This window comes from Dasypus novemcinctus, chromosome 5, assembly GCF_030445035.2.
Source record: "Dasypus novemcinctus isolate mDasNov1 chromosome 5, mDasNov1.1.hap2, whole genome shotgun sequence".
In the NCBI taxonomy this organism is placed as follows: Eukaryota; Metazoa; Chordata; class Mammalia; order Cingulata; family Dasypodidae; genus Dasypus; species Dasypus novemcinctus.
In genome coordinates this window covers 104,327,873-104,472,051 of record NC_080677.1, presented here as the reverse complement: position 1 = coordinate 104,472,051, position 144,179 = coordinate 104,327,873, and the positions used below count along the sequence as shown (strand labels likewise).

General features: G+C 36.2%; 1 non-coding gene across 1 annotated transcript; it reads right to left on the bottom strand.

The window, feature by feature from the left end:
* Positions 1-112,504: 112,504 nt before the first annotated feature.
* On the bottom strand, positions 112,505-112,634 carry LOC111760492 (small nucleolar RNA SNORA76). The gene has a single exon (XR_002794159.2). It is a non-coding gene; the product is annotated as a small nucleolar RNA SNORA76 (small nucleolar RNA).
* Between the last annotated feature and the right edge of the window lie 31,545 nt (positions 112,635-144,179).

Sequence of the window (144,179 nt, the reverse complement as noted above, 5' to 3'; positions counted from 1 at the left end):
TAGCAACTTGGAATATCTGTTCTGGGGGTATCTGCCAGAAAGCAAAAACTGTAATTCACTGATGCTTAATCTTTATCAAAAGTCCAACCCCCAAAACAAAAAGATATGTCCTTGAATATGGTCAATTAATTGTAAGATTAAGTATATGGGTTGCATTCTTATGATCCCTCATTAATTGCCTTTGCTTAAATGTGTTAAAAAGAAAGTGCGATGAAAACACTGCTATGAGTTATATTTTATTTACTGGAGGGATATTGTTGACATAATGTTCAAAGTGTAACATTGTTTGATTTTATAAGGTTTTATGGGACAAGAGTCACTAAGTATCAGAAACAGAATAGTTAGAATTTTCCCAATCCATGACTTAGTCTTAATTTAGGAGAACTGTGATTTTTGTAACTGAGGAGTTTTTTCCTTTAACAGTGATTGCTAAAAAGTTCGAAAAAATGTGTAGTCCAATTTTAACATGTATGCAGGACTTATGGATGTGCTTAATCTTTGGCTTCATTTTATTTAACTTATCGTTAACATCCTTTGCTGCTCTTTCCACAGTTTATATTGTAGTGCTGTTTATATTTTTAACAAGCCTACATCTGGCATAAAAATATCTATACTCAGACTAATTCAACATAAAATTTGAGATGGTTTTCTGAAAATACACCCAATACAGTAAATTCATTTTTAAAAATTACAGCACAGGAATATTTTATCATGGAGAAAAAGAATGTGAATTAAGTCAGTGTACAGATATGAGTCAAATACAGTTTTTAAAATTGAACTGTATATTTGATTCAGTGCTTTCTTATGGTCAAATGGTTAGTTACAAAATTTACATTGTCAGTGAAGGAGATGATTTCATAAAGGAGCATACTGATTCTCAGAAATGTTTTTTATTTCTCTAAAGCTTAAGCTTTCCTGAAATTCAGCATTATAAAATTTTTAAATTCTATTTTTTTTATAACAATAGATATTTACTGCTGAATCAACTGAATAGAAAGTATTAAGTGTAAGGCTATATCATTCTCAGTTTTTATGGAAAGGAGGGCTTAGGAAAAAAATTATGAATAAAATAATTTCCACATACTAATAAAATGACATACAAAAATATATTAAGAGAATAAATTGGGAATATCTTATTATATAATATAAAGTAAATGGTAGATGGATACTTAGCTGTAATGATCAAATTGCTTCATTTTCATGGACTATGAAGCATCTCTTTTAAATTCTTTTCAAGTCTTATGAGTGCTCCTTAAGAAAGAACTTATTTATAGAGTTTTGATGACACAGAATAATCTAAAATAATGATATAGTACAAGAAGTTTTGGGAGACACTTGATGATCAATTCCTTCTTGCCTCTCATAACAGCTTGAAAATGAATGTAATGCAGACTCATACATATGATAAAGGTGAATATGATTAAATTGGTATTTGCATTTCAAATCTACAGAGAACAGTGGACTAATAAAAGTAATTTGGAGAATATTCTCAATACAAAAAATAAGTTGTTACATTCCTACTTTTTAGCAGCATCAAAATAAATTCCATATAGCAAATAAAATATTTAAAATATAGTATAATATGTTTCTGACATTGGGACACAAATTAATTTTATTTATTTATTTCGTTAGTTAATTTTAAAAATTTCCCCTTCCCCCTTGTGTCTTGCTTGCTGTCTGCTCTCTGTGTTGATTCACTGTGCACTCTTCTGTGTTTTTGCTTGTCTCCCTTTTTTGTTGTTGTTGTGTCACCTTGCTGAGTTGGCTCTCCATGACTCCTGTGGGCTGGCAGCACTCCTCAGCATGTGGATGAGCCTGCCTTCACAAGGAGGCCCCGGGACATGAGCCCAAGGCCTCCCATATGGTAGACAGGAGTCCAACTGATTGAGCCATAGTTGCTTCCCTTTTTAATTTATTTTTTAATTATCTTTTTTTAAAAGTTAATAGAGCACACAAAATATTACGTAAAAAAAATTCGCAGTAAGAAAAGTTTAAATAAAAATAGCAAAGCGAGAGAAAATATTTGCAACATACATAACAAAAAAAGCACTTCATCAAAGAAGTCTTCTCTAACCCCTTAACTAATGTAGCACATTCCCACCCCCAGCTCATGCTTTCCTTACTCCTTCTATTACTTTCTTTGGTTTTATCGCATTGGCCTCTGACTGATATAATATTTTATATTAATTTGTGAATTTATTGTCTATAGACCTCACTAAAGTATAATTTTTGTGATGGAAGGGAGGGGATTCCACTGGAACGTGGTTTGGGTCAGATTATTGAGCATGCTGGATAGTGGATGTAATGTTCATCCCACTTCTGTGCATGTCCCAAACTTATATGTCTGTCATTTCCCAAACTTCTCTGGTAGCAGAATTTCAGTTTAGGTTTTACCAAGACAGGCCCTTTGTGATATTTGGAAAATAAAAGAGAGGCAAGGGAAGTGGATGTGGTTCAACCGCATGGGCACCTACCTACCATATGGGAGGTCCCAGGTTTGTGTCCCGGTGCCTCTTAAAACAAAATAAGCAGATGCCGCCTCCTGCTGCAACAATCTAGATGCCACCTCAACAAGCTGTGATGAGCTAGACTCCATCCCTGCCCCAACAAGCAGATGCCACAAGCCAGCAGTCATGGCAGCCTGCAGGGAGCAGATGTGGGTCAGGCTGTTGGGCACTTGCCTCTCATGCGGGAGGTCCTGGGTTCAGTTCCCAGTGCCTACTGGAAAAGATGAGCAAACAAAAAACAGACAGATGAGAGAACCATCTGGGTGGAGGGGAAGATAAATAAAGAAAAATAAAGTAAATGAAGAGAAAGAGAAGCAAAAGACAGTACTATTCTGGTAGCAGAGGTGGAGAGGGCATGAGCTTTAGCAAACCACCAAGGTGAAATTTTGCCTGCAGCTTCAAGGAGTTCTCTTGTGAATTGTTTATTTTGGTAATATTGGCAACTGAGATCATTGATAGTAGTTTCTGCACTTCCTGGTTTAAAGATTATCACATTGCCTCTCTGACCCTCTTCCTGCCAAAAGTTATAACTTCTTCTTAGCTATTTCTCTATGTTAAGTAATTGTTTTGTTTTACTAATATCTACAGGGATTTCTAATTTCCAGCCTAGATCCTGAGTGTTATCCTGAGTCACTATCATTTTTATATGAAATTATTGTTGAGCCTCTGGCCTGCACTCACCACCTCCACTAAAGCTTGACCTGTAATAATGCTGATCTTCACAATAAAATATAAATATTTATATTCATGAGAATTGGTTCACACCATTTACTTTTAGGTTTCATTGAAAAATTCTGGATTTGAGACTTCTGTTTAATAATTTGAAAACCAGACTGCATTGCATCCTTTATCCCACATAGGCACAGGAACATGTTTTCCAGGTTGCCAATATGTCAAACCTTCCCTGTAATGTCCTAATCTGAGGATAGCTATCACCTGCCAATGTTCATACTTTACACTCTTTCTGCTGTTCTTCTCATGGCAAACAAGAGGAAAGATAAGTGATTCCTGTACACACATCTCTATCAAAATGAATAAAATAAAAATATACCTACTGCATAACATATCTAAAAAAACTTTTTTTGCAGGAAACAAAATATCTCTCTGAAAGTGAAGAATAGTTCTGCATATTTAATACTCAAGTTTAAAGCATTTATAGTTGAAATAATATTTTCCTTTTGTGTAAACCACTTTTTGAGATATAATTCACATACCATATAATTTCCCAATTAAATTGTACAAGTCATTGGTTCTTAATGGATTCACTAATAGGTATACCAAACAGCATAATTTTAGCACATATTTATCTCTTCAAAGGAAATCCTGAGTTTGGGTCACTTTTTGTAGACCAAGAGGGTGTAAGAGGCTCCATGGTTCCATTGAGAGCCATCTTCTTTAAAATCTGGAAATGAGTTAAAGGGTTATAGAAACTGGGCAAGTGCCAAAAGAAGGAAATGTAACTTTAAAAAATGTCAGGAGACACTCCTGGAAACCTTGCTAACTCCATCCTACCTCACCCCTAAGAGAGTGGGCAGGCATGCGCTTTACTGTGGACCCCTGGCCCTGTTCCAGAGGGAGCAGGGTCACCCCATGCCCATAATAGAGTGCCAGTTTGTTGGTGAAAAGCTGAACCAGGCTCATAATCCAAGAAGTTGCCATGCAAGTAGAAGCAGCTTGCATACAGCTACAACAAGAAGTTTAAGAAATAGTTAAACCAAAATGGTCTGGGGCAAATGAGTTCCTGCTCTAAGGGATACAATAGAACAGTTAGGAGCAGGGGTAGTATGCTCCTAGGGAAGAAAGGGGGCATTCAGAGTCCTATAAATGGTGAATTCCTAAGGCCAGGAGCACAAGCCCAGAGCAAGTCTCTGTCAGAAAATGATATTGTGACTAGTAATGGAAGAAACTGTAGCATTGATGTGGAGAAAGTGGCCAAGGTAGTTGCTGAGGGCAGGGAGAGGGAAGAAGAGATGTGACATGGCGGCATTTTCGGGACTTGGAGTTGTCCCAAATGATATTGCAGGGAAAGATATTGCTGGGCATTGTATATTCTGCTATAACCCACTGGATGTACTGGGGAACAGTGTAAACTACAATGTAAACTGTTATCCATATGGTACAGTGGTACTCCAAAATGTATTAAGCATGTGCAATGAATGCACCACAATGATGAGAGGAGTTGTTGATGTGGGAAGAGTGGGGTGAGGGAGGGTGGGGGGTATATGGGAACCTCTTATATTTTTTGAATGTAACCTTAAAAAAGAAAGAAAGAAAGAAAAAGAAAGAAAGAAAAAAGACAATAGAGAGTACCTAGCTCTTGGCTTGGGCTGATCTCCTTCTTGGTATGAGGGTTGAACTCTGAAGGTAAGCACCAGCCAACACAGAGCCAATTTGCAAACACTGTGAAAGGTGTTTTGAATTGCTGTGCTTGTTTTTCATTATCTCTTGACACTCAAGGAAATCTCTGTCATATCACCAGTCAGATGCAGGCTAAGGAACAGATATCTCGGGAATAAATCTCAGGGTTAAAACACTAAAATATTAAAATGTACAGTTTGACTGACTTGCTTCTCCTTTTCTTTATCTCTATTGACTATTAAGAATGTATGAAGGAAAATGCATTCAAAACTATGATCAAGTATCTGCTAGGCTTTTCAAACTTCCCCACCTAGTGGTGAGGACTGATTTTTTTGAAGGGCTAGATTTGGGAAAGACGATATTTGTTGGAATCTTGTCAGGTAGCTGAGAGGGGAGAAATGCGTGGGAGAAAACCTTTTCTTGAAACGAAGACATCTTAGATCTTGGGTAGTCTGTATACTTAGCCTGAAACTGTGAAGTTTTCTTTTCTTGCCAGTAAACCAAAGAGCAAGTCCTTGAAACTTTGCCCATGAAACACTGAACAAAAAGCTGGACTCCTTGATCTGAACCTGAAGCTAAGTGGTTGATCAGGGTAGACCATGGGGTCCCAATCAGACATGTAGGAGGATCAGCAGCTGAGATGGCTCATTGACCAAACCCCATTCTTCTGTGTGTTCCTCACAGTCACACATGAACTCTTCCCTCTGTTTGAAGTCAGGTTTGCTTCTTTTGCCTCCAGCTCACCCTTTTCTGAGATGTTTTACTTGAAACGCTGTATTGTTGATGGCAGGGGGGAGATTCTAGGATACTGGGGAAAAAGAAATTTGTTTTATTCAGAGTCTTCTTTTGTTTTTCAACCTACTGTTTGTTAGAGTCCAGTTCAATGAGGATCGGAGGTAGATCAAATTTTGAACCAAAGATGGGGAAGCAGATGTGGCTCATGCAATTGGGTTCCTGTCTACAGTATGGGAGGTCCAGGGTTCGATTTCTGGAGCTTCCTAGTGAAGGCAAATGGCCTGCGCGGCAAGCTGGCCCACATGGAGTTCTGGTCTGTGTGGCGAGCTGGCCTGAGCAGAGTGTTGGCTCATGTGGCATGCTGGCTTGAACAGCATGCTGGCCTGAGTGGAGGGCTGGTGCAGCAAGATGATGCAACAGAAAGAGACACAGAGTAGAGATAATAAGAGATGAAGCAGACTAAGGAGCTGAGGTGGCGCAAGAGATTGAGCACCTCTCTCCCACTTTGGAAGGTCCCAGGATTGCTTCCCAGTGCTGCCTAAAGAGAAGACAAACAGACACAGAAGGACTCACAGTGAATGGACACAGAGAGCAGACAGTTGGGGGGGTGGGGTAAGGGGAGGAAATAAATAAATAAATCTTTTTAAAAAAGTTCAGGTGAAGAAAGTTTGCTAGATTGTCAGTGTGGCTGGGATCTAAAATGAGACTTCGGCCTACCCACAGGGCAGGGGTCTAAAGTGAGACTTCAGTCCACTTGACCGAACTGACTTGGGCTTGCTCATAAATAGCTCAGGGGTGGGGTATTAGTGAGAACAGTGAAAAAGTGCTGACTTTTTACTCTGTTGGGAGGCAGTTTTGGGGAGGATGAAATGTACGTGTTGGAACACACATTCTTTTTCAGGGACAGAGAGTGGGAGTTTGGGCCATTTTTCATTAAGGCAGGGGAGACTGGCTGGAATTGGCTGGGGGTTGTGGGCAGGTTATGCCACCAAATGGGACTAACATTTCCAACTCCTTTTGGTGTAGTAAAGGGTATGGAGGGAGAAATTAGACTGAGGACTCATCGAGCTGATTCTTGCTGTTGTAGGGCATTGTTAGATTTAGTTTTGTTTCCTTTTCAGCAAGATTTTTAGTTCAGAGGCTGATACTATGTTTTCCACAGCAGAAGATTATCTACATGATTATGAGTGGCATTTCAGAAGGCTGTTTGGATAAACTGAGTTATTGCATGGAAGGTGTATGATATGAGGAGAATGAGGGTTATAAGTGGGGTAAGAATAGGAATTAGCCATGAAATTCAGGGCAGGCTGTGTGGCTATCATTCCCAGGAGTCTGAGGAGAAGGATTAATATTACTATGAAAGGGGTTAGGAGGAGTAAAAGAGTGGCAGTAACTTAACATTGAACAATTAAAGTCTCACACTGAAATTATATAATTTGGTGGATTTAACAGTAAATAAGCATATTAAAATCAGTGTAGGCATAAGAAGAGTTTACATAGATACACACGGAGTTTTAGCAGGAATAGGAGACTTTAGATTTAAATGTGGTTTTATAACAATGTTTATTGAGTGATTTTTATTTTTTCATGGATTTAAGATTCCCAGCTATAGGGCTGCATAGGTTTATAGCTAACATGATTTTATTTTTCCCCAGTTTGTATAGTTCAAGGCATTGGCAACAACAAAATATTATTACTTCCTCTTTTGGGCCATAGGGTGGCTGGCACTTTAACTTCAATCTTAGCATCTGCTTAGGTCTTGCTGTTAACATTTTAACTGGAGCTGTGGCTATAGCCTACAGTGCTAAATTTAAACTGAATTCTTTGTTGTGAGGATTTTTTTTATTGGCCTTTATCTGTTTTATTAAAAGGACATTCATTTCATCACTTTTTAATAAAAAGTTCAAACAATATTTTGGTTCATAGTTTAAGACATCATGAGGTGACTGGTAAATAGAGTTTCTTGGTTACTCTTGATTTGAGTTGGCATTTTATACAGGGCACTTACATTTTCTAGGCAGCAAATAGTAGCTGGCTGGTTATAAGAATTTCAATGTAATGTCTGCAGGAGTGAAAGCATACCTTGTCCCTTCTGAGAGCAGGTGGGGACCGATGTAGTCATTGGAGTGAGAAGACAGATACACGTGGGTGATGTTCATGACCTATGGTGAGTAATAGGCAGCTGGAAGTACTGCCACAGGGTTTAATAGTTACAGTGTCTGTTTTTCTGTAGAGCCACTCTGCTGCTTCTTGGGATTCAATGGTATGGCTCTGGATCTTCACAAGGGCATCTGCATCAACAGTCCTGAAAGGGGTGTTAGGGGAGTTGGCAGGGATATGACATGATGCCTGCTGCTGGCAAGCATTCCAGATGTTCCTATACAGATCTCTCCCCCAAAGGGAGAAGTTCATGACAGTCCATTGTTTCTGTCTCCTTTTCAGTATTTGCTATTTACCCCTAAATAGGAATGGCAGTCTTCCGAGTGACTGGACACTATTGGGTTAAGCTATTCACTTGCAACAGGGCTTGTATGCTGCACATAGTTGCTTCTCTAAGGGGCTATATTATACTTTGGCCCCTTCTCATAATTGTGACTAAAACCCAAGGGGTATTGTTTAGAATGTTGCCTTTGCCATAAACTCTACCCAAAGCCATTATTTGTGCTGGCTATATCCAATCTACAAGGAAAGTTAAGACCCACCACCCTTACTGCTTTAGCCTGTTTTATTGCCCTCTTTACTTTTTTTTTTTTTTAAAGCAGCCTGGGGGAGGCTGTCTTATTTCCATGCACACTTACATTGGTTTTAATATCAGAGCTAAATGTGGGATGAAGGGTCTTAAGTACCCCAACAACCCCAAAAAGGCCATTAATTGTTTTTGGTTTATGGTGTGTGAAAACATTATTTATTAACATCACTTAAGAGTTTGACAGAGCAGGAGGGACCCTGCAACTTAGTCCAACTGTTTGCCCATCACAGACTCTTAGGATAAGATACCACTGTCTCTGATGTTTCTATTAATTCTGAAAAAAGAATTACTGATTAACATAATATCATCAACATAATAAAATAGAATACAGCCATAGGTTTTTTCTACACAGTCAGATCCTTTGCCACCAGGCCAGGGCAGATGGCTGGGCTATGCACACAGCCTTGGGGAAGCACTGTAAAATACACCATTGGCCTTCTCACATGAAGGAGAATGCAGCTTGGCTTGACTTGCCTAAGGAGATACTAAAGAAAGCCCCAGTAAGTTTTAAAACAAAGTGATAATGACATAACTGGATATTAATTTCTTGCAACAAACTAGCAGTATCTGGGGCTGCTGCATACAACAGTGGCATTATTTTAAATTACCATAACTTACTGTTATGCACCAACCCTGGCAGCCATCAATGGCCACTCTCATTCTGCAGCCAAAGAACTGCTTCTTTAGCAGAAGTGGGGCAAATCAGATGAATATGAATTAAAGCATCTGCTTCTTGATTTTCAGATGAAGAAGTTGTTTCTGTGACACATACTATTTTTAAAAATAATTGAAACTATGATTAACAACATTATACTTTTATCTAATATTATGCCAAAATATTGTTACATTTTGAGGAATTTTATACAATTTTTAAGTATTCATATGAACATTTTATTCATACAACTTTGATAAACAGAGGGTTAAAGAATCCCTTTTCATTTTATAACAGTTTTCAAACATTTTTAAATACATTTTATTCAACTTTTAACATATTAAATGAAATTAACTATTTTATTATTTCACTTTTTCAAGGTGAAAGAATAAAACTGTTGCAATAATTTGAAATATAGTACAAGGAACTATTTTGATAAAATGGAATTCTTTTCTTTGTATATTGATTATTGAGGAGGAAACTCTTTTTAAAATTTTACTAAAATAGACCAATGGTTTAAGAAACTTTGTTACTTTAACAGAGAAAGAAAAAATGTTAATTTTGCATTAGTATACTATTTTATATTACAGATTTAAAAACTTTATAGAGCGACTCAAAAATTTTACTCAATTTTAACCACAAAAATTTCTTCTCCATGAACCTTTTGCACTTTCTGTATTCATTCAGGTATTGTCTCATGTTTTTCTCATTCTTAATAATCAGTCATTTTATCTTAGGACAAAATTGCTTCCTTTTTCTTAATAATGAAAACACATTTTATATATTTTTCATGCCTAGGTTACCAAAATGACTTTGGAAACTGTTTTAAAGCAAACTTCTTACAGCGTACAATTACCATGATTACATTAATTAACAGGTATTTTATTTTAGCAGTACAGGAAAAATTACTCTCTCCATTATTTTATGAAAACCTAAGATTTTTAATGGAATCAAGATTATCTTCTTTTTACTACCACTTTAATAGGCAGATTGAAGTGGCCTCTGACAGATTTTTCTGTCATGAAGTTACTTTTTGTTATTAGCATCAATTCAGTTTCTGTTTAATAATGATTTTCTGGAATTAACTATTTAAATATTTCCGTTTAAACAATGATTCTACAAACATAACTATTCATAATTATATAGATTATAGCTATTTCATCCTAAGACGAATTTTACCTTTACAGAACACATTTCCCTACTTAATGTTACCTCCTACAATACCTTTTATAACTTGCCATATGTGTTCAAGTTTTGTCTTGCACACTTCCATTCTGCTTCATGAAAACCAGCCATCTTATTTTAGCACAAAACACACTTTTTGAACAAACATCGAATTTCTGTCAGCACTTCAGTAAACTTTTTACTTTATTGGATACCATTTAAATTTCACATTCTTCATCTCACTTGGTGAAGAAAAAGAAACTATTCATTTTTGAGGCAAAAAACAATTTTTTTGAAGAGGTTTGTAGTAACTTCATTGGACAAACCTACAATTTTCATCATTTTAAAGATTTAACACATAAAATGATAATTTACTTTATTAGCATCCACACTTATTTACTAATACAAGTACTTATTTAATTCTTTGGCCATTTAAATAGCGCTCTTTTAAGAATTATCATTTATTAATTTAATATTACCATCCAGAGGTATCAAAATATACACTAATAATGAACAGACAAGTACAAAAAGAGTTTAAGACGCACCAACCAAAACCTAAAGCTCATTAACTTGATTCATAATTTTTACTTTTTTGGTTTGGCTGTTTTTAAGCTTTTTATTATTTTATATTTCTGATTTTAGTGCTTTTAGGATTTTTTTTGAATCAATATTGCTTGTAATATGCAAGCTAGTTTTGGGAAACACTTCTTTTAGTAATTATTAACTAGTTAGGAATATTTGAGCTGTATAAATGCAGTTAAGTTTTAATTTAGCAGTTTAAGTAGATAGATATTTAACATATATTTTGGATTATTATTTCTTAGGAATACACTTAGACTTAAAATTTAGGAGTAAACTAAAGGCTTATTTGTCAGAGGTGAACAATGGTATGCTTGATATTTTGCAGGGAATCCAGATGGACAGGATATTGGAGTTTGGTGGCAGCAATGATAGGAATTTCAGTGTTTTAGACAGAGTTTGCCAGAAAAGGGGGAAGCAGAGGAGAGAGTGAGTGGGTGAACAGATGATTTTTTTGTGGGCAAAAGAGGGGTTGTGAGGGGCTGTGAAACTATTTCATTGACCCCACTGTTGAAATGGAGGAGTATGTTAAGGGTTAAGGGAATTCAGGGAGGACAGAGCTAAGTAGCTTCTGTATTGATAAGAAATGAGAGATCATAGAGGGAGAAGGGGACATAAACATGCACAATGCTTTCTGCTTTGGCCACTTTTTGGAGAGGGAGGACAGGAGCTGGGGAAGGGAGATTGAGATTAGGGATCTGGGCTTGAGAGCAGGTGGTAAATGGAGGGAAGGAGGGAGTTCAGGGGGAGGTGTAGAGGAATGGGAGGAGGATGGAGTAGGTTTGGAGGGTGCTGATAGAGTATATGGTGGTGGGGGCTGTGATCAGAGGGGTTGAAGTTGGAAGCTGTGGAGAAGCAAGATTTGATAGGGGGTAGTGCAGGATTGGCAGAGGGAGGGACAGAGAGAGAAGAAAAACCAGAATGTAGGGGATCTCAGACCACTTGCCATTGCATTGGAGGGAGGAGGGTGAGTTCAAGGACTTCTTTGGAAAAGAGAGTATGACAGAAGAGAGATGCAAGCATCCTCAGATTTCTTATTCTCAAACTGACTAGGCAGGAGACTGGACCTGGACCTGGTCCCCAGAGCCAGGAGGTCAGGCCAAAGAAGATCACTGACCTAGCACTAGGATTTTCAAAGTAAAGGAGGCAGGTACAGGTAACCCAAAGAGAGACAGGATCCTCCAGAGGGTCCTGAGACTCACCCAAAGTTGACTCAATGTCCGGTGTGGGTTGGTGAAGCTGCAATGGCAAGGTCAAGGAGCACTACAGAATTGATCTGCCTCAACGAAGCCTCCCAGGTTTTGGCACCAAAATGTTAGATTCCAGTTCAATGAAGCTTGGAGGCAGGTCAAAGTTCAGGAAAAGAAAGTTTATTGGATAGCCATTAGACTTCAACCCACCTGCATAGTGGGGGTCTCTGAAGAGAGACTTCAACCCACTTGTCTGACTTGGGCTTGTTCTTCGATAGCTTAAGGGTGGGATATTAGTGAGAGCATTGAAAAAGTACTGCCTTTTTACTCTGTTGGGAGGGGGTCTTGGGGAGGATAAGGTGTATGTTTTGGAATGCACATTTTCTGTTTTTCAGGAACAGAGGGTGGAGGTTTTGGTCATTTGTCATTGGAGCAGGGAAGACTGGTTGGAGGCAGCTGGGAGTTGCAGGTGGGTTATTTCACTAAAAGGAGCTAACAGTGTTCATTTGATTTTGTTGCCCCTTCTCCCCTGAAGCCCAGTTCAACCCTGTCTCTTCTGTATTGTTCTGAGGGCCTGTTTGACCCTTGAATGTCCTCTCTTTTTCTTTTCCCCCCTTTTTTCTTATTATCTACTTACGACTAGCTATATAATTTACAGAGCCAGTTGTTAAAAATTAGGATTGCAAGAGGGTGAAAGAGAATGAAACCAAACCCAGGGCTCTTAAGCCAAGTACAGGATCATTTCCACCTTGTTTCCTATTGGAAAATGGTAGTAATTTTATGACACATGGGGAGGCTGCTGTGGCCAGAGGAAAGGGTCAACATCATGTATGCCTGTGACCTATTCATGGCTCACTTGTGCCAAAGCACCAGCAGGGAAGCTTTGCTGTACCCTAGTATTTGATCCTAAATTTTAAGACTCTATAGAGTTTCAGTAGTTGATAGCAAGTGGGAAAGAAAGGGTGAGGTTAGGAATGGAGGCTGGGCCTAGGTGAACCTTCGGAACAGGAAATGGGTAAAAATTCTTTCTATCTTTCTTCTGTTCTGATATGCCAGCCAGACTTTGGGCCTTAATATCTTCTGCCCAGGCAGACTTTTGCTACTGATGATTTTCTTTCCCAGCCATCCCTTCTGACCTGTTACTGTACCTTATTCCCTAGACTATTCAACTTTGGAAGTGAATTTAAATCTCTTTATAGATGGACACACTGAATTTGTTGACATGGGAGTGGGGTGTATGGAAAATCTGTGCTCACATGGGCTTTTCCCTAAATCTGGCACCAAATCAACTAGGAAGCAAGGCACATGGTGTTAGTCTCAATATGATTACTTGCCATAAACTTAACATCAGGATGGAAATGAAATTATTTTTCTCCAACTGCCCTCCCCTGTTTACCCCTCCCAATCTCTAATAACTAAGGACTGTTTAATGAAGATGAGGTTTGTTGATGTTTAACTTCTTCCATTAAATTAATAAGTGCTGACCTCCTAATTTTAAGAGTTTGCTATCTATTTCTGTAAAGTTGTATATTTTGTGAGCTTTTAATTTCCCAAATAGTATATGTCTAAAATTGTTGTACATCTGGTTCCTTTATATTCCATTATTCACCAAAAACTTTGTCTTTATTTAAATAAAAAAAAGGAAATTTAAAAAATACTACACTATGTAACAGAAGATTGCAAAACAAATAAAAAAGAGGAAATGATGGCTAATCCAAAGGAAAAAGATAAAATTTTAGAAACCATCAACAAAGAAGACCAAACTTTGGATATTTCAGATAAGGACTTTAAAAAATTGTTCTTCATTATGCTCAAAAAGATAGAGGGAATTACAGAGAGAACTAAAGGATATCAGGGATAAAATGAATGAACAATGTAAGAATCTCAATAAAGAGGTAGACATTTTAAAAAGGAACTAGTAGGCATGGCAAGATGGCATTGGAGTAAGTGCAACTACATTATCTCTCCCACACAAAAAAACAAACAGCTGAATGGGGAAAAATCTTACCTGAGTGACTTGTTTTGGGCACCCACAAAGAAGGAGGCTTCTGGATATTGATCTGGAGAGAGTGCAACAAAAACAGAGATTGCTCAAGGTAAAACTATGGGTTTCTGATGCTTGTGGCTTGAGCTGTGGGTAGGCTAATCTCCTCCCTTAGGACAGGTAGCCACAGCATTCCCCAAACCTTGTTGGTCACATGGTTGCATTCCCTGAACCCCACATTCCCGAACCTTTGATCCCCAAACCCTCATCATTTTGCTGTATCAACTCTCCGTGTGTGCAGCACCATTCCTGGGCAGGCTGTGTTTTTTTTTTCTTCCAGGGTGGCTCTCTTATGGGGTGCACTCCTTTCATGTGGGGCTCCCCTGTGTGGCAGACACTCCTGCATGGCACAACACTCCTTGCATGTCTCAGCACTGTGTGTAGGCCAGCTAACCACATGGACCAGGAGGCCCTGGGTTTGAACCCTGGACCTCCCATGTGGTAGGCAGATACTGTATCAACTGAGTCAAATCTACTTCCTAAACCGCTCTTCTTGAGATTTGAGGAGCATACCAGCTGGCTTGAGGAGAAACTATGAAGAGGTGAGAGGCAAATGTGTTGAGACAGCCTGATTTACCTAAATGCCCTGGGATAGGGAAAATTGGTCTGGGAGAAGGTGGAGTCAGGCAATTAACTAGTCCTGTGCAACACACCTAAAGGAGGGGGAGAGTAGGAAGTGCTTGGTAGGCTTCCAAGAACATAGTTAGGGTTCCCAGCAAAGTGTGGGTACTCTCTCTCAAAGACACTGAGAGTTATTATTTTCTGCTGTGAGTTGGTTCACCAGGGTCCCCTTTGAATCTTGGAGAGAAGCTCTCACATGGGCTTCCTGCTGCCCTGGGAGAGAGGGAAGTGAGGAAAGTAGAAAGGGAGAAGGACAGATTCCTAACCAGGTTATTCAATTTCAAAAAGTCAATTCTGCCCCAGGAAGGGGACTCTTTTTGAGGAGCAGGTCGACCAGGAAGGAAGGCTTGGTTCAGTGGAGGAGTTTCAGCCTTGAATGTGCAAGGTCTCTGGTTCAGTTCCTGGCTCCTCTTAGAGTAGTGACCCACTGGGACATTAAACAGCTAGCTGATACTTTGAGACAAGGAAATCATAGACATTATCCTTGTATTAGGTTCCCTTGGGTCTCTTATTTTTCCTAAGGAAAAAAAAAAAACTTTTGCTGCTTAATTTAACTTAGATTACTCACTGAAACCCACTTCAAAATCTTCAGTGAGAAAGTTGCAGGGTAATTGACTGATAAACAACAGCAACCAGAAAAGCTCCATAGGGGTGTAAGAGGGAAGTCTGGTTTTTCTTAATGTTGGTTGACTTCTTGCTTGAGGGATTCTCTGTTGTTTTATTTTTTTTTGTTTTTTGTCTTTCCTACCTCTATCCACCCACCTTTTTTTTTTTTTCCTAGACAGTGCTGCTGGCTTGTTCCTTGTTTGCTCTGCTTCCTTGCCCTTGATTTCCTCTTTTAGGTATGTACTGAATTTGGCTACTAATGCTATGTCTTTTCCTTCCTACATCTTTCTGTCTTCCTCTTTCTGTTGTTGCCCTTACATTCCACCTCTCTTTGTCTAGCCCCCAATTTTTCTGACCTTTTATTTCAAACCCTTCCATTCTGTTTTCTATCTTTTTATAAGACTCCTTATGTTATTGTCCTTTCTTTTCTCTTTCCCTCTCTCTTCATCACACTGGCTTTTAATTCATACTATATTCTACTCCATGTTCAGTTTCCCATCTCATTGTTTTTTATTCCTATGATTCTACAGTGCTTATATGAGCTTAGAATTCATTCTCCTAGGTCTTATATGGTTCTTCTGCTGACATTTACTATCAATACAACTTTTATACTTTTCCTTTTCTTACCTCCTATGCTTTTCCTGGCCCTAATCTTTTTCCTTCAAAGGAACTTAGAAAAGAACAAGGAAATAAAATAAAAAACAAAAAATGTCAAAGAGAAAACTTAGCACACACACACAAACAGCACCTAAATAAAACCCATGACAAGAAGGAGAAGCTAATCAAATGAACAAACCGATAAAGATAAAATGATGATGAGACAGCAACAAAAAATAGCAAACAATACAAATAATCAGGAAGACATGGCCCAATTCAAGAAACAAATTAAATACCAGGAAAAGGAGCAGAACATTGAACAACTAATCAAAGCTCTCCAAAAAAATATCATGGACCAACTTAGTGAAGTAAAGGTAGCAATTAAGGATATTAAGAAAACACTTGGAAAAAATACTGAAGAAATTATAAACATACACAAAAAAATAATGGATATGATAGTGATGAATGGCAGAATCCAAGAAATCAAAAAATACACTCTCAGCAAATAACAGCAGATTTAAAGAGGCAGAGGAAAGAATTAGTGATGTGGAAGACAGTACATCTTAAGTCAAACAGATAGTACAATTGATAGATAAAAAGTTAGAGAAAATCTAGCAGGGACTTAGGGAATTGAATGACAATGCAAAATGCACAAACATATGCATTATAGGCATCCCAGAAGGTGAAGAGAAGGGAAGGAGACAGAAGGGGTGTTGGAGAAAAAATGACTGAAAACTCCCCAAACCTATTGAGGGAGGTGAATGTACATGTCCAGGAAGTACAACACAATCTATGCAGTATAATATCCTAATAGGTCTACCCCAGGGCATATACATATCTTATTTTTTAGTGCTCAAGACAAAGAGAAAATACTGAAGGCAGCAAGAGAAGAGACAACCATCACATACAAAGGAAGCTGATTAAGTGCTGATTTCTTAACTGAAACCATGGAGGAAAGTAGGCAGTGCTATTATATAGTCAAAATACTAAAAGAAAAAAATTCCAGCCAAGAATACTCAATCCAGCAAAGATGGCATTCAAAAATGATGGAGAGTTCAAAATATTCACAGATAACCAGAAACTAAGAGTATCTCAATAAGAAAACTGCCCTTCAATAAATATTAAAGGGAGTTCTGCATGAGGAAAGAAAAAAACAGGAGACAGAGTTGGAGGAGAGTGTGAGAACAACTAAAAAGACAAAAAGAGAAAGAAAAGCAATATATGACATACACAAATCCCAAAAAAAATTATATTGGCTAACATAAGTATTCCATGAGAGTAATAACACTGAATGTTAATGAATTAAACTCAACTGTCAAGAGACACAGATTGGTAGAATGGATTAGGAAACATGATCTATCTGCATAGTGTCTACAAGAAATCCACCTTACCTAGGGATTCTAGGAGGTTCAAAGTGAATGACTAGAAAACAATGCTACAAGCAACAATAACCAAATAAGGGCAGGAGTAGCTGTACTAATATTGGACAAAATAGACTTAAAATGCAAAACTCTTGTGAGAAACAAAGATGGACATTACAAATTAATAAAAGGGGTAATCTTTCAAGAAGAAAGAACAATCATAAACATTTGTGCACCTAAACAGGGCACCTCCAAATATGTGAGGCAAACACTGGAAAAACTAAATGTAAGAATAGATGACTCTACAATTATAGTTGGGGACTTTAATACACCATTATCCACCATTAGACAAAACACCTCAACAGAGAATCAATAAAGAAACAAAGACTTTGAATAATATATTATAGGGTCTGGATATAATAGACATATACAGAACATTGCATCCAAATACAGCAGGATGTACATTCTTTTCAAGTGCCCATGGATCATTTTCCAAGATAGACTACATGCTAGGTCACAGAGAAAGTCTCAATGAATTCAGAAAGATTGAAATCATACAAAATAATTTCTCTGACCACAGTGGAATGAAGTTGGAAATCTGCAAGGCCCAGGGAACCAGATTAGGCACAAAGATATGGAAGTTAAACAACACACTTTTAGATAAATTGTGGGTCAATAAGGAAATCCCAAAAGAAATCAGAAGCTATCTTGAAACTAATGAAAATGACATCACAACATATCAAACTTATGTGATCCAGCAAAAGGTGTATTGAGAGGGAAATTCATAGCCATAAATTCTTACAATGAAAAAGAAAAAGAGCTAAAATTGAAGACTTAACTGCACACTTGGAAGAATTAGTAAAAAACAACAAACTAACCCCAAAGGAAGAAGAAAGAAAGAAAGAACAAAGATCAGAGGAGAACTAAATGAAATAGAAAATAAGAAAGCACTTGAAAAAATAAACAAAACAAACAGCTTTTTCTTTGAGAAGATCAATAAAATTGACAAACTATTAGCTAGACTAACAAAGAAAATAAGAGAGAAGATGCAAACACACAAAATAAGAAATGAGAAAGGGAATATCTCCACTAGCCCCACAGAAATAAAGACTATCATAAAAGCATACTTTGAAAAATTATATGCCAAAAATAAGGACAACTTAGAAGAAATGGATAAATTCCTAGAAACACATAAACAGCCTACATTGTTGAAAGAAGAAATTGATGATCTCGACAAACCAATCACAAGTAAAGAGATAGAATGAGTCATTAAAAAACCTGTCAACCAAGAAGAGCTCTGGGCCAGATAGATTCACATGTGAATTCTACCAAACATTCAGGAAAGAACTAACAACAATCTTGCTTAAACTCTTCCAACAAATAAAAACAGAAGGAACATTGCCTAAATCATTCTATGATGCCAACATTACCCTAATACCAAAGCCAAACATAGAAACCACAGAAAAGGAAAATTACACACCAATTACTCTAATGAAACTAGATGCTAAAATCCTCAATAAAATACTTGCTAATTGTATTCAACAACATATCAAATGAATTATACACCAAGACCAAATGGGTTTAATCCCTGGTATGCAAGGATAGTTCAACATAAGAAAATCAATCAAGGTAATACACCACATAAACAGATAGAAGGAGAAAAATCACATGATCATATACATAGATGTAGAGAAAACATTTGACAAAATACAGCACCTTTTCCTGATAAAAACACTGCAAAAGATAGGAACAGAAGTAAACTTTCTGAATATGATAAAGGGTATATATGAGAAATGCACAGCTTACATCTTTCCCTCTCAGATCTGGAACAAGACAAGGATGCCCACTATCACCCCTTCTATTTAGCATTGTGTTAGAAATACTTGCTTAAACACTGAGGCAAGAATCAGGTATAAAATGCATCCAAATTGGAAAGGACGAAGTCAAAATTTCACTATTTGCAGATGACATGATCCTATACATAGAAAGTCCTGAGAAATTTACAACAAAGCTTCTAGAACTTATAAGTGAGTTCAGTAAAGTTGCAGGTTATAAGATCAAAGTGCAAAAATTAGTAGCATTTCTGTACACCAATAATGAGCAATCTGAGGAGGAAATCAAGAAAAAAATACCATTTACATTAGGAAATTTTAAAAATCAAATACCTAGACATAAATTTAACTAAAGATATAAAAGACTTATGCACAGAAAACCACACAACACTGTTAAAGGAAGTCAAGGAAGACTTAAATAAATGGGAGAATGTTCACTGGTCATGGTTAGAAAGCCTAAATATTATTCAGATGTCTATCCTAACCAAACTGATCTACATATTTAATGCAATCCCAATTAAAATCAACACAGCATTTTTTTAATGAACTGGAAAAACTAACTAAAAATTTATTTGAAAGGGAAAGAGACACCAAATAGCCAAAGACATATTGAAAAAGAAAAAGGAAATCAGAGGAATCACACTACCTGACATTAAAACATACTGTGAAGCTATAATGGTCAAAATGGCATGGTATTGGCACACAGATAGACATACTGATGAAAGGAACAAAATTGAGAGTTCTTGTATAGATCCTCACATATACAGTCATCTGATATTTGACAAGGCCATCAAGCCCACTCAACTGGGAGAGAATGGCCTCTTCAACAATTGATGCTTGGAGAATTGGAGATCCATATGCAAAAGAATGAGAGAGGTTTACTATCTTACAACTTATAGAAAAATTGACTCAAGATGTATCAAAGACCTAAATATAAGAGCCAAGAGCATAACAACCTTGGAAGACAATGTATGGAAGCATCCACAGGACTTTTTTTTTGTCTTTATTTATTTTTTTAATATTACATTAAAAAACTATGAGGTCCCCATATACCCCCCACCCCCTCACCCCACTGCTCCCCTCATAACAACAATCTCCTCTGTCATCATGAGACATTCATTGCATTTGACGAATACATCTCTGGCACCACTGCACCTCATGGTTAATGGTCCATATCATAGCCCACACTCTCCCACAGTCCACCCAGTGGGCCATGGGAGGACATACAATGTCTGGTAACTGTCCCTACAACATCACTCAGGACACCTCCGAGTCCCAAAAATGCCTCCACATCTCATCTCTTCCTCCCATTCCCACACCCAGCAGCCACCATGGACACTTTCTCCACACCAATGCCACATTTTCTTCAATTACTAATCACAGTAGCTCATGAATAGATTATCAGTAAGTCCACTCTAATCCATACTCTATTCCTCCATCCTGTGGACCTTGAAATGGTTGTGTACACTCCATATCTATATCAAGAGGGGGCTTAGATTCCACATGGATGCTGGATGCAATCCTCCTGCTTTCAGTTGTAGGCACTCTTGGCTCCATGGTGTGGTGGTTGACCTTCTTCACCTCTGTGTTAGCTGAGTGGGGTAAGTCCAATAAACCAGAGTGTAGGAGCTGAAATCTGTTGAGTCTCAGGGCCTGGCAATCACATGGTCAGTCCAGAGATTCAGGTCCCCTGGGTATATATTTAAACCCCAGCACCAACTACAGTTCCAGTAAAAGTAACAGGAGAGGCTTGTGAACAAAGATCACATCTGAGTCCAGCTCCATCAAACAGAAATACAAACTCCAAAGTAGGGCCAACTGACATGTCACTGAACTCCATCTGCCATGACCATAGAACCTGTGGGTCTCTGTAGCCCTCAGAAGAACCAGTACCTGGGGTTGTATCTACTTTCTCTGGGACTCTGCTGAGGTGTGCATAAGGGCAACCCCTCTGATAACCTCCCAGCTCTTTTTGGAGACTCATAGCCATAAAACCTCATTTGTCCTTTCCATTTCCCCCTTGATTCAGGTCAAAAAGCATTTTTTAACTCCTGGTATTATATGTAGATTGAGATATTCTGCTGGTCCGAGTTGACCCTTTTATTCAAGGTCATTTTCTAGTTACATCATCAGCTGGTACTTGGTAGTAATCCCTCAGCACCAGGGATGCTCATCCCCAGGAGTCATGTCCATGCTGGTGGGGAGGGAACTTATTTACATGCTGAGTTTGGCTTTGAGACTGGCCACATTTGAGCAACATGGAGACTCTCAGGAGGTAACTCTTAGGCACCCTGAAGCTCTAGGCCTTGTTCTTATTTCAGGTGCACAGGCTCACAAGCATAGTCATTAGTATCAAGGGCTCATTGTTGGACCTTCATTCTTTTTGGTCTTTGCCATTGCACTTGGGGGATTGTTGCTGTTCCTTTAGGGACTGTGATAGAGCTCCCCTGACTAGGAACTCAGCACCCCCTCAGTTGTTGTTTCTAATTGTATCCACTATGAAAATATCCAAACATTTTTATGTACCCTGGATATATGCCCTGTAGAACTCCCTGCCAACCATGTATCCCCTGTCAATAACATCCCACACCAGTATTCCTCCCCTGCCATTGTTGAACGTCTCTGTGATCCAAAACTTCCTGAAAAGTGAAGCCCAATATATTGCCAGGTCCCATTAATAGTAAAATGGAATATAGCGATGAGTTTAAAGGTTAGATATAGAATACATATTAATTTGGAAAAATTACAGTAAAAGTTAATTGGGGTATCACAAAATTAAAAAATGCAAAAGCTTTGTTTTTAAAGCTTTGCCTTCCATCACTGCAATAAGTGTTGCGCTGTATGCAAATTGGCAAGGCAACTACTTATGTCTTTTCCTCAGTGTCTACATCCTATCTTTTTCTTTCCTTTTTTCTAATTATTAAGCTTATCCTCACAAGAGTTTTAGATCACAGTAATTCATATATACAATATACAGTACTCCCACATATCCAACATAAAACCTTTTCCCTTCCACAGCAATAATCTTTTTACATATTCATACTATATTTACTGAAACTGATGTACAGATATTGAGACAATAGCTTTCAAACAAGGTAACATTTGTGTTTACATTGTGGTTTATATTTTAGACTATACAATTTTCTAAATTTTTAGTTATTTTATGTTTTACATTATGATTTACATTTTAGCCTATCAGCCCCTATATATTTTTGGTGTAATTTTACATGGCTTATATCCATCCTTGCGTACTCTTGTGGAACACTTCTATTGCCCACACAGTTCCACTGGTTCCATCTATTCAGTACCTCTTTCCTCCTCCCCTTAGGGCCCATAGTGACAGTCAATCTTCATTGCCTGAAGGGCCATGTTCAGAGATACTTGCAACAGTGTTGAGGACTTGACATGCTCAACTGCCCTAATGCACTGGGAGCCACCATTTTTCTTGAGAGATACAATTCCCTCTATTTGAGGGCATCAGTCTTCTCCAGGATGTGGGTATACCTTCACTCTCATTATATGGGTCTCTATCCAACGATATAATCCACTGTGGTAAAATGAGCATTCACATATTCCCTAGGAGCCTGTCCTGCATCAGATTATCCCCTTTAAGCATCTTAAACTGGTAACCTTCCTTATTATATTTTTGAAATAGTTTTCCTAGCATTATACTCTCAGCCAAATACCTGACAATCTCCTATGTTTGTATGTTGCCCCACCCTCCTCCCAATTTCTTGGGCAATATTACCCGCCCTCCCATGCCTAGCCCCCCTCAAGCCCGCAAAGCCCCACCCAAAGGTAACCCTACTACAGGACTTTTTAATATGAAATGCTTCATGAACTTCACATCCAAAGCATGAGCAGCAAAAGAAAAAATAGATAAATGGGACCTCAACAAAATTAAAGCTTTTTGTACCTCAAAAGAGTTATCAATAAAGTGAAAATTCAGCCTACCTAATGGGAGAAAATATTGGGTAACCATATATTTGATAGTAGCCTAACATCCAGCATATATAAAGAAATCTTATACCTAGAAAATAAAAACACAAACAACCCATTTAAAAAATGGGCAAGAGTTTTGAACAAATGCTTCTCCAAAGAGGAAATACAAATAGCTAAAAAGCAAATAAAAAATGCTCAACATCACTAGTTGTTTGGGAAATGCAATTCAAAACTACAATGAGATACCATCTTATACTCATTAGCCTGGTGGCTATTAAAAAAAACAGAGGATTCCAAGTGTTAGAGGGCAAGTGAAGGCATGGGAACACTCATCTACTGCTGGTGGGAATGTAGAAGGATCCAGCCATTGTGGAGGATAGTTTGGTGGTTTCTCAAATAACTAGCTTTAGATTTGCCATATGACCCAGCAATTCCACTGCTGGGAATATACCCAGAAGAACTGAAAACAAGGTCACGAACTGATATAAGCACACCAATGTTCATTGCGGTATTATTCACTAGTGCCAAGTTAGAATCCACCCAAATGTCCACAAACAGATGACCAGTTAAACCAAATGTTGTATATACATACAATGGAAAACTACACAGCTGTAGGGCATAATGCAGTACTGACACATAGGATAACATGAATGAATCTTGAGGACCTTATGTTGAGTGATGCAAGCAAGACATTGAAGGACAAATACTCCATGACCTGTCTGACAAGAATTAAGCAAATCAAGCTGTCTTAGAGAGCTAGAGACTGGAAGGTAGGCTTACTGGAAATGGGGGGAGGGGAGAGGAAGGTTGTGAGCCAAGGCCCACTACAGGTGAAATCTGTGATAAAGTGGAGATAAGTAGTTATGCAGTGAAGTGATAAAATGGGGACATAGGGATGCTATTGGATTGGGCTTTGCAGGCTTGCGGGGACCTAAATTGAGAGAAGGGGTCAAATGGTCGAAGGAATTGAGGGGGAGCAAGTTAACACAGGAGACTGTCAGATACGTGGTTGAAACTATAATATTGAGAAAACTCTTTAGAAAATATAATAAGGGCAGTGGACTTGGCCCAGTCGTTAGGGCGTCTGTCTACCACATGGGAGGTCTGGGGTTTGAACCCGTGTGGAGCTGGCCCATGTGCAGTGCTGATGTGCGCAAGGAGTGCCGCGCCACACAGGGGTGTCCCCCGCGTAGGGGAACCCCCACGCACAAGGAGTGCGCTCCATAAGGAGAGCCGCCCAGGGGAAAGAAAGTGCAGCCTGCTCAGGAATGGCGCCGCCCACACTTCCCGTGCCGCTCATGACAACAGAAGCGGACAAAGAAACAAGATGCAGCAAAATAGACACAGAGAACAGACAACGGGGGGGGGGGGGGGGGGGGGGGGCGGGGGATTAAATAAATAAATCAATCTTTAAAAAAAAAGAAAAAGAAAATATAATAAGGAAGGGTTACTGGTTTAAGGTGTTTAAGGTGTTAGATGGAGGGATTCTGGCACTGGGTGCACCTGGGGCAGGCTTCTAAGGAGTTTGTGAATGATCATCATATCACAGTGTGCTTTATCAGTGGGTAGAGACCTATATAATGAGAAGGAAGGTGTCACACTCCCATCCTGTGGAGGTCTGATGACCTCAAACAGAAGAGAGGATGTCTTTTGAGAGCAGGGGTGGCTCCCAAAGTGGAGGACAGACTAGTTTGTCAAACCCTCAGCATTGTTGCAAGTATCTATGAACCTTGTTCTTCAAGCAGTGAAACTTGGTTGTTTCCTTGGGCCCTGAAGGAGGAGGGAGAAAGGAATAGACTAGATGAAAGAGGAGGCAACTGGGGGGCAATGGAAGGATTCTGCATGATCCTGCAATGATGGGTAAAGGCCATGTTAAATATCACCAAAAATTTATAAAGGTATATAGTCTAAAATGTAAACCATAATGGAACCATGATTAGTGACTATGTTTCAATATCTGTGCACCAGTTGCAGCAAATGTAACATCCACATGCAAAAAGATCAGTGCTGGGGAAGGGGGAAAGGGTTTGATGTGGGAGTTCACTACCTTCTATATGTGACCTTACTGTAAATTAAAACTGTTTTGAAGCTGTAATAAAAAATGGATGTAGACACTGAGGAAGGTATGGAAGAGATTGCCTTGCCACTGTACATACAGAGCAACACCTATTACAGTGATGAAAGGCAAAATGTCAAAAAAAATGTTTTTATGACATTTTCCCTTTTTTAACACCCAATTTATTTTTTACTTTATTTTTGTTTATTCTCAATTATTATGTATTCTATTTATAATCTTTAAACATATCATTACCATTTCATTTTCCTATTAATAGATTTTGGCAATATATTAGACTTCATTTTTGAAGAAGTTTGGATCACAGAGAGGTTCATCTATGGCAGAGTAGGAGCACTGATGTGGGGGGTCATTGATGGGGGATGCATGGGTGGGAGGGAGTTTTCCAGGGCATGCATATAGGGTACATAGATATGTCTAGAAGTTCCTTGGGTATTGACATTGGGGTTAGAGCTTCACATGACATCTGAGGGAGCGCTGAGTTCCCATTCCAGGAAACTCTGTTTCACTCCCTACAGGAGCATCAGTAATCCCCCAAGAACAAGGGCAAAGACCAGTGCAGCAGGATGGTCCAGTGATGGACCATTGACACTGATGACTATGCTTATGAACCTCTGTACTTGAAATTTCAACTAGGCCAAGAGCTGCAGGGTGCCTGTTACCTCTTGAGAGCCTCCATGTTGCTCAAATGTAGCCACTCTATAAGCCAAACTTAGCATGTAAATGCATTGCTTTCCCCCAGGAGGGGACATAACTCCCAGGAATGAGTCTCCCTGGCACTGAGGTATTACGCCAGCCAGTGATGCAACTAGAATAAGAACTTGAATAAAAGGGGGAAATGGTAACGACAAATGAGATTATATGGCTAAGAGACTTCAAAATGAGTCAGGAGGTCATCAGAGAGGTTGCATTTATGCACCTCTCAGCAGGATTTCACAGACAGCCAAAGTAGATATAACCCCAGGTAATGGTGGTCCTGAAGGTTATTGAGAAACCCAGGTCCTACAATCATGGCAGATGGCTCTGGAGTTCAGTGCCTTGTCAGTGGGCCCTAGTTTGGAATTTGTACTCCTGAGTGTGATGGACTTGGACTTACATGTGAACTCTCTATGCATGCCTCTTCTGTCACTTTTACTGAACCTGAGTTTGGCACTGGGATTGGCGTATGTTCAGGAAACTTGAATGTCTGGACTGCCTATATGTCAGCTGTGCCCTGAGCCTCAGCAGAGTTGCAACACCTACTCTCCAGTTCATTGGACTTACCCAGGTCAGCTAACAGGGAGGTGAGTATGATCAATCACCACACCAGGAAACCAAGAGATTCTACAGCTGCAAGCAGAATTCCATCCATCAGCCATGTGGGATCTAAGCCCCCTCAGTTTAGAAGTGGAATGGCAACCCCATCCCAGGGTCTTCAGGATTGAGGAATAAAATATGGATTAGAGTGGATTTACTGGTATTCTACTACAGAATTATTGTTACTCTAGGAATGGAAGAAATTATACCATTGATGTAGAGACAGTGGCCACAGGAGTTGCTGAAGGGAGGGAGAGGAAAAAAGAAGTGTGATAAGAGGGCATTTTCAGGAATTGAAGTTGTCCTGAATGATATTGCAGGGACAGAAGCAGGACATTATATATCCTGCCAAAACCCACTGAATGGACTGGGAGAGAGTGTAAACTACAGCATAAACTATAATCCATGCTGTGTATCAATGCTCCATAATGTACTCATCAAATATAATGATTGTATCACACTAATGAAAGAAGTTCTTGATGTGGGAGGAGTGGGGGGTGGGGGATTGGGGCATATGGGAACCTCATATTTTTTAATGTAACATTTTGTGTGATTTATGTTTCTTTTAAAAAGATAACAAAAATATACAAAAATGAATAAAAAGGAATTAAACAAAAATATTGGAGTTGAAGACCAGCAATATACATAATAAAAACTTCCTTAGAGGACTTCAATAATAGATTAGATCTTGGAGAAGAAAGAAACAGTGAGCCAGAAGGTAAGAGAATTGATATCATTTATGCTAAGGATCAGAAAGAAAAAATATCATTTTTAAAATGTTTTTTAAAACATGATCCTAGCAGACTTATAGGGCACTGTCAAGCATACCAGTATACAAATTATGGAAGTCTGAGAAAGAAAAGAAAGAGATAAGGGACAGAAGAAATAGTCAAGAAATAATGTCAGAAAACTCACCAAATTATAAAAATACACGATAAACACATTAAGAAAGTCCAATGAATTCCAATCAGGATAAACTCAAAGAGGATTGTTTCTGAGTTCATAGTAGTCAAACTGTCAAATGTGAAGGATAAGGAAAGAATTATGAAAGCTTCAAGAGAAAAACAATATGTTATTTACACAAGGGTGCCTCAATAAAATTAAGAGATGATTTCTTACAAGAAACCATGGAGGAAAGAAGGTAGTAGGGTGAAATATTTCAAATGCTGAAAGAAAACAATTGTCAAGCAAGAATTTTATATCCAGTGAAAATGTCTTTAAAATGACAGATAGAGAGATTAAGGCATTCCAAGATAAACAAAACCTGAGGGAATTCATAACCATAAATTCTGCCCTAAGACATAAGTAGGTTGAAAATGAAAGAACGGGAAACAATATCCCATGCAAATAGTAACACAAAGAAAGCTAGGGTAGATATATTAATATCGGATAAAATACACTTTAAGTCAAATATATTGCAAGGGACAAAGCAGGGCACCATATACTGATAAAGGGTAACTTGACAAGAAAACTTGCCAATTTTAAATACATATGTACCTAACAGCAGTGACTCAAATTATATAAAAGGAAATTGATAGACTTAAAGGGAGAAATAGATGGTTCTTTCAATTGATAGAACATCTAGACAAAGATCAATAAGGATGTAAAAGACTTGAACAATAGTATAAACCAACAAGAACTAATAGACATATATAAAATGTCTTCACCCAACAGCAACAGAATACACATACTTCTCTAGCACAGGTGACTCATTCTCCAAAATAAAACATACACTATGTCTCAAAACAAGTCCCAATAATCCAAAATATTGAAATGATATGATGTGTCTTCTCCAACCACAATGCAATGAAGTTAGAAATCAATAACTTAGGGAGACCTGGAAAAATCAGAAATTGTGCTAATTAAACAAAAACACTCTTGAACAACCAATGGATCAAAGGAGAAATCACATGGGAAAGTAAAATTATCTTGAAACAAATGGAAGCTAAAGCAAAATATAAGAAATCTTATGAGATGCAGCAAAGACAGTAGCAGCAAAGATAGTAGTGAGAGGGAAGTTTATACCTCTAAATGCTTACATTGAAAAAGAAGAAAGATCTCAAATCAGAGATCTGAGATCTCTGTAATTGTTAGGGTTAACCTTATAATTAATCTAGAAAATGAAGAGCAATGAGAGCAGAGAGGAAAAAAATAACTAAGATTAGATTAATGGTAAATAAAATAAGAATAAGTAAATAGAATCAACAAAACCAAAAGTTGGTTCTTTGAAAAAAATCAATAAAATAGGCATACCTTTAGCTAGACTGAAAAAGGAAAAAAAAGGAGTAGGCAAAGAATAATAAGTAAATTTAACGAAGACTACACCAAAAGCATGGGCAACAAAAGAAAAAAAAGGTAAATATGAATTTACCAAAATTTAAAATGTTTATGAATTAAAGCAGTTTATCAAGAAAGTAAAATTGCAACCTACAGAATTGGAGAAAATATTTGGAAACCACATATCTGATAAGGGTTTAATATCCAAAATATACACACACATATATATACACATACCTATATGAACATACTTATATATGTTTTAAAATTTAACACCAAAAGATAATGAACACAATTTAAAAATGGGCAAAAGACTTGAACAGACACTTCTCCAAGGAAGATATACAAATGTCCAGTAAGTGCATGAAAAAATGCTCAACCTCATAGCCATTAGGAAAATGCAAATGAAAACTGCAATGAGATACCACAGGGATTAGGAACTATTTTTTTTCACAACCCACCTCTCCCTTAGCCAAAATCTATAGGTCAGGGCTTGGAGCTAGGAGTGGGGACAATGGTGAGTTTCTTTGTGAGTGACATACCCACTCTAGGGACTGAGGTTTCCATAAAGAGGATAGCAACCTGGGATTGGTTTCGCTTCCTTCTCTTGGCATGGAGACCAGGGAGGGCTCTTGGGGCCACAGTATTCTCAGCACTCCAAGTCCCAGGTGCAGCCTCTATTTCATGAGTGGGGTGTGGGAGGAATAAGGGCCCCCTACCTCCCAGTCACGTTCACCCAGGACCCAGCCTTAGCAACAGACAGCAGGAGGCAGGATGAGAAATGCTGAAATCCTCATCAGACAGAGTCCTGTGCTCTTTGCTACCAAGTCCGGAGTGGATCAGGGAGAGAGCAGGAAAGGAATGATCTTTGTTCAAATACTAGAGACTTTCGTCTTACTGTATTTTCTTCTTTTTTGGCTTTTTGTTGTTGTTTTTGAATAGTTTATTTCTTTATGTTCTGTTTGCTCTTATGACCATTTTCAGAGGCTTCATTTTTTCAAAAGGAATTTTCATCAGTTTTATTGGGGAGTGGCAGGGCAGGGGAGGTCCTTACACTGTCATGCTGGAAGTTGACCTCTGAAATAATTAACTTTAAGGTGTCACTATAATAACCAAACTGTGGATATTTGAATATTGCACTACTGTTCTAATTAAAATATTTACTCATAATAAAGATATACATGATGTCTTACAGCTTACACATTAGGACAGCTTACACATTAGGTAAATATCTCGTTTGATGCAACTCTGCCAAGTAAGGGACACTGACTATTGCAAAAATGACACTCAAAAGTTGATTCATGTAAGCACACACAATTAATGAATAATCTTTAATTTTGGACTCTTACATCTGAATTCTTTCTAACTCAGCATAAATAAATCCTATAATATCTCAGTTTATAAAGTTCTTGAAATGTCTTTCCTCATTTGCTTCTCCAATCAGGGGACTCTGAGTGTATTTGCCAGAAAGCATGGCCCTTAAACTTTAAGGGGATTTTCCAGTTAGTGGAAAGGATGGAGTCCTGAGTTTACATTCCATTTTTGACATCTCCTTACATGTAGGAACAGAAACTTGATATAGGTACATGAATTAAACCTAACAGCATTATACAAAGGAATATATAAAATAATATATATTAAATACCCACAAGCATTTGGTTTAACAAATGTAAGAGCTATTCCTCTCATCTTGGTATGGCTAGCCACAAGGACATGCACACAAACCATTCTAATTGTCAGATCATCCAATCTAGCAATACTCAATAATTGTCTAGCCATGTCTTGTAGCTTTTCCTGTAGGAAAAAAAAAAAAAAAACTTAAGGAACATTAAGTTGTAGATTAGATATACTTGCCTATTCTTCACTACTAAGGAAAATGAGAATTCAGCTCTAGATAACCCTCAATACTGGAGTCTGGCAGCTATTTTCCTAGCAGCAATGATTTCCCTAATCATAAACAAATCAAGATGTCTGGAATTTATCATTTATCTATGCTGTTACTGATTTCTATTGTCTAATCAACCATTTATTAAAATAAAATTTCAGGCACAAAATAAAGTGAAACATTCTCTATTCCCTTATATATTGAAAACATGATTTTAAATTATTTTCTCACTTTGTCATGTACAAGGAAAAGAAGAACTCATGTTCAAATTCAGGTGCTGAATCTTGGTGACCATTTTATGAAATTTCATGTTTTGGAAAATCTGGGTGTAAGATAATTGAAAAACATAGCCATGGTGTCATATCATGACTACATTTTTTAGTGTGTGACACTACTAGAAAGGGTAGTGAAATTGAGGGTTGGGTAGACATGGAGATTTAGAATATACTTCTATTTTAACAAGCAAATGTTGTATTTTATGATCCATAATTTTTTTGAAAAGATTAGGAAATCTGCTCATTGACTAGGACAAATGTATTTTGAATCCATACACACTGGAAGTGAATTGGAGAGAAGAGAATTAAATTCATTCTGGAACGCTTTAAGTTAAAATAAAAGTATCTATTTAGAGAGACCATGGTAAACAACAATTAAAATAGCATTTTCCTTTCTCTAAGATATAATGTGAGATGTCACTACATGTTTGCAATTTCTTTCCAACCTAGGTGTGTCAATTTACTCCTAATTTTCTTCTTGTACTTAAAAATGCAAATAAAAAAAGTATGTTTTTAAAGAAAATCTCTTTGAGGAGGACAAAAAGACATTTCTTAGAGATAATTTTCACTGAAAATAGACCTTGCTTATTTACCAAAGCACACTTTTAGGAAGTTTTTTTTTTTCCTCCAAGCCATTTGGAAATGCTACCTTGAAGAGTGATATAATAGGAGAAGCACTTTCTGAGTTGACAAGCTGCCACTATCCTTCCTCACTAAGCACTCCACTTTTCATTTCTTGATACAACAATGGTGCTAAAACTTCCAAGGTGATATTTAGCCTGCTCTCAAACTCTTCCATCAATTTTGTTTCCTTAAATTCAATACTGAGGAAACAAAGTTGATTTAAGTCTTTTGAGATTAAAAAAAGACAGTGTATTTGATTTTCCACTTAATAATGCATAAATTTGTTTATATGGTATGATGGTTAGGCTAATGTGTCAACTCAGCCAGGTAATTGTGCCCAGTTGTTTGTTAAGCAAGCACAGGGCTAATTGTAATACTAGGACATTTATGGACTTTAGTCACCATTGACTTTACTGCAGTGGTAAATCATAGATAGCTGATTACATCAATCAGGGAGACTGCCATCAGCAATGAGTGATAAAAGTTGACTGAGGATGCTAAAACTCAGGTCTGGTTTACAGATGGTCTGCATGATATGCAAGTACCACCCAAAAGTGGGCAGCTATAGCACTGCAGCCCCTTTCTGGAACACCCTGAATGACACTGGTGAGGGCAAATCCTTCCAGTGGGCAGAACTTTAAGCAGTGCACCTGATTGTTCATTTTGCTTGGAAGAAGAAATGGCCAGAGGTGCATTTGTACACTGATTCATGGACTGCTACCAGTGGTTTGGCTGGATGGTCAGGAAAATGGAAGGAACGTAATTAGAAAATTGGCGACAAAGAGGTCTGGGGAAGAGGTATGTGAATAGACCTTCTTGAGTGGGCAAAGCACAAAAATATTTGTGCCTCATGTGAATGCTCACCAGAGGGTGACTTTAGCAGAGGAATATTTTAAAAATCAAGTGAATAAGATGACCCACTCTGTGGCTAATGCTCAGTCTCTTTTCCCAGCTACTCCTGTCATTATCCAATGGGCTCATGAACAAAGTGGCTATGGAGGTAGGGATGGAGGTTATGCATGGGCTCAGCAATACAGACTTCACCTCACCAAGGCTGATTTAGCTTCAGCCAAGGCTGAGTGCCCAATCTGCCAGCAGCAGAGACCACAGTCAGCCCCCAATATGGCACCATTTCTCAGCCAGTTACCTGATAACAGGTTGACAACATTGGACCACTTCCACCATGGAAGAGGCAGCGATTTATTTTAACTGGAATAGACACATACTCTGGATATGGGTTTGCATTTCCTGCATGCAATGCTTCTTCTAAAACTAACATCCGTGGACTTACCAAATGTCTTATCTACCGATGTGTCATTCCACACAGCATTGCTTTTGATCAAGGAACCCATTTCACAGAAAATGATGTGTGGGAATGGGCACATGCCCATGGAATTCACTGGTCTTACCATGTTCCCAATCACCCTGAAGCAGCTGGATTTGTAGAACGGTGGAACAGCCTTTTGAATGCTCTATTACGGTGTCAACTAGGTTACTTTACCTTACAGGGCTGGGGCAATGTTCTCCAGGAGGCTATGTATGCTCTAAATCAGTGTCCACTCTATGGTGCTGCTTCTCCCATAACCAGGATCCATGGGTCCAGGAATCAAGGGGTGGAGATGGGAGTGGCACCACTTACTATTAACCCTAGTGATCCACTAGGAAAATTTTTGCTTCCTGACCCTTCAACCTCAAACTCTGCTGGTCTACAGGTTTTAGTCCCAAAAGAAAGATTGCTGCTGCCAAGGAACACAACAATGATTCCATTGAACTGGAAGTTAAAACTGCCACCTGGCCACTTTGGGCTCCTCTTACCTCTGAATTAACAGGCAAAGAAAGGAATTACTGTCCCAACTCAGGTGATTGATCCTGATTATCAAGAGGAAATAAGACTGCATCTACATAATGGGGATAGAGAAGAGTTTGTCTGGAACACAGGAGGTCCTCTAGGGCATCTCCTAGGACTGCCATGCCCTATGATTAAAGTCAATGGAAAATTGCAACAGCCAAATCCAAGCAGGACTAATAATGGTCCAGAATCTAAAGGAATGAAAGTTTGGGTCACCCCACCAGGCAAAGAACCACTGCAAGCAGAAGTGCTTGCTGAGGGTAACGGAAACATGGAATGGGTAGTGGAAAAAGGTAGTGATAAATATGAACTTCGACCACGTGTTACAAAAACAAGGACTGTAATTGTCATGAATCTTTCTTCCTTGTTTTATTATGATTATGATTGTTCACATAAACAAAATTAATTTCTTTGCCTTCTTCCCCAAACTTTTCCCTTATCATATAAGAAGTTGTATCAGTTTCATGTCAAAATATTTGAGGATGTCAAGTTTAAAAGTGAATATTACCCAAGAACTAGCACCTTATTCTGTAGGGAACTAATGCATCTCCAGTTGTCACAGGAGACTTGAACACTGTTAGGCAGAAATATATATATACATACATATGTCTGTTATTGTTTTTATTTAGAGGCTAAGTATGGTTTAAGGTAATGTGTATGGTTTCTGAGTCAACAAAGGGTGGATTGTGATGGTTAGGTTATTGTGTCAACTTGGCCAGGTAATTGTGTCCAGTTGTTTGGTCAAGCAGGCACAGGGCTAATTGTAATACAAGGGCATTTATGGACTTTAGTCACCATTGACTTTACTGCAGTGGTAAATCATAGATAGCTGATTACAATTACATCAGGGAGATTGCCATCAGCAATGAGTGATGCTTTATCTAATCAGTTGAATGCTTTAAAAGGGGAATGATTCCAGCATCCTTTGAGATTTTCACACCTCTCTTTGGACAGCAAATGTGTCCCTGAACTCATCAAGGACCTTCAATGGACTTTCATTGGAGCCCCTGGTTTACAGCCTGCCTGAAGAACCTGGGCTTGTTCTTCCCCACTGTCACATGAGAGACTCTAATAGAATCTCTTACTATTGACAGGTATCTCTTGTTGATTCTGTTTCCCTGTCAAACCCTGAATAACACACCTGGGCATGCTAGATTTTTGTGGTTTTATTGCTATAATGGAAAAACCTAGAACTTTTGCATAAAATAAAAACTAGTATTTAAGTTTCCAGATTTCACTTAATATGACAACAGAAAACAAATAGAGCTATTACCAAAGGCCAGAGTTTGACCAGAGTTAAGGTTTTCTGATGATCAGTACACCATGTCCATTAGTAACATCATCCTGTCCCTTCTTTCCATGCTGAGGTCATTGACTTCCCTAAGGCCCCGTGTCAAACATGCCACCCATACAGAATCACACCCCAACCCCACCCAGCATACTGAAGCCTCCTAGGTCCCTAGTCCAGATCTAAACCCCTCCTGCAACCTTATGGCTGTGTATCCCAAAGAGGTAGGTTTCACTATGTAAAAACCTCAGAGTGCCTAGGTTGACAGCCCTTTCCATTACATTAGGAAATTGAAACACCACCCTTTAGGAAGACAAGGATTTCTTATAGAAAGGATTCTTTCTATAAGGTATGCTAGTCTACTTATATTTTCCTTTAGTTTTGTTTACTTAGGGTTTTAATTTCATTATCTTTCTTTAAAGATACATAGATCAGACAAAATGTTACATTAAAAAATATAAGAAGTTCCCATATACCCCACCCCCCACACCCCTCACTCCTCCCACATTGGCAACTTCTTTTATTAGTGTGGTACATTCATTGCATTTGATGAGTACATTATGGAGCATTGCTACACAGCATGAATTATAGTTTATGTTGCAGTTTACACTCTCTCCCAGTCTATTCAGTGGGTTATGGCAGGATATATAATGTCCTGTGTCTGTCCCTATAATATTCAGTACAACTCCAATTCCTGAAAATGCCCTCATATCACACCTCTTTTTCCCTCTCCCTCCCTTCAACAACTCCCGTGGCCACCGTCTCCACATCAATGATAGAATTTCTTCTATTGCCAGAGTCACAATAATTCTACACTAGAATACCAGTAAGTCCACTCTAATCCATATGTTATTCCTCTATCCTGAGGACCCTAGAATGGCGATGCCCACTCCACCTCTAAATCAAGAGGAGGCTTAGATCTCACATGGCTGATGGATGGAATTCTCCTGCTTGCAGCTGTAGATAGAGTCTCTTGGTTCCCTGGTATGGAGATTCAAAAATGGGCAAGAGATTTGAATAGATGCTTCTCCAAAGAATAAATACAAATGGCTAAAAAGCACCTGAAAAGATGCTCAACATAACTAGCTATTAGGGTAATGCAAATCAAAACTACAATGAGGGACCATCTTACTCCCATAAGACTGACAGCTATCAAAAAACACTGGACTACAAGTGTTGGAGAGGATGTGGAGGAATGGGAACCCTCATCCACTGCTTGTGGGAATATAGAAGCATCCAGACATTCTGGAGAACAGTTTGGTGGTTCCTCAAAAAACTAGCTATAAATTTGCCATATAACCCAGCAATTCAACTGCTGGGCATATACCCAGAAGAACTGAAAACAAGGACACAAACTGACTTATGCACACCAATGTTCATAGCAGCATTATACACGATTGCCAAAATATGGAATCAGCCCAAATGGCCATCAACAGATGAATGGATAAACAAAATGAAGTATATTCATATAATGGAATACTACTCACTGTAAGAAGGAATACAGTACTAACACATGGGGTAACATGGATGAATCTTGAGGATCTTATGTTGAACAAAGCAAGCCAGACATTGAAGGACAAATACTATAAGACCTCTCTGATATGAATTAAGTAAATCAAGTTGTCTAGATTGCTAGAGAGCTAGAGACTGGAAGATAGGCTTAAAGGAAATGGGGAACAGAGGAAGGTTGTGAGCCATGGCCACACAGGCAAAATCTATGATTAAAGTGGAGGTAAGTAGTTGTGCATGAAGGAAGAAGATGGGGGCATAGGGATACTATTGGGTTGGGTTTTGCAGGCTTGAGGGAGGCTTGGGTAGGAAGGATAGGTCAGATGGTCCAAGGAATGGGGGAGGGCTGGGGGGAGCAAATGAACATGGGAGATTGTCAGATATGTGCCTGAGACTATAATGTTGAGGAAATTCGTTAGAAAATACAATAAGGAAAGGTTACTGGTTTAAGGTGTTTGATGGGGTGCATCTGGCATAGGGTGCACCTAGGGCAGACTTCTAGGGAGTTTGTGAGTACTCGTCATGTCATAGTGTCTTATATCACTGGGTGGAGACCTATAAAATGAGCAGGAATGTGTTATGCCCTCATCCTGGGGAGGCCTGCTATTCTCAAACAGAGGGGTGGGGATCTCTCAAGAGCATGGGTGTCTCCCAAAGGGGGAGGACAGACTTGTTTGCCAAGACCTCAACATTGCTGGAAGTGTCTATGAAACTTGTCCTTCAAGCAGTGAAGCTTGATTGTCACTGTCGGCCCTAAGGGCATGGGGAGAGATGAACAGAGTGGAAGAGGGTATAACTGGGGAGAAATGGAAATATTCTGCATGACCCTGCAATGATGGATATAGGCCATTTTAAATATCGCCAAAATCCATAAAGGTGTATAGTCTAAAATGTAAACCATAATGTAAATCTTTGTAACCAAAAATGTATAAAACTGTACAGTCTAAAATTGTAAACCATAATGCAAACAATAATGGAACCATGGATGGTAGCTATGTTTTAATATCTATACTTAGGTTTTCTTTTCAGCCATTTATAAATTTTAAAAAAACAGAAACATGAATTCAAAATTAGCAATTAGGTTAACTATACAATTGTTTTTGAATAAGCATTACTTTGATTTCTTCATCTTATGAAGTAGTTATATATTTTCTTTGTTGTTTTTAGCTTTAGTTTTTGAAATTTTCAGGTATAGGGCAAAATAGTTTTGCTTTTTAAGGCACAGTTGGCCTTCAGGCAACCTCATTCTGGTGACTGGAATTTGAGAGGCATGGTAGTTTTTCAGTAGGAACTAAAGTTCCTCATTAACTCAGGACATGGACTGTGGCTAAAACCTTGGAAATTAAGGACCAGTGTTTCTATCTCATGATGAGAAAGAAGTATTGTCTCTCAACTTTCATGCCTTCCCTTAACAGGCTTCTAAAGAAAGAGCAGGTGAGATTTGTGGCTGGAGTTAATTATGTACATGTTGGCAAGGACTGTAGAAATTGATTGTGGTAGAAGCTAGATTGAGGTTTTTCAACAGGCCACCAGTTATATCAAACAGTAAAACTAGGTCAAAAAAAAATATGTCTTTTGGGAGAAGATGTTATTTTGACTGAGCATTTTGAAAAAGAAAGAGAAATTTAATTGACAAAGGGATTTAAAAAGCCCCAGTCTGTCATTCCCTTATGACAGAAAATGCATAGCGGAGGTCTGTGGTGCCATGACATGATAGGCACACAATAGTGAATAGTAGCTTTAAAAAAAAAATCTAAATTTAGAACATTTTTTTCTGGGAGAAAAATGATTTTTTGAAGCCATATTCTGCAAAGTTTTTATCATCTTTTTTTTTCTCCTTAGAGGAAATTGTCATTGTTCACTAAAAGCATTTATTACCAATAAAAGATTTTTATGCTTCATAATGATAATTAATGATATTCAACAGATTTATTCAGCATTTACAGTGTCTCAGAATTTGTAACCCTGTATGTGAGCTTAGAGTAATTGGAAAGGGAGGGCAATGTGTACTGTAAATTGTCCCATATTGTGAGTTCAACAGAAATTTTCAAAGATTACTGCTATGGTGTGCTCAAAAATTATCAAAGAGAAGCAATGTCAAACAGAGAGTATAATAGAGTATCATTCCTTTTGGTTCTCTTTCTAACTATGAGCATGATACATCCCTGCTACCAGTGAGAAAATGTTATCTCGTTCTCTTCTCTCTCTACATTCTTATTTTCTTATATTCTCTCTCCAACAGATAGGCAAATAGTGAGAGGATGGAGAAGGTGCAGTTCTTGCAAATAATGAGGGTCAGGAATTGCACTGGGTTAGATAGATCTTCCTGGTAATAATGAGAAGGTGTTCTTTGTGTTTTCATTGCATTTTGTTTTGTTAGATTTTTTGAGAGTATTGTTTATTTAATTTTTCAAGTCAGGCATTTTGTGACTATAAGCCTGTGATTTATGAATTAGTATTTTGGTCTCCTCACCAGAATCACCATGTGCTTTAACTTAGAGATGTATGGTATTATCTATATTTCAATATAAATAAACTTTCATTGTTCCTTTTTTTTTTTTTTTTTGTCAGTAGCTAGTCAGTCTCTGGAGAGTTGGAAGAAAAAGTTGTGTTTGCTGACAGCCCTGTTACTAAGTGAATCTAAGTTGAGCTTTTGGGATGTTGTCTATATTCATGTCTCAGGAGACTTTAAAAATAACAGAATAAAAGAAAATCCCCTAGAGATAGAGTTTGGACAATACAAACTTTATAGTTTCTTCTTTATGAGTAAAATATATCTTTTCACAGCTCTGTTAGTATATAGTCTCCATAGAGAAAACTAGTTCATATCGAATTAGGCTTCATTTAATTCATTTTAGGGTCTGAATGTGGGGATTTATTTTAGAAAAGGTTTTCAAAAATCTTTCTTCCATGTTCTGTTTTTAGTTGGTTGTTTTTTTCCTAGAAGAATGTCCATTCTCTTCCTTGTGTTTCTGCAGTTTTCATAGAGGTGGTCTGCCTTGAAAACAAAAGTCAGTGACTAATTAGCTACAGCTTCTATAAGTCCAAAGTTGAAGTAGAAATTAGTAGGGGGCTAATACACAGTGATGCTTTGAAATTCTCTACCATAATGATGAGGAATGGATGTCCCAAAACCTGTTGGTTCCAGGTTGTCTCCACAGTTAAGGGTATGGTACTTCCGTATCTTTTAGGGAGTAAGGGTAGGAGAAAATCAGTTTCAGACTATCAACCATGATGCACAGTTTTCTCCATTACACAGCGTTCTTTATTATTAACTTTTAAGGTAAATTTTACCTACAATGGAATGTACAGATTTTAATGTACATCTCAGTGAGTTTTGTCAAATTTTTATGTACACATGGAACTAACATTCCAACCAAGATATGAAACATATCCGTCTTCTCAAAAAGTTCCCCTTTGCCCCTTTTCAGTCAAATGCCTCCTTCACTCTCTTTATGAATCATGTATTCTGATTTCTATTACAATATGTTTTTTATGTTCTTGAAATTAATATAAATAGAACCATAACTTAATATACTCTTGTGTCTGGCTTATTTCACTCAATGTATTTTCAAGATTCATCCATGTTTTTCTTCTGTATCAGTATTCATTACTTATTACAAGCATCCTAGATGATTCTAATCTGAATTTTTAGTGCAGTAATGAAAAGCATAGATATTAAGTTTATAGGTCAATAACTTCTGGTAAGTGTATATTCTCATATACCCATCAACCAAATCAAGATGTAGGATATGTTCATCATTGCCAAATGCTCTCTTGCATCACATTCCAGTCATCCCCAATTCCTTCCACAGGAGACCATAGTTCTAATTTTTACCTGTTCTATATTTCACATATATGAAACCATATAGCATAATCACTTTTGTGTCTGGCTATTTTCACTCACAACATTTTTTGAGATTAAACAATATTATTATGTTATGTTATTTGTACATGAGTCAGTTTTATTGCTGAGTAATGTTAGACTGAATGGATATACCAGTTTTTTACTTTTCTTATTCTTGTTGATGACCATTTGGTTTGTTTCTAGTTTTTAGATGCAATGAGTAAAGCAGCTATATAATATAATACTTTTTTTTTGTACCCATCTTTTCGGAGATAAATGTTTTCATTTTATCTGTCAGCCTCTAGTTGACGGTGACTGACTCCAGGAAGCTGTTCAAGGCAAGAGTGCCACCCTACACACATACCTACACAACCTGCCAAATTCCATTTCTTTGTGGAGTAATACATGTTAGCTTTAAATACACCTTTAAATATGGCATGGGACAAGGTAATTTCCTTAAGTTAAAAAAGGGCATATAAATAAGGCTGTGTACTGGCCCAGATAATGAATATTGAATACTAAATATTAAGAAATTCTAATAGATGAACAGGAATTCCAAGAACGTTAATTTAGAATGATTCAAAGATCACGTTTACATGACCACAACCAATTTGATTATACAATTCTTTTAAACAGAAAAAAATTGTCAAAATAAAAATCACAAGGACTGACAGGTAATGTTCAGCCACATCACCTGATAGATATATTTTTCTTCTGGACTTGTTTTAGAGTTGTAAAGATGTATTTTTAGTAACTATATGTTCTTTATTTAAATGGATCTCCCCATTATTTTCCTCAAACCAATTATTTAGTCTATTAAGATTAAGCTATTTTATTACATAAAATATAGTCAAGAAAATATGAAGTTATTAATTTTTTTCCAGTGGAGAAACCAGCCAAGCTTTCTTTTTTTAAAAAAGATTTATTTTATTTATTTCTCTCCCCTGCCCCACCCCACCCCACCCCACCCCACCCTGCCCCAGTTGTCTGTTCTCTGTGTCCATTTGCTGTGTGTTCTTCTTTTTGTCTACTTCTGTTGTTGTCAGCGGCACGGGAATCTGTGTTTCTTTTTGTTGCATCATCTTGCTGTGTCAGTTCTCCTTGTGTGCGACACGATTCCTGGGCAGGCTGCACTTTCTTTTGCAATGGGCAGCTCTCCTTATGGGGCACACTCCTTGGGCGTGGGGCTCCCCTACATAGGGGGATCCCCTGCGTGGCAGGGCACTCCTTGCATGCATCAACGCTGAGCATGGGCCAGCTCCACATAGGTCAAGGAGGCCTGGGGTTTGAACTGCGGACCTCCCATGTGGTAGACAGATGCCCTATCCACTGGGCCAAGTCTGCTTCCCCTAGCTAAGCTTTCCACTTCAATTTGTAAATGGAAATTCCTTGGGGATTGCTCTTTTACTGAATCAAGGAGAAATATCAGATTTAGGGACAGTGATACCTTAATAATTATCCCTCCAATTTACAAGTCTGACAAAGAAAATCCTAAAAACATGTGCCATTTTATCATGCTTTTTGTTTCATTTTGTTTTTATATATAAAACGAATTCTGTAGTCACATTCCCAGCTCCTTGGTTGAACCATGTAGCTTTCTTGGATTTGAAGCAACAGCTGCTTCTTTGCTTCCTGTGACCTAACATGAAGATTTCTTAGTTGATACAGTATCATAATACAAATATCAAAATGATGAAAAGTGATGACTCTGACTCTACTATGAACTTACTCTAAGCAAGGTCATTTTGTTAGAATTAGATGTGGCAGGTTTGGCAGTATTTAGGTTACTGGCTGACATTCACCTGGCCATACTTCTACTTGCATTCTTTTTTTATGACTATTTAGTTGCCCTCTTCGGTATATGAGAGATGAAAGCAAAGGGGTACAACATATTTTCAATGGGCTTTATAAATCATCCATTTATGCTATTGTTGTCATGGAAACAACCTATTCCTTCTTCTATCATCCCCTTCTAAAGTCAGAGTCTCTTTAAGTGGTTAATAATCAGGCTTATAAAAACAACAAGCAGGTAATTTCAAATGTAAAAGGCAAGAAGGTTCTGAAAAATTAAGATTCCTTCCATAATGATTCTTAATGAATTTAAATCACTGTTATTTTTTAGATAGTTTCTTCTGCCTTTCTCCAAAATTCTTCATATTAGATGCTGTATCATTAGAGTAACTGAAGATTGCCTAAAATTAATAAAACTTGATATATCAATGTATCTTATGATTAATTCAACCATTCCTTTTTGAACATCTATAATGTACCCAAATCTGGTATATTAAAAATAGTACCTTCATCTATTTAAAACTCAAAGAAAAGTCAAAATACATGTTTATTGATTGCATTTTATCCCCATCTAGTGCTTAGTTGCTTAACAATTCTACAATACTCCCTTTTGTTCTTATCTCTCCAACAAATATAAACAGGAGGTTTAGTAAATTCTGAATATTTCCTTAGCACAGATTCTGTACCTTCCACTTTTTTTACATACCAATAAACCCAGGAGAACCTAATTACCTTCTAGCATATGGTGGTTCCGATATCATATTGTCTTATTCATAGATATCAACTGCATTCATTTTTTATAAATGAAAGGAAATACCTGCTTTGAAAGGACACTTACTTATGAATGAATCTTGTTTGAAGTTATTTCTTTGGTCTCTGAATTCCTGGCCATTTTTATTTTGGGGACCTCACACGTTTGAGGGACCGTTGGTGTGTTTTTTACTAGTCTATGAGTTCAACAGTGCTCCCTGCAGAATAAGAATCTGTGCTGGCGAAACACTAACTGTACATACCAGCAGTTATTTTTCCTCATAATGGTGAAGTAAAGCAAAAAACTCCATAATGAGACTAGCACAAATAAAAGCTATAAAGAAAACCAAAAAATAGAAAAGTACAAGGAAATAGGAATATATACAGAAAATAAGACCATTCACAATACAGACTAAACTTCTCAAGCTAATTGAGATTATAACCATGTTAATTAAAGTAATGGAGGAGTTTTGTGAGAAAGCAATTCATTTGACTAATTTTTTTCTGGTAGGATTTTTTTTTCCTTTTCCTTTTTTAATTAAATGGTCAATCTGATGTATCTGTAGACAATTTATTTTATAATTTGTTTGTGACTTTATGGCAAATGGCAAAACCATAATATAGACACAGAAAAAAGTTTTGATTTCAAACTTAGAAAAACAAAAAAACAATACTGACCATTAGGTTTCTTCATCAAACATGCATCCAACTAATTACTTAGAAGTTTACTGGAGTGACTAAAGAAAAGTACTGGAAGTGTGATGATGGATTATTTAACATTATGCCTACACATAGTAAGTGCTGAATATTTGTAAAACAATATTAAAATACAACTGTGAATCAGAACTAGAGTATCTAAAGGAGGCTTTAGTATTAGGAAAGATATAACATAATTAGATAACACAAGTCAATATTATAATGATGATATTTATTTTTAGAGATATTGGGGAGTAAATTGCTTTGTCCTCCTCCACTAAAACATGATTAAACAGGGGATTTAAAATGCAGTGTCAGTTTTATCATTCAAAATATAAAGGCTGGATTCTAAAGCCTGTCTTCTTTTTAAAGTTAAAATGGGGAATTTTACTCTTTCCACTTTAAATAAACTCACTTTTCACTTAGTATCTGTTCAGATTGAATTGTGTCCCCTAAAACAATATGTTGAAGGCCCAATATGTGAATTTATTTGAAAATAAGACTATTGCACATTTAATTATTTAAGTTGAAATGAGGCTGTACTGGAGTAGAGAGGGCTCTTAACCCAATATGACTGGTTTCTTCATAAGAAGAGAAAATGTGTATATAGATATGGAGACAGAAAGATGAAGGGAGAATACAATATGATAACTGAGACAGTGAACACCATGTATTGCTGGCAAACCACCAGAAGCTAGATAATGTAAGGAAAGATCCATCAAACAGAGGGAAGCATGGTCTTCTGACACCTTGATTTCTGACTTCTTGCCTCCAGAATGAATTTCTATGCTAGCTGTTTTATGGTACTTTGTTATGGCAGCCCTAGAAAACTAATACAGTCTTTGGTACCCAGAAATAGGGTGCCACTGTAACAAATACCTAAAACTGTGAAAGTGGCTTTGGAGTTGGTTAATGGATAGAGGGTGGAGGAATATTGTGGTGCTCGGTAATCAATGCCTAGAGTGCCTTGAAGAGATTGTTGGTAGAAATATGATCAATAAAGATGATTCTGGTAAGGGCTCAGACAGAAGTGAAAAGCGCTATAGAAAAAATTTCCTTCATCTTAGAGAATACATAGCTCATCATGAGCAGTATATTGGTAGAAATATGAATGGTAAATTTCTTCTGGTGAAGACTTAGATGGAAATGAGGAACATGGTATTTTGCATGAAGGAAGTATTAGAGAACTTGACCGAATTGTATTCTGTTGGGTGGAAAGATAACTTATGATGAACTGGATATTTAACTGAAGAAATTTCCAAAAAGTATAGAAAATATAGCCTGGTTTCTCATTACCACTTACAGTGAAATGTGAAAGAGATAACCTGAGAGAAGAACTGTGAAGAAAAGAGGAGCAAGTACTTGATGGTTTCCAATTTTTCAGCTTATCCAGATCGTGTTTTGTAGAGTGTGGGGACTTAGAGCCGCCTCTAGTCCTCAGCACGTAGCCGCCTGTGTGACCAACACATAAGACATAAGTTAAAGGTTAACAACCTTCCCTAGAGGGAAGGAACACATAGATGGTATCATAAACTATAATATTACCAAAGCAGTAAGTGTTGTTGATAAACGTCCATCCTTCTTACGGGTGTAGTGAAAACTTCACCAGACTCTCTGTGTACGTTTCATGTGACCTAGCAGTAACTCTGTTCTCATACCCTATGGAATGTCCTTGTTATTACCCCTATGGAATGTTCTTGTTCTGAAACCCCTTATATAACCGCTCATTTTTCCTGTCTCTGTGGAGTGCTAAATTCATTCATTCTTTGACAGACCACCATCAAAAGTTCTATTCTGTCTATAAGTCCCAATAAAGCTTAAACCTGACTAAATCCCAGGTGTATTCTTTGGTCTCATGACCTCACCAACTCATGCCCTTCAGGAGTTTGGTTGTAACTATTGGTGATCCATGAACCAAGAGACCAAAGGAACACCAGCACTCTGTGTGAGTATGGGGACACCCTGAAAATGCTGATGAGAGTAGAATGCATGTTGCAAGAACAGTTACCTAAGACAGAGAAAACATTCCAGCAGCAACCCTATGAACCGCTTGCCACCTGCTTGGTGCATTTGTGGGCTAGTGGAGCTAATGGAATTCATTTAACTAGTGGAGAAGTGGAAAATTTTAGCAACAATAATGTTTTCTGTTCTGTTTCCACATTAATTCTAATTAGGTCTGAGTAGGCACATTAACAAAATTGGTGCTAGTAAAGTTTGGTTACTTTGAACTGGACATCTCTCTCTAAAAAAAAAGAGTTTTTAGCGTACTGTGGAGGAAGGAAGAAAAAAGACATCTCTTGCATATACCATAATTGTTCCCATTTTATTTAGCTTGGGTGTAAGCTTCCTAGGTTTATAGGATACTAATGAAATAAATTAGCATTATATGTATTAGATCTTTAAGATGATGAAAATTGTAAGCTTTTGGCTAATGAAATTAGTAAAACCTCTTTAAAAAAATATGTGTTACCTAAATTGAAATAGGTTTTTTGTTCTCTTCACAGAACAGAATGAGGGATATGAGACATAAATGGATATAGAAAGAAGTAATAGATTTGTGGAATTCATAGTCAATGCTGACTAAAATTGCATAAGTTTGTTTAAGGGAATGTTCTTTGTCCTAAGATAAGATGGCTGGTTTTCATAAAATCAGGATGGAAATATGTAAGACAAGGCTTGAATGAATGTAGAAAGTTGTAGAAAGTATTGTAAAAAGTAGCAATAAGTAAGAGAATGTGTTTTTAAAGGTAAAAATTTGTCTGGAGATGAAGTGTCTATAGTCCATTTGGTTATGGATAGCTATGGGACGTTTGTAAAAGCATTTTGTAAACTGAAAGCTTATAATGTAAGTTACTGATTCTAAGAAATCTTTATTAACTAGAAATCTAGCAGCTAATATAATAACAAAAAGTAACTTATGGTTAATTATAAGAAGTTCATAAAAGCCTTGTCTAAACTGAAGTATTGAAATGGCTAATTCCAGGAAGCCATTATTAAATAGAAATCTGAATTGATATTGATAATAGAAAGTAACTTCAAAACAGAGAAACCTGTCAGAGGTTGCCTCAATCTGCATCTTAAGGTGCTGGTAAGAGAAGATAATCTTGATTCTATTGGGAATCTTAGGTTTTCATAAAATAATGGAGAAAGCAGTGTTTTCCTATACTGCAAAAGTAGAATACCTATTAATTAACATAATCATCGCAAAGGTGTAGCAGTAAAAAAGTAAAGTACTAAAAATAGTTTATTTAATATGTTATAGATTGCATTGGATGTATTTAGAAAGTGTATGACAATGAAAAGCGATAGACTTCAGTATTGTCAAGCTCTTGTACATTCAAACCAGGCATTTGGTATACTGCATGGTGCCTCTCCATTTGAGTTATTGGCTAGGTTGGTCACTGACCCCTAAAACAATAAAGGTATCTACCACATCTCTGGTTATGCTTCTGAAGGGGATAAAGAGTACACTGCAGTTTCAAACTCCTTCAGCAGCCAGCAGTGGCTTGATATGACCAGATTTACAATGGACATTGCCTCAAACTTGCTGTTTCATAGTGTCAAAGGGCACTATGCATCAGGCCAGTGAAACATTGGAGATTCTCTCCAAGGGTCAATAGTGCTGCAGCATGCTGGCTGTGTGAAGGATATACCAAATGGAGCAATAATTACCAGAGTAATGTGAGTAGAACCTAAACAGATACCATTGACTTTATGGCTTGCTCCCATGGAGAGATGGCATGTGTGGTATTGCAAAATTGGAACTTATATCTATTAACTGTAACTCAAAAAGGAGCTTGTGTATTATTTGGTGCATTGATTAGTATTAAGTGCTGTACCTATATATCTGATGACTATGATAACATCTTTTCTATTCTAGATAATATGGAGAGGGATATTGAACAGGTTAAAAATCTTGGTAAACTGAATTCATTGTCTAAGTAATTAATGAATGTGCCTATAAGATAAAAGAATGGCTCTCATAAGAATTGTCTTTGTTTTGCTTGCCATATGCTTATCTTGGTGTTGCCAATATTGTCTTTGTGAGTTTGTGCCTAGGACAGTGCCTTCCCTCATACTTTTCCTACCTGCCCTAGGAGGTACTGGGGAACTGGGAGTGGCAGTTTCCTAGACAGCATTTAAAACTTACAAGATCAAGCCCATCAGCTTTGGGAAGAGGTAGCCTCTGCAGGCACCTCATCTTTCTCATTCCTATGGTCCAGTATGTCATGGCTGGCTCCCTTTTTGGAGCTACTTATCACCATTTTCTTTATCATTTCAGTAACTAACTTTATTTCTTCCAGAATCAGTGCCTTCTAGAACAAGTTATCAGTCATCCCAGGATTCCATCCAGTTCCAATCAAGGAGCCAGATCTGTCTTTCCACAACTTCAATAGAATAGTCAGAAAGTTTCATACCTGGTCAGGAAGGTTCTATTGCCCCTAACCAGCAGGAAGCAGCTAGAGAAAAATGGCCATCACTCTTCAGCTCCCCCTTAAGAATAAAGGTGTGAACTCTCTGAGGGGGTAGTTGAGGCAGGTTAGTACAGGAAACAGGGAAAAAGCTGGTCAGAATAAAGCTTGCAAAAGACTTTGGTCACAAGGTCCAGTTTGAAAGTCCTAGACTCAAAAGAAGACATGGGTAACTCCAAACAGAAAGACCTACCCACTCGTTCTCTGAAAGCTGACAGGCGAAGGTAGAAAGACGAGCAATCAGGAAAGCAAATAGCTGAGACCCTATGTGTATTTACATGGACTCTCTTTATGCTTAAAGTAGTTTTTGAGGGCACCATAGAAAGCTTAAAGAATTTAGAAGGGGAAAATGTATGGTATTGGAAGCCTCCTCATAGACCTCCCCTACTTGGTACTTTGTTATTTAATAATGGAAACGTTGCTTGTATACAGTTAATACAGCAAAATCTACTCTTTATTATTCCCCATAAACATCTTTTTTTTCACCTATAGCCTCCTAACCAATACCTCTCTACAGAGGGGCTTTGCAGTAACCCATGACCACAATCGAACCCAATGTTGGGTTTGCACAGACTTTGCATCCTTGGGTGATACTGGCCTTCCTTGGACCATAACTCCTGTACATTGGACAGCCTGGAATACCTTGCTGGCATGGCAGATTTTGGTCTATTGACAAGATTGGAACAAGATTGTCTCATTTAAGACTGAAATCCAGTTGCCATCTTTCAATGAGACTCATAAATTTTATCTTTTCCCTTGTAAGGGAAGAAATGAAAAAGCCCAGGCTTTTATTAGGATATGCTGTATATAATGGTTTGGAATGATTAATGGCTGAGACTGTCACACTAGATCACATCACCCCTGTCTGTAAGAAACAGCAAGAGTGAATCCGTGATCTGGTATGGCGTATTTGTCAGGGCGCTCCAGGGAAACAGAATCAATAAGAGATATCTATCAATAGTATGTGATCCTATAAGAGTCTCTCACGTGATTGTGGGGATGCACAAGTCCCAGGTTCTGAAGGCAGGCTGCAACCAGGGGTTCCAATGAAAGTCCAGTGAAGGTTCTTGACAAGTTCTGGGAGAGTTTGGCTGTCCAAAGTTCAGCTGGGAAATTCTCACTCAATGCTGGAATAACTTCCCCTTTTAAGGCATTTAACTTATTGGATAAAGTGGCACTCACTGCTGATTGGAAAGCTCCCTGATGATGTAATTATAATCAGCTATCCATGATTTACCACTGCAGTAAAGTCAATGGTGACTAAAGTCCATAAATGCCCTTGCATTACAATTAGCCAATGCTTGCTTGACCGAACAACTGGGCACAACTCCCTGGCCTAGTTGACACATTAGCCTAACCATCACTGATGGTTATCCCCTGAGTTGTGTAGTTTTACTATGAAGGCTATATACAGATTAAAGTGTGTCCCCTGGTGGTTCTACCCATGGATCATTTTCTGTGCCAGGTGGTGCTGAAATTGCCCCTGAAAAACACACAATGATTTTAGCTGTTGTCTTTTATACTGTTGCTGTAGAAGGTAGATGTAATACTTGTCTTAATAGTCAACATAGGCTGCTATATGGGGGTTGAATGTGGGGACCCAGGGCTCTCTCTAAGTCCTCAGAACATAGCTGTCTGTGTGACCTAGACATAAATTAAAGGTTAACAGCTTTACCCATTGGGGAGAGAATATATAGACAGCATCATCATAAACCATAATTTCCCAAAGCAGTAAGCACCCTTGAAAAATTTCCTTTTCATGGGCCTAATGAAAACATCACCAGACCCTATGTATACACTTCATGTGACCCTAGCAGGAATTTGCTACTCATACCCTATGGAACGTCCTTGTTATCACTCCTACAGAATGTTCTTGTTCTAAAACCCATTTTTATCACCTCTCCTTTTTCCTATCTCTTTGCAGAGCATTAACTTAATGCTTTCTTTGACAGGCTACTGTCAAAGATTCTCTCCTGTCTGTAAGTCCCAATAAAGCTTATGCCTGACTAAATGCCAGGTGTGTGCTTTGGTCTCATGACCTCACCAACTCATGTCCTTCAGGAGTTGGGTTGTAACAGTAGAGACAGGGCCAAGTGGTTGACGAGACAAACATTTGCTAAAGAGATTAGGTGTGTGGCTCACAGATCCGATTAACCATCTTACAATAAGCCAGCAATAGAAATACATCCACACATGAAAGATCTGTGGAGAACACTACTATCTGATGACTTGGAACCCTAGGAATTGTATGAAGGACTAACAAGGCTTTTGAGAATTTTATAGCAATAGAAACACTGCCAGCCTGGACTGAAAGGGACAGAGACAGGATGAAATGAAGGAAGAAAATCTCCAAAGTGCAGAGCCATGAATATTAGAGGCCTGGGCCAAAGGGAATTCCTTGGGCAAAGAGGGCAGAGCCAGCACTGCAGTGTTCACCCCAGTTGTTGGAGAGGGCAGGACCATTGCTTCCAGTGAGCCAAGGGAAGAGTATTGAGCCATAGAAGATTACTCACAGTCTTTGAAATTGAATCACATTTGCCCTACAGGTTTTCAGACTTGCTTGGGAATTGTGACCTCTTTTATTTCTTCTAGTTTCTCCATTCTACCTTATACCTGTCTTACCATTGTATTTTAGAAGCAGATAACTTATTTTACAGTTCTTACATGTCTACCCATGGAGAGGATTTTGCATACCTGTACTAAGATTTTGAACTTAGTATTGATGCTGTAATGACTTGACGCTTTTGGAATGCTGGAATGGGGCTACGGTTTTGGTATGTGGAAAGGATAGGAATTTTGAAAAGCCAGGAGGTGGACTATGGTTTGTTTGTTTATTTGTTTTTAATACCATTAAACTCATTTCATTTATTTATTTTTTAATATCAAAGTTATGCATGTGTTTAATAAAATACTGAAAATTGATTTAAAAGGCTTATTATGAAAAACAGCAATCCCTCGCCCCATTTTTCCCTAGCCTTGATATGATGTAGAGATTAAGTATTAAGTATGGTTTAAAAATCAAAACCTGAATCTGATCAAGCTTCTAGATTCTAACTCACTATTTGCAGTAATTAGGGGAGAAGGTAACAGATTAAATAATATCCCTTGACTGCAACAAGTGAAATCCGGTCTGGGAAACTATAGGAAAAAAATACTTTTTATACAGTAAAAATGGCCAAAATTAGAGAGGAAGAGAGATTCGGGATGGGAGCTGGGAGAGAAGGAAATCTAAATATTAAAAATATTACACAAACATAATCAGCTAACCACAATATATGAACTTTATAAAAATCAAGATTTTAAAAATCCAACAATAAAACAAAATGAAACAAAATCCTTTGTTCAGTCAATTGGGGATATGCCAACACTGACTAGATAAAAATGACATAAAGGGGTTATTATTTTCTTAGGTATTTTTGTATTATTTAAAATAAAGAAATATTTCTTAGAGCTATGTGTTGAAGTATTTACAGTTAAACTTATATGATGCCAGGCCTTTGCTCCTAATGTTTCCTGGAGAGGAAATTACTGGGTGAGGTATCAGTGAAATAAACTGGCTATTGCACAAAAAGTATTTAAACAATGGTAAATTGGGATGTTATTTTGCCATTCTTCTATATACATTTAAGTTGTCCAAATAAAAACTTTTTTAGAGTGTTAAATAATTTGTTATTAATTCATTAAAGAATTTCCTTCCTAGGAAAAGATATTTTTATATTATAAAACATCAAATAGTTTACCAAATATAGATTTTATTTAGAAGCCACTTTAATATAAAAATGACATGTTGACAATAGTGACACTGTAAATATTTTGCTTTAGAAATCCTTTCTTTGTTCCACATGCTTCTTATGTATTTCTTTTTCCTTTCCTAAGCTTTTAAAGTGTTACTAGCTGAAGAAAATGATCTTCCTCATTTTCTGACTGTTAAATAATCCCTTAGTTTAGCTCTTTGATTTCTAGTAGCTTCTGGAGGGGAGTTGCTGCACTTGGATGAATATTCATGGGCCTGCAAGGATAGGGATGTGGGGTGACATTTGGTAAGAGTCAGTGAGTGGAACCTGATCTTCAACAACTGAATCATTTTGTGTCCTTTTGAAGTTATGAATGACAGCCCATGGTCTATAGTGACTTATAAGCAACAAATTGCATCAAGACCATGAGAGGACAAAGAGTGATTTATGATTCCTCCCAAACTACAAGGTGGGACTGTTCCCAAATCTGTTTCTGTATAATTTTTAAACTGCACATATAGATTTCTTTTAATGTTTTGAATCTCAATTGAATGTAAAATGACATGATTTTTTTAGTACTCAAATCAAGGTATTCATAATGAAGGATTTGAAGCTTAAATAGTGACTATGCAATCATATCATTTGAAACATTGCCGTATTTCCTGGATGCTACCATATTTTAAGCTGTTTTCATATTGCCTCTCTGCATTGCTGCTGTCTCTCCACACACATGGTATCTTTATATCTTTAAATTTTCTGTTTGGTATGATTTAGTATGAAGATGCCATTGTGACTTCAAGATTGAGGTATAAAAAGACAGAGAGCTGCCATGTAGTAGATTTCTCTGAAAGTGCAGCAATCTAGTATCTGCCTATGATAGTCAACAGAACACACCAGCACCTTGAGAAAATGCCACTGCTTACTCCAATTCACTTAAGGCACCAGAATCCTGAGACTCACGGAGACCTGTTAATGCATTCAGCGGCCTATCGTTGATACTCAAATGAAGTTACAAGTGTCTATTTTTCTTTATTTCAAATCAGATAATGACATATGATACTCTTAGACAGGACACTTACTTTCCACAATTTTCAACTCTGTCCTTATTCTTCCCCCCCACTAATCCAACACCCACTCTGTTGCTTCCCCTTTCTTCGGAGCCACATGATTCTGAGAAAGAAAAACATATCCTATTTCTCACTGGTTTTAAAAAACTCCCATATATCTTAGAACACTGAAGTGTTCAATTTTCAGTAAGTGTCAGATACTTTTCCCCAATACCTGAAGTAGGGAATTAATGAAAAATATCCAGACCTGAGGTCAGTAAAATTATGAAATTAATTAAAAGCCTAACATCATAGAGTACTCTGGGCTGTCAAAGAATCAAATATGATGTACATCCATGATGTCACAGCCACATTACAGAACCATGTATGAAACTCACTGACATTGAAATGAAATGTAAGGGTTTGTTAATTCCTAATGGCTAAGTTATTTCACTCTATAATTAAAAATACAATAGAAGTACATCAACACAAAGTTTGTGATTAGCACTACATATCATAAAGTAACAAATTCTGAAACCAGATAATTATATAATAATATAATATATATAATATATATATAATAATTATATAATAAAAGTACATATACTGATATATGATACAATATTGGTGAACTTCATTTAGAATATCTTTTTCAAAATATTATAAACTCATTTTGCAGTAGAAACCCATTATTTATAGAGCTGCTTTATCCAGGTTACTATTGTTATTTGTAGTTTCCATTTAATCAAATCAGATTAAAGATGATGTATTACTACACTTATTGATATCAGATTTTAAAATTATATGATTATATTGAAATAAGATACCTATTTTCACAATCAAATATAATTTGATTAATTATGCATTCTATGCAATTAGACTTTCTATCACAAAGATCAGTGAGAAAGCAATTTACCAAGGCAACTCCTGTGACAAAAAATGCCAGAAGCTAAGAAAAAGAGGTTTTCTCTGATGAAACAAAATATATCAAACCAAACCAAGCATTCCAAGTCTCTACCCAACAAATAAAGAGCCTTTTGAATTCAAGTCTACTAGACAGCTTGCACTTCCTTTGCTGACTGTTGTATAGACTTCTTGTTGTTGGCTGTTTCTTAGCTGCCTTTTGGAATGTTTTCTAAAATTTGCTATTTGGAAACTGTCATCCTGAAATAAGAAGTCTCTCTTTGAATTGTGGCTGACCACCAACAGATAAAACTTTCCCCTGTGTAATTACATTAAGAGCAACAGAACTGACTTCCACAAATTTAAAGGATTTTAAAAAATTATTGAAGCGAGCAAATCTAGCTTTTAAAGCTAAGAAGCTTCACTTTCCTCTTAAAATGGACTTTCATGTTTCTCACATAACCCCAGTCAAGATGGGGTTTCTTTTTTGAGGTGATGCCTTATCTTCCTTTCCCTTTGAAAACAAGATTACATGTTGTGATATTTTTCTTAAAATTATATATATAAGACCTTTGTTTTTACCATTTCTGTCTTTCATTATTGGGGGTTAGTCTGGAGAAGATGCAACTCAAATTTGTATGTTATGTCCAGATTTAGTGAAAAAGATCTGGAAATGTTTCCATTTAATAAGGGAAGAAAAAAGAATCAGGAATTTAAGATTGAATATTAATTGAAGCTTGCCATTTTGATTACTTGCATACTTATTTTTTATGGAATCAGTGCTGAGATCAGCTCAGCAATAGGTTTGCTCAAAGGGAAGGCAAAGCAGAACTTAATGAAATAAAAGAATAGAGAGACAGACACAAGAGAGGAGATAAAGATGGGACCATGGGACTCATGGCTTCTGGAACTGAGAGAGCCTTGACACTAGTTTCCACATCATATTTATTGGAAACTACTGAGCAGCTGTTTGCTATCAGAACTGCAACATCATCTACAATAAAAGAGAAAAACTGTAACATCTACAATAAGGAACAACGGCAACATCTACAATAGAACAAGGGTAACATTTAAAATAAAGAACAGGTCATACAATTTAAACTCTTTTTCCCACAAATCAGTGTTCACATCTTCAAAAAAAATTTGAACTATTCTTTACCACATGGTGGTATAAATTCTGTGGAAACAGAAAATCAGATATGTTTCATTACCTGAAAGAGATCACCTTTAAGAATGGGAGCAATTAGCACAATATGATAAGGATTTTAAGAGGATAGATTATGAGGTGAATAGTTTCATTATTATTAGAGTCGATTTACTAACAAATGTTTTACATACACAAATATTACTTTTTTAAAGGTGGAAAAATGTGAATAAATTTAACATTAAAACATTACAATCTCAGGACAAAAAATAAAAAATTAAAAAAAATTACAGTTTCTATAGACCTAATAACTTAGCTTTGTTACACATAAGGTATGAGCTGTAATAAGTATTAATAGAATATGAATCAAACAAAGTCCAAATTATCATTGTAAACTTTGAGATATATAGCTAAAATACAAGGAAATAAATTTAAAAATAGATACTTTAATTAGAGAAATAAACAAATTTCCTTTGGAATTATTCAAAACACAAGTATATATGGGATCACAAAGAAATCTCCATAAATTTGAAAAGTCAGATTTAACCAAAACAGATAAGACTAGAAAATATTTTTAAGTGATAGTTTTAAAATGACCGTTTCACTAGAATATTAAGTAACAGAAAGCAAGTAAGAAAAATAACAGTAAATTTTGGGTTAAAGAACAAAAGAGACCTGGAGTTATAAATGCTTCAGAAAGAAAAATAAATAAAGACCCAGTGGATGGAATTTAACAAGTTGCAGTAGATTATAAAGAGTGACAAATTCTTCGATATTCTTCCAACAATAAGTGGAGTTTCTGTTCCCTCCCCTTGAATCAATGTGGACTCCACTGTTTTCACCAATAGAAACTACAGGAATAAAGCTGCAGCATTTACAAGTTTTATTTCTAAACACTTGGAACTATCCCTCTGGGAGAATCCAATCTCCATGTAAGAAGACTCTAACTAAGTTCATGATGATGCAACAGGCCCACACATGGAGAGCTCTTAGAGGGTAAGATGCCAAATGAAAAGACACACACATGCTAAGATCAGATTCTAGTCCTATAACTCTAGAAATCATCTTGGGAGTTGGCCTCCAGCCCCAGCCTGGCCCTTCTGACAAACAAAAATATGACTAAAATAAAGGGTTGTTACCAGGCATCATGGGCGTGGCTCCAGGAGGCCTTCTGTGTCCATGAAAGGGATCATCCCTGGAGGCATCATGGTGACCCATAACCTCCCAATGGTGGCAAAGCCTTCCCAAGCACCTTCTCCCAACCACCCCACAACCCATGGGGCCAATTGAGAGCACCCCAGTGAACAACAGCAGAGAAGATTTAAAGTGTTAAAACTACAAAGGAGCTAGAAACTGAGTCTGGTAAAACCAAAGTTGCCTGCTTCCAAAGGGCTGAAAGACTAGGATGTGATTTTAATGACCAACTTCTGTTATTGTGTTTTAAGATTTTCATCTGTGCATCAAATCACAGCAAATAAATATATTTTTTCTCTAAAAAAAACAAACAAACAAATGGCTGTTTTATGTCACTAAAATTTCAATGCAGGGATGCTCAAAACAAAAAATGTTTGCATTAAATAAGTTTATTATACAATGAGAAATATTGTCAATAAATTAATTTATCCATTTCAGGAAAAGAAAAAAAATAACAAATTTGAATATTAAATTTAATGGATAAAATTTAAAAGATTCATTTAAAATGCTAATAAAACAGGCTGGTTTGACAATCCAGGCAAGAAAAGAAATAATGCAAGAGTATTAGAAAGAACTCATCCCTACATAGAATAAAACAAATATAAAGACATTCTAATTGTCAATAATCCGAAAATAAACTGAAAAACTGTTGTAATGGATGATTTCTATATTACTTGTTTTTAAGTTTAAACTAAAGAAAAATAAAAATTCTGAATAGCCAGTACCCATAGAAGAAATATAGAAGAATTCTCATATCTGACTCCTTAAAAAGATAGGAATGGAAGAATTTAACTAGTGTGCCTACATACACAGACAACTGATAAAATTAAATTACCAAAATTCTATAACAATTAATGATTAAATATTAGAGTCATTATCCCTCTTTTCAACTATTAGTAATCAATTTTTATGTTGTCACTACTATTCAACATTGTACTGGAAGGACTAGTTAAGGGATAAGAAATGTAAAAGGAATAAAGGTATAAATAATGGGAAGAGAAAAAATATGTAATAATTTTCAGAATTTATGATTCCCTACCTGGTAAACCTTGAAGAATTAAATAAAATTTAAAAAAAATATTAGAAACAATAAAGGAATGGCAAGGTGGAAGAATATAACTTTCAACCTTCAGTAGCTCCTTTTAAATAAAAATAGTATTAAATAAAATTATTAAAATATGAATATTATTAAATAATTTAAAATTTATTTAAGTTGCATATGTATGCTAGATATTACTTAAGACTATATCAAATATGAGATGTTTTAGAAGTATAAAAATATGAAACAGAAATAGAAATATAATAAAAATAGAATGGAATATCCCATATTAAAAAAGATATTAAGGGGATTGTGGGAAGATGGCATTGGATCAGGCAAGCAAGGCTCAGCTCTCTCACAAAAACAAAGGGGAAAGACCCATAAGTAGCCCAAAGGACCTGCTTTGGGGTCAGCAAAACAGGACAATGTGTCACACTCTCAAGAGAGCGAGAGACAGAGAGATAAAGAGGCTGAAATAACAAACATGAGTTAACCAAACCCAGGTGACTGCTCAGAAGGCCACCCTTCCCACATGCCCAAGATATTAAGTAGAGGGTAAAACCCCATGGCTGATTGCAGCTCCCTGAGAGGGGAGCAGAGTTCTTCCTCCCTGTCATCTGTTACAAAAGAAAAAGGACGGGGTGGGGGAGGGGTACTTTTCTACAGTGAATTTGGCCAGCAGAGCCTGTTTGAATCTCATCTTTGGTCAGGCCAAAACAAAGGAAAATGGAGAGAGATAACACCTCCGTGGAGAGCTGCAACAACGGGTGCCATCTGCTGGCTGGTCTTGAAATTGCAAGGACAAAAACTGCACTTGGGACTGCCTAGTCTCTAACTTCTGGAAGAAAATCTGCACCCCATTAGGGAGGCCATAGCATGATTTTAATAACTTAAGCTGGAAAATGTTAAAGAATTAGGATAAGTTGAACCAAATAGCAAAAAATGACCTGTGAAAAAATAACAGTAGGCAAGAGAGAAAAATTGGCTATCAGAGTAAATTTGTCAACATATTCAGATGCTTAGACATCAGAAAAAATTACAACTGTGTTAAGAAACAAGAAGACATGGTCCAGCCAAAGGAACAAACAAAATATCCTGAAGAAGTAGAAGATTTAAGACAATTAATCAAGGATAATCACACAACTTTCTTAAATCAATTTAAAGAATTGAAAGAAAATATGACTTATGAGATAAAGAGTGTTAAGAAGATACTGGGTGAGCATAAAGAACAATTTGAAAGTCTGCAAAGAAAAGTACTAGATCTTATGGGAATGAAAAACAAAATGGATGAGATAAAAAATACAATAGTGGTACATAAGAGATTTGAATTGCTCAAACATGGAAATAATGATTTCCAAGATAGAACACCTGAACTGGAAGAGGCAAGAGAACAGAAAAAGAAAAGAACGGAAGAATTGGAACACACTCTCAGGGAATCCAATGACAATGTGAAATGCAAAAACATACACATTATCAGTCTCCCAGAAGGAAAAGAAAAGGGACAGAAGAATATTTGAGGAAATAATGACTGAAAACTTCCCAACCCTTATGCAAGTCATAAATATCAATATCCAAGAAGAACAATGCACCCTAAGCAGCATACATCCAAATAGAACTACCCCAAGACACCCGCTATGCAGAATGACAAACATCAAGTATAAAGAAAAGATTCTGAAAGCAACAAGAGAAAAACAAACCATTATGTACAAGGAAAACTTGATAAGATAAAGTGCCGCTCTCTCATCAGAAAACATGGAAGAGAGAAGAAAGTGATATGATGTATCTAAGGTACTGAAAGAGAAAACCTGCCGGCCAAGAATTCTATATCTGGGAAGCTGTCCTTGAAAAATGAGGATGAGTTCGATGTATTCACAGACAAAGAAAAACTGATAGATTATGTTACCAAATGACCAGATTTTCAAGACATAATAAAGGGATTGCTGCAGCTTGAAGGAGAGAAAACAAGGGCATTGGAGAAGAGTGTAAAAAGGAAGATTATTAGAAATGGTAAATTAAAGGGAAAAAGTAGACAATAATACTACATGACAACAGAAAGACAGAGGTGAAAATAGATGAAGTAAGTAGTGCCTTTACAGTATAACATTGAATGCTAATGGCTTGAACTCCCCAGTAAAAATAAATAGGCTGATAGAATAGATAAAAAATATATGAGCCATCTATATGTTGTCCACTAGAGACTCACTTCAGATGTAAGGACATAACCAGATTAAAAATGAAAGATTGGGAAAAGATATTCCATGCAAATAGTAACCAAAAATGAGCTGGAGTAGCGATACCAATATTGGACAAAATATATTTCAAATGCAAAACTGTTATAAGGAATGAATAAGGTCATTATACATTAATGAAAGGGGCAATTCAGCAAGAAGAAATAGCTATAAAAAATATTTATGCAACTAACCTCTGTGCTCCAAGATACATGAGGCACACACTGGCAAAGTTGAAAGGAGAAATAGATGTCTCTACAGTAATAGTCAGAGACTTTAATACACCACTGTCAGTATTGGATAGAATATCAGGACAGAGGATAAATAAAGAAACAGAGAGCTTGAATAATATGATACTAGACCTAACCAACATCTATAAAATATTGCACACCAAAAGAGCAGGATATACACTGTTTTCAAGTGCTCATGGATCTTTCTCCAAGATACACCATATGTGTTTTGTCACAAGACAGGACTCAAAATATTTACGAAGATTGAATTTATACAAAACACTTTCTCTGACTGTAACAAATGTAGGTGAATAACAATAATGGACAGAAAAAGGGAAAAGGTATAAATACATGAAGATTAAGCAATACAATCTTAAATAATCAGCGGGTCAAAGAAGAAATTGCAAGAGAATTCAGCAAATATCTTGAGATAAATGAAAATGAGAACAAAATATATTAAAACCTATGGGACACTCCAAAGGCAGTGCTGAGAGGGAAATTTATAGCCCTCAATGCTTACATTAAAAAAGAAGAAAGAGGTAAAATTGGAGATCTAACTGCATACCAGAAGGAACTAGAAAAACAACAACAAACTAATTCCAAACCAAGCCAAAGGAAAGAAATAGTGACAATTAGAGCAGAAATACATGAAATCATGAACAACAACAACAAAATACTAGAGAGAATTAAAAAAACCAAAGGTTCTTTGAGAGTATCAACAAAATTGACAAACTCTTTGCTAAACCATCAAAGAGAAAAAGAGAGAAGATGCAAATAAATAAAATCAGAAATGAGAAGGGGGACACTACCATTGACCCTGCAGAAATAAGAGAGATCATAAGAGGATACTATCAACAACTGTTGTTATGTCAAAAAACTAGAAAATTTAGATGAGATGGACAAATTCATAGAAATACATGATCCACCTATACTGACTTCAGAAGAAATAGAAGACCTCAACAAACTTATCACAAGCAAAAAATTTAAACAGTCATCCTCCCAAAGATGAAAAACCTGGAAACAGATGGCTTCACAGATGAACTCTAGCAGTCACTCAAAGATAATCTAATACTGATTTTGCTTAAGCTCTTCCAAGAAACTGAACAGGAAAGAATGCTACCAAACTCGGTCTATGATGCCAACATCAACCAAGACCGAAACCATATAAATATAAGATGAAAAAAAATTACAGACCAATATCTCTAATTAATATAACTGCAAATATCCTCAACAAAATTTTTGCAAACCAAATCCAAAAGCATATTAAAAGAATTATGCACCATGATCAAGGGGGTTTTATCTCTGGTATGCAAGGGTAGTTCAACACAAGAAAATCAACTTGCATAATAAATCACATTGTTAAATTGAAGAGGAAAATTAAATGATTCTCACTATTGATGAAGAAAAGGCAATTGTCAAAATAAAACACCCTTTTTTGATAAAACACTCTAAAAGACAGGAACAGAAGTAAGCTCTCTCAATACGGTAAAGTGCACATATGAAAAACCTACAGCTAGCATTGTACTCAATGGTGAAAGACTGAAAGCTCTCCCATTGAGATCAGGAACAAGACAAGGATGCTCACTGTCACCATTTTTATTCGATATTGTGCTAGAAGTTCTAGCTAGATCAATTAGGCTATACAAAGAAATAAAAGACACCCAAATAGGAAAATAGTAAGTAAAACTTTGACTATTTGCTGATGTTATGATCCTATACCTAGAAATTCCTGAAAAATCTACAACAATGTTACTTGAACTAATAGATGAGTTCAGCAAACTGGCAGAATACAAGATTAATATGCAAAAATCAATAGCATTTCTAAACACTACTGTTGTGCAATCTGAGGAGGGAATCAGAAAAAAAAATTCATTTATAATTGTGACTAAAGCAATAAAATATTTAGGAATAATGTTAACCAAGCACATAAATGACCTGTATTCAGAAAACTACAAAACATTCCTGAAAGAAATGGAAAAAGATTTAAACGAATGAAGGACATTCTGTGTTTATGGATTGGAAGAATAAATATCATTAAGATGTCAGTTCTACTCAAACTGCTATACTGATTCAACGCAATCCCAGTAAAATCCCAACAGTCTTTTTTTTTCAGAAATCAAAAGGTCAATTATCAAAATTAGTTGGAAGGGTAAGAGGCCCCAAATAGCAAAAAATGTCTTAAAAAAGAACAAAGTTGGTGGACTTTCACTTCCTGTCTTTAAAGCATATTAATTAGCCACAGAGGTAAAAACAGCATGGTACTGGCATGAGGACAGACAGATTGACCAATGGAACAGAATTGAGAACTCAGAAATCAAACTTTACATCTACAGTCAAGTGATTTTTGACAAGCCTGTTAAGCCCATCTAGCTTTACCATGACAATCTATTCAGCAAATGGTGCTGGGAGAAATGGATAAGCATATCCAAAAGAAAGAAAGAAGACCCCTTCTCACATCATATACAAAAATTAACTCAAAATGGATCATGGACTATATAAACCATAAAACTTGTACAAGAAAATATAGGAAAACATCTTCAAGATCTTGTCATAGGTGGTAATTTCTTAAATCTTACACCCGAAGCAAAGGCAACAAAAGAAAAAATAGATAAATTGAACCTCCTCAAAATTCAACACTTTGGCACTTTAAAGAACTTGTCTAAAGGGTGAAAAGGCAAATGACTCAGTGGGAGAAAATATTTGGCAATCGCATATCCAATAAGTGTTTAATATCCATGAAATATAAGAAGATCATACAACTGAATAATAAAAAGGCAAATTATCTTATTAAAAAAAGGGCAAAAGAATTGGAAAGACCACTGTCCAAAGAAGAAATACAAATGGTGAAGAAACACATGAAAAAGTGTTCAGCATCACTAGCGATTAGGGAAAGGCAAATCAAAATTACAATGAGATATCATTTCACACATATTAGACTGCTATTAAAAAGTCAGAACTGCATATGCTGGAGAGGATGTAGAAGATAGGAATGTTTATTCACTGTAGTGGGAATGGAAAATGGTACAGCCACTGTGGAGAACTGTTTGACACTTCCTAAGGAAGTTAGTCCACACTTGCCATGTGATCTGGCAAAATTCAGAACTGAGAGCAGTGACATGAATAGGTATCTGCATAGCAATGTTCATAGCAGCATTATTCACAATAACCAAAAGGTGGAAACAACCCAAGTGTCCATCAGCAGAAGAATGGATAAATTGTGAACTGTACACATGATGGGATATTATGTAGTGGTGAGAAGAAATGATGTTGTTAAATATATAACATGGATGAAACTGGAGGAAATTATGTTGTGTGGCAAGCCAGACACAGAAGGACAAATACTGTATGATTTTATGCTATTATGAACAAAATATATTATGTGAAATATGAATATGGGTAAAATTGCATATATAAGACTGTTTCTCTTTGAAGCTGAACAAATGTAGTTTAATACTACACGACATTAATACCAGAGGGAAAAACAAAAAACATTACACTAAGTGAATGAGACCAAATACAGAGCACTACATATCGTATGATTCCATTTATATAAAATTTAGATAAAAAATCAATTTATAAAGATGAAATTAGATTAGTGATTATGTAGGGCTGAGGAAAGAATGATAAGGGGTTTGGAGTCTTTTTGGAGTAATGAGTTTGTTCTAAAATTTTTGTGATGATGAATGTACAATATTGTGATTACATTAAAATTCATTAATTTTATACTTTGTATAGATCATATGGTTTCTTAATATATCTCAATAAAACTGCTTAATAAACAAATAAATAATTGTGCGAGAATAGCTAGAAATAGCAACGATGTATGGCAGGGTAAACATAGAGAGATTGAGAAGTAAGGATATTTCTTGTCTGTCTGGTTTTTTGTTGTTGTTTATTATTATTATTATAATGAAATAATGAAAATGATCTAATAATAATAGAAATGATGAATACACATCTACATGATTATACCAAATGTCATTGATTGTACACTTTGATAAATTGTATGCTCTATTAATATGTATTAATAAAACTGATCTGTAAAAAAAAACAAATGTAACAAGGGACCATATAACAGTGAACCTGAAGCAGGCTAGATTAGGGAATATAAACATGATCTGGGACCTGGCAGAAAACCATGGCTGTGAAATATGTACCTGTGGGAATGGTCCCTGAGGGAAAGACCCCACAAGATGGCTGCTGGAAGAAACTTGCAAGGATTCCCCTTTTGGAATGGGATTTCATCTGGTATCAAGGAAAAGTCCCAGATATTCTCATGAAGCCTTATCATTGGGCCCCTCACCTGGAAATTGACAGGTAGGGTAACCAATCAAAATAGCAAACAACTGGGATTCCTCCACTGGCATTAACAAAGGGGCGGAATCATTAATGATTTCAAAAGGGAGCGTGAGGGAAGCTAACTCTGCCTGTTACGCCCTTTCTCTCCCTGCCTGGACCAGCAAGTAGACCTGGGGACTTGTAATCTATAATGGGGACTTGTAGTATGTAAATCAGTCCTTTTAACCCTTTTTAGCCTTTTCTCTGCCCGGACCAACCCACAAATATACTGGAGACCCATAATCTGCTAATCTGCTATTTTCTCCTATTTTCTTCTGTAAATTCCTTAATATGCTACTGGCTTAACTGAACTGGTGTGCTCTTAAATTCTTTTTCTTTTTTTTTTGTAGCATAGCCAAGAACCTAGAGAAAATCTGGCAACAAAACTGCATGTAAAATATGAATATAGGTGATATCGCATATTTGACTTTTTGTAAAATATAAATATAAATTAACTAGAGAGAATGAAAACAGAATAGCAGCTATGTATGGTAGGGGAAGCTAGAGAGATTGAGAGAGATTTGAGTTTTGTTTGTTGGGTTGATTCTCTTTTTTTTCACAGTATTATTACCAGAATAATGAAAATTCTCTAAAAATGAAGTGATGAATGCAAAACTATGTGATTATACTGAATACCATTGATTTTACACTTTGGATAGATTTATGCTTTATTAATATGTATCAATAAAATTTATTTGGGGAAGAAGACGTGGCTCAACTGATAGAGCGTCCGTCTACCACATGGAGGGTTCATGTTTCGATCCCCAGGGCCTCCTGACCCATCTGGTAAGCTGGCCCATGTGCAGTGCTGCTGCATGCAAAGAGTGCCATACTACACAGGGGTGTCCCTGCATAGGGGTGCTTCATGTGCAAGGAGAGAGCTCCGCAAGGGGAGCCATCTCGTGTGGAAAAAACAAAAAAGCTCAGCCTGCCCAGCAGTGGTGCTGTACACATGAGAGCTGATGCAGCAAGATGATGCAACAAAAAAGAGATGCAGTTTCCCAGTGCCACCGGGATGATGCAAACAGACACAGAAGAACACACAGCGCATGGGAACAGAGAGCAGACACCAGAGGGGGAAGAGGAGAGAAATAAATAAAATGAATCTTAAAAAAAAAGTAAAATTTATTTGTAACAAAATATAAGATATTGGTGTTCTCAAACTAAAATCCCATTTTAAATGAACTTTTCAAGCAGATTCTAAAGTTTACATAGAAGAAATAATGTACCCAAATAGCTAAGAAATTCCCCCCAAAATATCAAATTTTCTTTATCAGATAGCAAAGCTATAAACTTATGATGATTTAAATGGAGTGGTATTTTTGGAGGAAAAGACAAAAATAAGTATTATCAAATTCTAACAAAAAAGCATACGTACGGAGAGATTTTTCTATAAAATAAAAATAGTATTTCTATTCAAATGGAGGAGAAAAAGAAATATTTCAATAAATTGTTTTGGAAGAGCTCAATATCACATGAAAAATATATTTCTCCCTCAAATCATACAAAAATAAACTCTACATTTATAATATTTGTAGTGTAAAGCCATAAATTATTTGAGGAAAATGCTAAATAAATGTTATTAAAAAACAAAAGCGGGATAGTGTAAAACCATGTACAGTGACAGTAAAGTTTGGAAATCAGAAAAGCTTTCTTCAAGGAATATCATAGAGATCTTTTTACTGGAAGATGAAATAAATTAATCTGGGGCTGTGTGGAAGGCAAGAAGTATTCTATTTAGAGGGAACAGTATATGCAAAAGTCATGAGTATGGGGAGGAAGCAAGAAGAACTTAGGAGTAAAAAATGTGCCATGATTGTTGTGCAGACAGAGTAGAATAATGGCAGTAAAGCAATCCATCCATATGTAGATGAGAAAACAAAGACTCACACATATAAATAATCAAACTAGAACCAATTAATAACTGTTAGAGTATGTAGAACAATAGCACCATAAATGCAGTGCCCCATGGAAAATAGTATATGTTATTTTGGAGATTGACACTTATTCTTATGCTCTTATAATGACCCTTTTCATTTATTGCCTGCATATAAATGGATTAACCACTGAGGTGGTGAATTATGCAGCCAGTTACATGGTCTGCATGGACTATTGCTTTCCTATTTTGAGAAATTTCTTTTTAATATTTTCCAAATTAAATAAAATATATTTGAGAGTAACACCAATTTTGATTAAAAAATAAAAACTTCCCAGCAGACTAGAAATATATAAGAACTTCTTCAACCTGGAAAGGATCTTTTAAAAACAGCAAACATTTAATAACATACTTAATGGTAAATAATTTAACATTTTTGTTTTAGTTCAGGAGCCTGGCAAAGATGCCCTTTCCTTATTTCTATTCATTATTAAATGAGAAGTTCTAATCAATGCAATAAGTAAAGATAAAGAAATAAAAGGTGTATATTAAAAGGTGAGATATAAGAATGCTTCCATTTGCAGATGACATGGTTACATATGTAGAAAGTATTAATGAACCTACAAAATAACTTCTAGGACCAATGAGTAATCTTAGCAAGATTATGAAATATATCATATTAAAAATCAATCAAATTTTATAAACTAGTGGCAGTAATTGAAAAATGAAATTAAAAATCCATTTACAATAGCATCACAAACAAAATATTTAAGGATTTTAAAAAAGGATTCTAAGAGTTCTACACTAAATAGTATAAAATAATGTTAAGAGAAATAAAATAAATAAATACCCAGATAGGTATATGATACTCATGCGTTGGGAGACTCAATTATTTTAAGATAGCAATTCTCCCCAGTTTGATCTATGGCTGCAATACAATCCCAGCTGTCATTCCATTGGTCAGTTTTATTTGGATATAAAAAGACATATTATAGCTAAACCTATCTTGAAAATGTTAAACAAAGCTGGATGACTTACATTATCAGACTTCCACACTATAAGCCTAAAGATCAATGAATAGATCAGTGGAATAGAATAATGATTTTAGAATAGACCCCTACTTATATAAATATCTTATTGTTAACAAAGTACCAAAGTCCTTCATTAAGAAATGGGAAAAAAAGGTGATGGAATAAATGATTATTTATTTATGAAAAAAGTGAAAGTTGACCTTTATCTCATACCACACTAAAAATTAATATATATCATAAACTTAAACTAAATGCTGAAATCATGCAACTTTTTAGAAGAATAAATAGAATATTTTCTTAACTTGGCAGAAGTCAAAGTTTTCTTAAACAAGTTACAGAAAGTAGTAATCATAAAGAAAAACATGATAAATACAACTTTATTAAAGTTAAAAACAATAGTGCTTTAAACAGAATCTTTAAAAATAGGTAGGTAATCCATAGAATGGGAGCAAATATTTGCAAATCCTACATTTAAAAAATAACTGGTGGTGAATATATATTTATTTATTTATACAAACATTTATATATATATATAAACATACCTATAATATTTCTGACACTCAAAGATAAAAAGACAAATGATAATAAAAATGGGGAAATAATTTGAACATACACTTCATGAAAGAAGAAAGGAAGATTAAAAAATAGCCAGTATATCATGAGAAAAGGTCAGCATTATTAGTCATAATCATAGAAGTTTATATTCAACAGAAAGGCTAAAATTTTTTTAAAAGTCTAATGAAACTAAACACTGGCAAATATATGGAGCAATTATTAATCATATACATTGTTGTTCAAGGCATAAATATAGCAACTTTGGGAACATTTCTGGCAGTTTTTAATAAAACTAAACATATATCTAACCTAAAACTCACCAATTCCATGTCTACACATGTTGTCCCCAAAATAAAAGATTACATAAATATTTTTACATGTTTTAGCAGCTTTATTCACAATAGCCAAAAATTGGGCATTATTCAGATATCAATAGAAAAATGTGTAAACAAAATTGGGTAAATTCATTCAATGAAATGCTACTCAGCAATTAAAAGAGATAAACTTGTGACAAGTGTAACAGCATAGATAAATCTCCTAAACTAAGATATTTTGAAAGAATCTTTACAAAATTATTACTCATGCATGTGTATATTTATATGAAATTAGAAAACAGGCAAAATTATTCTACACTGAGAAAAAATAGAACAGGGATTGACTCTGGAAGTGGGTAGAGATTGCTGGTAATGATCCTGGGACCTTTCTAGGGTGATGTTAGTATTCTATATGTTGATATGTGTTTGGGCAAAACAGGCAAGTGTAGCATTTGTGAATACTCAAAGGATATACACTTAAGATTTGTACGTTTCATTCATGCAATTATTCTTGGCTAGTTAAAAACAACTATAAACAAATATTAAACTGCAGATAATATGTGTGATGAGGTATTTAGGGGAAAATTTACAGGGAATCTGTAATTTACCTTAGAAGTCTTAAAATTAGGATGGATTAGTGGGTAGCTCAATATATTGTGGTGGTTTGGCGCTCTATGTACCTCAGAAAAGTATATTCCTAAAATGCATTCATTCCTGTGGTTATGAACCCAGTGTAAGTATGTCATTTTGATGAAGTTACTTCAGTTAAGGGGTGCTCCACTTTAATCAGGGTGTGTCTTAATTCTATTACTGTAGTCCTTTATAAACAGAATGAAACGTAGACAGATATAGAGAAAGCACAGAGGGAATAGCCAGAAGCTGAACAGCAACAGAATCTGGAAGAGAACAGAGAGTCTGTGATATGCATAGCCATGTGACAGAAGATCCCAGGACCAAGGATGACCAGCAGCCAGTCCCAGGATGCCACAGTCTTGGGTTAGAAAACATTGCTTTGATGATACCTTTATTGGAATATTTTCCTCAACTCATAATCATGAGCCATTAAGTTCCCATTGTTTAAGCTAACCTATTGCATGGCATTTGCTTAAGCAACCAAGGCCTAAAAGGGATGTTATACTGTTTATCAAGTATAATAATATCTTTATTGTATACTATTAGTGATAAATATACAGGTGTTACCATAAACTTCTTCAAGTTTGTGTGTGTGTGTGTGTGTGTTTGAAATGTTCATAACAAAAATAGAGAAATGCTTGGGCTGGGGCTTGTTATAGAGTATTAGCTTTGCATTGCTGTTATAATAAATTATCACAAATGTAGTGGTTTGTAACAGTATAAATTTATTAATTACAGTTCTTGAGTTCAGAAACCTCAAAATGGGTTATCAGAGCTGCATTACTTCTGAAGGCTCTGGGGAAAAACATATTTCCTTGTCATTTGCTAGCTTACAGAGCCTTTTCACATTCCTTGGCTTGTGGTCCTGCATCAATCCCCTTCTCTGACTCTGAACTCCTGCCTTCCTCATATAAGGACCCTTGTTATTACATGATGCCCACCCTGATAACCCACAATAACCTCCTCAGCTCAATATCTTTACCTTAGAAGTTGCCTGGGACTTCGAGGAAATTGGTGTTGTAGTAGGTAAGCAAGCTTCAACTCTCTCAAAAAAACAATGGAGGAAGACCAAAAATCTGAAAGAGGGAGATTCTTTGGGGACATGCAGACCAGGAAAGCGCTGTGCACCCTCAAGGTGGGTGAGGGGCAGAGACACAAAGAAATTGAAATGAAAACTATGATTTACTAACCCCTTTGGCAGGAATGGCACCCATCTACCACCCTCAGGTGAACAGTCTGGCTCACTGAGACTGAGAATGGAACAAACATGCTCCTCCTTGGGAACAGGGAAGGAAGAAAATGGTTTCTTGTCAGTGAATTTGGCCAGCAGAGCCTGCTTTGAATCTCAGTGCTGGACAGACCAGAATAATTGGCAAGTGGAGGTTGAAAATAGTCTCTTATCCCAGACACCCTGGAACAGTGTGCCACATTAGTGATTCCCTGACCCTATTTTGATAACATAAGCTGGACAATTTTTAAGACTTAGAGTAAGTTGAACCAAAAATCAAAAAAGAACCATGAAACAAAACAACTAGGCAAGAGAGGTAAGTTGAATATCAGTGTAAATTCAATAACATATTTAGATGCTAGATGTATTAGTCAGCCAAAGAGGTGCTGATGCAAAATATCAGAAATCAGTTGGTTTTTATAAAGGGTATTTATTTGGGGTAGAAGCTTACAGTTACCAGGCCATAAAGTACAATTTACCTCGGACACCAAAGTGTATTGACACATGTTGGAGCAAGATGGCTGCCAACATCTATAAGGGTTCAGGTTTCCTGGGTTCCTCTCTTTCTGGCGCTTGCCTCTCTCAGCTGCTCTGAGCCCAGAGATAACAGCTGCTCTGTTATCTCCACAAGGCCAGCTGTAGACTATTAGATGAATGTCTTGTTTCTCTTCTTGGGGCCTTCTTTCTTTCTTTTTGACCAAGATCCTCTGTGTTCATTTCCTGTGACTCCAACTCAAGACTCCAAACTCCCTTCATTGAGGAGTAGTTTCTCTGTGAGTCCCCACCCACCAAGGGGGCAGGGACTCAATGTCCCACTGAGATTGCCCAATCAAAGCCTTAATTATTATTTAACCAAGTAAAAGTAAAATTTCTGAATCCAATATACTCTAATACGCCCAGAGGAAAAGATCAGTTTACAAACATAATCCAATATCTATTTTTGGAATTCATAACCAATATCAAACTGCTGCACTAGACATCAGCAAAAAATTACCAGCCATATTAAGAAACAGGAAAAGACACAGGATTTAAGATAATTGATAATTGATATTCATGCAAATCTCATATATCAATTCAAGAAGCTGAAGGACAATATTACTGAAGAGATACAGGATATTAAGAAGTTACTGGATGAGCATAAAGAATAATTTGAAAGCCCGCAAATAAAAGTAGCAGAGCTTATTGGAATGAAAGACACAATGGATGATTTTGAGAATACATTAGAGGAATATAACAGTAGATCGAATTGACGGAAGGCAAAATTAGTGACATGGAAGAATGAATATTTGGACTTGAGAAAACAGGGAAAAGAATGGAAAAAAATGGAACTGCTTCTCAGGGAATTGAATGACAACATGAAATACAAAAGAAAATATGCATTATTGGCATCCCAGAAGAAAAGAATGGTAAAGAGGTGGAAAGAATATTTGAGGAAATAACAATCAAAAACTTCCCAACCTTTATGAAAGACATAAATATCAATAACCCAGGACAAAATACTCCAAAGAGAATAAATCCAAATAAACCCATAACTAGAAATCTACTATTCAGAATGAATAAAAAGAAACCCACAAAGATAAAAAGAGAATTCTGAAAGCAGAAAAAGAAAGAGAATGCATAATATACAAGCGACCACAATAAGACTATTTGCGAATCTCATTAGAAACTGTGGTGGTGAGAAGAAAGTGGTATGATGAACTTAAAGTCCTGAAAGAGAAAAACAGCCAGCAAAGAATTCTTTGTCAGGAAAAACTGTCCTTCAAAAATGAGGGAGAGTTTAAAGTCTTCACACACAAACAAAACTGAGAGAAAATGTTAACAAAAGACCAGATTTATAAGAGATACTAAAGAGAGTGGTACAGCATGAAAGATAAAAAACAAATGTGAGAGACTTGGAGAGGAGAATAGAAATGAAGATTATTAGTAAGGGTAACTTAAAGGGAAAAAGCCAGACAATAGTACAGTACAACAACAGAAAGCCAATGGGCAAAATGGATGAAATAAGTAATGCCTTTACAGTAATAATTGAACACTAATGGCTTGAATCCCCAATCAAAAGACAAAGACTAACAGAATGGATAAAAGAATATGAACAATCTATATGCTGTCTATGAAAGACTCACCTCAGACAACAGGACACAATCAGGTTGAAAGTGAAAGGATGGTAAACGATATGCCACACAAACAGTAACCAAAAAAAGATCTGGAGTAGTGATACTACTATTGGTCAAAAATAGATTTTAAATGAAAAGCTATGCCAAGAGATGAAGAAGGTCATTATATATTAATGAAAGTGGTAAATTACCAAGAAGAAATAACTATAATACATATTTATTCATCTAACCTGGGTTTCCCAAGGTACATGAGGCACACACTGGCAAAACAAAGGGAAGAAACAGTTATCTGTATAATAATAGTTGGAGACTCCAATACACCACTTTCAGCACTGGATAGACAACTGGACAGAGGGTAAAAAAAGGAAACAGAGAGCTTGAACAGTATGAAAATGAACTAGAAGTAACAGACATTTGTAGAGCATACACTCCAAAACAGCAGTATAGGCATACTTTTCAAGTGCTCATGGATCCTTCTCCAGGATAGACCTTATGTTGGGTGACAAGACAGGTCATAATAAATTTAAAAAAGACTGAAATTATACAAAACACTTTCTCTGATCATAATGAAATGAAGCTGGAATTGAATAACTCATGGAAATGAAAAAATTCACACATATATAGTTATTAAACGACACAGTTAATAATCAGTGGGTGAAAGAAGAAATTACAAGAGAAATCACTAAACTTCTTGGGATGAATGAAAATGAGAACACAATAACTCAAAACTCTATACCTAGGGGGTATAGAAAAGGTATTGCTGAAAAGGAAATTCATAGTACTCAATGCTTATATTTAAAAAAAAAAAAAAGCTAAAGTCAAAGAGCTAACTGCACACCTAGAAGAACTAGAAAAAGAATATGAAACTAATCTCAAACCAAGCTGAAGGAAAGAAATAATCAAAAGCAAACAAAGCAAAAATAAATGAAATGGAGAACAAAAAAACAATAGAGAGAATCAATGAAGCCAAAAGTTATTTCTTCAAGAAGATCAATAAAAATGACAAACTTTAGCTAGACTGACAAAATAAAAGACAAAAAGCAAATAAATAAAATCAGAAATGAGAGAGGGGACATTACCACTGCCACCACAGAAATAAAAGAGATAAGAGGATACTATGAAAAACTATATGACCACAAACTAGGCAATGTAGATGAAATGGATGAGTTTCTAGAATAAATGAACTTAAACTGACCCTAGAATAAAGAAAAGACCTCATGAAACCAATCACATGTAAAGAGATTGAAAGAGTCATCAAGTGGGCCCTGTAAAACCTCCTCAAAATGAAAAGCCCAGGACCAGATGGCTTCACAGATGAATTCTACCAATCATGTAAAGATGATCTAATACCAATCTTGCTCAATCTCCTTCAAAATAATTGACAGGAAGGAATGTGAGAAAACTCATTCTATGAAGTCAACATCACCCTAATATCAAGACCAAATAAAGATACTATGAAAAAAGAAAATTACAGGCCAATTTGTCTAATGAATATAGATTCAAAATCCCTCAAAAAAATACTTGCAAACAAAATCCAAAAGCACACTTAGAGAGTTATATACCACAATCAAATGGATTTTATCCCAGGCATGCAAGAGTGGTTCATCAAAAGATAATCAATTGCTATAATAAACCACATTAAAAAATGAAGAGCACAAAACACATGCTCTTCTTGTTTGGCACATAAAAGGCACTTGATAAGAGATAGCATCCTTTATAAATAAAAACACTCCAGAAGTTAGGAATAGAAAGTAGGTTTCACAACATGGTAAACTGCATATGTGAAATACCTATAGCTAGCAACACTGAAAGACTAAAAGCTTTCCTGCTGAGATTGGGAAAAAGACAAGGATGCTCACTGTCACCACTGTTTTTCAATATTGTGCTAAAAGTTCTAGCTAGGGCAATTAGGCAAGAAAAAGAAATAAAAGACCCCAAAATAAGAAAGGAAGAAGTAAAATATTTTCTATTGGTTAATGGTGTAAATCTAAGAATAGTCTTCTTTTACAAAGTGTGAAGAATATGGTGATACGTGGGAAAATTACAAGTAATATAACTTAAAGACTATAGTTAACAGTAATGTAATATTTTTGCAGCAATGTCAAAGAAGATATCTCTCAATTTTAAGACAATAGGTATGGAAGTTTTCCTTTTGGGGTAATGAAAATGCCCTGAAATTGTCCAAGGTGGTGACAGCACAACTCTGTGATGAAAATGAGAGCCACCAAATGTGCACTTTTCAAGAATTTTACAAAACACTGGACTGTAAAACACAGGGAATCCAGTGGTGGAAGATGGATGGTGGTTAACAGAAAAAATATGAGAACATTCTCTCATGAACTATATCAAAGATATAATACTAATCCAGGATGTTTATAAGCAGGTGGGTTGGAGGAAAATACACCAAATGTAAGATATGGGTTCTAATTAGTAGAATATTTTGACAGTGCTTTTTCATAGTTTGTAACAAATGTTTCACAACAATGCAAATTGTTGGTGGCAGAGAGGTGGTATATGGGAGCCCTGTATAGTGATAAGCATGTTTCTTTTGTAGGTTCACAACTTTTACTATACATTTATTATCTATGTTCATGTATGAATTATAAAATTCAAAAAATTTGAAAAAAATCTTTATCTTAATCACACCTGCAAAGTCCTTTTTACCAGGTTACGTAATACTGACAGGTTCTGGGTATGAGGATGCAGATATCTTTGAGGGTCCCTTATTCTGCCTAACACATATAGTAAAATCGTTAAGCTTACATTTAATGTGCTTTAACTTTTTATTTTGAAATACATTCACAATTACGGGACAGTTACAAAAATAATATAAATCCCATACAGAGGATTCCAACATACACCTATGCTGCCAGATACCCATATTCACCAATTTTAACATTTTGCCCCATCTGATATTCTTTCTATCTATCTATCTATCTATCTATCTGTCTGTCTGTCTGTCTGTCTGTCTGTCTGTCTGTCTATCTATCTATCTATCTATCTATCATCTCCCCTACCTAGTTTCTTAAATGTATGTTCCTAGCTTTTCTTTTTTTCTTATTTTCCCCATACATGTGGTTTAGGTCTCAATATATGAGCCCTGTTATCTATTGTCAATCTATATATCAATCCGAACACTTGAATGTAGGTTGGATATGTCATACTCCTTGAACAGTTAATACTATTATGTACATTTCTTAAGAACAAGGATATTCACTTTGGTAACCACATACAGTGCAGTTATCAAGTTCAAGAAATTCAATATTGATTTAAGCCTTAATAATCCATATTACAAAATTTTCATAAGTCCCATTAATGGCCCTTTGAGCCTTTTATCCTCCCTTGATACATCTCAGTGAGGATCAGGTAAGCATTTAATTCTCATTGTCTCTTTAGTTGCTTTTTTTAAAAAAAAATTAATTAGGGAACATATGTAGAACATAAACATTTCCATCTCAACCACTCCCAAGCATACTGTTTCAAAAGGATGAATCACATTCTTAATATTGAGGTATCATCACCACCTTCATTACCAAAACTTTCCATGTCCCCAATCAGAACCACTATACCTATTAAGTATTAACTCCCCATTCACTTTGTCTGCCACCCCTGGTAACCTGTTCTCTAATATATGTATCTATGAGCTTGCATATTCGCCAATATTTTCTTTGTAGTTATCCTGGGGCTTAAATTTAAAATTTTAAATCTGTAGCAATCTGCTTGCTTTGATATCAATAGTATACAGAAACTATTTTCCTATAACCCTCCATTTCCTCACCTTTATGTAGATTTTTCCAAAAATTACATATATATACATTATGAGTCCTAAACCACTGATTTATCATTACATTTTTGCATTTGCCTTTGAGATCCTGTAGAAAGTAAAAAGTGGAGTTTCAATCCAAAAATATAATAGTACTAGAATTTATATTTACTCATGTTGTTACCCTCACTAGAGACTTTTATTTTTTCATGTGACTTTGATCTATTTTTTATTGTCCTCGCCATTCAACTTGCAGAACTCTCTTTAACATCTTTTGAGGAGCAGATCAATGGTGATGAACTCCCTCAACTTTTGTTTATCTGGGAATGTCTTAATCTCTCCATCATTTTTGAAAGACAGTTTGGACAAATATGAAATTCCTGGTTTTTGTGGGGTTTTTTTTTTTTTATTGACTTTGTAATAATATTACATTAAAAATATATATGTGAGGTCCCATTCAACCCCACTCCCCCACCCCCCCTCTCCCCCCCCAACAACACTCGTTCCCATCATCATGACACATCCATTGGATTTGGTAAGTACATCTTTGGGCACCTCTGCACCTCATAGACAATGGTCCACATCATGGCCCATACTCTCCTCTATTCCATCCAGTGGGCCCTGTGAGGATCCACGATGTCCGGTGATCACCCCCGAGGCGCCATCCAGGGCAGCTCCACGTCCCAAATACGCCCCCACCTCTCATCTCTTCCTGCCCTTCCCCATACCCATCGTCCACCATGTCCACTTTTCCCAATCCAATGCCACCTCTTCTATGTGGACATTGGATTGGTTGTGTCCATTGCACCTCTATGTCAAGAGGAGGCTCAGATTCCACATGGATGCTGGCTGCCATCCTCCCATTTTCAGTTGTAATCACTCTAGGCTCCATGGTGTGGTGATTGTCCTTCTTCAACTCCATCTTAGCTGAGTGTGGTAAGTCCAATAAATCAGATTGTAGGTGCTGGAGTCTGTTGAGGCTCAGGACCTGGCTATCACATTATCAGTCCAGAGATTCAAATCCCCTAACTATATCTTAAACCCCAACGTTAACTGCACCTCCAGCAGATTAGTATGAAAGTCTTATGAAGGGAGATCCCATCTGAGTCCAGATTCATCACACATAAACACCATTTCCAGAGAGGGGCCATCTGCCCTGGTAGTAAACCCCATCGGCCATGACCATAACTCTCATGGGTCTCTTTAGCCTTCATAGGAACCAATATCTGGGGGTTGTATCTGCTTTATCTGTCTCTCTGACTCTGCTCAGTTGTGCATGAGGGCAATCCTTCTGCCAGCCTCCAGACTCTTTTTTAGAAACTCGTAGCCATATAGACTCATTTCTCCTTTCCATTTCCCCCTTACTTTAGGTCAAACAGCATTTTAAAGTCATGTTGTTTTATGTAGACATGGATATTCTGCTGATCCGCATTGAATCTTCCATATAAGGTCCTTTTCCAGTTGCATCATCAGTTGGTATTTGATAGTGGTCCCTCGTTGCCAGGGAGGCTCATCCCCGGGTGTCATGTCCCACGCTGGAGGGAAGGCATTGCATTTACATGCTGAGTTTGGCTTCGAGACTGGCCACATTTGAGTAACATGAAGGCTGACAGGAGGAAATTCCCAGGCACAATGTTGCTCTAGGCCTTGTTCTTATTTTAGGTTTATCAGCTCACAAGCATAGTCATTAGCATCAGGGGCTCACTGTTGAACCCTCACTCCCTCCCGGTCCCCGCCGCTGTACCTGGGAGACTATCGCTGCTCCCCTAGGGACCACGACAGAGCACCACTGGCCAGGAACCCAGTACCCCCCCTGCTGGGTTTTTAATTGTTGCCACTATGAGTATATCCAATCATTACCATGCACCCTGGACATATGTTCTGTACAGCTCCCTGTCAGCCATATATCACCTGTCATTGGTATCCCATACCAGTATCCCTCCATTGCCATTGTTGAAACACTCTGTGATCCAGAACTCCCCGAAATTTGAAGCCCAATATAATGTCATGGTCCCTTACTAGGGAATGGCATATAGCGATGGGTTTAAAGGATAGATAAAGAACTTGGATAAAGTTATATAAAGAACTTAGATAAAGAATGTTGACTTGAAAAAATTCCACATCCTATCCTTTTTTCCCCCCCCCCCCCTAATTATTCAGCGTTTCTTCGTAGGAGTCCTAGACCACAGCAATGCATATATATAATATACAACACTCCCATACATTCACCACAACACCTTTTTCCTTCCACAGCGATACTCTTACACCCTATTCACATCATATTTACTTAAGGTGATGTACAGAGTCTGAGATATTAGCTTTCTAACATGGTAATATCTGTGCTTACATTATGGTGCATACTTTAGGATACACAGTTCTTTACATTTTTAGTTCTCCTATGTTTTACATTATGGTTTACATTATCAGTCTGTCGTCTCCTATATGTTATGGTGTAATATTACATGTTTTATATCCATCCTTGTGTACTCTCAAGAAACTCCTCCCTTGCCCCCCATTTACTTTGGTTCCACACATTTAACGTCCATTTTCCCTTCCACCTTGGTGCCCACAGTGACAGTCAACCTCCGTTTCCTGAGGAGCCACTTCCAGAGATAGATGGAATAGTGTTTAGGGCCTAACTTGCTCATCTGCCCCAATGCCCTGGGAGCTACCCTTTCTCTCGAGGGATAGAGTTCCCTCTATTTGGTGGCATTATGTGGGGTTTTTTTTGCTTTTAGAACTTTAAATACGTTACCTTTCTGCCTTCTTGCCTCCATGGTATCTGATGGGAAATCAGCACTTTATATTTTTGAGGCTCCGTTGTACATGAAATGTTCCTTCTCTTCTTTGGCTTTGAGAATTCTCTCTTTATCTTTTGACAGTTTGATTATAATATGCCATCTTGTGATTCTATTTACTTTTATACTGTTCAGAGTTCAGTAAGCTTCTTGAATGCATATATTCATTCCTTAACTACATTTTTATATTGCATTATTTCTTTGAATATTTCTTACCACTTTTCTCTTTCTTCTCCTTCTGGGACTCCCACAATGGTATATTGGTACACTTGATGGTGTCCCACAGGTTCCTCAGGTTTGGTTCAATTTTCTTCATACTTTCTTCTTCCTTTTCCTTGAAATGTAGTTTTCAATTTTCTAATCTATAAGTTCTCTGATTCTTTCTTTTGCCAGTACCAATCTACTTTTAAATCCCTCTAGGGAATTTTTAGTTTTCTGTTACTGTGATCTTAATCTCTGTCTGGTTCCTTTCCATAATTTCCATCTCTCTATTGATATTTTCTTTACACTCTTCTATCATTTTCCTGATTTCCTTTAATTCTTTGTCTACATTTTCCTTGAGCTCTTTGAGCATATTTTAGGACAGTTTAAAGTCTTTGTCTAGTTATAGCCCAGGTCTGTTCCTCCTAATTGATGGTCTCTAATGCTGTACTATTCCCTTTTACTTGGGCTTATTGCTTATTGTTTCTTTGTATGTTTTGTAAACGTCTGCTGAAAACAGGACATTTTGATATTTAGTATATCACTGGAATTTAGGTTCTGAGGTATCTGTTTTTAAGCTTGAGTACAGCATTATGACTGCTCTTTCCTGGATTACCAGGAGCTAACATTAAAAAAGAGTAAGAAGGAAAAAATGGGAAGCAGACATGGCTCAACTGATAGACCATCTGCCTACCATATAGGAGGTCCAGGGTTCTATACCCAGGCCTCCTTGCCCATGTGGTGAGCTGATCCATGCACAGTGCTGTCACACACAAGGAGTGCTGTGCCACACAGGGATGCCCCCCACATAGGGGTGCCCTACACCCAAGGAATGCTCCTTCAAAGGAGAGTCACCCCATGTGAAAAATGCAGCCCACCTAGGAGTGGTGCTGCACACATGGAGAGCTGACACAAAAAGATGATCCAATGAAAAGAGACACTGATTCCCAGTGTTGCCTGACAAGAATGCAAGTGAACACAGAAGAACACACAGCATGGAAACAGAGAGCAGGCAGCAGGGGCTGGGGATGGGGAGAGAAATAAATAAAAATAAATCTTAAAAAAAAGAAGGGAGAAAAATAAGCACCTATCCTAGTCTTTGCAGTTTGACCTGTGCAAGTGGTCTCCTTAAGGGTTTACCCATAGACTGAGTTTAGACAAGTATTCTGGGCCAAAGCATAGGGAATCCTGATTTCTTCCACACATGTGTCTTGCCTTGTTCATGTGAATTCCCTCATTTAGATGGTGCCAAATGTCCCATCTTCCCTTGGAAACAATTTTCTCAAGGTCCCAAGAATTACACTGTATGTCCTACAGCCAACAATCCCTTGCCCAAGACAGCACAACTTGACTGCTTTCCCAGAGTTTTCTATAGAAGAGTTCTGTGGCCTGCCTTCCAGAAGCAGGGGAAGTTCTGGGACAGCATTTCTCTCAGGCTACCACCAGACAGATTGGGCCAGACATACATATGCACAAGGGTTACTCTGTTCCCTCTAGAACCAGAATCAGGGTTCTGCGAAATGGGACTGCGAAATGACTCTGCCTGGAGCCACTGATGGGTAGGGAAGGAGCCAGTCAGGAGACTAGCAGATTCTACCTCTTTTTAGTAGCTGTTCAATTCAGAGCTTACCTTTTTACTGCAGTCTTTTAACTATTTTCTGGAGTTTTGAGAAAGGTGTTTCTGTTTTTGCTGGTTGTTCAAAGCTTCTCTTGGGGAGAGTGAGCCCTGAAGCATTTTACTTCACCATCTTGACTGGGGTTAAACTTGTTTTTCAAGCTTATTAATCATCACAAGAATCCATGTAGTAGGTATTGTCTCATGTGTAATTTTATGGATAAGGAAAAGGATACAAAATCTTTAAGAAACTTGCTCAGTGTCACATGGCACATAAATGGCCAATCTGAGGTTTGCATCCAGAGGATCTTGGCTTGAAATTCAGTGCAATTAACTCCTACAAAATATTGCCTCTTACTAGGTATTAATAGCTATAGTTGGAATATTGTATCCAGTGGTTATATCCGAAACAACACATTACTCTTTCTGATAACTGCTGATTGACAGACAGGGAAAATCCCTAATCAAATCCATGCCAACTATATTCTCATTTTAGAAAATACAAAATTTAGAATTTAGAGGCACCAAGATTGTGGATTTTTTGCTCAAGCTGTTGCTGCCAGTGCCCAAGAATGAATAAATACCTCATGTTGGCATTCCTTAAGTTGTCTTTGTCAATTCCCTTCCCTTGGTTGTACAAAATTCCTTTAATTTTATGTGATAATAAGAATCCTTCCACTGAATTCCCATCATTGCTTAATCTACCAAAAAGTTGGTTTATATTGCTTGACCCCCTAAAAATGTAAAAATTAAATACAAGGGAAATTCCAAATTGTGTGTAGCAGTGGTTGAAAAAGAAATTTCCCAGAGAAATACATTACTTTTACTATAATGCTGGTTGTGGCAAAATCTCTAGAGTGTTTATTTATAGGTGGAAATTATATGGTTCATATTTTCTTTTCTTTTATAGCAAAAACAAGATGTGAAAAAAGTTTTAAGCCTTTCAGGGTGTTCTACTGACAAAAACAACTTTATTATATCTTTTGAAGTCTGCTTGTCAATCTCTACCAAGCCCCATAGATTATTTTCCATCACAAATTTCCAAGTATGACACTATCTGTCTTCTCTCATTCAACCATATCAAGACTGCTATTTAAAAGTCATCACTGAAAGAGGTTAGAGACCCACATGATAGATGAAAAAGTGATGTTTTAGTGTAAAACTGTCAGCACTGAAGTCAGGAAGTACCTGCATCAAAACCATTTTTGGTATCAAAATATGTTCATAAGAAAGTTCTGTTTCATGGAAGGGAAAAACACTGCATTATATGATTTCTTGACAAATCTACAGCATCTTTCTTAAAGGAAGAGCATTTCCAATTATAGTCTCATATGAATGTCCAAAAGCAAAATTGGACAAAAGCTTTTATATTGTACTGAAGCCACAAATTTATACCAAGGAGGATAATATGCAAGAAGCAAATAACTTGAAAATCCAGATTCAAAATCAATATCCGAATTTTATAATTACAACTTCAAGGAGTTTGAATATTGTTTTGAGATAGATCCCCACCCCATCACACACATATGCACATACCTGGCACATACACAGTAAGGATATAACTTCATCCAATTCATTTGTGAATTTCAAGTTTAATATACTGAAAGAATAATATTTATTACAAGATAGCTAAGAAACTTTAATACACTACCAGAATATGGGCATTAAAAAGAGGGGTTTAGGTTTTAGTGTTTTTCAACTATATTTACCCATTTTTCACCAAGACTAGACTTTGGAAAGACTGGCCTCATGGTCAAGAGCACAGATACTGAGAAAGTTTCAAATTACAATCCTGGTTCTATAATAACTGATAAATTGTAAGCTATTGGGTAATTTTCATAAGTTAGTTATGGCTCTGTTTCTTCAACTGTAAAACTAGTATCTTAAAAATTACATCATAAGGATGTGGCAATAATTAAAAATAATTATTTTGAAGTGTTTTTCAATGCTTGTCCCAGAGTAAATATATAAATAAATTTCACTCATAACTATTACTGAATTTTTATGGACAGGTTTTAAGTAAGTGTACACTTACTTTCTACATTGTTCCTATTATATACATAAATTAAATACAATTTTTGAAGGACTTTCAAGTATATTAAGTAATTTCATTCTCAAACAATTTTGTGAATTGCTAGTATTACTATTGCCTGAATAAAAGATAAGGAAACTGAAGTTTACAGAAGATGTGACTTGTTTAAGATCATATATCTATCATACAGTAAAGCTGCCATTCACTTGTAGTCTACCAACCACAAAGCTCATATTTTTCTATTTCAAGACTTTCAAATGCTTTTGAAGTCATATAATCAAACATGGTCATTCACGTATCCAAATAATTAAGCATATAGAATTTTATTGCAAATACTCTGTCATCCTTGTCCATACTATTTTCCACATGTATGAAATTTTACATATCCCATATAATAGATAATAAACTTTTATTCTCTTTGAATGAATGTGTCATATTTATACATGATCTTGATTCAGGGTTATAAATATATGCATATTTATTTGTATATTTAATTGGTATATCTGGGTCAATACTGGTGAAATATCTCATTAAATATATTGGTTAAAATTTGCATATTTCACCAGTTGTCTAAATTATTTATCTGACTAGCTCTGAAGTCAAAGAAACTTTTATTAAGTTTCATGAGTGTAGAAAAAAACTACAAATCAAAATGACTCAGAAGAGGATTTGAAATTGTCCATCACAATAGACATAATATATCCTGTGGTTAACATACCAATATTTCATATTTGTGTAATATAAATACTTATAAATACATAGTTTTTGCATGGATTTTTAAAATATTCAGTTATAATAAATACTGATGATATATAAGAAAAATGAAAGATGTTGTTGTTTTTCCAAATGGTTTATTTTCTTGAGTTCACACATTCAGAAATTTTTAAAAATAATAAACAAACTATGCCCCCAAAAGGACCAAAAATAATGATTTTGTTTGTAAAATTCAGATGGTGTTTTATGACCGTATTAGTTCAGATTAACAAGAATCATATTTTGAGGTTAGATTCTCCTTATCTTCTCTCTACACAGTTGTAATATATATTAAAGCACATCATATCCCTTCAAAATTTGTAACTTCTATGCAACGAAATTCTAATACAAATAGCTCTTAACATAGGGATGTAGTTTCATTCTTCAATAACTCATTTATAAAAGAATAACTATTTCTTAATGTAATTGTGAGGAAAAGTCTTTTTTTCCACAATCTTTTCTGTGCTCCTTTTATGTTTCAAGATATCGTGATAAGCTTTAGGGATCTAATTCCTTCATGTTTTCTCTTTGCGTAGGTCTTCTCTTTTGAAGTTCATACATCATCAGCATAATCCAGGCATTGCCTCATCCTTTTATCCTTTCTACTTTTACCAATAAAATAATGGAAGTTGCTAAATTACTGCATGATCCACTGGTGATAAAAGCTGTAAGAAATTATTTAAAAAGCAGAAAGTGTTGAAGGTATTGAAATATACAAACAAATTAAAGTTTAGGAGATTGAATGAATTATGTAAGAACAAAAAAAGAGCCGGGAGGTTATCAGAGGGGTTGCCCTTATGTACACCTCAGCAGAGTCCCAGAGACAGATAAAGTAGATACAACCGTGGGTATTGGTTCTTCTGAGGGCTACAGAGACCCACAGGGTCTATGGACATGGCAGATGGAGTTCAGTGCCATGTCAGTTGGCCCTTCTTTGGAGTTTATGTTTCTGTGTGATGGAGCTGGACTCAGATGTGATCTTTGTTCACAAACCTCTCCTGTTACTTTTACCAGAACTGTAGTTGGTGCTGGGGTTTAATATATACCCAGGGGACCTGAATCTCTGGACTGACCATGTGATAGCCAGGCTCTGAGCCTCAACAGAATTCAGCTCCTACGCTCTGGTTTTTTGGACTTACCCCACTCAGCTATCATGGAGTTGAAGAAGGTCAACCACCACACCATGGAGCCAAGAGTGCCTACAATTGAAAGTAGGAGGATTGCATCCAGCATCCATGTGGAATCTAAGCCCCCTCTTGATATAGATGTGGAGTGGACACAACCATTCCAAGGTCCACAGGATGGAGGAATAGAATATGGATTAGAGTGGACTTACTGATATTCTATTCATGAACTATTGTGATTAGTAATCGAAGAAAATGTGGCATTGGTGTGGAGAAAGTGTCCATGGTGGCTGCTGGGGGTGGGGAATGGGAGGAAGAGATGAGATGTGGAGGCGTTTTCAGGACTTGGAGTTGTCCTGGGTGATGCTGCAGGGACAGTTACTGGACATTGTATGTCCTCCCATGGCCCACTGGGTGGAACGTGGGAGAGTGTGGGCTATGATGTGGACCATTGACCATGATGTGCAGCGGTGCTTAGAGATGTATTCACGAAATGCAGTGAATGTCTCATGATGATGGAGGAGATTGTTGCTATGGAGGGAGGAGTGGGGTGAGGGGGGTGGGGGGTATATAAGGACCTCATAATATAATATTATGTAATATTACATAAATAATAAAGACAAAAAACATAAAAAATAAAGACAATAAAAAAGAATTTATATAGCTTGGTTTGTTTGGCTGAAGATCAGGATGCCTAAGAGATTGCAAAATTGGTCGTAATTCCTCTTATTCAGGTATTCAGACTCAACTTGCAATGTGATTCTGCCAGTCCTTCCATTAAAAGAAATCTATTTCTCCACCTTTTAAACTAAGCCTGACTATGTGATTTCCTTTGCCCAGTATTGTTAGTAAACTTGATGCAAGGAGAAGCTCAAAGAGCCTTCATTTGAGCTTACCTTCTCTTATTTATCTTTGGAATCCTGATTGCCAGGTGAGAAAGCTTGGAATGACCTACAGGAGGATAGAGGTCACATGCAGTAGATCCAAGTCATTTCACCTGTGTCAACTCACTTCTAACTGCCACTCCATCCAAATCAACAACTTTTTCACTGTCAGACAATTGATGGAAGCCATACTAGATCATCTGACCCCAACCAATAGCCAAAATTGCAGATCTGCCCAGTGGATCCTCAAGATAATGAGAGAAAACAAGTGTTTGTTTACTTTTTTTAAGTCTTTAAAAGGGTAGTTTTCAGATAGTAATAAAAAAGAAAAGATACAAATATTTGGGTAACTTTTAAATATTTTTCCCAAGCTTAAATAACATGTTTAAAATATCTTCAGTATTTCATATAATTATAGAGTTTAGAATTGAAAGTTACTTTCAGACTTTACTCATCAGGAAATATCTCTAGTTCAATACCAGTAAATCACTTTTTCAAGATTATCAATTGTAACAGTGAAGAAATTTACTATTTTATAGCAATTTCATCAACATCATCATCAAAATTTTCTTATCATGAAATAGGTCTAGTTTAATACCAGTAATGGCTTTTTGTTGATTAATGGTGTACATGTCCCAAATAGATATTTTTAAGTTGATTCTGAAATGTAAAGCTCATATATATAACTATGTGTGTGTGTGTATATATATATATTTACATCTTGATATATATATATATATATAGACATATATATCAAGAGATAGAGCACAGAGCACTTGGAAAATGTGAGAATAAATGAATAAATGAGGAAAGGGAAAGAAATAAGCCCGCTCAAAGAAACTTTTAGTATATTGTTGGTGTTGTTTTTGACTATATTAGGTAATAGATGTAACGGCTTCAGATAAACTCTTCTTAAGGGAGAAAATGGTCTTCTAAAAATGTGCATAAATGATCTTGCAATTTTTTCTCCTATATCTCATTTAGTTTCAGATTGATGTCCTAATTATTGGCCTATATTTATATTCATTTTTGTGTAATTCAGGGTGCAGTGGGATCTCAGAGTAAAGAACTCAATTGTTTAACTTCTTTGAGTTCAGTTAAGTCCAGGGGTGAAAACATGACTATGTTTGATTTTCTATTGTCAGCTCAGCTCTAGTATATTCTGTTGATGATTATTTTGCTTCTCAGAATTCTCTTCATTTTAATGGTGCCTTTGCCAATGTGACAGTTTGAAGTTATTTTATGAATTCCAAAAAGAAAAAGGTTTTGATCTTGAACTAATCCTTTCCTGTGTGTGTGAGGCCTTTTGGATTGGACTATGCCAGTAAGGTGTGACACAGGTTGGGTTTCTGCCCTCTTGCTGGGTCTTATAAATGGAGATACAGGAAAAGGAAGCTCTACCATGTGACAGAGAGGACTGCAGGGGTGTCTACAGCTGCAGAAAGGCAGAGAAGCAATGAGAGGCTAAGAGAGGTCCCAGAGTCTGGAATCAGCAGAACACAGAGGCACAGAAAGAGCATAGCATTGGCACAAGGATAGACATATTGACCAGTGGAAATGAATTGAGAGTCCTGATATACACCCTCACATATAAGTTATCTGCTATTCAACAAGATCACCAAGCCCACTCAACTGGGAGATAAAGGCCTTTTCAACAAATACTGCTTGGAGAACTGGATATTCATATGTAAAAGAATGAAAGAGGATTACCATCTCACACCTTATACAAAAACCAACTCAAGATGGATAAAGACCTAAATGTAAGAGCCAAGACTATGAAGACCTTGGAAAACCATATATGGAAGCATCTATAGGACCTTGTAATAGGAAATGACTTTATGAACTTTACACTCAAAGCACGAGCAGCAAAAGAAAAAATAGATAAATGGAACCTCCTCAAAATTAAAGCCTTTTGCACCTCAAAGGAGTTTATCAAGAAAGTGAAAAGACAGCCTATGCAATGGGAGAAAATATTTGGTAACCATATATCTAATATCCAGCATATATAAAGAAATCCTATATCTTGAAAATAAAAAGGCAATTCATTTAAAAAAAATGAGCAAGAGATTTGAACAGACACTTCTCCAAAGAAGAAATACAAATGGCTAAAAAACACTTGAAAAGATGTTCAACATCACTAGTTATTAGGGAAATGCAAATCAAAAGCTACAATGAGATACCATCTTATACCCATTAGACTGGTGGCTATTAAAAAAACAGAAGACTACAAGTGTTGGAGAGTATGTGCATGATTGGAACCCTCATCCATTGCTTGTGGGAATGCAGAAGGATCCAGCCATTCTGGAGGACAGTTTGGCAGTTCCTCAAAAAACTAACTGTAGATTTGCCATATGACCCAGCAATTCCACTGCTGGATATATACCCAGAAGAACTGAAAACAAGGACACAAACCAATATATGCACACCAGTGTTCATAGAGGTGTTATTCAATATTGCCAAAAGTTGGAATCAACCCAAATGTCCACCAACAGATGAATGGATAAACAAAATGATGTATATACACACAATGTTAAACTACTCAGCTGTAAGAAGGAATACAGTACTAACACATGGAATAACGTGGATGAATCTTGAGGACCTTATGTTGAATGAAGCAAGCCAGGCACTGAAGGGCAAATATGACATGACCTCTCTAATATGAATTAAGCAAATCAAGCTGTCTCAGAGAGCTGGAGACTGGATGTTAGGCTTACAGGAAATTGGGGGGAGGGGAGAGGAAAGTTATGAGCTGATGCCTACATGGGTGAACTCTATGATGAAGTGGAGGTAAGTAGTTGTGCAGGAAGGGATAAGATGGGTGCATAGGGATACTATTGGATGGGGCTTTGCAGGTTTGAGGTAGGCTAGGGTTGGGAGGATGGGTCAGATTGTCCATGGAATTGGGGATAGGTTTTGGAAGAAACAGATGAACACAGCAGATTGTCAGGTATGTAGCTGAAACTAAATGTTGAGAAAACTTTAGAAAATATAATTAGAAAGTGTTACTTGTTTAAGGTGTTTGGTGGGGGGCATCTAGCACAGGGTGCACCTGGGGCAGGCTTCTAGGGAGTATGTGAGTGCTCATCTTGTCATAGTGTGTTATATCATTGGGTGGAGACCCATATAATGAACAGGAAGGTGTTGTACCTCCATCCTGGGGAGACCTGATGTTCTCAAATAGTGGGAAAGGTATCTCTTGAGAGCACTGGTGGCTTCCAATTGGAGAGGAAAGTCCAGTGTGTCAAGCCCTCAGCATTGTTGCAAGTATCTATGAATCTGGTCCTTCAAGCAATGAAGCTTGGTTGTCACTATGGGCCCCAAGGGGAGGGCAAGAGAGGAATAGAATAGATGAAAGAGAGGGTAACTGGGGGGCAATGGAATTGTTCCAAAATATCATGCAATGATGGATAGAGGCCATGTTAAATTTCACCAAAAATGTATAAAAGTGTATAGTCTAAAATGTAAAGCATAATGTAACTAAAACTTTAGAAAAGTGTACAATCTAAAATATAAAGCATAATGTAAACCAAAATGGAACCATGTTTAGTAGCAATGTTTCAATATATGTACATCACCTTTAGCAAATATAACATCCACATGTAAAAAGATCATTGCTGGGGAAGGGGGAAAAGAGTTTGATGTTGGTTATATGGCCATCCCCTATATTTCATATGTGACTTTACTGTGATCCAAAGTTTTCTGAATACAAAATTAAAAATTAAAAAAGAAAAAAAGGATGTAGACACTGAGGAAAGAACGGAAGAGATTGCCTTGCCACTGTACATACAGGGCAACACTTTACAGTGATGACAGGCAAAATATCAAAAACAAAGTTTTATGATTTTTTTCATTATTTAATACCCAGTTTATTTTTTACTTTATTTTAGTTTTTCTAAATTAATATGTATTCTATTTCTAATCATTAAACCTATTATTACTATTTCATTTTCCTACTATTTGAATTCAGCAATATATTAAGCTTCATTTTTGAAGAAGTTTTTGATCACAGAGGGATTCAACAGTGGCAGCAGAGGAGCACCAGTGTGGGGTGTCATTAATGGGGGACACATAGTCAGGAGGGAGTTCTCCAGGGCATGCACATAAAGTATACAAAAATGTTCAGATATTCTTTGGATAGTGTCATAGTAGGTAGAGTTATACATGACAACTGAGGGAGTCCTGAGTTCCTAGCTGGGGGAGCTCTGTCACATTCCCCAATGGAATAGCAACAATCTCCCAAGTGCAAGGGTAAAGACTAGTAAAGAAGGAAGGTCCAATGAAAGGCCCTTGATACTGATGACTATACTTATGAGTCTGTGCGCTTGAAATTTCAACCAGGCCTAGAGCTGCAGGATGCCTTAGAGTTACCTCCTGAGAGCCTCCATGTTGCTCAAATGTGGACACTCTCTAACGCAAACTCAGCATGTAAGAGTGTTACCTTCCCCGAGTGTGGGGCATGACTCCCAGGGATGAGCCTCCCTGACATTGAGGGATTATTACCAATCACCAGCTGGTAATGCAACTAGAAAAAGACCTTGAATAAAAGGGGGAAATAGTAAAGACAAATGAGCTTACATGGCTAAGAGACTTCAAAATGAGTCAAGAGGTCATCAGAGGGGTCGTGCTTAGGCACATCTCAGCAGGATCCCAGAGATAGCCAAAGTAGATACAACCCCAGGTGCTAGTGCTCCTGAGGGTTACAGAGACACACAGGTTCTATGGTCATGACAGATGGCTCTGGAGTTCAGTGCCTTGCCAGTGGCCCTACTTTGAATTTGTGCTCCTGAGAGTGATGGAGTTAGACTCAGATGTGACCTCTCTACACATGCCTCTTCTGTTACTTTTACTCAATCTGTGTTTGGCACTGGGGTTGGTGTTTACTCAGGAGACTTGAATCTCTGGACTGGCCATGTGCCAGCTGGGTCTTTAGCCTCAGCAGAATTGCAACACGTACTCTCTGGTTCATTGGATTTATCCAGGTCAGCTAACAGGTGACCTGGTTGAAGATGGTCAACCAGCACACCAGGGAAATAAGAGTGCCTACAACTGCAAGCAGGAGAATCACATCCATCGGTCATGTGGAATCTAGGCCTCCTCTTGATTTAGTGGTGGAGTGGACATCACCATCCCAGGTTCCACAGGATGGCGGAAAAAATATGGATTAGAGTGGACTTATTGGTATTTTACTATAAAACTATTGTGACTCTAGCAATGGAAGAAATTGTACTATTGATGTGGAGACAGTGGCCATGCGAGTTGCTGAGGGCAAGGAGAGGGAGAAGAGATGAGATGTAGGGGCATTTTCGGAATTTGGAGTTGTCCTGAACGATATTGAAAGAACAGATGTAGGACATTATATATCCTGCCATAACCTGATGAATGGACCGGGGGAGAGTGTAAACTGCAATGTAAGCTATAACCCATGTGGTGTAGCAGTGCTTCAAAATGTATTCTCCAAATGCAGTGAATGTGCCACAATGATGAAAGAGGTTGTTGATGTGGGAGGAGTGGGCTGCAGTGTGGGGTATAAGGGAACCTCTTATATTTTTTAATGTGAAAAATTTTTTATGATCTATGTATCTTTAAAAGAAAGACAATTAAATACAAAGAAAATCAAAAGAAAAACACAAAAATCACTGAGGGTAGGCACTGCCACTCTACCTAGGGCCACCCTAGGTGTCTCACAGTCCTGCATCCCAATGCACAGTTGCTCCAGCCATACAAAATAACTGACGTAATAGACCTGACAGAAGTATTTGGATAGGTAGAAATTCTTTGGAAGGAAGAGGACAGCAAAGGTCACAATTCACAGACTTAGTCCTGAGCTGACTGTTTGTCCCTGAAGGGGTGTATGATAAATTAGAATGTTGTTGTTTTCTAAAGGATCAATGGAGTGGTCATGGGAACACAGGCTAAGGCACAACTGAAACTTTCGACGAATGACTGTTTTATTAGTTACACAGGACAAAGGGGCAAAAAGAGCAGGGGAATATCCCATCATGGTAGACCTTCCAGGGAGACCAACTGCTTAGGTGAGAGTCGGTGGAAGGCAGTTCTGCCCTGTGCTGACTGTGTGCAGGATATTTATGTAACACAGGAGAGATGGCCTGCTTCTGAGGGTTTCTGACCTGGGAAGCAACTGAAACTGCTTGTTTCTGGTTTCAGGTTTAAGTTAGGGTCAAGTCTCCCCTCTCAACCTAAGGTCTCTCTGGGGCTATAGAATTGAAATATATTAAAACTTCTGGACACAATAAAAAGGAGGGGGTATAAGGCAGTGTTGAGACATGGTCATTAGGTTCCCATGACTTCCTTAGTTGGGGTGAATTTACTAGGGTTTTTGTAAAATCATATTTACTCACATATACCATAATGTATTCCTATTAGAAGTACATGTCAAATAATTTTAGGTGGTTTACAGATGCAACCACCATTTACAGATACAGATGTGGAATATTCCATCATCCTTGTACTCATTTGCAGTCAATCTCCATCCCCAACCCCAGCCCCAGCCCCAGCCCCAGGTAACCACTAATCTACTTTCTACGTCTATGGATTTACCTTTGAAAAAATTAAATTTCATACAAATAGAGCCTAACAGTATGTAGCCTTTGGGGCCTGGCTTATTTCACCAATCATAAAGATTTTGAAGTTCATTCATGTTGAAACATGGATCAATACTTTGTTCTTCTTATTGCAGAATGATTCCATTGTATTGCTCTGCCACATTTTGCTTTCCTTTTATAAGTTGATTAATTTTATTATAATTATTAGGAATAATGTTGCAATGAGTATTTGTGTAAGAGACTTTGTGTAGATATGTGCTTTCATTTCTTAAGGATAGATATTTAAGAATGGAATTAAGTTTATGCTTAACTTTTAAAATAATTTGACAAAAAGTTTTCCAAAGTGGCTGTACCATTTTACATTTCCACCAAACTGTCATTTGTCTTTTTTAAAAAAATATTTTATTTATTTATTTCTCTCCCCTTCTCCCCCCCACCCCAGTTGTCTGTTCTCTGTGTCTATTTGCTCGTGTTCTTTGTCCACTTCTTTTGTCAGTGGCACAGGAATCTGTATTTCTTTTTGTTGCATCATCTTGCTGTGTCAGCTCTCTATGTGTGCAGCGCCATTCCTGGGCAGGCTGCACTTTCTTTCATGCTGGGCGGCTCTCCTTATGTGGCGCACTCCTTGCGCGTGGGGCTCCCCTACGCAGCAGGGCACTCCTTGCGCGCAATAGCACTGCGCATGGGCCAGCTCCACACGGGTCAAGGAGGCCCAGGGTTTGAACCGCGGACCTCCCATGTGGTAGACGGACGCCCTAACCACTGGGTCAAGTCTGCTTGCCTCATTTGTCTTGACAATGTTGCCAATACACAGTATCATCAGACATTTTGATAAAAATTATTGTCACTGGTATGTAGTAATATCAATTTCTGGTTTTAATTTGTATTTTACTAATGACTAATGACTTTGAATATCTCCTCACGTGCTTATTTGCCAATTTTATATCTTCTGGGATACAATATTTAATCAAATCTTTTGGGTTGTGCATTCTCTTTTTATTGAGTTGTTCTTTGTATCGTCTGTTTACAAGTCCCTTATCAGATATACTATTTGCAAGCATGTTTTTATAATCTGTGGCTTACGTTTCATTTGCATCATGGTGTACATTGAAGAGTATAACACATTTCAATTTTCATGAAGTCCAAGCTATCATTTTTTATTATTTCCCTTTTAGGAATTAAGCTTTCAGTACCATATTTAAGAAATCTTTGTCTAACTCAAGTTCACCTTTTTGTCTATGTTTGCTATTATTATTAATATAGAATTAATTAAGCTCTTACATTTATATCTAGGGTAAACTTTGAGTTAGTATTTATTTGTCTAAGATATTCTTGGTTCTAATTTATATCTTTTTTAATTCAAACTTTACTTCACATTCAAAAAATAAAATAACAGACTAAAAGCAAATTATGGAAGTAATACTCCAAAAAAGTTCTGTCCGGGTACTTTTATCTCATCTGATCCTAAAAGGAAACTCCATTGTTCCTCCAATATTCAGAAAGATACACAGATGGATACAGATTGGTTAAATGGTATAATCAAGACAAAATTTAGGAGTTTTTCATGACTAAATGCTGAGCAATTTCTTGCTTGTGATTTAATCCATTTCTATTATCCTTTATTGGTTGATTTGGAAAATTTTGTCTATTTTTATAGTTGTTTTGGGAGAAGAGGACACTCTCACCTTTTCACTCTCCACCATCTCTGGAAATCCCCATAGTCTGATAGAGTGGGCCAAATATCAGTGAGCATTAGATAAACTTAGTTTCACGCTGGGAAGGAGACAGGATTAGTGGGTTCCCTCAAGTAGTTAGAAACAGCATACTATTTGCTCTCATAACCTCAGGGAAAAAGGCTGGCTGGTACCGAAAAGAAGCCAGTCCTTGTCCCAGAAATTGGACCCAGGCAATGGACCTGCCTGCCTTTAAGAACCATAGGAATTTGAGCACAGCAAGTATGTCTGTCTGAGTCTAGAGGGGACAGTGATAGTCGTGCATTCCAGGTTGCAGGGAAAATTTCATTGCCATTTGAAATTACAATCCCTAAATATTAAAGTGTCATTTTGTTGAAATACACTGTGTTTATAAATTTAAAGTTATATTTATTGGAATAAATGTGGTTTATATATATATATATTTGTATACATAAAGGCCTACTATTTATTCATTATGGAGTTTGTCAGCAGGAGAGATGACATCATTTAGATGTACATAAAAATGTAAATCTAAGCTTCAGGATTAAAAAAGCCTAGAATTTTTAGGAAAAATTAACATAATTAATTTGTTTGGTTTGTAGACCATGGAAAAAATCCTGATTTACAAGACTAAGAAGTTGTGTTTTTTAATGGCTTATGTTTTCACTCTTCAATTAAACTGATAAAGCAGCTCAAAAGACGAATAATAAGACAATTCTCTTTCAAAGTTGGGTTACTAATACTATTCAAGAACTACTTACCTTTTAAGACAAAAATAAAAATTCAGGCACAAAGTCACAAAATTTATAACTTCTAAAACATTCTAAAATACAGCATTATCTTATTATGATATTCTGTGCATTTATTTGCTACTGCACAAGTGACTATTAGACTGTGACCAGCCAGCGTGTACACCCAGCAGATGCACTGGGGTTGTGCTTGGCATTCAATTGAGCATGGCACTCAGGTTCTGTAGATAGATATTGCTTCTACATTTTTACATGAGCAGATATGTGCTGTCCTGAATTTTAATAAGCCCTAGTGCTGAGCTACAATCCCCCTAATCAACGACATGTTGATAAAACTCAAAAATAAGCACAGGAGTACAGGGAGTGTTATGCTCAGAAATTGTCCACCAAATGAGAGAGTTTATCAGTACATGGAAAGGGCCTGGTGGTCCACAAGGGGAGAAAATTGATACACAGCCAAAAGTTAAATGCAAATATTTTAATAGTCCAATACATTTTTAAATGCAGTTATTAGTAATTATTTGCCTAAATCCTGAAGAATTTCCCCCAAAGCCTAGTCTTTGTTATGGTGACATTTGAAAATCACTGATTCATTCACCCCTTCTCCCCAAAATATTACAGGTGAAGAGAAATGAGACCAACTGAGACAATCACTCAGACATTTCCATTGAAAAAAAAAATAACCAGAGGATTTTCTTAGGGTAAGACAAAACGCTTTCTCTTCTTTTCTTCTCTGCTGTTGTCTACATATATTTTGACTCCGGCCCTTAACTTTTTAAAATGCAACAACTAATAAGGGACATTACTTTATAACCTTCTGTATTGTTTAGCTGCTTCGTTCACTACTGTAGCCACCATTCACATATGGCTGTTGAAATTGTAATTAATTAAAACTAAATGTAAAAATTTAAGTCACTCTAGTCACATTTCAAGTGCATAATAGGCAAATGAGTCTCATGGCTACCGTGCAAATATTAAACACTTCCATCACTGCAGAAAGTTTATTGGACTGCATTTATTTGCAAGTATGAATGACTTCCATAATTAATTAGGAATAAGGAAATATGCATTTTTAAAGCTATAAACACTGCTCTTCCCCTTGTGGTTATACTCACCATAAGACAGGTATGGACATGAACAGAATTTCCTTATTGGCTACTATTATCCTTTATTTTTGCTCTCGAAATAAATATTTTAAGATGTTCATATTTATCATTTATCATTTAGTATTTAACTAATATTTATTAAGCTATTGTTATGTCAGACTCCATGTTACGTATTGGGAATGCAGTGATTAATTTACATTCACAATCCTTCTCCTCATGGAGCTTATAGTCTAGTAGAGGAAAAGATATATAAAACTGTTCATCAGGGAAACGGACTTGGCCCAGTGGTTAGGGAGTCCGTCTACCACATGGGAGGTCCGCGGTTCAAACCCCGGGCCTCCTTGACCCGTGTGGAGCTGGCCCATGCGCAGCGCTGATGCGCGCAAGGAGTGTGGTGCCATGCAGGGGTGTCCCCCGCGCAGGGGAGCCCCACGCACAAGGAGTGCGCCCCGTAAGGAGAGCCGCCCAGCGCGAAAGAAAGTGCAGCCTGCCCAGGAATGGCACCGCCCACACTTCCCGTGCCACTGACGACAACAGAAGCGGACAAAGAAACAAGACGCAGCAAACAGACACCGAGAACAGACAACAGGGGGAGGGGGGGAAATTAAATAAATAAATAAATCTTTAAAAAAAAAACAAAACTGATCATCACACAAATCATAAGAAAAGTAGCATTTCATGAATATGGGGAATAGGGAAGGTTGCTAACTAATCTGTGAAGTGTAGGTACAGTTTTCCTTAAGAGACTTGCTTTTACTTCATAATTTGAAAATTGAGGAAGAAATTAATTTACATAGGGAAAGTTGTATATTCTGGGCACTGAAAACAGGAGGCAGTGTTGGGGCACTGGAAGGGTGCCCTTGGTAGAAGGAATGTCTTATGTGATGGTTCTCATACAGGAAAGACTGAAAAGCAGCTAGTGCTGGGATGGCTAGTGTGGAATTTTGTAGGAACAGCTGTAGAAGAGGCAAGGGATGAGCATGAAAGCTGTGGTCTCTGCTGTGAGAGTTGGATTTTGTTTTACAAGTGATGACGAACTATTGAATACTTTGAAGCACCAGGGTTGATGATCTGCTTTGCAAAACTATTCTGCTAGGAAATGGTAAATATTGCTAGGAAACCTTAAAAATGGTCCATTATCTTACAGATGTGTTTTCTGTCATTTTGTGGTTAGACCATCAGAGGTAAAAACTTTTGATCTAGTCTCCTGCATTTGTTCTCCAAAACTAATTTACCTGGGCTATTTATCTTATTATTCTCCCTCATTCTCCCTTCCTAGTTCCTATTCTTTATTCACCCTATTCCATAAAGCCAAAGGATATTTTGGTGGCTACCACCAAACAGCCGTAAGTGCATCTCCCATCCTCAGGTGAGACAGAGCTCCTGTCAATAGCCTCTTTTGAAAGAAATGCTTCCTTTTCCTCTTCTTCAAGGTGCTTAAGGGCAGTCGATCTCTGATCTTTCAACGTTTTCTTCTATTTTCTACTCCAGAAGTTCCAGTATTTTGTACTACTGTTCTTAGTTTGCTTAAGCTGCTACCACAAATACCACACATTTGTCTCCAAGAAAAAAAAAAAAAAGGGTGGAATTCATTGGCTCATGATTTTGAAGATAGGAGAAATCCACAGTCTAGATTTTGGCCAGGCTCAGTTTCTCCACGAGCACTGTAGCCCTCAGGTGCTGGCAGGAATCGTTGGGTTCTTTTGCTTTCCCATCATGTTGCAATGTCCTCTCCTTTCTCTCTTGAGTCCTGCTCACTTCTGGCTTATCTCTGAGGCCTTCTCTGTCCCTGGCCTCTGGTACTTTCTCTTTGTAAGAGTTCCAGCAAGCTGGATTAAAGCCCACCCTACTTCAGTTGACCATACCTTAACTGAAAATCTTCAAGAAGTCCTGTGTATAATGAATTCACACCTACAGAAATGTGGATTAAGATTAAGAACATAACTAAATTGGAGTACATAATCCAATCTACCAAACCTACCATACGTACCTTTTCATATAATTTCACATCTTTCTAAAAAAAAGAATGTGGGTCTTACCTTATTGGTTACAAAATACTGTCTTGCCCAAGGAAGCTTACTAATGTGTTCATAGAATGACATGTTTCTATCCAATATCTGCTTTCACCTATTTTCAGAAATTACATTTCCTTTATATAATAATGCTGGCAGCAAACCATGTAGGATTGTGGGTCCTGGAAGTTATTAACTTAGATTTTGGCTTGAGACCAATTAAGAATTCTTGCACCCACCTGGGTTTAGACATTCCATTCAACAAACAAAGAACTTGAGGATTATGTGAGTGCCCTTTTCCTAGCAGGTTTTGCTGATGAAGCACCAGATCCAATGTTCTGTAAAAGTGTAAAGATTTCTGTTTGTAATTTGTGTTTATATATTTTCATTTAAATTGCACATACCAAGAAATCTTCTCCTTTGGAATTAAAAAAAAAGGTGATCATTTCAGAGATGGTTATGTTACATTGCTACTTTTTGAATTTTTTGTTTGTTTATGTTTTATCTCTTGCCTTGTTTTCTTTTGGATGCAGCCAGCTGTTGAGTCAGCAGTGTGTAGGCAACTCAAGTAGGACATGATTACTGAGATTCCTTTTATGCTCCCCTCCAGGGCAGCCACCTGCTTTGTCATTGAGAAAATGACTCATGTGGCAGTCTGACAAATACCTGGTTGTACAGCAGAGCTGACTGTGAGTCTCACTTGTAGCTCTGCTTTAAAGGAGGGTAAAAATGAGGATTAAAAATTCATTGAAATATCCCCGTAGAGCCTAGCTAAAAGGCAAAGGAAGACCTTCACTTTATAAATAAAACATTAGCAGAATCAGTACAGGGCAAGGGGCCTCTTTTATGGTTATTATATCTAAATGATGCAAGAAAACAAGACAAAATAAAAATACATGTCAAAACAAAATCTTAGTCCCTAATGTATTCTGTGACCCATCAGTCAAACTACTCCAGTCATAGGTTTCTTTGTATTTACCCCTTGAACCAAAATAGTCTCTGTTAAATCTGTGCCCAAAATTCCAGGATAGTTGGCACATGCTGCATAATTTAACTTGAAACAAATGCTCCCTCTCTTCTGCACCAGAAGCTAGTAGTATTGGTTTCTCTGCCATCTGGTAATGATATTGGGAATTGTTCCATTTATCTATTTCTGTGTAACACACTACCCCCAAGACTTTGAAGCTCAAGACAACTCTTTTACATTATTCATGGTTTGGCAGGTAGGGAATTAATGAAGATATGGCAGGTGACTTATTTCTGGTCCTTGTTGATGGCAGCTGGGCATCTGGGTCTGGAGAACCCAGTTCTAAAAGAGCTTCCTCATTCAATCTTCTGGTGCATGGATTTTCCTTGGTCTCTTTCTGTCCACATGGGGTCTTAATATTTAGGGTCCATTCATTTGTCTCAGGATTTTCACCACATGGCAGTCTGAGGGTAGTTGGATTTCTTACATGGTGGTTTACTTTCCCTGGAGTGAGTATTCCAAGAAGCTCAGGTGGAAATGCATTGCAGCCCAGGAAGTCCCAGGAAATCACTCCCAAACATTCTATTGCTCAGTTAAGTTACTAGTACTAGCTCAGATTCAAGGCAGAGGGAAATAGACTCCATCTGTGGGTAGGGGAATTTTATATGCATATACATAAAGGGAAGGAAATGATGATGGCCGTATTGAAGACAAGCTACCTCAGAAATGTTTCAAGTTATGTTTCAGTCAGACTTTTCCTTACTTGTTTTTTTTCCTCATGGTTTATGTATCTGCAATTATCCTCAGTTTTATTTTATTTATTTGTTTTTAATCTTTTGGCTGTATGTTTTAAGATACTCTAAAAGTTTTAGGCTACTATGTTGTCACAAGCCATTTGTAATCACAAATTAATTACCATATTGTGTTCTCCAGGAAACTTTCCTGAATTGAGCCTCTACTCACTCAACAATGATTTATTGCACATCTACCATGTAACAGATACTTTTCTAGACACTGGAAAAGAATACAACAAAAAACCAAAGTCTCTCTTCTCTCAGAAGTTTGATACCAGTGGAGACGATAAACAAACACAAATGTATAATATGTCAGGAGATGATAAGTGCTATGAAGAAAAACAAAGCAATACTTTTGAACAGGGGTTCTTAACTAGAGGTCCATGGGCTTGGATTGAAATTCAAAAAAAAACCCCACATTATTCTCATGGAGATAGGTTAGTGTGTGGGTGATATATTTATTAAATAATACATAGTATAGTGTGGACTTAGTAAGAGGTCTGTGGTTTTCACCAGACTGGCAAAGGGACCTGAAGAACAAAAATGGTTAAGAACTCCTTCTTTAGGAAGTCTAGAAAACCCAGATTGAACTCCACAGATGTTCAGGGGCAAAGCATCAACTCTCTTGAACCTATTATCATTTTAGCTCATTTTGTTCAGTAGGTTACTAAGCTGTACTGAAATCAATGTAATAAGATCATATCTCTTCAAAAAGCTGCTTAATTTTGAGATCACAGGTATATAGAGACATTTTATGACATTTCTTTCCAGGAAAACTCATTATATACCTTTTTTTTTTTTTTTGGTATAAAATTTAAGGTTATGTATCCCTTAAAACTCTTCCTGAGTTTTCAGGTAGGAATAACGCGAGCTCTGATTCAGTTTCTTTTACATCAGTATTGTAAAAGGTATCCTTAATTAGGCAATATATATGTTGTTTTAACCAGATTCCATCAGTCCACCAATAGAATCAAAAGAAATGCCCATTTGCTTGGTATCACTATGCACTTTGCTTTGGAAGGTTGCATTAAGGTTCTAGCTCCTAAAAGATAGTATTACAGGTTATGGAATGAATTTTTACCTATTTGCTTCATGCAGACTTCATGTAAGCTCATAAAATGTCAATAATGCAGTTTTCTTTGGTTGAGAGTTGTTTCTTAAATATGAGCTCATGATTTCTTTCTGTGTGTGTGTAAATTTTTTTTACATAATTGGCTCTCTTCATAATATCGGTAATAGTGTGTGGACGAAGTTTTTCATAGCTCCTGTATTAAGTTTGGGCTTTCTGAAGTAAAAACTTTTCCTAACTCATTTTGTTGTAGAAGAAGTATATAACAATTATCAATTAATGAGATACCATTTTTTAGCTAATAATTTAAAATAAGCAAAATGATAATTTACAGATATACCTCTAAAATATTAAAAATAAATACTTTATTAATATAAAATATTTTAAATACTCTACATGTGAGTTTCTATTAAAAATAAACTGCTGGAGGGAATGTGTTTCATAAGATAAGCATTATTCTAAAGTTCAAGAGTTACACTCTTGATGCTGCTATTATGAAAATATGGATGCCCATAAATAAAATACTCCTTATTTTTATCATAATTTTGAAAAATTTGGAAAAATAGCATAATGGGTAATGAATTATTTCCATGACTTTCTGTGTCTTACCTGAAGTCACCTCCTTTCAGCAGCATATGATAATTATACATTTCTAAGATGGCATATTTATGGACTTCACCTGGAAGTTTGTGGAAATTAATGTGGCTTAAACAAATATATCTGCAGATTAAGACAGAAGATAATAAAAAATCATAGTATGTTTCATAGTGTGTGAAAGTCTTCAAAGATGAAGCATTGATGTTTAAAATGGGAGCATAACTACAGTACATATTACATGGAATTGATTATTGTACTATTAAAATTCTCTATTAAGCAATTATACAATAGAAAGGAACTTATTTTGTTATTTCATGTAGGTTCACAAAGGCTTTGGTGTGTAGGGGGCATTTGATGAGAAGGTCTTGTGGTAATCTTTGAACTGTGTATTGCCTAAATTGTTTTATAATAGTAGACTTAACAGTTATGATCAACTGGAAGAAATACTGTGAAGTGTGATTATCTATAGCTGTCATAACCCAGAGGGATTCCAAATAATGCCCTTAAAATAGGTCAGTTAATTTGGAGTTATGTGCTCTGAAAAAAGAGATAGCCTCTGATATTCAGGGGGCTTTTGCAAGGTTTTATTGCCAACATCAGCAGTGATGGTGATGCAATAATAAAAACAACAACCACCGTAATAATAGAATTACATCTATAATAACAATAGCAATGGTTTTGCAGAAAATTCTATACTGTAGACATTGATGTTAAATATTCAGTGTAATCTTCAAATCATATATACAGGTAGTCATATTATCTCATCACCAACTACTTCATATGCTCTATTGATAGCTTTTGTGTGTTTTTGTTGTTGTTGATTAATTTCACTAATTTCTAATTTAGGTCATCTGCCTATAATATTTAAGTTTCTTTCAACTAATTTTGAAGTTTATTGTCATAAACTGCTTTTATTTTTCTGAAGAAGATATAATAAACTAATAGTCAAGCAAAAGTTCATATATTTTAATAATGTACTTTGGAATTAGCAAAAAATATAGACAGGAAAAGCAGTGCCTATTTGGAAGTTATCTCTTTTATTCTTGAGCTCTGTCTATAATTCACTACAACATCCAATTTGTATCTTCTTTTACAGAATAATTTAATTTAGGGGTTTTGAGGCATTTATTAATATTTTACTGTTATTATATTGACTGAAATAATACAAGTTGTAGAACTATGCAATGTAGCTGCAGAGAAGTATACAAGGGCTCAAATAATACAATGCTTGTATTTATCTATTTATTTATTTATTTGTTTATTTTAATTATCTGGCAAGAATAGTATGTCTTCCTTCAAGGGAGAGTTTATACATAATTTAACAAAATTTTCAGGCTTAAATTTTTGAATAATGAAATATAATTTAGTAAATAAGAGAAAATGTTTACATTGTTCATATTATGCATAAAAGTTCTGCCTATCCCATTCACAAAACCTCCTTGAATCAGTACGACAAATTTTTGCATGACTCTCACAGTTATATAATATCCCAATGACCAGAATTCTGTACGTTTCATCAAATGTTAGTGCTTATATAACATTCTTTATAAATTAGAGCAAGAAGGTAAGCAAAGTGCTAGGCAAGTCATTTTTCAGATGGTGTTTTATATTGCATTATTTTTTTTTCCCAGGAAAAAAGAAAACATAAAACTGCTTCCCTGCTCACATGGTTTGCGTCAAGGAAAATTATGCAGTTTACATTCAGAAATTACATGTGAAAATCACATAAGTATGAGTACCTCTGACTCACTGAGAGAACATTATTTATTCTGTTCTCCTGTAATTTCTGGGGTTATCTATAAAAAGATATCTTTTTTGTAGAACAATCATAATACAACTAATGCCTAGTTCATAAGGCTGAGGAAATTGGGAATAAAAATAAACTCTGTGTAATTTCAATGTGTTTTTATCTACATTTATATCAATCTGCTCTGTGTCAAAATATAATTCCCTTGTTTGCCAGAATTTCCGAATTTATTAAATAATAATGTTATAATGTTCCTCACAGCAATTTTAAATAGGATGCCAGTATACAATGACATCAGAAGATGGAGAGGGTAAGGACAGTCTACAAACATGTAGTTATAAGGATATGAATGAAAATATCAAAATCTTTCAATATGTCCAGCAAATATTGCTCTTCTATTTATAACTGAGACTGTCACCTTTTAGTCTTATTAGCTATGCCCATACAAAATTTCCCAGCAAAGTTTAAATGACTAGGCCTGAAAGCCTCCATTCCATTGATAAAATGCCAACTTGCTGGAGCAGTGCAAATCAGACTGTAAAATAATGCAAAATTCAACAGAAAATAGTCATGCTCACTGACTAGAAAGTAAGAAAAAACAAAAAATATAGAAGAGGAAACTTAAAAGAACCAAATGGAACGGTTTTTTATTAAATCCAAATATATATACTAGAAGTTCACAAAATCCTGCAAAATGCCAACCTAATATCAAGGCAGCGCTAGGTTGGCAGGGGTTCTTTGGTTCTGTGATCAAATACACTTTCAGAATAATGAATACTCTATATCCTACTTTCATAGAATAATATAGCACAGTGATGGTTCTGTGAAGTACTGAACAAGAGAAATTTGTTTAACTTTTAATCCCAAATCTTGCAAAAGACATCTGACTTTTGAACCTTGTTTGCTCTTTTTTGCTTAACACATTTCTAACATAAAATAGTTTGTGAAAAAATGGTATAGAATAATGTAAATCCCAAATCATTTTGCACAGCTAAAATTCACAAAGAAAAGAGTAAGAAGATGCATCAGTATCTAGGAATTCAAATTTCTTTTAAAACATTAAATTGAGCTATAAAACTAAGTAAATAGCAAAGCCTTTTCAAATTAATTTGTGTACATATAAAAGAACCAGGTGGCATTTAAGCATAGTAATCATGCACTTTTCTTTCATTTTTGACAATGCAATTTTATTTTACATTATCTGAGACCACCATAATTACCACAAAAAAAATAAGTAGGCATACTATAATGTATTGGAAACCTTTTGGTTTGCAAAGCACCTAGAGAAATGGCCACTCCTTCATAGTGGATCTTATTTTTTATCTGACTTACTGCTATTTTGTACTTCAAAGATAGCATAAATAATAAAAGAACCTTCAGTTTAAAATATTGAGTGTTATTTTGAAAATAACATCTCTACCATTATCTCAGAATAATTGCAGAAAGCATACCAGAGTTTTGTTTTGTCTTAGTTGCCTTGATCACAGACACACAAAAACATGCCTGAACAAGAAGAAAGACAGAAGTACTTATGTATGCAGCACAATAGCATCACATTGAATGGAAGAACTAGTCTCTGGGGAATAATTTTATGCTTTCTGTTACAGCTATATGGAGCCACTTCAGAACATAATATATATTCTTTTGAAGTCAATGATTCTTGAGGGTTCAAAGCAAGTAAGAATTTGACTCTTGATAGAGTGTATGCATTATACAGAATAGGTTCTTTAAATCTAAGGCTCATGGAGTGCACACACACATACAAGATGAAAAGAAAGTGGGAGAAAATCGCAGAGAAGTGCTTATAACTATTAGGGCCCCAAATTTTTATTTGACATGCATGAAAAAAAAATGAGAAGTTTAGCCATCCTTTGTATTGGGCATGAGGGTGTAGAGATATATTTATTTATTCATTCTTATTTAAAGAGTGGAGAAACAATAGGAGGAAAATAAAAGAGAAAGGAGAAGATTACTTAAAGGTACGACCACAGAAAAGAGGGTCAAACATAACAAGGAAAATATTACCAGTTTTTCTGAAATTCAGTGCCACAACATTCAACCTGGAATCAATTTCTGAGCATGAACCAACTTTCTAGAAGGGATTTGATTGAAGTAAAGTTGTTCTTAGTATTAACTCAAACTTAAAACAAGTCATTCATCACATGAATAGATACTCATTTTTACATACATACATATATTTAGCTTCTTTGGTAGTATTTCTGTTGGTCACATTAAATACAGAAAACAAGGGAAAATTCAGTTTCTTTATGCATGATGCATATAATTCAATAGTATAAATTCATAATAATTGCAATGATTAATTCTGTTGGTATTTATTTATATGCTTTTGGTTAGATGTTAATTCATATAAAATGTATAGATGAGGGAAGCAGCTGTGGCTCGATTAGTTGAGCTCCTGGGTTCGCGTCCCAGGGCCTCCTTGTGAAGGCAGGCTCACCCACATGCTGCGGAGAGCTGCCAGCCCAGGCACTGCGGGAGAGCCGACTCAGCAAGGTGATGCAACAAAAGGGAGACAAGCAAAACCACAGAAGAGCACACAACGAATGGATACAGCAGACAACAAGCAAGCTGCAAGGGTGGGGGGAAAAAATAAATAAGTACAGACACGGAAGAACACAGTGAATGGACACAAAGAGCAGACAGCAAGCAAAAAGCCATGGGGGGGGAGGGATAAAAAGAAAAGTATAGATGAGCACTTGAGAGCAATGGATAGAGAAAGGACAAATTCTTATCTCATTTGTAGGGACAACTAGAAATTAAGACAAACATAAAGGGATACTTGAATCAAGGTGTTGAATGTTAAAGTTCTCCATTCAATAAACTTAACTGTTCCTTCCACAATTTACTATTTACCACTATGAAGGCATGCATCTTAATATTTCTAAAGAATAATTTAAAAGTTATTAGATATCAATTTTATAACTGATTCACAGTTAACTCACTAAAGCAATACTGAACTCTGAGACAATCCTTTGAAGCCAATGTAAAGTATTTTAATAATGCTACTTACAGTAACATGGATTTTCTTACAGAATGGAATGAATTTAAAATATCTTCATTTTTAAACAATTTAAAATGACTTTTTGGAAAAATCTTCTTTAACTTAAATAGTTAAATAATATTATTAATATTATTTAAATAATATATTGCCAGTCTGTTAGTGCAGGCATGAATTTTTTAATATAGGAGTTTGAAATGAAAGTTAAAAAACACAAATGTGGAAAGGTTAAAAGAATAAAACAAAACAAAACTCTGAACTAAAGTTGAAGGAAAGTAATATCTTCCATTCCAACCAATTGGGCTCCCATCTACTGTATGGAAGGCCCTGGGTTTGCTTCCCAGGGCCTCCTTGTGAAGACAAGCTGGCCCGTGCCCACAGAGAGCTGATGGCCCATACCCATGGAGGGTTGGTACAGCAAGAATTTGCTGGCCCAGTACCACTAATTTTACACTGACCCTGAGTTACCATATTATTCTCAGAAATTTAAGAGCCATACACTTTGTTTAAAATTTACCTCACTGCATGACTTCTTAAAATCAACATATATTGTTCAAAGACTTCCTTATTATTATGCTTTACTATTTTCAGTTAAGTTGCTTCTTTCTACTCTGCAATTTCTCAGATTTCTAGAATCACTCTATTTCTTTTTTTAAATTTTTATTGCAAGCAGCTCATTTCTTTCTTCAGCATCTTGCTAGATGTAGCAAACAACAAAATCACAATGCTGACATACTTTATTTCCTCTCCTAAATTACAAATTCATTAGGTGTGATATCTGCATACCCAGGAAATTGAAGATGATTTTTTCCTAAGTATTTGCTACTGCATATATTAGACATATCTTTCAATTTTCTGAAAACTGTTTCATCAACACCTACCATTTGCATAAGCTGTGAAGAATGAAGAAAAGGAAACTAGGAGTGGTTCAATTTATATGAGGAAATATCAAACCTTACCATGAATAGGAAGGACTCATAAGCTCTGTGATCACATTTAATAACTCTATAAAACGCTCATGGTGATAAATTGGTCAGATATCTCCAAAAGGAGCCAATAATTGATTTCTCCTTTTCCAGGAGATGAAGGCTGTAAATGGTCTATGAATTACAATAGAATAATGATAGGCACACATATGTTTGTAATATTGAAAATAGGCTTGTTAATATCTTCCAATAATAGGACAATGGGCTTGGTAACACCTGGAAAGTTTTTAAAGTCTATCACATTTTTAGGAACACACAAATTTAAAACAATGAAAGCCTACAAAAGTAAACTTAGAAATACGTAATTAATTCATCAATCAAAATTTAACTATCAAAGGGAAGCTTTCTCTGATGTTCATTGGTTTAATTTTGACTCCTCTTTAGATAAATGTTCAAATCCCACACAGCAGGTTAAAAATCAATAAGGTGAAAAAAAAGATTCTATGAATTTATATGGGTTAAGAAAACAGATGTTTTTTTTTTCATTTATATCTGGTAAGCTAGCTTCAAATTATGAGACCGCAAAGTGACATATTAAAACAAGGATATATAAAAAAAAGAACAATTAAAATTTTAAGAAAAGCTTTACCAAGAACCAAATGAATATTTATTAATTTGATTATATTAGTTATGCTGCAATAAGTTTAAAATGAATTTTAACAGTGAGCTATATGCATGCTTTGTGTTTTGTATAAGGGGTTTGAATTTTTAAAAAATCAGTTGTAAAATATTGTAAATGCAGTTTAAATTTTAAGGGAGAATGATTAAGTAAGATAATGGAATGCAAAATCTTAAAAAAACTTGTTTTCTCGGCAGCGGACTTGGCCCAGTGGTTAGGGCGTCCGTCTACCACATGGGAGGTCCGCGGTTCAAACCCCGATCCTCCTTGATCCGTGTGGAGCTGGCCCATGAGCAGTGCACGCAAGGAGTGCCCTGCCACAGAGGTGTCCTCCGCATAGGGGAGCCACACCGTCAAGGAGAGCGGAGAGCCGCCCAGCACGAAAGAAAATGCAGCCTGCCCAGGAATGGTGCCGCACACATGGAGAGCTGACACAACAAGATGACACAGCAAAAAGAAACACAGATTCCTGTGCTGCTGACAACAACAGAAGCGGACAAAGAAGACCCAACAAATAGACACAGAGAACAGACAACCGGGGTGGGGGGGAAGGGGAGAGAAATAAATAAATAAATCTAAAAAAATTGTTTTCTTAACTTTAATTACTAGACATGCACATTTGATAATTTTGTTTCAAGACATAAGGAAATATGTAAATTTGCAAAAGCAGAAATCATCCTCGCCTTACCTTCTAATCTCATATGATAAAATTAAAGCATAAGAAAAAATATCCAAACCTGGAAACTAAATGAATGGCTAGATAAATGTTCACTATAGAAAAATCAGAAGATTTCCAATATCCTAAAAATAAATGAAATAGAAAAAGGAACTTCCAAGTAACTACCTGGTTTCATATTTACCAATATTTCTTCAAAAAAAAATAAAGAAATATGAAACTTTACAAAACCACACCTCCAGCAACTTTGAAGTCAAAGAATGTCAGAACTTCAAAATAGCTGTTAGTAAACAAAGAAAAACACCAAATCCCATCAAGTGATCTCCCAAGCTCCTGATCCACTGCAAGATATTGCTGAGATCAAGGGCAGGTTGACATTTAAAACAAAATGTGGGGAAAACAAAAGGAGAGAGATAACAAGAAATTATACTTCATTTTGTGTAAATGAAAGTTGAAAATGGGTACTTCTTTTTCATCAAACTATGCTTTATAAATTGAAATTAACCTATCAATCCACGGGCATTTCTGATTTTTATTCCTGAAAACAAAAAAAAACCTGGATGCTAATTATTTATTTGAATTATCCTGTCCCTTTAAAAGTTCAATTACTACTTTATGATGCCAAGAGAATCTATTTCAAAGTTGATGATTTAAATGTTCATTTATATACAGATTGCCCTTCATTTTTACTATTTAGTTTTTTGCCACTTTTCTAAATCTAGACCTGGAATGCTGATTCACATGCTTCCATAATGCATGATGCACATTGATAGCCTCTAGCACAAAGTTCAACATAAATATTTGTTTTAAAATGCCTAAGTCTGGAGTTTTTATATATTGATCTTTCCAAACTTGGATCACTTTTTAGGCTAGTAATGGTAAAGCGGCTGATTCATCACAATCCAACAGCAAGAGTTTTGAATAAAAGCTTTGATTTTGTAGAACCCACTCCCTGTCTAAGCAAGCCTAAAATTTCCTCAAAAAAATTGTGTATCATTTTTTTTAAGATTAATTTCAAATATGTTATAATCAAAGTTAGAATGTTTTGCCACATATTCACACAAATAAGGCAATGTCTCCTTCTATATACTTTCAGTTATTAATTTTATTGACATGATAAAAATGTATAGACATAGGTCGGCATTTCTGAGGCTTCTGGCCAAGAAAATTTTGCTTGAACCTAAGTGTTAGTCTTTCACCACTATGTCTTCTCCCCTTCTTCCCTCCTAAAGCCCAGAGTCCACCAGGGTGATTCCCATCCCACACCAGATCCTACAGACCAGGCATCTGCCCACTCGAGCCTCTTATTTTTTTTTCAATTTATTTTTTTCTTCATTTTCTTTTCATGTTACATTAAAAAAATAGGAGGTCCCCATATACCCCCCACCCCACCCACCCCACACCTCCCACATCAACAACCTCTTCCATCATCGCGGCACATCCACTGCACCTGGCGAATACATTCTGGAACACTGCTGCACCACGTGGACAGTGGTCCACATTTAGTCCACACTCTCCCCCAGTCCACACAGTGGGCCATGGCAGGACACACAACATCCAGCATCCATCCCTGCAGCACCACCCAGGACAGCTCCAAATCTTGAAAATGCTCCCACACAGCAGCCACCGTGGCCACCCTCTCCACATCACTACTACAATTTCTTTCCTTACTAATCACAATAGTTCCAGAATAGAATATCAGTAAGTCCACTCTAATCCATACTCTATTCCTCCATCCTATGGACCCTGGAATGGTTATATCTAGTCCCCCTCTACATCAAGAAGGGCCTTAGATTCCACATGGATGATGGATGCAATTCTCCTGCTTGCAGCTGTAGGCACTCTTGGCTCCCTGGTGGGTGGCTGACTCTCTTCACCTCCCTATCAGCTGGCCAGGGTAAGTCCAACAAACCAGAGGGTAAGAGCCGCAAGTTTGCTGAGGCCCAGGGCCTGACCGTCACATGGACATTCTGGAGATTCAGGTCTCCTGAGTATATACCAACTCAAATGCCAACCACAGGTCCAGTAAAAGTAACAGAAGAGGCATGTGTAGAAAGGTCATATCTGAGTCCAACTCCATCACACTCAGGAACACAAGCTCCAAAGTTGGGCCAGCTGACGTGGCACTGAACTCCAGAGCCATCTGCCATGACCCTAGAACCTGTGGGTCTCTGCAGCCCTCAGGAGAACCAGCACCTGGGCTTCCATCTACCTTGGCTGTCTCTGGTACCCTGCTGAGGCGTGCATATGCGCGACCCCTCTGATGACCTCCCGACTCTTTTTTGGAGACTCATAGCCATATAAACTCACTTGTCCTTTCCATTTCCCCCTTTTATCCAAAGTCAAAAAGCAGTTTTTAACACCTGATATTACATGTAGGCTGAGATATTCTGCTGGTCTGTATTGACCCCTTTGTTCAAGGTCTTTTTCTGGTTACACCATCAGCTGGTGCTTGGTCCTTCGTCAAGCCTCTTTTATACTTGAAAGAAACTGATGGGCAGGATCCAAGCAGATGGCGAATAGCAAGCACAGGACCATGGACACTCTAGCTGAGGGTCTCTGATTTCTACAAACCCACATATACCAAGAGATGGATGGAACTACTTCTTCAAAATATAATGGCAGCCTGTATCCAACCAAGCTTGATATCCTTAAGTGAAGCCATCCATTAACTTCTTCCTAGGAAGTTTTTTACAATACAGATTGCAGTGTGTCTTCTCTCAGACATAACTTCACCTTGTCCCCTAGTGCCCTACCTTCTCAAAATTTGCAGCTGTGTTTTTGGAACTCTCAGTCCATGATATAGGAGTACTCTATATCCTCAATTGTTTTATTGAACAGTCTCTCTACTTCCCTGACTTAAATGAAACCTATCTGAGGATAATGGTTTCTTTGCATCCATCTCAAAGCAACTTCTTAATCAACTATAAGCCTCAGAGTTCTGAGATGAAGATGGCATCTTCAATATTCTTGAATGCCATTTCTTGTCTATTTCTCCTTCATTCAAGCATAAAAAATAAGTTAGCCAAGGGTAACTATTTCATTCTATACCAATTATTTTTTATGATTTATACTGAGCATAAAATCAGAATCCCCAGAGATTGTAAGCACCCAATTTACTATTTTGCTTTCTGTTCCAGGTGCAGATATCACTTTCCATGGCCTCAGAATCTTGAAGAATCTACCTCACTTTTCAATTTCCTTTATATCTTCCTTAGTGTTGACTTAAACTTCCATTCCATGGAAGTTTCACTCCCTTAGAACTTCTCATGAACCTGCCCTGACTCAATTTAAGGAACCCAGTCTCTGATGAACACTATTTATTTGCATTATGTTAATCCCATTAAATCTTTTTTTCCCCCTTTCAGCAGCCTTGTGGTCCTTTATCCTCATAAATTCTTCTTTGATACTGGCTTCCTCTATTTGCAGCTTAAACTCCATTATTTCAAGATTTTCTTGCCATTGATTTAGAGGCTTCCTGACCAGTTGCCCTGTTGCCACACTCTGGTAAAACATCAAAATATTTCTGGATCAATCTAACTTCTTAACTTCAGCAGCTTAATATTGCAGGTATCATTATGCTTAAATGATTTCAAATATCAAAATGGTCTTTAACAGTTATTTTCAGTGTCTTTATTTCCCTATCTAGCTTCTTCTTCTACTCTCTATGGGCTTTTCTTCACTGTCGCCAATTTGTTTATCATACCAGTTTCCACCTAATCTTAGTTCATGACCTTAGTCATCATCTAAGTCTCATCAACAATCCACTTCTGTTTCAGGTATCAATTACTGTATAAGAAACTATCCCAAAACTTAGTGGCTTAAAACAACCATTTTAATATTCTCATGATTTCCTGTGGCAAGAATTCAGAATGTTTTTGGATGAATGATTTGCTGCTAACCTGTATAGTGCACTCTGGTGTAGCTAAGGCTGGAGGACCCATTTTCAAGTGAGCTTCTTTTTACAATACTCTTGACTTCTTGCTCTCATCACATGGCATTTCACCCTTCCAGGTCTTTCCATCTTGCTTGGGTACCTTATAGCATGATGTTCTCAGGATAGCCAGAAACTTCTGACAGGAAGATTGGCTTTTAAGAAAGAGCATACAACAGGGAAGAAGCAGGTTCTGACCAAATAAAAGGTGGGTCTGGAACTGATATCATTCCACTTACACTCTTGGTCAAGGAATCTCCAGGGCCTGCTCAGACGCAGTTGGGTGGAGAACTAGATTATCTCTCTCTCTCTTTTTTTAATGTGACCTTTTTTAATGCTGCCACCATTATTTTGTGCATTTGTGTCAGAATGTTTGGTTTCAAGTTTGGGACATTCCTCTAATTGTATAATTTACTTTGAGAAGTAAACAGGCAAATTTTTATTGTTCAATACTGCATTCGACATCAAAATTACCCTGAGTAGTTTTTGATAACTTCTGTGGACAAAACTAATGGTGGTTTTTTAAAAAGCACCTTGCCTGAACTTTGAAGAAATTAATGTATTGAGAAAAATATATTTGAACCCTTCTTGGATTATTTTAATTGTACCACTGAAACATTTGAATTAAATTATTTGGCCATTCCAGTCCTGTATCATTCTCATTTGCATAGGCCTATTTGCCTGTCAGCAGTACATATGCCTTGCTCACTGGTCTAGATGCACTACTGTGTAGAGATTATACCTGACTGTACTCTGTTGCACTTACTCAAATAGTATGGAGAATTTATAATCACTTGTACTGTTTCACAAAATAAATATCTCATGTCACATACTAGGTACGCCTCTAATTTCTTTCTACCGAATCCTGCTTAGAGGGCCCCCACTCAACAGCTTTCACTTACTGGGTTCTGGACCAGCCCTGTTCAGAGGCGCAATTTAGGTACACCTCACCCCAACACTTCTTTGAAGTAGGTGTTCTGATCCTCAGTCCAAGTGTAAAGAACTAGTTGTTAAATGCCTCACCCGTTCATCCTCGTCTTTCCACAACAGTTTTGTACTTGATGCACATTTCCCTTGGGCCTAGCTGTAGAATGTGGACGATTAAGTGATTTTGTGATCATTCACATGCCTAGTTTGGTGCCCAGTCACATATAAAATGTACTTCACAACCACCTTGTTACTGTAAGCCTATTAGACTCAAAGCTTTGGGCCACACACGCCTGACATGACTGTATCCAAATAAGCAGTGGCCGATGGCAGTTTTCCTAAATAGGTTGCGGCAGCACATTTGCCAGATGAGTGAAGCACATCACACAGCTTACGACCGAAGCTAGTTTGCCAAATAGACCACGGACTTTACGCTGCTCAAGGCCCAAGCCTGAGTTTCTTCACTCTCCCTGCAGACATCCCAAGCCATTTAACTGAACTTTCTCCTGGGAGGGATGACAGCCTGAGACAGTGCCGGCACCGCAGCATGCCCTCGTACGAGTAGAAGAGGACAGAGAGGCGTAAGGGCCTCCCCTACATGAACTGGTCGTTTCCCCCAGACATTCCAGCCTTGGGGCAGGGGCGCGTTTAAGGGCTGAGGCCTAGGTCGTCGCATATACTCCGCGCAGCCCAGGCTGCCCTGTCACGTGCAGCTAAAGATGCGCCGATAGGGTCAGGTGGCCCCAGATATGCGCAAGCACGTGCTCTGGAGCTGCAGCTTAACTCGCGGTGCCCCGCGCAGGTGCGACAGGGGCGCAAAGGCAGCGCTAGCTGGTATCTTTTGCTAAAACCCTGACATGTTCACGCTGCAGAAAAATATGTGGGATGGAGTCTGTTGTTGCAGTCAGAATTCAATTTAACACAAAGCCAATGGATTCTCGTCATTTCTTGCCACTGAACTACTATAATAAATAAACTCACATCAACATTTATCCTTTTATACTTTCCATTTGTTACATTAGTAGAGCTTTTCCAGCCTGGTCTCAGTTGCCTTCTCATTTTGCTTTCTCAGAAAGTTATTTTGATAACAGTTCCTCTGTCTTTTATATCTTCAACTTTCATCTTCTATTATCATTTAAATGAATTTGAAAACAATTTTTTTAAAAATCCCTTTCTTAGCAATATTTGTCTATTTCCTCTGAGATACAGAACCAAAGAAGGGAGTTAAGGTGTAGGATTTAATTTGGGAAAGACCTATGTGAAAGAAAATAGGTAAAAGGCCAGAGAATGCTGGGAAGACCACCAGCCAGCAATGCAATTATACCCTGAGTAAAGGAGAGAGAGAAGGTTGGGCAGAAGCCATGCAATTTAAGAAAGGTTTGGCAAAACCATTAGGGAGTCCTTGAGCCAAAGTCTATGCCTGTCTCACAGAAATAGTCTGTACTCACACATTGGTTTGATGAAGCCCATGGAAGGTGTGTCCCTGGTACAGATGTGGCAGTGAGTTTTAAAGTGCAGCATCTGGCACTCTTTGTCAATTATGTTCGCCATGGTAGAAGCCATGCAAGATCCATTCTCACAGCCACAACACTTCACTCTACATTAGTTACCACCTACACTTACTGCCTTCCTTCTCTCTAAATCTTCCTGGACACATATTTTAAACAAGTTTTCATAGTCATTTTTCTATTTCTTCTCACACTAATCATCTTAGCATCTCCTCCTTAACCACTGTATTAGTCAGGTTTCTCCTGAAAACTTGAATTGACAATATATTAAATTTGTAAATGTTGAGATTTATGGGAATTATCTCATGTGATGGTGAGGATTGACAAGTTCAAATTCTGTAGGGCAAACCACAAGTTGGGAACTTGATGGTGACATTGAATTGCCCATAAAACTAACCATCACCACCATTCCATAGAAAAAGTTCTCATTAAATTCACCAATATTATTTTGCTGCTATAACCAGTATATATTTTTAAGTTATTCTTTTACACAGTGTCTGAACTGTATTCAATCCATTGGACACTGTTTTTTTAAAAGTGTTTTCCCTTGTTTAGTTTTGACTTTCAAATCTCTTGTTTTTTATCCTTGAGATATGCTTTTCACTAAAATTTATAGTTGATGTACCTCAGATAGTTGTCATCTTATTCTTACAAGCTCTGGGTTCAATTATAATCCATACACCAATTAAATTTGAACTTATGTTCTGGGCCCAGGTCTCTCTCTCTCTGAACTTCAGACCCAACCGTCCAGCTTTGCTTGGGTACTACACACGTATAACTGCAAAATGCCACTACCCGACACATCTCCCACCAAACACCCTTCTTATTCCAAATCTAAAATAAACATATTAGAATTTTGTCAATAGTTCAATTCAGAAACCTGAACACCAATTGGTCTCTTCCTCTCCAAAACTGCTGTCAAAATCCACTGCTGAACCTAAAAAAAAATCTCCCTGATTGCCACTCTTCTAGTCTAGACCACCATAATACTTATCAAGAATTACTATAAAAAATTCTTACTTTGTCCCTGACTTTCTTCTAAAGCTTATCGATGCCTTTAAAATTAGACTATAGTCATTTATCATATTACTTAAATTTAATATTTCTCATTCTGTTATATCATATCCAACTAAGGAATAAGTAGATGAAATAGCATTCCAAAATACATATTCCTGCTCAAATGCTACAATTAACCAGCTTTGTCACTTTAGCACTCTGAAATTCAGTTTCATTATTTTTTGTGTAAAATGGATTTGATTAGATCAATATAGTTTAAACAGTGGGTCCTGAATTACTTGTAAGTTATGTAAATTCTTCAAGTAATCTGAAAAATTATTTTTATTGATTTATTATCTCCACAATGAACTCTTAAAATATAGTTACTATAATTTGGGACACTCTATTATCTTTTAGAAATAATTTTTATCAGAAAGTGTTACAGCTCTCTAACTAGATTATCCTACTCTCTGGCTCTAGTCCCTCATTTTTTATTCACTTTCTTCAATGCAATATAATACTTAATTGACCTACACTCGCTCTCAAGATGATGCATTGCTAGTGCTTAGAATCCTATGATGTGGAATTTGTACTGTCCAGTTCTATTGGGAAATTGTTCTTACACTAAAGAATGGAAAAACTATATACAAAAAAGTTGGGATTTAGAATTTTATTAGTCTGTGGATTATGTGATAAAACATCATACTCACTGAAGAACAAACGTAGAAGAGTTTTAAGTAAGGTAAAAAGTTTTCTGGACAGAATCAGGAGAAATAAAATATTGTCATTATTTTGATCCATTTGTGATATAATTGAATAACTAGCCAGGAATAGAAGAGATACTGATATTTTTGTTATTGTTACACTTACCAAATTTGCCCATTTGTAATTAATTATTTTTAAGATAATTCCAGGCTTTTGCTAACATCCTAGAACTGAGACTTAGGTTTGAACTAACTCAATAGATAGTTAGGAAATTATGAGAGCTAAAGCTCTTAACTCTTTCTGATGCTTCAAAATAGAATAGATTTGAAGACCTAAAGAAAGAAATATAGCTTTGATTGTTAAGGCAAAAGTCCTTAGCCCACTAATTACATCCTGCTATACACTGAGGATCCCCAATAAATATCTATTTTTTTCACGTAATTCTTTATAATGGATTACAGTCTTTTAAAATATTAATGGATTTAGGAAACACTAACTCCCAACCTACTGGAGCTAGATTCTCCCTCTTTGCTTTTCAATATTAACAGAAAAAAATCAGTGAAGCAGTGAGATTCCTGACACATTAATAGTAAAACAATAACATTTGGTACTTTGTACTAATTTCTTACCGTGAAAGTGATAGGACTACATATGACTATAGCAAGATTGATTTTATTATTAAGGGACAAAAATCCTTTGAATCATATAAAGTTTTCTAATAGGTAAACTTGCACAACTTTTTGCCCATTATTATCTGATGTGCAAATAATAATAGCGGTAGAAAATTCTTCTAATACTCATCTTAAAATATGTATTGGAAATTTGTTTACCATTTGTGACATGATTTACAAGGTGAAAAAGAAAATGTTTTCACAGAAGAGAGTTAGAGTTGTAGGAAAGTAGGCACAATTGAAAGAAAATACCACATGCCTTTCCTAGTTCAACCTAAGAATTACTATTGTAAAGCATATTCTGAAAATTATATTTCTTGTTTTTATGAAATATTTTAGCTTGACGGTGTATAATTTCCAAAAGTTACTCAGTGAAACATTTCATTCCTGGTTTATTGTATCTTGCATGTGTGACCTTTCATTTACTTTGAGTAGAAGATATAAATGGATTAGAACTTTACTATCAGTATAATATGTTCATGTTAAAAATACTCCTTCACCATCAAAGCCTAGTTCAGGTTTAAAGTACTTGCTATTAAGGGGCCTGTGTTGAGTAATACATAATTCTTAAGGGAAAGAGAAAGAGGAAATAAAATGACTGTAAACAGAAGCACTTACTATAGACCTATCAGTTTAAAGCTTGGCAAAAAGGGGCCATTATCTAGCATGCAAATCTAATTCAAAACTGATAAGTGCAATACAGCTTTCTTTTCTTTTCACTGTGGAAAGAGAACGTAATTCAAATAGAACTGGAATTGAATTTGAGTTTTATTATCTAGGAGTTTATGACCTTTAATATATCATTTAATTTTACTTTATATCAGTGTTCTCATATTTAGAATGGGTATAAAAATGCATAACTCAATGGTTTGGGTAGAGATTAAATAAGAAATCATATCCAAGAACTTGACAAAGACTAAGAATCCAAAGATGCCCCTAAATAACAAAATCCTATTGTGTCTATTTCCATTCCAACTTCTCACCTTTCTCCTATAAATTCCCAAACTTATCTCTATCGAAGCATAATCCTTATTTCCTTTTATATCTTATGTTAGGCAAGTATGTACACATTGCAAATAAGTATTAGAGATTGAAAGCAATTGACACAGTTTGTGAAAACTATACTTGCACATCTACAAGCGAGCATTTTATATATCACTTTGCTTCTGCAAAGCAGGAATAGGATAATTTCGTCCATGTGTGTTTCAAAAATCTATTCCTTTAAGTCTTGCATTTGTAAGAAACAAAGATTAGTTTTCACATAAAAGAATAAAATATTAATTAATGTAACCTGGCAGCCTACTGCCTCAGTCTCCCACTCCCGGGTTAAACAGGAACAAAGGAAACCAGTTTAAGCCAGTCCTAAAGGCAGTAAGAAGATGCCCAAGAAAGAGCTAAATCAATACCAACTCAGCACTAAATTCCATTTCTTATTTGGCAAAGGGGAGCAGGTAAAAACTAAAATGGTTGGAATGTGATGGGAGAAGCGGTTAATCACAAACTTTTGCGTGGGAAAGTTAGATCTTCTCAGATAGGTTGTAACCTCTGAAGCATCCAATCTATGGAGAAACAGAGGAAGGGCTTGCGTGCTAGGTTTAGGGGTATAAATTGTTTCATTTTTCTTTGTTCGGGGTGCCAGTCATGTTTTCTGGTTGTGTACCCCTTCTTGCAAGATTAAGAATAAATTTTTTCTTCTCCACAATTGGGTGAGCCTTACTTTCTTCCAGAAGAAGATTTCTTTCTTACATCCTATTCTCTGGTTTTTCTTCTGGCCTCTTTTGTACTCTTTTGGCTCTTTAGTAGAGTCCCTCAGAGAGTGGATTAGACAGTTTCATCTTGGAGGGAATCCACATAAAATTTTTAATAGGCTCATTTCTTGATAGTGTGTCAAGGGTTCACAGAGAATTACAATACCACCAGCAGGGACTGCATAGAATGATTTCTTTCCCTGCTCATAGAAATTAGATTTTTCTACTATTTATGCATCATTTTATATATTTTATATGCCACTTTAAAACCACATGAAATAGTACCATGCATAACCAAAAAACCATAGCAAAATGTGTACTATAAGTTTGCATCTCACAGAGTATAGAGCAAGTTTCAGCAGTCAGCTTTGAATTCCACATTAAGAAATCTTTTTTGTAAGAGACCTTTCATTAATAAATATTGTTCCACTGCAAATGTTCCATGGTTTGCATAGATATTGAGTCTCTGTGATGTGTTAAGGAAAAAGGCACCAGCTATTCAGAAATATTAAAATTAATCAGTGGGAGCATGACATATAATAACAGTTTTTTTCTGTCTTGATGTCTGTAAGATGGTTTCCTGTGGACTGAATACAAGGTTGCTTCTAAATGTTTACATAAATGTAGTTAAATTGTTTCTGGAGAGAAAGGCAACTGAAAGAAAAATCAGAGAAGCAAACAGGTGAAACAAATAGCCTGGCTCTGTCTGAAAGGAATTTGTCCCCTCTAAGACTCTGTTTTTCACTCCCTACAAATGTAGCTATTACTCTTTCATCTCCTAAAAACCTTGGCCTCCAAGATGCTGATGCTAAACTGGCAGTCACCATAGCAAAACAACAAAAGAAGGGTCTTAGCATTTCAGAATCAGTGTCCATACAGTATTTTAAATAATTTTACAGTATTTTAAATAATTCAGAAATTTTTATTTTTTCTTTTTTAATGATGGCTATAAAATTTTAGGAATGCCTTTATTTCCTTCTAATTGCATTTTATTTATTCATCTATCATTTCATTCCTTAATTCATCCATTATTTCCACTGAAATAGATAGGTGTCAAGAACGCAGCAAAGGACAAAAGTTGTGGAATACCTGGATTCATGCAATTTGCAACCTTGTGATGGGAGATAGTTGGTAAACAGCCGATCAAATATATTCAGAAATATAAGATGATAATGCTATGGAGAATAAAAGAGCAGAGTAAGATAATAGGATGAATCATGAGTTGGGAACAGCTATTTCCTTTAAGGTAGTTACAGACACCCTTAATGATAACTTATATTTGAAAAGAAACCTTTCAGAAGCAAACCATGTTTTCCAGGCAAAGAAAACATCAAGTGCCAAGATCCTGAGACTGTAGTGGTTATGAAAAATAGTAAGGTCTCTAGTTGGAATGGAGTGTATATATTTTGAAGAAGTTCTAAATTAAATGTGGGGCATGAAAGAAATTTTAAAACGAGGGTACATATTAGATTTAACATTTGGGGCCTGAGAAGAAATATTGAAGAAAAACTAGCTGGAACGGCTAAAAATATCAATGTTTCTATTTGGGGCATGATTAGAATGAGTTGTTTATTAATGGCATCTGTAAAGAAAGCAGTTGGATATGAATTGTAGTCAAGGGATAGATGGACTGATGATGCAACTATGTGACTTATAAGTATATAGATAGCAATTAAAACTGTGCTACTGATGTGTGAGTATAGATAGAAAAGATGCTAAGGAGCAAAGCCTAGTTGCAATACCTGAAAGTTGAGATCATGAGGAAAAACCAGCAAAGGAGACTGATGTTTGATGGATTAAAACTAACACCAGGGAAACGGACTTGGCCCAGTGGTTAGGGCGTCCGTCTACCACATGGGAGGTCCGCGTTTCAAACCCTGGGCCTCCTTGACCCGTGTGGAGCTGGCCCATGTGCAGTGCTGATGTGCGCAAGGAGTGCTGTGCCACGCAGGGGTGTCCCCTGCATAGGGGAGCCCCTCGCGCAAGGAGTGCACCCGTAAGGAGAGCCTCCCAGCGCGAAGGAAAGTGCAGCCTGCCCAGGAATGGCGCCGCCCACACTTCCCGTGCAGCTGACAGAAGGGTTCAAAGAAACAAGACAGCAGCAAATAGACACAGAGAACAGACAACGGCTGGGGGCGGGGGGGGGGGGGGGGGGGGGGAAGGGTAGAAGGGGGGAATTAAATAAAATAAAAATCTAAAAAAAAACTAAAAACACTGTAACCTGGCATTTAAAAACTTCAACTTCTGAGTCCTACAGATTCTATCCTGACAGTTTTTCCTTCTCTTTCTTTCTTTCTTTCTTTCTTTCTTTCTTTCTCTTTCTTTCTTTCTTTCTTTCTTTCTTTCTTTCTTTCTTTCTTTCTTTCTTTCTTTCTTTCTTTCTTTCTTTCTTTCTTTCTTTCTTTCTTTCTTTCCCTTTCTTTTTCTTTCTTTCCACTTTTTAAAAAAAATTAAAGTTAATAGATCACAAGTAATTTTACATTAAAAACATTAAAAAAAACCAAAAAACATAAGAGGTTCCCATATAACCCACTCCTCACCCCCCACCACATCATTTTTGTAAATTGTACTTTTTTGAAGACATATACATCACACAAAAAATGTTACATTAAGACATATAAGAGGTTCCTGTATACCCCTCACCCCTCACCCCACTCCTCCCACACCAACAACCTCCCTCATCATTGTGGCACACTCACCACACTTGGTGAACACATTTTGGGGCACCGCTGCACTATACAGATAATAGTTTACCCTGTAGTTTTCATTTTCCCCAGTATATTCAGTGGGTTTTGGCAGGATATATAAGGTCCAGCATCTGACCCTGCAATATCATTAAGGACAACTCAAAATCCCAAAAATGCCCCCACATCACATCTCTTCTACCCTCTCCCTGCCCTCAGCAACTACTGTGGCCACTTTCTCCACCTCAATGCTAAAACTTCTTCTATTACTTGTCACAATAGTTTTATAGTAGAATATTGGTAAGTTCACTCTAGTCCATATTTTATTCCTCCATTCTGTGGACCGTGGGATGGTGATGTCCTTTCCACTGGTAGATCAAGAGGAGGTTTAGATTCCACATGGATGTGGATGCAATTCCTCTCCTTACAGTTGTAGGCACTCTTGATTCCCTGGTGTGGTGGTTGACCATCTACACTTCCCTGTTAGCTGACCTGGGTAAGACCAATGAACCAGAGAGTAGGGGTCACCACTCTGCTGAGGCTCAGAGCCCAGATGACACATGGGCAGTCCAGAGATTCAAGTCTCCTGAGTATGGACCATCCCTAGAGCTAACCACATGTTCAGTAAACGTGACAGAAGAGGCATGTGTAGAAAGGTCACATCTGAGTCCAGCTCCATCACTCTCAGGAGCACAAATTCCAATGTAGGGCCCTCTGACATGGCACAGAGTTCCAAATCCATCCATCTGCTATGACTGTGGATCTCAGTAGCCTTCAGGAGAACCAGTACCTAGGATTGTATCTACTTTGGCTTTTTCTGGGGTCCTGCTGAGGAGTGCATATTTATATCCTAATCTCAGGCAAGTTGAGCTTTTAGCTAAGACATCTTGTATCTTCTGTATATGGTTTTCTCTGCTTTTAATATACCTTCTTTTTTCTGTCCAGACAGCCCCACCTCTCTTCCCAATAAGACCATTTCTGTGAAATTATTCTTCATTTAGATATATTATTAGTAACAACCACTTTCATGTTCCCTTGGTACTTTGAATTATATCATTGTAGCACTGAGCATATTCTTTTAATGTTTACATTTTTCACTAACTGTGAGGTTATTAAGGGTAAGACTTTGCCTAAGCCTTATTTGTATATTCTGTGCTTACCATGGTGCCAGGGGCATAGTAGCATATTTAATAAATATTGAATGAATTCATACCATTTTTTTTCCCTGCCTCTAAGCTTATCTCTGTGAAAAAGAAAAAAAAAACCCACAATTTTCTCTAATTCATGTTTCCTCACATTTTAAATTAATTTTTCCTGTCAAAAATATATTTTGTTTTTTGCAAGAAGCAGAGGTATACTTAGTAGTTGCTCCTTTAATCCCATCTAACACAGTCCTTATAGAATGATAGTAGTCACACATGATTTCCCTGAATAGATTCTACCTCAACTTTCAATGCCCTACAAGAAACCTCTGCATTTGGGGAGTCTTACTTTATTATAAGTTATAACAATTTTCTAAATATAGAATGAACCTTGTTAGTCTGATGGCTTCAAGAATCTAATTGATATCATTGAAATCATATAGGCAATCAGTCTACCATATATGCCACACAATACCAACACATCACATAAATTACTACATGAAGCTACATAGTTTCATCTTTGCAGTCCTTCAAAAAATCTTAATGCCATTTATTCCCAGGAATGTACCTATACCAAGTACATAAAATGTGTTTATGAAAACAGCTGTTCTAATATCCCAGAGATCTTGGTATTGGTCACAAATGTGGTATTAGCTAAGTCTTTCTATATAAGAATCATTAGCATGTTCTAATAATTTCAAAGTATGATTGCCCTAATGTTTCATAAGTGGAGACAAAGGCAAATAGGTGGTTAGAGATAGCTGTGTTTCCCAAATGTTTTAATCCTCAACACCCATTTTGCTCCATGATTATTGGTGGGCCTCATTGACTTTTCAGCATGGGAAGTATTGAAAGATCTCCCCTTTGTTGGGGACATTTAAAAATGTATCTATATAAACAAAATTGGGGTAAACTGTCCAATTGCTTAGACTCTATGATATAAGTCTGGTAAGTCATGCCACTTAGTGGCTTGACTATATGATGTACTATATATGGCATGTACATGTGACTAATTTGCTTAACCTAGATTTCTTTCTAACTTGATTCTTTTGATATAATGCTTTTTATGTTATTATGATTTTCACAATTCAATATTCCCTCAATTATAGTCAAGGCTTACCTAATCTGCATTCTATTTTTTCCTTAGAAAGTAAAGTTTAAATTTCATTTTAGGGCATACATTTAGTAAATTAGTTGGAAAATTTCACCTTCCATATATATTAGCTATGTAGAATTTTTGGGACCTAGATATTTGACTCATCTTTAACTTATGAATGTGGGTTTCAGAAGTCATGACTTTTGTCTGGATCTGTATCTCCCAGCCTTATGAGCCATTTTCTAAGATATGTTGACAAGGTGGATAGAAAGGTCCAGGAGTGGAATACTGGATTTCCAGTTGACATTCCTGATTACAAACATCACTACTTGTTTTTTCCCATTACTGCTTATAAGAGTTGTTTTGGAAAAGGGAAAACCTAACCTGGAAATTATAAATTATATTATAATGCAAAATGGTTTGGTTTTACATAAACTTTTGTGAAAGACTATTTGCAAGTTTGGATTTCAGATATTGCAATATTTATGCTTCCATGTTGCCAGCACAGCAATAATCCTTCTAAGAGTTAGTTATCCCAATTGATCTCTGTCTTAACTAAATCGTACTTGTGATCTTGAGGAAGTTACAGTTTCTCAAGGTTTCACATCATTTCTAATACTCACCCTGTACTATTTTATATATTGCCTCATTTCTAGATTGCATCTATTTTATCCTTTTTGTTAGCACTGTTAGGAAATTCCTCTATGATAGCCTTCTTCTTTATCTCTTGTCTTGTATGTTCTACTATTTGACTCAGGAAAATAGCAGCATCATTAAAGATGTAAGGAATGATAATAACTTTCATTTTTTCCAAATTAGCACAATCACTAAATCCTCCAAACATTGTACATAGTAAAAACAGTATAATGAAAATAATTGAAAATAAACCTACCCAGTTCTTTTCTTTTTAATTTTCTTTAGGCACCGGTGCTATTAAATGGCTCTGCCAAAGGGGTTGAAGTTTATTTCCTTATTGAAAAACTACGTCAGCTTTTTCTGAAATTTTTACTGCAAGGCTCACAAATTCTTATCTTTTAAATTTTTACACTAATGAAATTCTCCTGAGCAAATATTACTCCTTTTTAAAATAATTGTCAGATCTGTTACTTTTTACATCCTCAAAAGTAACCATCAGAGTTCCCACAAGTTCATTCTTTCTTAGTCTTCTACAGACTTATTTGTGGTGGACAATATTTATCAACTTAAACTAATAAAATGTGCATTAAGAAAAGCCACTACTTCTTTTCATCTTTTTGAAGAATGAGATCTCTTTCCTCTTTTGATTCTTATACAATGGGAACTTGTTAAAATTCTAAGGATAATAATTACCATTTTACGAAATGAACAATCAAAAAATAAAGACAAATCAGAGATCTTTTTTCATAGGAAATGGAAATTTTATAATAGTTGACAAGTAATATTATCCCATGTGGAAAGCTGGGAAGTATTACATTTTTGTTCATGCATTTCATATTTCTGTTATTGATGTACAGCTTGAGTTTTATTGTTAATAGGCTTGCAAATATTTAATATTTCATATTATATATAGAAATTTAGCTTTCCAAACTTATTAAGGTCAAATTAAAGTTGCATTACATTCATATACATAACTAAAAGATTTCACCAAGGGCTATAATGAGGACTCTAAAGATGTGTTATGACTATACAAGCTATTTTTTTTAGTAATAGTGTGAAAAGTACTATAACAATTCATAGAATTAAGACTGCAGAGTGGTCATCTTTTTCACATTTATTCCAATTCTTCTTCCTTTCCATATGTTTCAGGATGGCATCTATTAGAAACTGCTACCCTGGATATAGTATTTTAAACTCAAAACCTGTGAACTGCTGAGTCAACACCTACTAGACAGGGAAGCAAAATTCTTACTATTAGAGATCCTGCAATTCTATTATGAAGTCAAACCCTATGAGAAGAACGGACCATTTCATACCATCCAATCACAATAATGTCTTGGCTCTAGTGCCAGTTGGGTCAACAGATATAGAATGGCATTGTTGCTCCAGGCCTGCTAACTGCTGAAAAGAGACCTGTTATGAGGGAGAGTCACCAAACCCAGGAGATCTCAGATACTCACCAGGAGGGGAAAATTGAGGTAATTTTCAATGAATAGCAGGGCCATAGGAGGAAGAATGAGACTCTTGATAAAATGGACCCTGAATTTTAGCAAAGTATAACTGGAAGGCATGAGCCTCTGAGTACTATTGTGAAGAATTTAGATGGTTGTTTAACCCCAAAAATATTTTTGATATTTCCATTTTTCCATTGTTGTTTAACCCCAAAAATATTTTTGATATTTCCATTTTTCCATTGTTGTTTAACCCCCAACAATGTTTTTAATATTTCCATTTTAAAGACAAGAAAACTGAGACTCAAAAATTTAAGAAATATGCCCAAAATTGCATGGAAAAGAATTGAATTCTGATATATCAAACCAAATTGAAATATTTGTTCTCAAACATTATGTTATGATGCTTTCTAATACAGATACAATAACATCCTTGTAAATAAAATATCTTTCTGAAATATTTCACATAATGTTTCATTTACTTGACATTGAAGAATGAGGGCTTTTCAATTAATCCATTTCCTGGATAATTGCTTTATCTATTTTATTCAACCTGCTATAATGGATATATTTCTAAAGTATATAACTTAGTTTCTAGATTTAGTATAGTCATATAACACATGGTATTTAACACCTTTTAAATGACTCAGATTACTATTAAAATAAGTTATTATACCCTACTAAATACCTGGATAGTGGAAAATTGAAGGGATTCTTCATAAACATGTGCATTAACTATAGGAGTATGCGTTGCCATTTTTTTATTGCTCATAAAATTGAAGTGCAGAATGTAGCATGTGTCCATGATATAATACTCCTTTAGATAAAATGAATTACTAAGGGAAATAAATGATTATTTTTTTACTTTCCCTAAAGTCATTGTCAAAGGGTGGCATTTTTCAACAATAACCTTTATCCTCCTAACAATTCATTGCAAGGCCTGTTTTGTTCAACAGGACCAACAGTGCTTAGTTTTTATGAAATTTATGAAATACATGAACGGATTTTTCTACTTAAAAAGTCAAAAGTTTATATATTTTGACAAAATTTACAGTTTTATAAACATGTAATCCCGTTCATTTACAGTAGAATTTATAGTGAACATCAGTTAATCTGGGTAACAATTAGAAAGCTCAAATAATAATGGAACCTTGACATTTTGCTCTACTTCATGGGGGCTGAAGTTGTAAGTCTTCTTTTCTCTACAGATTTCTTTTCTGTAAATTGCAACTTATGCCAAATTTTGCTCACATTTATTTTATGCCCAATATCCACTCCATGTCTTTTTTTTCCCCTCAGCAGCAACTAAAAGATGAAGTAGCTAAAGAATCATGAATTTATGCATAAAGTCCAGCATAGCAGTCAGGGATAGGAAGCATCCTGTGCCTGTTCCTTTCAAAAACTGTCCAAATTAAACCTAATAACAATCCAGTAAAATAGGTCTTATTGATACAATGCATAAAAGTTATGAAAATTTAAATCAAAGAGATCAAGTAACACTCCTAAATCACACAACTCTGTTTTAGGATTTAAAATCATGACTGTCAGGCTTCATAATTCGTTATTCATTATAATAGAATATTTCTATTCTCTAATATAGAAAAACAAAGTATTTAAATATGAAGGCACCTGGCATCGAGGAGTTTTCATATTAAGGCTATTAGAGTGACTAAATGAAGATTTAAAGTTTTTAATTCTTTCTTTCAAGTTGTCTTCCTTAGCTGTAGGAAATTCAGTCATTCATGATTTCAGGTTAGGAGGTAAGTATTACCAATTCTACTTCATCCTCAAAACGGAAATGATTTGCCTGCCATAATTAAATAAAAATATGACTGCATTTTTATCCAAAAAATTACAGAAGTTTTACCACCAATTCAGACACCTTCCTGTCTGTCTTTAAATTATTGTTACTTTTTGTTAAAGGCAGTCAACCAGGCCACAAAAAATAATACTGTCAGACAGAATTCAGTTGATGGTTTAGGGTGGTATGGCAGAAAGGTCACATTAACATATTGCCAATTTTCCTGCTCACTTATCCATTAAGAGAGTTAGAAGTGCAAACTTATACACTAGAAATTGATGATCATGATAGAACACACTGATAGTAATAACAAAATAAATTTCTTTTTACCCCAATTAAAATTTATAGGTCAACAGAATTAGTCATAAAAGCAGTGAAGACAGTATAGGTATGGAGTTCAGACCAATTTTTTATTATTTGTGAATTAAAACATCTGAGAAAGAGCCCTGTAATACATCACAGTATGATCAAAGTGACTGTATTTTGTATTGAACAAATTAAGTAATGGAAGTATTATACAGAAGAAATGGTCAATACCAAATGCAAAAATTTCAATTAGTAAATTAGGATTGGGCAATGTAACAATTTCATTTAGAAAACAGGGGTTAGACAAAGACATAAAAGGACTTAATTTAAGTATTTTTCAAATAAGAATAGGATTGTATATAGATATCAGTTTTAAGAAAGAAACTATTTGGAAAAGTTTAAGTAGATATGGGAGGAAAAGCAGTAATTATGGTATTATAAATTAAGAGTATAACAAAATGCAATAAAAATATAAAAAAGAAAATAGGATAAAATTATTGTAACTATTTTGTGAGAAGTAGGTGATTATAATGAGATATTATTGTGTTATGGTTTAATTTAATAAATATTTGGGGGAGTGTAGACATCTACTGTTAAGTACAATTTTATTTATAAATCATAGATTTGTCTTTTTTTCTCTGTGTAAATTGAGGAAATTGTGAGTCTGTACTCATTCCAAGAACAGGAAGTACAGATCAATAAAAGGACAATGTAAGAGCAGATTTCGGTGGTATGTTAGAGGTTGGTGTTTCAAGAGGAGGCCAGCTGTGTAGAATTAATGCCATGTCTTTGGGGACATGAAGCTTCTGGAAGATCTTGTTGAATAATTATAATGAGATAGAAATGAATTTTAATGATGTTACTAGTTGTGGTAGAGATTGCTAGTATTCCTTCTTGCTAATTTGTCTTTATTTTCTTGGCACACAATACAGTGCAATTCCTAGGCCCTTTGCAGTGGAGGTGAGCAGGTGACGCTATTAGACTAGTTGTAAGAATCAAATGTGAAGGCAGAAATAATGTTCATCTTCTTTGCTGGGACTGAAGTGGACCTCCATTTCTCTTTCACTGGAAGCCACGTGAAAGATGTCTCCATCACAAGATAGTGAAATATCAGGCTGGGACTTTAAATGACTTACACAGTTCGGATTGTGCCTTAAGTAATCATTGTGCATAAGAAATAAAATGAGATATTGGTCTACCATGACTAATAACAGCATAGGAATATTTAATGACAAGGACTTTATGAGGTGGGAGACAGGAGAATAAGAAAAGGACTAAGAAAGAACAGTAGGAGGTGATGGGGAGAAGAACATGTGCTTCTGGATTGTGTATAAGGCATGTTCTCCAATGTATCACCGAGTTTCTTCTGAGCAGAAGTCTGAAATATAATGGCTTCTTTGTAATACAAAGCCACCTAGGCGAATATATGAAATATTCATATTTCTTTGATTGTAAGATGCATTTTTCACATTTTTAACATCTATGAAATCTCATTACATCTTATAAAATTGTGCCATAGCTAAAGTGGTAATTTTCCTTACTGTTGTATAATATTGAAGTGTACAAAACTAAATAAATAAGTAATTAATTTTAAAAATATTGCATCTTACAGCCAATGCTGTTCTTAGATTTATTGAAATATCTTAATTTTCACTATATTGGCTCTAAATATTAATGGGGTATGACCAACTGCATATTAACTAAGTTCTTCTGACAAGAGTTGAGATGATTCCAAAAATTAGTTATTACCAGATTGTTCATGCAAAAATGCCTATATGCTTAATTTCAAGTTTGCAGAAAACACCTGGCAGAAAAAAAAATCATTTTTTCTTATCTCTAAATAGAGAGGGAAGTATATTATAGTGAATTCCCTGGATAGTTGTAACTAATAGAATATAGAAATTCCACAGCTATGTGTGTTTAAACATTTTGTGATAGATGTGTGTGACAGACATAGAGACGTGCTGCTCAGATTCCCCTCCAAGAAATAATTCATCATCCAGCTTCCAGGAGTATGGCTAACTGGATGCCTCCAGCTGTTAGCTCCTCCATGGTCTGTTTTAGCTGTCTGTCTGAGGTCACATTCTTCCCAGGACAGTTCCAGTCTATGACTGAGTTAGATGATGCAATGATGATCTAGCTATTTCCACCTAAGTAGGACTACTCTAACAGACAATCTTTGCTCTGAAACTGAAATTTTGAAACACCAGTTAGCTGGTCAGAATTGGTCCAGTGCCCCTAAACCATATGTAATGAAATTGGTGGAAGGGAAATTTCCCCAAGACAAGGGGATGGCTTCTGTTCAGACCATAACTCAGCAATATCTGGAACACATCTGGTTCTCAATATCACAGGGTAAAAGGGATAATGACAAACTACTGTGAGCTTAGATAAATACATTCTTCATGGACACAGTGGCCAACCTTCACAAAGAATTATTGAACAGACATGATGTATTAAGAGAATAGAAAAGATGTAGATAAAAAACAAACAGGAATGGGAAAAAAATCTATCTTTAATTTTGCAAAGCAATTGGAGAGAAGAGATTTACCTTTTATGTGTCTACACAGAAGGATGCACTATCAAATCTAAGTCAGTGGTTTGAAGTTACAAAGAGGTGGATTTTGATTGAATACAAAGAAAAGCTTTTTATGAAGTAGAGCTTTCAATCAGCTCTCTTTCCTTGTAAGTATCCTGATTTTTCCTTAAGATACCAGAAATATGATTTCAATATAAAATTTTTAAATACTATCATTAAAATTTTAATCACTGTGGACTCATATACAATCTCAGGTTTAAATCATCACATTAAAATTGGGAGAACAGGGAAACGGACTTTGGCCCAGTGGTTAGGGCGTCCGTCTACCATATGGGAGGTCCGCGGTTCAAACCCCGGGCCTCCTTGACCCGTGTGGAGCTGGCCATGCGCAGTGCTGATGCGCGCAAGGAGTGCCGTGCCACGCAAGGGTGTCCCCCGCGTGGGGGAGCCCCACGCGCAAGGAGTGCGCCCGTGAGGAAAGCCGCCCAGCGTGAAAAGAAAGAGCAGCCTGCCCAGGAATGGCGCCGCCCACACTTCCCGTGCCGCTGACGACAACAGAAGCGGACAAAGAAACAAAAAAACAGACAAAGAAACAAGACGCAACAAATAGACACCAAGAACAGACAACCAGGGGAGGGGGGGAAATTAAATAAATAAATAAATCTTTGAAAAAAAAAAAAAAAAAAAAGAAAAAAAAAAATTGGGAGAACATGAGGATCCTTTTAATTATTAAATTAGCATATCACTGTAAACCAGCTGTCTGTACTATTGGCTCTGTGCCAAAATCCATGTACTGTTTAGGCTTTTCACCAACTTCCATGAGTCCAACCTTACAGAAAGGTACCAGACAGATATCCAGTTATGTTCCCATAGACTTTCACTGGAAACTCCCCATTAGACATGACATTTTCCCTAAGTCCTCCCTCCTGGCCCCAAGTAAGTCTGGGTCTCTCCTCATTCTGCTCTACAACCACTTTTTCCCCTCCTTCTTGTTCCTCTACTAGAGTAATTATTTCTGCATAAGGTATGGGTGCCAGCCTCAGCTTTCTTGCAAGTCTTAAAAAGTCAGTCTCTCTTTACTTATAAATAACTTTTTCTATCAGCACTAGAGTACCTTAGCATAAGAAAAGTTATCATTTTGCTCATTACTTCAGAAGGCCCAGAAAAAAAAGACAAACCTTTCATTTTGCATGTGCTATTCATTCAAACTCTTCTTCACCATGAACCATTTTAAAGAACAATTTATATTTACTGCATTTATTTCCTAGCTGTACACATTCACTTGCTACTCCTTTCAAAGATATAAATGCCATTATTTATCCAAGTTACTAAATTCTATTTCATTCGTAGAATAATTAGAGAAACTGAATATGCTAGAAGAGAAGATTAAGTGGTAAATTCTCATTACCATTCCTAACCACTCAATTATATTTGATACTTTGACCACCTCATCCTCTTGAAAATCTCCTCCCTTAACATCTTGGCTACTATTGCAATGGTTGTCAAATTGTGGTCACCATAACCATGTGTCGGTATCAACTGGAAACTTGTTTGAAATTAAGTGTTTCTAGCCCCATCTATGATCTACTAAATCAGAAATTAGGAGTAAGATCAAGGAATCTGTGATCTAACAATAATTCCATGTGTTTCTGATCTATTGTTCTGAGTTTGTTTAAAATAATGATGCTCCTGAAAGATTTCTCTTCTTCCTTCTTGCCTCTAAATCTAATTTTTTTCTCTATGGAAATTTCTTTGGTACTATTTTTTTCTTTATCATTTCATTTTCTTTTTCTTTCTCATAGTTTCTAAAATCTACAGTCCAAAAATCTAATTAGTACATCTAAGCAGAAGATTTTAAAAATCTTTATCTTCAATCTCAAACTCTTTCCCACGTGTCAAGTCCAAAATCCACTTTTTGGTCATACTTTTTTTAAAAATTTATCCAAAGGATTTCTGAGCTAGGCTCATTATTTTTATCTTCTCGAACAAATTATGTTCTTGACTTCCTTACATTCATTCATGAAAACATGATTTTTTTCAATCTACAAACTTTACCAATTTAGAGGCATCTGTAAATCCTCCTTTGACTGTATCCATCTTGGACCAAGTTTATTTATTCTATTACCATAGTAGTTCTGATATACATATTCTCATCATGATTCTCCTTTTCTCTCTTCTAGACTATCACAATAGACAACAACTCGATTCTATCCCCCTGGTTTCTATCACTTCCCTTCTAAAGTGATTTTCCTTATTAAAGACTTCTCTGTTGTCCTAAAACAAAATACTTAGTTTGAAACTCTCCTACTCAAACACCTTCAATGTTATTACCTAACAAAATCCCAGAGCTCATCATAAAATGCCTTCTATTTTCCCTTCACATATCTTAAGGTACCTTGCTAAATGAATACATTTTTGCATTCTTACTAACCAATACAAAACAACAAAAACACTCTTCAATCTTGTCTACACCTTCCATTGCTTTGACATCCCTGCACAACCCCTCCACTACAACCCTGACAAAGTTTACATGTTTCTCAAGGACTTATTGCATCTACCAACTTCAGGGAATCTTTCATGGTCTAGATGAGACCTCAAGTCCAATAATATTGTCCTTGATTTTTCCCACCTCTTATTTAAACTGAATTTATATAATATTTCATATATATAGTTTATTTGCCTTTTAAGTTTGTAAACTGCCCAAGGAGAAAGACAATACACTGCAATGGTCATGTTCATTAATATACACGATTAGCCTACCCCTGAAAAATTTTCAACCAGTCTCTAGTGGTTTTTTCCACTAGGTCATTTTGGTGATATTCAATCTGTTAGAGTTTGGTGTTTAGTGAAAATAATCATCATGTGGTATCATGAGCTAAAACACTGCTTAAATAATTCAGTAAGATATTATTCTTTGGAACTATAGATTTGGAAATGATCTCTGTCTCAGAAATTAAATTCAACTATCTGGATGCTTTCCTTATAATATAACACAATCTGCATGAGAATGTACTCAAGTTTTATTTTATTTTTTACCTCTCAGCCAGGGTTCACAATAACTTCAGAATAGCCTCTAACCAATTCTTTTGAATGATTTTAATAGAAGTTATTTTTCTTCTCTAAATTTCTAAACCTTGTCTAGCAAATTGAGATAGTCCCAGTAGGGCACTGTCTTTTAGTCTCCCCTTTAAATTAGAATCCTAAATTAATCCCATTTCTTATCTTGGTAAAGAGAAAACATACACAATTTTTTAAAAAAATACAAATACTCTGTGGTTAATGTTCCAGCCTTTAAAATAAAGAATTTTAAGATAATTCCAACTCAGTATGGATGTAATTTCTAAGGGAGTTGATGTACTTCAAGTCACAGGAGTCTAAAATCTGTTATTTAAAAAATAAATTATAAAGTAGCCAAACATAAGCAGTTTACCTTTAGGCCAAACTTCTATTTTCATTTGCAAATTGGTCATAAGGGAAAAAATAGCTCATAATTTTTGTGATTTTCAAAGGTAAAATAGTTTGAAAATGGTGGGAAAATCCACTAACATGCTAAAACCCAGCACCCATTTTTCTTCATGAATATAAATTGAGTCTGTGGAGAAGGTCAGATAAGAGTCAATGTCTTATAGAAATGAGGAACTGTTTTAAGAAGTATACTACCAACATTTACTCTACTTTTTAAGCATTACAAAATGAAGTGATTCATCATCTATAATATGCCAATATCTGTGTACCTGTGGATGATATATGCTCATTTACAGTGTGGCAAACTAGCCAGTATTCCCTTATAGGTTGTTGGTATCTAATGTTTTTATTATGCCAATAACATAAACATCAGTGAGCTGTTCTTCAAATAACAGTTCTTAGAAGAGATTTTAACATTGGAAAGATTTTGAGGAATAAGCGTTATTTGAAAGAATTCAAGTTTGAATCATGAAAGTAACTATAATCTTTTGAGGAGGCATTATTATCTCTGAACAAGTCAGGCTAGGTTCAGTGGTTTGAAACTCTATGTTCCCCAGAAAAAAAAACTTTCTTAAATCTAACTCATTCTTGTAGTTGAGAACCCACTGTAAGTAGAACCCTTTGGTGAGATAATTTCAGTTAAGATGTAACCCAGTCCAATCAGGATGGGTCTTAACCCTATTACTGGAGTCCTTTATAAGGGGAATGAAATTCAGAGAGATGGAAAGCCACAAGAAGCAAGAATGTGAACATCAAGGGAATCCACCAGAGAATGGAAAGACAAGAAGATGCTGCCACGTGCCTTGCTATGTGACAGAAAAACTAAGGACAAAGAATTGCCAGCAGCCAGCCCCAGAAAGGCACAGTCTTTTGAAAGAAAATATATACTTAATGACTCCTTGATTTAGATTTTTTTCCAGCCTCCCAAATTGTGAACTAATGAATATCCATTGTTTAAACTGACCTATTTCGTGGTATTTGCTTGTGTAGCCTAGCAAACTAAAACACCAGGTCTCTTTTCATTTAACCTTCAAAACCTGTATTAGATACAATTGTTCAATATGAATTTTGTTGAATTAAAAAATGAATGAAAAACTTTGTCAAGCATAAATTTACCCAATGAAAAGGGGGAATGCTTTAAAAGAAGAAGAAAGGGAAATATTAAATTTTATTTAGGGGTAATATGGTTATGAATAGATAGATATATAGACTAAAATAATTGATAAAAGAGTTTTTGGTTCATGTTAAATATATAAGACGTTCAGAGAAATATTATAATAGTGATGATATGTGTCATCATTTGAACATCAAAGTAAGTCTTTAAAAGTTTTGTTAAACAAATCTTCATATGAGATGATTTTTAAGCTGAGTCCTGAAAGACCTGAACAAATACACAAAAGAGAATAAAATAGGAGTTTTTAATTAAAACTGTGCATAACTTACCCAAGAAATATGTGAAGTTGGCACAGTAAAATAATAATTACCTATTCATTATATTTTTTGTAAATTTCTACAAAGGATATTTAAAATAAAGTCAGTAAATTCATTAAGTTTCAGACTGATTTAGAAACTACCTTGATGTGCTTTCAAGGTCAGAAGAAATACTAGTTTTATGGAAAGGACAGAATTTGTATAGTTGTAGTGCATAATCTGAAAAATTATTCCTAACATGAAAAAATAAAATTTGTAGAGGTTCAGGGATCATTGAGTTAAACAATTGTATTAAAAATGTGTATTATTGATTGTAAGGATAACCTAGATCAGAAAATACAGATGAACGAAGGAAACAATCTTTACTTCTTGAATAAAAATCCCAAAACACATGCCGTACTGATGGAGTGTCATATATGCTAATTTTATAAAGGAAAGAACTCATATACATGCAATTTTTCAATCACTTTAAGTTTTAATATTGTTTTCAATAAAATCTATTTTCCACCCCAGTACTTTATTGAGCTTGATTATATATTTTACATAATTGATATTACCAGGCACTCTTGTGCCTGCTATCCTCATTGCCCAAATAAAGGAGTTTGGTAAAAAGTTACCCATCCAGCAACACAAAAGTAAGAGTTTACTTTGTTAAATTAGTTTTCCATTTATCCTATACTTATGAGAAGGTTAGACTTTATTTTATCAATAAAATTCATGTCCTCAGAATTTTGCTTTGTTTTGAAGTTAGCGATTCCTCCTTACAGAGCTTGGACTGAATTCATTACAATGTATATAAACTCTAGAAAGTTTCATTAGGAGATCTGTGCATTTGGTTTGCTTGCCAGGAAAAGGAAAAGAAAAAGAAATGAAGTAATAAAGTAAAACTTTGATATAAGATTTGGATTTATGAAAAAACTACTTTTGAGAAGGTCATAAAAATCTCCTTGTTTCAGTAGAAGACAGAAACACAAATGGTAAACAATAAATGACATCATTTTCCTGTTTAAAAGATAAGCCTTTGTTCATGAGTGACAATTTCTCAGTGTTTTGCTTCCACATATTTAAGATTGTCCACTGGCATCCTTCTCTAGTAATACCAATGTATGTATATGTATAAAATCACTATTAGAAATAGTTACATCATTAGTAGTAGTTCTATTGAGTTTGCATTCCAGCACTGCAAAGGGCATCAACTTTAAATTACAGCCCTGCAGCAAGCAGCCTGGAATTAGGGGTGGTAAATTTATTCAGTTTTGGAATATTTTATTTCCTTAGAAAATTCTTTTCTTTCCATAAGCAGTTTCCAAGGACACAATGCATATAAACGTTATGCCAAAATGCACTAAAAGAACTATAATGTTCAAAATGTTCAGTATATTCATTAAAATACAATATCAAAGAAATAGTGAACATTTTTTTTCATTACCTTAGTGCTTTACCGGCAAATTATGGCCTTATCAGTTTATCTGTGACCTACAGGAAATAACATGTATTTTATAAACTTGGTAATCTAGAACACCTCCAACACACAGATATTCTTCAAAAAGTTTCTTTTATATTTTTGTTTTAAAACTCATAAAAATTGATTTTTACTCAGATTTGTTTAGACATATATATTTAAATATATATAACATATGTAATCATATATCCTATATTAATGGAATGGTATAATCAGATAACTAGTACAATATTGCCTCTAGAAGACAATGCATTGAGAATCCAGAAAGAGAACATATCTTCTTCAACCATCTGACAATGGAAGTCAAAGCACCCTTAGCTCCGAGGCATTAAACATGATTTCAATGGCCTCGTGTAGAGGGTCATTCAAGACATGAGCTAGTGGGAAGAGGATGTTAGAGTTGTACTTTTTAATAATGAAAATAACTCAAGGGAGCAAAGATCAAAGAGCTATAAATGATTAGACTCAAGTCAATATAATAGCCTGGGTGTACTTTTAGCTTTCTGGCCTTTAGACAAGATTTTCCCTTAGTGACTCTACAAAATGGCCCACAATTTTGCCTACTCCCTGTTTCCACCAAGGGTTCCTCTCATCCTGCATTTAAGCCTTTTCCCTTTTGTCTAGAATCATGCTCTATAAGTGTGGTCCATTGCCACAACAATGGCATCACCTGGGAGCTTATTAGAATCTAAAAATGCTTTTAAACACAGTCTCCAGGGGTTTCTTACGCATATTAAGGCTGGCTGATTATTTTAAGCCATAGTGTTTGGCATGAAGAGAACATCATCATAAAATGGAAGTGAGATATATATAAAACTAAGCCTGAGCAGGTCCTAAAAGCACAAATATGTTGCATGAGCATGTGGCACATATGTCTTGGCCCTCAATATTATCACTATGCCTCTTTCATATCAAATTGCTTGTAATATTTCATAATGAGTTTTCTATGACCAGACAACCAAGGAACAAAATATTGTGATCTGTTTGAAAGATGGTTCTGTATAATATGTTGGCACTACAAGTAGACAAATGTAGCACAGCAACCTTTCTTTGGGGAAAGTCTAAAGGACAGTAAAGAGGTAATGTACTCCCAGCAGGTAGAACTTCATGCAGGGCACATGGTTATTTATAGACAGTTCACATGTTTATCTCTGCCTAGACAGATTGGCAGATTTATCAATCTAGCGGTGTACAGGTAGATTTTCTCCTATCTGTTTTTAGCATGTGCCAATCTCTATGGTGCAGTTACTCCCATTTGATTTTAATTTCAAGCTACCAATTATAAAATCATGCATAACACAGTTCTGTGTGGATTTACATTGGTTCTTGGGCAGTGCTAATGCTTTGGATGAATGGTTAGGAACTTTGAACATACAAAATTGGAAAATTAGTGAACAGAGTTCTAGAGAAGATGTATATGGATTGATCTGTCCAAATTCAGAGAGAGTGTAAAGAGATTTGTGTACTATGTGAATACTTAGTAAAGAACAACTTCCACAGAGGATTATGTTGCAATTGGGTAGATAAGATGATCCTTAATGTGGATATCAGTCAGTCTTTTTCCCTAGTTATCCCTGTGCTTTCCCCACTGGCTCCTGAACAAAATGGCTATTATAGGAAGAATTAAGATTTTATATAGGCATATTAATATGGATTTCCACTTATCAAGTGCCATTAATCCAAATGCCATTAAAGTATTTGGATAAATTGTTTTGTAATCTAAGAGGCACTAGAAGAAGAACCAAAATAAATATCTTGTCCTGAAAGATCTTGAGACAATATGTAAGCTTTCTTTTCTAATGCTTTCCACCTTCACTTTCAGCCCCATACAGTTAAGCAAGCCAATGATTACATAAGCAGAAGCAGCCTCACCAGTAGATGGCAATTAATTTAATCTTGATACTATATGTAGAGGGACTGAATTGAATTTATGGTGTCTGTGTCTCCAGCCTGCACTGGCTTGTATATCTGCTCTTGTTTTTAACCCAACAGTTAAAACTCCCCACTGAAAATGAAATTTTGCCCGGATATACCAACTCATTTTGACTATGGCCCCAAATCTATGCAAGTATTGCCTAATACCTTACCTTGGGATTTGCAATCTGAATACCATATTCACAGCCATGAGTCCAAATCCTGAGTTATATATAATTGATGATTACACTTCGAATATAAATCCAATTCTTTGATTAGACTAGGCAGGTCCATGTTCTGGTTCTTTCCTGTCTCACCATCCTCACCCTGTGTCACTCTTTACTTTTCTCTCTAATCTCCAGCTACATAGATTTCTTCCCCAGGATCTTGAATATGTTAAGCCTTTTCCTACTTTAGTGCCAGCCCTTATGTTATTCTCTCTGTCTGGGTGTTTCCTTACCCCTCTTTATTTGTAGTTTTCAGTTTAAATGTCATTTCCTCCAAGAAGTCTTTCTTATGCCTCCAAAATAAAATTTCCCCTCCCATCATATTTCTTATACCATGTTTTGCTATTCTTTCATAAGTTTCATCAAAATGTGTAAGTATGTGTATAATCACTTTTCCAATGGTATTCTCTGCATACTGACAGGGTGGGGACCATTCTCTTTTTTTTTTTTTTAAAGATGTACCAGGAATTTTACCCAGGACTTGTACATGCAAAGCAGGCACTCAACCACTGAGCAACACCCACTCTGCTATTCATTATTTTTAATTCAATGAATAGGCATTTACTATAGAAAATGTTCAGGTAAGGGAAAATAATATTTAATGTCTATTGTAGTCTTAGCATAAATTAGATACTTGCTCTGTATATTTTGTGTTCTTTAGCTCAATGAAACCTCAGAAGAGTCTAGTGAGGTAGGTAACATGATCAACCCACTTTATAGAGTATAAAACTGTCATAAAAATGTTAGTATTTTGAGAAAAAAATTATTAGCTTTAGAACCTGGATTTAAAAAAAAAAAGAATAATAATCTGTTTAATTGGCAACATTTTTCCTTTTTCAGCAGAACCAGAAATATTGGTATGTCTTATAATCAATAGTCTTAGATTTTCTAAAATATAACAATTTTATAACAAATACATTTCACTTTTATTCATGTAGTTAGTTAACTAGAGCAAAATTTTCCATATCTTTGAAAGCCATCACAGAAAATATCACCCCTTTAGATTTTTACACATGGACATTCAGCACATAAAAACAATAACAACAATTCAAAATAACTGAGATCCTCTGCTTCAATTAAACAAGGAAGGATTCATTCTAGTTTCTAAATGATTCCTGTAAGCTATCAGCAGGAAAATCAAATGTCAGTGCATTAACTTTTTAAAAATTTATTTTCATTAGAGAAGCTGTGAGCTTACAAAGCAATCAGGCATAACGTGGAGAATTCTTATATATAACCCATCTACCAATACCTTACATTGTTATGGAATATTTGTTATAAATTATGAAAAAATATCATCAGACTATTACCACTGACTATGGTCCATAACTTACACTTGGTATATTTTTTCCATATTCCCCTTAATATTAATATTATGTATTAGTATTGTACATGTGTTATAGTTCATAAGAGAATGCTCTCGTATGTGTACTGTTTACCAGAGTCCATCTTCCACCACAAGGTTCACTGTGTTATACAGTCCCAAGCCTTGTACATTATATCCAAAGTGTATACTCAGTGCCTCTCATGTTCTTCACAGTCATCACCTGAGTAAATTTTTGCAGGTTTTCCTCAGTTCAAAAGAAAAAATCCCATAACCCCTATTATTGACTCTTAGCATTGATATAGTACCTTCTTTGACATTGATGCAAGAATATTACATTACTGTTGTTAACTATAGGCAATAAGTTATATTAATTGTATTTTCTCATGCATCACGATACTCTTACCACCTTGCAATATGGCATACATTTGTTCTAGTTCATATAAGAATATGCTTGTATTTGTATTATTAACCACAATCATTATCCACATCTGGGTTGGCTATGTTGTTCAATCCCTAGATTTTCCTCTAGGTGTTTTCAAATGATGTTTACATCCCTAGGCTACCTATTCAACCACAATCCCATTTATAAATTAGCCATGTTATTCATACTCACTGTAATGTATTACCATCAACTCTATCCATTTCCACACTTTTACAGTCAAGCTAACTGAAAAGTCAACATACATTAAGCATCAGTACTTCTTCTCAGTTCTCATCCTAATTCCTAGTAACCTATACTCTAGATTTTAACTCTATATGTTTTATTCTTTGTATTTAGTTCATATTAGTGAGACTATATAATATTTGTCCTTTTGTGTCTGGATAATTTCACTTAGCATAATGTCCTCAAAGTTCATCTATGTTATCGTACATGTACCAATTCATCATTTCTTCTTAGAGTAGCATAGTATTCCATCGTATGTATTTACCACTTTTTTTTAATCCATTCATTGGTTGATAGATACTTGGGTTATTTCCAACTTTTGGCAACTGTGAATAATGTCACTATGAACATTGATGTGCGGATATCTGTTCATTTCATTGTTTTCACTTCTCCTGGATATATGACTAGAAGAGAGATTGCCAGATCATATGGCATTTCTGATATTTAGCTTCCTGATGAACTGCTAAACTGACTTTCACAGAGGTTGCACCATTCCACATTCCCACCACCAGTGAAGGAGTATTCCTATTTCTCCACATCCTCTCCAGCTTTTGTTGTTTTCTGGTTTATTTTTAACAATGCCCAAACTATGAGGTGTGATATGATATCTCATTGTAGCTTTGATTTGCATTTCCCTAATAGCTAATGTAATGGTTAGGCTAATATGTCAACTTGGCAAGGTAATGGTGCACAGTTGTTCAGTCAACCAAGCCCTGTTTAATTGCATTATAAGGGCATCTTGTGGATTTAATCATCAGTGAGTTGATTGCATAGATGTCTGCTTACATCTAAAATCAATTGAGGAGATTGCCATCAGCAATGAGTGACATCTCATCTAATCAGCTGAAGGCCTTAAAAAGGAATTGATTTCAGCATTCAGACAGAGAGAATACCCATCTCTACTTCAGACAGCCAGTATCTCCTGGGGACTTCAACAAGTACCTTCACTGGAGCCCCTGATTTGTAGCCAGTCCTGTGGAATTTGGACTTGTGCATTCTCATTGGTGCATGAGACAATTTTATAAAATTTAATGCTATTTACAGATATATTCTGTTGGTTCTGTTTCTCAAGAGAATCCTGACTAATACAGCTTGATATCAGAAGTGGGGTGGTTCTGGAGAAACCAAATCATAAAAATGGGATTTCTGAATTGGTTCGGGATTTTTGTAATTGGCTATCTACTCAGATTAGATTCAAAGGCAGTAATGCCTCTCTTTCCAATAATCAAGACACCACTGACAGTCCATGGCATGAGTTGACAATAAAAATACACAAAATATCACACTGAATATGACTACTTCCTTTTACAAGAAGAAAGGTGCTTTTAAAGCCTTAATAGAATTCTGTGGAGTTAAAAGTTAGAGTGATATTGGCTGGCTCTTCCTAAATACTCTGAATAAAGTTACAAAAGAAAAGGATAACCTGAAGCCTTCAAATTTGCAAATTAAATGTCACATGAATGATGTGAAAGTTCCTATGTGTGCTCTGAAAGAAAATCTTGTTTTGTGTGGCTACAGACTTGAGATCTCTGAAAACCAGACTCAGAGTCTCCTTGCATGAAGAGCAGAATATAAAGGAAACTAAAACCTCAATCCTGCAGGGTGTCCACTGTTTAAGAGAGGGCTCTAACTGGAAAGGAGTGGAAACCTGAGGATTAAAATAGGGATATATTGGTGATGATTTATTAGTGGAGATATTGAAACCCTAAATTCTGCTGAGACTACCAAATAAACCCATAATGGTCTGCTCTGAAGAGACCACCCAAAGTCACATTTGCATCACCCAACTTCCAGCCTGTCCCAAGGAATCCAAACCTCCTCCCTAACCTGAAGACAGTACCACACAACCTGGAGCCTGCACTGCCCTATCTCCAGCCTTCCCCCAACGAGTCTAGATCTCATCTCAGCCCTGAAGAGGGTATCACCTAAGCTCAAGCCTGCACTACCCAATCTCCAGCCTGTCCCAAGGAGTCTCCACCTTCTCCCTGCCTTGAAGAAACCATCACAGCTAGTGATATTGCACATTTTTTCATGTGTTTTTTCACAATTTTTATTTCCTCCTAGGAGAAATCCCTATTTAAACCTTTTGCCCATTTTTTAGTTGGATTGTTTGCTCTTTTATTGTTGAGTTGTATGATCTCTTTATATACCATGGAAATCAAACCCTTATCAGATATTTGGTTTCCAACTATTTGCTCCCATTGAGTGGGTTGGATTTTCACCTTCTTGAAAAATCTTTTGGAGAAAAACAGTGTTTAAGTTTGAGGAGGTCCCATTTATCCATTTTTTCTTTCATTGCTCATGCATTTGGTGTAAGGTTTAAGAAACCACCACCTACCACCAGGGATTGAAGATGTTTCCCTACATTTTTTTTCTAGGTTTTTATGCTTTTATATTTAGGTCTTTTATCTATTTTGAGTAAATTTTGTATAAGGTGTGAAGTAGAGGTCCTCTTTCTTTCTTTTGGATATGGATAGCCAGTTCTCCCAGTACCATTTGTTGAATAGGCTGTTCTGCTCCAGCTGAATGAGTTTGACAGCCTGGTCAAAGAACATTTGACCATAAATATTAGGGTCTGTTTGTGAGCCATCAATTTGGTTCCACTGGTCTAGATGTCTATCTTTATACCAGTACCATGCTGTTTTTACCACTGTAGCTAGGTAATATGATTTAAAGTCTGGAAGTGAGAATCCTTTTTAAGATGTTTCTTCCTATTCAGGGCCCCTTCCCCTTCCAAATAAATTTGATAATTGGATTTTCCATTTCTTTAAAAAAAAAAGGCTGTTGGAATTTTTACAGGATTTTGTTGAATCTGTATACCAATTTGGGTAGAACTGACAAGATGATCATGGAATGTTCTTCCATTTATTTAGATCTTCTTTGATTTCTTTTGGCAATGCATTGCAGTTTTCTGAATGTAGGAGCTTTACATGCTTGATTAAGTTTATTCCTAAATATTTGATTCTTTTTGTCACTATTGTAAATGGATTTTTTCCCTAATTTCCTCCTTAGATTGTGCATTACTAGTGTATAGAAACACTACTACTCATATCCAGACACCTTGTTAAATTAATTTATTAGATATTGTAGCTTTGTTGTAGCTTTTTCAGGATTTTATATATTTAGTATCATATCATCTGCTAATAGCAAACACTTTACTTCTTCCTTTACGATTTGGATGCTTTTTATTTCTTCTTCTTACCTGAATTCTCTAGCTAGATCATCCAGCACTGTATTGAACAACAGTGATAACAGTGGGCATCCTTGTGTTGTTCCTGATCTCAGTGAGAATGCTTTGAGTCTTTCAGCATTGAGTACAATGTGAACTGTTGGTTTTTCATAAATGCCCTTAATCATGCTGAGAAAGATTACCTGGATTCCTATCTTTGGAATGTTTTTATCAGGAAAATATGATATATTCTGCTAAATGCCCTTTTTGCATCATTGAAGATGATCATGTGATTTTCTTTCTTTGGTTTATAAATGTGGTATATTATACTAATGGATTTTCTTGTGCTGAACCACCCTTGCATACCCGGGATAAAACCCACTTTTTTCCTGACATATAATTTAATGTATGATTGGATTTGGTTAACAAGTTTTGTCTTTGTGTTTATTTATTTTTTTTTGAGAATTTTTGCATTTACATTCACTGGAGAAATGGGTCTATAATATTCTTTTTATTATGTTTTCTCTGTCTGGCTTTTGAATTTTGGTGATGATGCCTTCATTGCATGAGTTTGATAGAGTTCTTTTCTGTTCAATATTTTAGAAGAGTCTAAAATTGGTAGTTAATCTTCTTTGAATGCTTTGTAGAATTCATCTGTGAAGACATCTTTCCCCAGGCTTTTCATTTTTGAAAGATTTTTGATGACTGTATCAATCTGTTTACTTGTGATTGGTTTGTTGTGGTCTTTTATTTCTTCTAAGGTGAGTAGGCTGTTCATGGGTTTCTAGGAATTTTTCCATCTTGTCTACATTATCTAAATTTTTTTGTGTATAGTTTTTCATAGTATCCTCTTATGAACTCTTATTTCTGTGTAGTCAGCAGTAATGTCACCATTTTCACTTCTGATTTTATTTGCATATTGTCTTTCTTTTTTTGTCAGTCTAGCTAAGGATTTGTTAATTTTATCTTCTCAAAACACCAACTTTTTTCTTTGTTGGTTCTCTCTTTTTCTTTGTTGTTTTTTTTTATTTACTCTATTTCTGGTATACTCTTTATTATTTCTTTCCTTCTCAATTTGGGCATAGTTTGCTCTTCTTTTTTCTTCCTCCAGCTGTGTAGTTAGGTCATTGATTTTGACTCTTCCTTGTTTTTTAATGTTAAGTGTTGAGGGCTATAAATTTTCCTCTCAGCACTGCTTTCACTGTGTTATTTAAGTTCTGATATGTTGTGCACTTATTTTCATTTTTCTTGAGATATTCATTAATTTCTCTTGCAATTTCTTCTTTGACCTCTGTGGCAGTTGGATATTGTTTATGAACTCCAAAAATAGATATTGGATTATGTTTGTAAAATGGTCAGTCCATCCAGGTATATTAGATTGTATTCAAATCAAAGGTTTCAGTTTTACTTGATTAAATAATGATTAAGGCT